Below are 122,436 nucleotides of genomic sequence, written 5' to 3'. Positions count from 1 at the left end.
GTGTCCAAGGTAGTAGCTTTCTTAAAGGGGCAGGCTCCTTTTATAAAAAAAAAAAATTTGTTTGTTTGTTTGACAATTCTGTTCTGGGGGCTTTTTTTTTTAATGCTTGACAATTCTGGTGTGGCTCTTCACATTTTTTCCGCTGCAGTTTTGGCTCTGTTAAATGGGTTGGCCACCCGTGCCATATTATATGTAATATAGTGGTAATGCCTCTACTTGACAAGCAGAAACGGGTGGGGAGAAAATAAATAGGTTTGGAGAGTGTGTGAGAAAGCTAAGGGAGAGAAGTTTTACAAAAAACGAGTGGACTAATGTGAATTGAGCGTAATCAAATTAATATTTTCTCATTTCTTTTTCAAATTGCCCTTTTTTATTCCACTTAGCCAATTCCTCCTAAATCCACTCTTTCTACCATGTCTAGACTATCTTTTTCCTACCCAATACATTTTTCACCCTCATTTTACAGAATAGTAGGAAAGTTTGAAAAGGAATGGACAGGGATAATACTGCTGGGGAGACTCCCTTGTTGCTCCCCACTTCCCTCCCGGTCACACCTCTTCCTCATACATGTGAGAAATATACCTCAAAATTTTGGCTCATTACAATTATTTTTAGAATGCAAGTACTGTATTATGGAGTTGCAATTGCTTTATAATTAAGCAGAGAAACAAATTTCCATTTTATGAACCCTGCTGTCTTTCCACCCTCTTTTAAAAACGTGTGCTGATTTTTCCCCTTAATCCTATCTTCCAGGAATATTTTGTTGAGGGGATGGGTTGTAGTTAATCAGACAATCCATTTTCTCATTCTAGTTCTGAGAAACATCTCACGTTTTGAATACTTTTACTTTTTTGTTCACTTTTTTGCCTAAAGATGTTGAAGTTTTATAGCTTTACCTTAGCTGACAAAGCCTTATTCTGTATTTACAGCTGCAAGGCTATAAAGCTTTCATTATTTGATTTGTCATGTTTTTGCATGTAAGATGTTGCAGTTGTAACCCACACCAAGTATTATGGAATTATGATACTTTGGTAGTAGCTGAGGATATACAGAAGTTTGTATCTGCTGCAGGGGTTGAGTGGTGAGGCTGTTAGCTCATTGACTCTCAGCCTTTCTGGACTCAGATTTGACTAGTGTACCTCCCAAGTTTCACCTCACTTAAAAAACAGACACAAAACAAAAGGGTAGAGTTAGTTAGCATGGAGGAGGGAAGAGAAGGGATCAATACAAGAGACTACTACTACGGTAGCCGAGAATACACAGCCTGATTAAAATGGGAGATGATTTTGAGGAGGTAGGTCAGGGTGCCTAGATTGTCCCAGGGGATTGACCTTGAGAGTTGTTGGAAAAGGACAGCGTCCTAGAAATTAAGAAAAAGTAAATGTAATGTCCCTCCAAGCTGAGGGGAAGGGTGACTTGCATTTGAGTGCACTTAAACTCAAACAGCATTTTGAGCCTTAAATTCTCACCCATCATGGGGAAAGTAGGTTCCTCTAAAGGTTAAATAATGAGGATGGCCCAAACAAGTAAAATGTTAAAATACCCTACACATTTTAAAATGATCCCATGAAATTTCTGGTTAATTTATGATTTTGGAAATCTGTTAATTTCTTATGAAGTTTACTATCTTTTAAAAATCTTAAATTCTAGGCTAAATTTGATATGTTCTTTAAATATGCATATAGTAAAGCAATGATTTACATTTAACTGCTGATTAAAACTATCAGTAAGTCAAACTGTATTTGTTAAGCACACTTACCAAAACAAACTGCATTTAAGTCCTTTAAAGAGAATGAGCATGAAAAAAGCTAGACCTGAAAAATTTAGCTTTAGTACATAAAATATTTCCATTTCTGTATCTAGAACTTTATTGGTGAAGTAGGGTTTCCTGCATAGGGTTTCCATTACCTGACCAGGCATTGTCCACTCATGCTTTGCTGCAGGACTGAGACTAATGCAAGTGAGGTATGTGAAAGGAAGCTTGTGCAGTTTGTCATGTGACTAGGGTTGAAAGAAGAGGCATATAGTGCAAAATACTTTTAAAATGCTGAACCTCTATTGCTTAGTTTGAATCAGTAGGGCTTCCACAACTTTATTACTGAAGTGGCAGTAAAGAAGGGCATTAGAAGTGAGAATGAATCACAACTGTGACTGGATGGGGAAAAAAGCAATTATCCAATCAGCAATGCTGGAGTTGAGAGCCATGGTGTTATGTTCACTCTACCCTGAAGGGTTAGTTCTTAAATGGAGTTACAACCCTTAGTTTGGTTCCTGGGAGATTCCAGATGTCATCCTTAGAGCTACCCAGCATCTGTCTTGGATCTCCCATTGTCAGTCACACGGTTACCTACCCCCTTCCAAGAGGTCCTAATGCACAGAAGAATGGCCTTTAAGGACAAATACAGCAACAATGTGTTGAGAGGTGGTCAGAAATAGCTGCTTTGTTCTTGGGTGATTAGAAAAGTGAAAATCAGGACCTCACATATATCCATGAAACATGAAGAAGCTGGAATTATATAAGTTTGGAATGTCTGAATACCTGACAAAGAAAGCCCTCAGCTTCCATCTACAGCAGGGGTCTCAAACTCCCAGCGGGAGGGCTCTCTCTGGCCCTAGCAATTGCATAATCTGGTCTGGCAGTCCCAGGTGAAACGTGTCCACTAACCATCAACCCAACCTCCCTCACCCAAGGGACATGGCCTTAAGAATGGGGGTGGGTGTGTGATAGGGCAGCAATAGTTGAGCCTGCCAACTCTCCCCCTAGCAGTGGGGCTTGGGTATGGAGAAAGGACCCCCCCCCCCCGTCTACATGCTGAACAGTAGGGCCTCTTGCATCCTGCTGTTACACTTATTACTTTTCAGGAAGAATGGCATTGCACAAGAGGGTTTTTCTTGTGCAAGAAGGGGCAGTGTAGATGCTCCTTGTGCAAGAGCCCCTTCTGAAAAAAATGGTGGCTCATTAGGTATGCAAATGAGGCTCAGCAATATACCATGCTTAGCCTCATTTGCATATTACTCACACAGGAAGCTGCAAGTGTAGACATAGCCTGGGAGTCCTAACTCTTAAAGCTTAGTGTTTGACATACCTTAATTTATTTTCAGGACCTGTTTTTGATAATACAGCTGCTTTCTACCATTACTCCACCTGTCAGCAAGAGAGCCTTTAGAGCTCTGTTAAATACCTTGATGTTCCTTCACTAGTTACCTGTTCAATACAAATGTGATAAAGTCCAAGATCACTCTCTACCTCACAAAAGCATTATACTTTTAAGAGCTGGAAAGTCATGAGCCTAGTTGTTTTTCCTATTTAATAACTGGACAATTATGTTTTGTTTATTTTATTGAACTCCGCATAATAGTCCATTGCAAAATTAGATGTGAGGTCCAACACTAACACATGCCAGCAGCCTGCAAAGAGAAAAAAAGATTTAGATTAATACTGTAACTGTCACATAAGTAGATATTGCTCAGTGTTACTGGCTAATGCTAGGGTATAGGTGGTCCCCTCCCCAAGCCAAATAAAAACATGTTAAGATAGGATATCTCCTTTAAGTTGCTTAACACTGAGTGCCCCTTCTGGGCACACTGTACAACGGTTCAACCTTCCCTCCCTATTTAAATGTTTATAGTGGGGACTCATGAACAAGCTTTTACATATCCTTTGTGATGTAGGGTCTATCTGAAAATATCCAACCAAATGATACACAAAACTCTCTGCATTGGAATATACCAGTGGACAGCAACCTGCAACACATGTGCCACTTATGGCACACAAGCCGATTTTCAGTGGCATGTGGGAGGGAGCTCAGCCCCACTCCTCCTCCCCCATGCAGCCGCTGGAGAGCGCTCCCTCCTCCCTGCTGCAGGCCAGGATGCAGTGGAAGGAGACAGCACAAGATCTCCTCAGCAGTGTCTGTCCAGGATCGGAGACTGCAGGCACTGCGGCCACGTGGTCTGGGGCCAACCCAGGACTGCCTAGCACTGGCGCCTCCGGTCTCTGGTCCATGTGGGCTGCACCTACGTAGCTGGACCCAGACCAGAGGCAGGGGGGCCTCCTGGGCTGGGCCTGGACCACATGGGCCCTGGCAGCAGGGCTTCCCTCACACGTGCATGAGGCCAGGAAAGGTCCCCTACTCTCATTCCCAGACCCCCCATTTCTCCCCCCCCAGCTTGCTCTGACACCCTTGTTCCTGTGTCCTCTCTCCTGGAAAGACACCCCACACTGCTCCTTCATCCACGTTGCTCCTGCACCCTCCTCTGCCCACACACTGCACCCTACCTTGCTCCTACTCCCTCCACCTGGCCAGACACCCTACCCTCTACCCAGACCACAAAACTTCCCTACCTTCCTCCCAGATCCTGCACCTCATCCCTATCCTTGCTGGCAGCCTTGTCTTGCACACTGTACCCCTCATTTTTGTCCCTATCCCACAGCCTAAGAAGGTCCATAAAATCCACTAACTCTGGAACCCCAGGAAAGTAAATCTGTCGTATGGGAAAAACTGAACCTCAGTTCACGACCCCCCCTTCCCCATACACGAGGGAAGGGCACCAGAGGAGTGAGGTGTCTCAGTTGGGGCCACATCAGTGAGGGTTGGGGTTTTGAGGAGTTTTTTTTGCTTCTGACTTGTGTGGTCCCCAACTGATTTTTCTGTGGGTCAGTGACCCCTGATCCAAAAAAGGTTCCCCACCCCTGCCATAAAGAAAACATTGAAACCTTTTGTGTTGGACATAATATTTTACTTCATTTTAAATGAAGTTGGATAAACATAAGAAAATTAAAACACTTCATCTGTTTCATAATTTAAATTAAACCGTTCTCCCTAGCTGCAGCTGGTTCAGAAAATAAGGTCACCATACCCAGCCTGCTCTTGCCTCCCACCTCCCCTTTATCTCCCAGCACACAGATCCATGAATAAGTTAAACCTGGGTACACCACTTCTGAAAGGCTGCTGGACCCCTTCCCCCAAAAGGTAAGATCTGCATCTTTATTTATCAATGAACTTGCTGTAAGAAAGACTATTATTGACTTGAAAAAATATCACCGGCACTCAGACCTATACATAGAGGTGAATAAGTCAAAACAAGGCACTCCAACTCGGAAAGGCTGCCGACTCCTAGAATATACAGTCACAGAGTAGCTACTCGAACCGGAAGTAATTCACTGTCTCAGCAAACTTGATTTGGCCTTACCAGCACTCTCCACACATTTTTTTTCAAAGAACCCAATGCCCTGAGTGCCACTTCAGTAATAAAGTCTCTCCACAGTGCAAGTTGTAGAAGCCCTATTGCTTCAAACTAAGTGGGTAAGACAGCAGGAAACAGTTGAGACTTCAAAGAGAGGGGCTAAAGGGTTGGTTTTTTTTTTTTAAATCTTGTCTGAGAGATACCTGGCACGGAAAATTGCAGCCCAAACAGTATGTCAAAGTTATAAGTAACTGAAAATTTTTCAGTTGCTTGCATGGAAGTGTCAGCCAACCTCAATGTGAGCCTGGTAGCACCTGCTATACAATTCAAAACCAATAAAAAGGCTTAATTTTTTGTTTTTTTACTCCACTACTGTTAAAAGCACTGCAGATAAATGTTTATTTGCAATCCAGACAAGGGATGTAAGCAACTATTCAACTATCCAATCAGCAAAAGCTTATCGGATAGTCAACTAGTCCCTCAACTAGTCGCTTCCTCCCCCCTTGCTGCCTCTATCAGTTGCTCCCCCGCTCCTTGCATTTGCTTATCGGATAGTCAACTAGTTGCTTACATCCCTAGTCTGCTTTGGTCTTAACTATCTTGAGCAGTTTAGTATCATCTGCAAATTTTGCCACCTGACTGTTTACCCCTTTCTCCTGATCATTTATAAATAAAGTTGAATAGGATGTTCTTCTGTTCTCACACCCCATCCTCTCTCATCCTCCATCACCCTTGCTTGCTAGCGGGGGGGAGGGGGGGGGGGAAGGGGAGGGGAGAGATGGGGACAGAATTTCTTTTGGGTGCTATAAAAAGCCAGCCACTTACCACTATTTTTCCGTCAGCGCTGGAGTTTGTTTTTTAGGCCTTAGCTTGAAATATAAGATGATCATGGTAATGCTTGCATATGTAGCTAATACACACTAGAAAGGAAAAAGAAAATTAAACTTAGGTGCCTTCTCATGCACCCTTGAAGCTTGACTGTTAAGGGCAAGTTAACTAGTACATACATTCCTTCTGCCTGTTATGGTGTAGGAATTGAAGTATCTCTGAATACCAGTGAAGGTGTGCTGAGTTCCAGAGTCGTGTCCTGCCATGGTTGCTGGTCCTAAATGTAATTAAGGAAAAGTTAGTATGTCTATTTTCAGGTCTGTTGGCCGGAGAGTATCAGCAGATGACCAATGCAATGAATATTTCCAGTGCCACCTCTGTAGGTTTTACATTTAGGACTGCTAGTGCAAGCTACTGATTTTTTCATTAATTTTATTTAGAAAGATTTGGGTATACATACTGGAAATAGAAAGCAAGTGATTCAAGGCAGAGCTATACACAGCTGTATAAAAATAAAGGCAAATTACTTAAGAATGAGTGTTTTCCAGATGTATGAAAGGGAAAACCAAGAAACTTGTGCAACATGGTTAAGATTTTTTAAATCCTTTGGGGTGAAGTTTTAGAAACACATTTCCATTAGAAATGTGTAATGATTAACCGGCGGCCAGGGGGCTGTTCCAACCCAGCAGGGCCAGGCCAGAGCAGCACACCATGGATGGGGGGCAACCCTGAGACCCCCTGGCCACCCATGGCTAAGTGCTTTAACCAGTCTTTAACAATCTTTAACCTGTTAACTGACTAAACAGGATTTTACATCCTTAATTTTCATTCTTCCTATTTTTGAAGATCTCAAAGTTAATGAATAAACTTATACTATTGTTACAGATACATTCATAAAGTAATGCAACACAATCCCTAACCAAGATAAACCTTAGCTATTTCTGTTCTTCATGCCTCATTAGACTAGCAATCCCACAAATTGGTTTACCATATTACTGAATGATTCCTACGTTTTATTGTTCTCTGTCCATGCCTATAATCTATACACAAGTTTCTGATTCTGTTATAATTAAGTTATTCAATATTACTATAGAGTATTCGTCTAGTAATTTTAAGTTTTTCCCAGGACAAATGCTTGGTGTTTATACTAGGGCTCATGCCAAGCAACTTTAGCAGCTCACCAGATGAGGTCACTCCATTATCACTGTCAATATATCCTTCTCAGCTATAGCTATAAACAAAAACTTCATCACTGGATGCTCTCTCTATTCAAGACAGCTGATGCACCATTCTGTTCCTAATCTAGGACTTTGATTGGGGATGCAATAGTGCAGTCAACTAAACAATTAACTGACAAGCGGGTGCTTATCAGTTAACATTACCAACTACACTCAATATCCACCCTTCCCAGCAAGTACATTTTTTAGCTGGCTGTCTCAGTTCTGCCTCACACCAGGATCGGTCATCAACCTCCATGCCAGCTCTTAGTGCAAAGCTGTAGCGGGGGGGTCGATGCTGGTCCCGACACTAAGCGCTGGTGTGCGGGCAGACTGGCTCAGTCACAACTCATGTTGGGATGCAGCATCAACCCCTGCTGCGGCTCTGCACTATCAGAGGAGGTGGGGGGGGGGGGGGGGGGGGGAGGTTGCTGCGAAGCAGCCTCTGCCAGGGTCGGCCCAGGACTGAGCAAGCCAGAGGCGGGGTCTGCCGCTCGGACAGTCCCGGCCCCTCCCCTCCCCTCCCCTCCCCGCCCCGCCCCGCCTGCTGCGCCCGCCCCCCCGCTCCCCGCCTGCTGCGCGCGCACCCTCCCCCGTTGCCTGGAGACGGGGGGGGGGATCCGCGGGGGCTGCGACCGGCCGGGAGGGGACGGGGCCCGGCCCAACAAGCGAGCGGGGGGGGGGGGGGGGGCGGCGGCTGCTGCCAGCCAGGGGACAGCGGGGCAAGCGGCCCGCAGCGAGAGCCTGGGCAGCCGCGCTGGGATCCCGCCCGAGACAAGGGGCCCCGGCCCCACTCACCTCTGCGCTCTCGCCTGCACCAAGCGACCGGTGCCCTTCGCCGACACCGCAGGCAAGATGGCGCCGGGAAAGCCCGCCTCCTTCCGGGCCTGTCTCCTGATTGGACAAGACCCTCCTGTGACGTGCGGACGAGGGAATGCCGATTGGCTCCGGCAGATGCCCATTAGCCGATGCTCCGCCTCCTCGCCCTGGATTGGCCTGGGGCGTATTCCGCGTTTCCGGCCTCTCTGCCTATTGCGAGCCCGAGGGTTCCGCTTGACCTTTTACCCCAGTCCCTGGGAGTGCTTCCGGGTGACGTCGATGGGGCTCCACATGTGCTGGTGAGCAAGGTGAGCATCCTAGCCCGGGGGAGTCCTGACACGCAGCCCCGCCCCCGCCGGGGAGCCCCTCGGCTTGGCCGCTGGTTTCCCCGCCGGGTGGCCCAGGGCTCAGCCCCTGCTGGGGGCCGAGGCTCCCTGTGTTTCGTGACCCTGCGCTTTGCTGGGCCCTGGGGGCCTCCTTCCTCCGGCCCGATGCGTGTGGGAGCCGCCCAAGCTGCACCGTGGCGACGAGCAGCCTCTGGCCGGCGCAGCCGGGGCCCCATGTCGCTGGTTGGTGTCATTCCCCCCTCCCCTGCGCTTTTCACTCTCCCTCCGCGCTTAGCCGTGGCAGCGAGGCAGTCCCTGGGTTTGTGTGATCGATTATATTGGCTGGCTCCGCTTGTCTGTGTCTCGTCGTTTGCTGTTGGCTCACGTGTAATAGACATTAGATGAGGGGTAGAAATGGAGCCGTGTTAGTCTGGTGTAGCTGAAACAAAAGACAGGACTATGTAGCACTTTAAAGACTAACAAGATGGTTTATTAGGTGATGAGCTTTTGTGGGCCAGACCCACTTCCTCAGATCAAATAGTGGAAGAAAATAGTCACAACCATATATACCAAAGGACACAATTAAAAAAAAGAACACACATGAAAAGGACAAATCAAATTTCAGAACAGAAAGGGAATGGAGGGGGGGAGAAGGTAAATGTCTGCGAGCTAATGAAAGCTCATCGCCTAATAAACCATCTTGTTAGTCTTTGTTTCATACATTAGATTAGTTTCTCTACCTTAAACGGAATTTACGTTTTGTTAGTACAGGGGTTTATTTTGCTCATACTTGTCTATGTCCTTCCTGCAGTATTATACTATTGTTGAATGGTGTAAAACAACACCTCTCAACAATTTAAAGATTATGGTGTGTACTTGAAGCAGTAGGGGGGGATGTACAGGGGTAAAATATAATGACTTAAATTGCAGTTTATCTGTGATGCTTTATGTAGATGCAAAGGGAAGTGATATGGCATTTTAATTGACCACAAGTTGTCCGGACTTCTGCTTTATTTAAAAATGTCACTTCTGGTAGCCAGTGGCCCCCAGCAAAATGCTGGCTTATACTGGCTCAGAAGGACTAGTTACAAGCACTCATATGCAGTGCTGATTTCTGCAGGAACTGTGGTACTGCTGTGTTTGAGATCTGGCCTATAAAATTCTGCTGGCATAGCTTTGTTGGTTAGGGGTGCAGGGAAAATGACACTGTCTATCCCAAGGGTGTGTAATAAATTTCACCGGGAGGCACTTAATGAATTTTGGTATGTAGTTATGGGCCAGCTCCACCCCAGAAGGAGCAGGGCCTGGGCAGAAGGAACGGGGACTAGCCTCCCCCCAGATTTGTCCAGGCCAGAAGCTTTGAATTAAAGATACAGTAAAAGGCCTGTGACGCCCGACTCTTCCACTACTGCATTGCCTGGCAGCTGATGATGAAGTGGATTTTACCCACAAAAGCTCATGATTTAAATAATGTTGTTAGTTTCTAAGGTGCCACAGGACTGCTGGTTTTTGAAGTTGCAGAATAACACCCACCTGAGACTGCTACCAAAAGAGTGCTTCTGCTGTTTCATCTAATGGGGGGCGGGGCGGAGAGGGGAAGGAAGGTTGTAGCTGTACCAGTAGAAGAACTCCTGCTGGTAATGCTGTTGCTACACTAGGGTGGCTCTTCTGGCACAGCTTTGTTGACCTAAGGATGTTAAGTATAAGTTAATTGAGTAGTAGATGGAATTTCCAGTGAGTAGTCCATTGGGGTGGGGGGGGGGGGCCCGCCCCCGCCCTCCTGCTGCAGCTCTGCACTTCAAATGTAGTAAGAATCTGCCAGGCTCTTACTACATTAAAGTGCAGAGCTGCAGTGGTCCTGGGGGCAGTATGAGCTGAAACTGAACGGGACCACTGCAGCACTATGTCCCTGTCCCCCACGCTGTGGAAATAGTGCTGGGGGGACCTGGCTTTTAAGCTGGCTTCTTCCCCCCCGCCCAGCACCCGCTCCTGGTTTCCACCCTGTGCTGCTTATGATACCAAGGTGGAGACGGGGGAGGAAAGAGAAGCGGATAGTCCAGTAGTCACTCAACTGCCTCATTACCTGATAGACCTTGGCTTGTCAACAGCTTGCTTACATCCCTATGTTGGCCAAGGCTTTGTAGTGTGGACGAGCCCTGACTACTTATGGTTGTGAGATCTGACAAGATTGCAGCCCAAGGTGATCTGTCTGAAGGCATGAATTGTTACTCCTTTGTGGAGCTGGTGCTTTGTCTGTTGCACATCAGGGTGCAGGTCATTCTTTTCATGTATACGTTGTTCTCAGATGTCACTGAGGACTGATACGGTAATGTTGGGGAGAAGTGAAAAGTTCTGGTGACTGATATATGTGTATAATCTGAAGAAGAGCGCTGTGAGATTGAAAGCTTGTCTCTTTCACCACTGGAAGTTGGTCTAATAAAAGATACTGCCTCACCCAACTTGTGTCTTGTACATAACTGTCATTTTCAAATTCATTGAAGGGTTCTTAGAGCCCTGTGGTTTGCTTTGAACCCTTTTGCTTTCTGTATTTTTTTTTTGTCATTTACTACAAAGCCAAGTGAATCTTTGTTTAGTTTCCATTCTCCTGTCACTTAAACCCTGATGTCATAACAGTTGTGGAGTTCATTTCTGATTTTTGTTTTGTTTTTGTTTTTCCTTTAGAAATGCACACATGGAATCCATGGAAGAAAACTTCCCTCGCGGGGGCACCCAGAAAAAATCTGTGCAGGGAAAAGCGCCCAGACAACCAATCGAACAGGATAACTTATTTGATGTGAGTTGTGTGCACGTGCTTGATGAAGCTCTCCACTGCCGATTAGCTAAGTGGTTAACCCTGTAGTTCTTACTCCCATTGACCCTGAGTTCTTTCTGCAGGACAGAGCCCTAATGTTTGTTTTAGGACTTCCTCATGGAATCTGTGACTTTTGACAGATGTCTGACCTTGGGTAAATGTGATTGCAAACCATTCATCTGAACTTCGGGGTTTGCAACAGTATGTCCTTCTCACCCCAAACTTTAGCAGTTCCCCCCTGATCTTTGATGATGATTTTGCTCCCTTTTTTTTTTTTTTAGTGGAGCCACAACCATTATCTCTTTCAATTCTCTTCTCTCTCCTTGCTCCCCTTAAAATCTGCCTTAGACTTGTCATGAAGAAGGATCCCAGAAAAGAAAGAGGATCCACGATGATCAAGGAAAGCAGAAGAAGCTCAAAGCAGAGAAAAAAGAAGCCATTAAGACCAACGCCAAAGATTTTGAACTTCTCACAGTTGAGGTCTGTGGATAAGTGTTCAGATAAAGCGTTGAAGTATCTAAAAGGTGAACCAGAAGGGGGGGGGAAGGGAGCAGGCGGCTCCCTGGTTTGTGTGGGGAGCTGGCTTTTAAGGTTTGGAAGGTGGAACATGCAGTAGCTTTTGCTGGTTGCTCTGCAGAAGTTTCTGTTGGTCACCCTCCTGCAAGAGTGTGCCAGGTTTCTCGAGTCTGGGAAGCTCATGTCCCCATCAGTCACTCTTCATCCCAGCCCTGACGATGGGGTGGGAGGTCATCCTGCTCCTAGGGTTTTGCACAGACCTGTTCAGGGGGTGGCTTCTGACTGCAATATTTCCATAGCGGGTGATCGAGTGGCTTGGGGAGGTGCCGATAGTCATTTGTGGCCTGAGGCTGGGGTCTGAGTTTTCCTCGATTTTCAGTCTCATTACACGCGGGGAGTCTGTGGCTGGCTGAGACCCGCTGAGTGCCGTTTCTTCTTTTCCTCAGGCCCTGAGTGAGGGAATGCTGCTGCTGGGCTGCGTGAAGGAGTCCAACGACTTCGAGTTGGTGGTCAGTTTGCCTAATGGGCTTGTGGGATTTGTGCAAGTGACACACGTCTGCGATGCCTACAGCAAAATGCTGAATGAGCAGGTGGCTCGGGAAGAGCTCCTGGAGGTGAGAGGCATCCTCAGGGATGGGATGTGTCCCAGGCCTGGGTTATATAAATGGGGCCTCGCAAGCAGAGCCCCATTTCCACTGTTGTACAGGAAATTCGGATCCCTTGCGCGACCTGCTCTCTTGCTTCTTTGGCCGATAGCCAAATGTTCGGTGCAACCCTCGCCGTACACGCACTCCCTGCTTTTAAGGCGTTTCCATGGCTATCCTCTGGGGGGAGGGGACCTGAAGGATGAATTGGGGTGGGGGGTGTTTGGGAGAATCTCTCCTTTCCGACAGGGCTGCTGAGGACTGTGCCCTTTTCCCCAAACCCTGTCCAGCCCCCAAAAATGGCTTCTGTGATGTTCTGTGCAGTGTGTTACCAGCTAATGTTCTAGCAGTGGAGCGACTGTGCCTGTTGTAAGCAGCCCGTGTGATTCCCTGGTCTTGCTAAGAAAGGAAGGGCGATTCCGTTACCCTTCGCGCATGTTTATATTTCCCCTCCCCTGAGAGGCAGTGCTCGTTTAAAACGGAATTTTTGGAGCGGGAAAATGCTGACTCCCCCTGGCCTTTTCCCCCCTTTGCACATGAGAGACCTGGGACGGGGATCGGGATCAGTGGATGGCGGGTAATGTAAGCAAGGGGAGGCGTTGCCTTCCCAAAACTGCCTACACTCTCTGCCGGCTGCCTGGAAAAACTGGGGCTGCAGCACAGCTGCCTCAGGCACTTTGGCCACCTGGGAAGGGTGGGGTCTTGCCACTCGCTGGGGTTAGGGGCAATAACCTTGGGAGGGGGCTGGACTTGATTCCACAGGGGGCGAGGCCTCATGCGGAAGGGGCGGGGCCTCAGGCTTGCCTTCCCCATCCGGATCTTCGCCCACCATCCATAGAGAGGCATCTTAATCCTGACCTGTACATCTCCTGCTGTTGGACAGAGCCTGGCAGCTGTGTTTGAATGCTTCAGTCTCAGCCTTGTAACACTGTCTACATCTTTCTTCTTTGTGACCTGAGTCAGGCTTGAAACTCCAGGCTCTGCAGAGTTGAAAGACAAGACACAGGTTCTCTGGGCCCCGATCTTTGTGACCCGTGGCTGCTCCTGAGACCAGAGCTTTCCTTTGGGTTTTGGATTTCAGAAGCCTCTTGCATGACAAGTTCTGGTCTCCTGCATGACTTCATGATGTTATGTTTTTTTCTGATCTCCTTTAACTCTCTGGCTGTTTAGGATTTGAACTCGCTGTCAGACCTGTACCCCCCTGGAATGCTGGTCAGATGCCATGTGAGCAGCATGGAGAAGACCACGGAAGGACGCCAGAGCGTCAAGCTGTCAATTAACCCCAAAGATGTCAACAAAGCTCTGAACCCCACCGCTCTCCGATCGGGCATGGTGGGTGTTCCCGGTGCACCGCAGCCTCCCAGCTCTTGGGAGATCTCGTCCCCCTCCCCTTCTTCTGCTTGCATGAATCCAGTTTTGCCGCTGCGTGCGGTTAAAGCCAGGATCTGTGCCTTTTTTGGTGTAATTGATCTTGGAAGAAAGTGTGATCTAGTGGGCAGAGTGCCGGTCTGAGCTGTGACTCAGGAGATCAGTTCTTCTGCCACTGGCTTGTTGGCTCTTGGGCAAGTCACTTTTCTCCTTGTGCCTCAGTTTTTCCATCAGTAAAACGGGGATAATTAGACCTGCCGACAGGGAGAGGGGCAAAGGGGGCAACTGTTCTGGGCTGTGGCGATTCTGAGGGGCCCAGGGCTTCTGTAGCCCTGGGTCCTTTAAATTGCTGCTGGAGCCCTGCACAGTGCGCTCCCTATGGCTTTGAGGGCTGGCTGCCCAAGCCCCGCCCTCTTTGCCTGAGGCCCCACCCCTTCCTGGGAAGTCTGTCAGCCGCACGGGGGATACCTCTCAGAGGTGGTGCGTAGGGGTGAAAAAGCATCACATGCCTGGGCTCCTCGGTTACCATTCACGGTGATGCGCAGGCTCCCACCCTGCCCCTGGGGAGCCGGCTGCTGCCCCGCACTGCGGGTGCTTGTGACCTCTGAGGTTTTCAGTGGTTACACTGTCCCCCAATTACACGCTTTTTAACATCCCTAGTATTGGGAGCTTAGTTAATTATTCCCTTGCACCCCCTGTCACGGAGGCTGCACAGGCAAATCAGAGGGTGGGTACCGGTCACGTTTCAATGTCGTGATGTTTCCAGCGCTTCAGGAAGCCAAGACTCCACTAGACTGGTACCTTGCTTGGATGAGAGGATGTCCCAGTGTCAGGGCAGGCAGAGCGTAATGTGCCCAAAGCAGGGGGAGAATTCCAGCTCTCTGAGCCCAGGGGAGAAGGAAATATGAACTGCGAACAGAACTGCTCTCCTTGCTGGCCTAACCACTCCCTTGTGATGCTGAATTGTAGCCTTCCCTCTTCCTGCAGTTACTCTCTGGCCTGGTGTCTAGTGTGGAAGACCACGGCTACCTCGTAGACATTGGAGTCAGTGGTGCTAAAGCATTTCTGCCTCGTCAGAAGTCCCAGAGTTACCTCAAATCGGCCAACAAAGGTAAGGTGCCCAGCTGGAACAAGAGCTGGAGGGGACTGGGACCTTTCACCCCTCTGCTGCTGACTCAAACTCTGCTCCCGTCAGGCGAGATCAGACGTCTCTGCTGGCGTTCGGTTGTGCTCAGGCCGCTGTGCAATGAGCTGTTGGCCAGTCCGTTTCCTGATGGCCGGGTGTCCTTCCAGTAAACACTGTTGTCACTGGTTGTTCCCCGGGTTGGACGCTCTTGCAGAGAAGCCCAGGCACAAATGGAGATGGGCACCAGCTCTCCCATTTCATCTCCCTCCCCCCGCCGAGAAGTATTTGTCCAGACATTGCTTGAGGCACATTGGCGGGATGTTGCAGGAGAAGGCTGTACAGCTGCTTTCTGTGTGTTGTCCTCAGGATTGAGTGGTCTCCAGGGTGGTCCAGACAGCCCCTTCCCATAGCACTACATCCGAAGCCCTCTGGAAGGGACTAACCCATGTGGCAGTTTCCTGGCTAAAGGCCTGTGCTCTAAAGGCATGTGCTTGCATGCTGACGTAAGTCCCTACATGCACTAGAACAGGAAACCTCTTGAGAGCACCGTTCCCTGCTGCTCTAGTCGGGTTCTCTTTGGGCTCAGGCTGGCAGAGACCTGAAATAGCAGCAACTAAAGGAAAGAGATTTGTGGCCTGTCGTCCGCAAAGGCCAGAGATAAAAGGGAACTGGTCTCTTCACCCTCGGACTGGTGCCAGAAGCTTGGGGGGAGGGGAGCTGTGATGCTGCAGGCGCTCGCTTCGCATTGTGCTCTCCAGAGGAGCATGGAAAAAACCGTTCTCATCCTCGTGTAACGGAGCCACATTAGTGCCCAGAGGCCTGTTGGGATTGGGGTCAGGTTTGTTCTAAGCAAGTTCAGCCACGGCAGTAGGCAAGGTCCTTACTTCCAGCCTGAGAAATCATGGGGAGAAGACTGCACCTGTTCAGTCTTAAGACCTAAGAACGGCCATGCTGGGTCAGACCACAGGTCCATCTAGCCCAGGATCCTTGTCTTCTGAGAGTGGCCAATGCCAGGTGGCTCAGAAGGAATGAACAGAACAGGGAATCATCAAGTGATTCTCTCCCTGGTTCCCCCTTCCCAGCTTCTGACAGACTGAGGTTAGGGACACTATTCCTACCCATTCTGGCTCATAGCCATTGATGGATCTATCCTCTATGAACTTATCTAGCTCTTTTTTGAACCCTGTTGTACTTTTAGCCTTCACAACATCCTCTGGCAAGGAGTTCCACAGATTGACTCTGTGTGTTGTGAAGAAAAAACTTCCTTTTCTTGAATTTAAACCTCTTGCCTATTAATTTCATTTGGTGACCCCAAGTTCCTGTGTTATGAGAAGGAGTAAATAGCACATTTTTATTTACTTTCTCTACACCAGTCATGATTTTATAGACCTCTGTCATATCCCCCCTTCGTCATCTCTTTTCCACACTGAAAAGCCCCAGTCTAATCTCTCCTCGTAAGGAAGCCAATCCATAACGCTGAAAATTGATTCCCTTTTTCTGAACCCTTTCTAATCCCAGAGTATCTTTTTCAAGGTTGAGCAACCACATCTGCACACAGTATTCAAGACAGGAATATCACATTGCCTTTATATAAATTCATATCTTATTATCCATCCTTTTCTTAACGAGTCCCAGCATTTAGTCAGCTGTTTTGATTGCCACCGCATTTTGAATGGATGTTTTCAGAGAACTATCCACAGTAAGGATGCTACATTTCAATTAACCAGCTAATCGAGTAGTCAATGGAATTTCTATTGACTACTCGATTCGTCGAGAAGGGAGGCGCTCGCTATCCCGCTACGCCTCTGCCTGTGAAATGTACAAGAGCCGCTGGTGGCTCTTGTACATTTCTAAAGAAGAGGCACAGCAGGGAACCCATGGGTTGTTTCCCCCGCTGCATCTCTGCCGCTCCTGCCCGCATGCTCCAGAGACAGTGCTGGGGGGAACCGGCTTTTAATCCGGCTTCCCCCAGCGCTGGCTCCTGCTCCTCCCCCCGGGTGCCTCTGATACAGCGACTAGTTGAGTAGTGACTTGACTACCCGATAAGCATAGGGTAGTCAACTAGTCGCTTACATCCCTAATCCACAGTGACTCAAAGATCTCTCTTGAGGGGTAACAACTATGTTAGATTTCCTTTTATATGTATAGTTGGGATTGTTTTCCAGTAGGCATTACTTCGCATTTATCAACATTGAATTTCATCTGACTTTTTGTTGCCCATTCAGCCAGTTTTGTAGTTCGTTGTGCTCTCTTGGGACTTAACTTTCTTGAGTAGACTATCAATACTTTCTAAAATAAATGCTTTGTAATTCCATGAATCAATTTCCCTGCCTGCCAGCCATTTAACATTGATTTTCTGATCAGTGTTGCAGCAGATGTGGATCCAGAGCTGAGGGTGGTGACCTTACAGATCCTTTCAGGGAGACTGTCCCATGCATGGAGGGACATGGGCAAATATGGTTGAAACTGGCATTGATGATAACATAGCTGGGCAGGGCATTGTGATCAGAGATGAGTTGATCAAAAGGGAGGCAGGGGTGTGAAGAACTTTGAAGGTCTGGAAAAGAGGCTTGAATTTGGCTAGGAAAAGGAGCCAGCAAAGGGTTTCCGACAGGGAAGCTGGGGCATATGACCAACAGGAAGATAAGGGTTTTTTTTGCAATGTTTCCTGCCTTTGTAGGGGCCGAGCTGAAAATAGGCCAGTACCTGAACTGTCTCATTGAAGAAGTGAAAAACAATGGGAGAATCGTCCGTCTGTCTGTCCATCAGTCGGAGGTTGCTGCGGCCATTGCAACAGAGGAACAGAACTGGACGTTCAGTAACTTGCTGCCAGGGCTGGTGGTGAAAGCCCAGGTGCAGAAGGTAAAACTGCTTTTTCTGAAGTTAGGCTTGGGGCTGTGAGGGGCGTCTTCAGCTGTGATCTGCCCCTGCAAAGCTGCGATGGAACTCAGCGCGTTTACAAACCCAGATACGGTTTGTTTGTTTTTCCTGCCTGCCAGCCCCGCCGGCTCAGCCTCCGAATTTGAGCCTTGTTCTTGTGCCCAGTCACCAAGCTGAAAGACTCCAACGTCTGTGCTGGGAGAGCGGTGGGGGTGAAGTGTGAGGAAGAGTCAAATCCAGTTTGCTCTTCTCCATCTCTTGGTTTTGTAGCTCTGCGGAAGATCAGTCACTCTGGAGGAGTAAAATCTTCCATTGTTACCAGCCGATCTGGTGCAAAAAGACATTTTGGAGTCTCTTTCTGTAACAACACTAAGGCATCTAAAAGTTCTCCAGAAAATGTGAACGGCAAATCAGGTTAGATCTTTGGCCAGAATTCTGCACCAAGTACAGATGAAAGTGGCTACTTGCTGGAAGGATGGGGGAAGCATTAACTTTTCAAGTCTCTGCCTCTGGCCCTTTCTGTTGTGACTGTGGAAATGGGATAAACTTTCCTCCTTTCCATCTAACCATTTCCATAGTCCGGGCAGAAGTTGGACTAGGGAACACATGAATAGTGGTGCTCTGCCCACTTGACACCACTTTCAGTATCTTGTGCAGCTCTGTGCTGTTTAACAGTCCTTCTCCTTTGATCATTCGTGTAATAGGTGGCACTGAAAGTTTAGGTTTCAGAGTTAACACCCAGTCATGTAAATGGGTGCAGCAGACACCACTAAACTCTTGTTTCAGGCAGTCTACAGATAGATTTCACTGTATTTGTTTACACTCGATTTTTGTGTCTTTGTTTGTTTGTGGGTTTTTGTGTGTGTGTGGGGGGGGGGGTGTTTTTGCAGCCACAGGGGTTGGAATGGTAGTGGGTGGTTTTGTTTTTGAATGAAAAATTATGATTTGGGAGTTTGATTGCATCTACCAGGGGAGAATGGTCTGAGGTCAATAGGATGAAGTGAATAAGGACAAATGCAAAGTGCTCCACTTAGGAAGGAACAATCAGTCTCACACATCCAAAATTGGAGGCGATTGTCTAGGAAGGAGTACTACGGAAAGGCATCTAGGGGTCATAGAGGACCACAAGTTAAACATGAGTTGTCAGTGTGATGCTGTTGCAAAAAAAGCAAACCTGATTCTGGGAGGCATTAACAAGAGTGTTGTGAGCAAGACACAAGAAATCCTTCTTCCACTCTACTCTGCGCTGATTAGGCCTCAATTGGAGTATTGTGTCTGGTTTTAAGCACCGCATTTCAAGAAAGATGTGGAAAAATTGGTGAAGGTCCAGAGAAGAGCAACAAAAATGATGAAAGGTCTAGAAAATATGACCTGTGGGGGGAGACTGAAAGAACTGGGTTTGTTTAGTTTGGAAAGGAGAAGACTAAAAGGGGATATGATAGCGGTTTTCAGGTATCTGAAAGGGTGTCATAAAGAGGAGGGAGGAAAAATTGTTCTCTTTGACCTCTGAGGGTAGGACAAGAAACAATGGGCTTAAACTGCAGCAAGGGAGGTTTAGGTTGGACATTAAGAAAAACTTCCTACCTGTCAGGGTGGTCAAACACTGGAATCAATTGCCTAGGGAGGTTGTGGAATCTCCATTTCTGGAGATATTTAAGAGCACGTTAGATAGACATCGGTCAGGGATTATCCAGGTGGTGCTTGGTCCTGCCGTGAGGGCAGGGGACTGGACTTAATGATCTCTCCAGTTTTAGTGTTCTGTGATTCTAAGATACCTATGCGGGGGCGGGGGGCTAGTAAAATGCCACCCGCATCTGGATGAGAACTTTTAACACACATCCTCTGCTCTGACCTCCTGTATCTCGCAGACCACCAGCAGCACCCCACTACCCCCACGGCAAGCAAACAGCCAAAATCATATAGAGGCGTTACAGCCCTTGAAACAGCTACTGCTGTAAGTCACAGAATTGACTGAGGGCACCCATGCCCAAGGTATCTGCAATGGCAGGGAATCGAATTTCTGATTTTAATTTTGTGCCCTACAGAAGAATTTCTCTTTCTTGGTTTAGGTGACCCCTTATGGCCTTACTCTGGGTTTCCTCTCCTCCTTCACGGGGATTGTGGACTTCATGCACCTGGATCCAAAGAAAGGGAGGAATTACACGGAAAGTCAGATGGTGAGTGGATGCTGAAGCGGCTGTAGGAATCAGAAAGCTGCTGAGCATGTCTGTCTCCTTTCCTTCCTTTTGGCAAAGGGCTTTGTTTAAGTGGCATCGGTGGCATCAACGATTGTGGCGTCGGCACTGCTGCTTTCTACACCCGGGTGGGGAGAAGGGAGGCAGCCTCTGCTGTTGGGTCCTGAACAGAGCCACTGGAGAGCCTGCGGGAAGGTGCCCCATTATGGTTTTGGTAGCTGACGGGCTCACAGAAGATGGGGAATGGCTTGTGTGGCCAGTGTTCCCTGTAAGCTGGGTGTTTGGGCAGCAGCCCAGGAGAAATCCAGGTGCCACCCAATTGATTGGCAGAGTGCCCACAGCCAGCAGCATGCGTTTCTATGGGTGGTGCACATTTGCATGTGTCTTGGTGCATGTAACAAAATTTATTCTGCCATTGGATGGAAAAAAATGGCGGGAACATTGTTTGTGGCAGGGGTTAATTTGCCGATAGTCTCACTCCCCTCCCCATATCCACACCAAGCCAGCTTACCACTCTGCACTTTCCATTATCCTTGCTGTACCCCGGCAAAGCCTCCACGGAGCAAGACACAATGTTAGACTGGGTGGGTGAAAGTGACTCTTGGCTCGTCAGGTTGCCAGCCTGTCTCATCGCGCTGTCCTCTCCTCCCCCGCAACAGGTGAAGGCCTGTGTCCTCTCCGTCCATCCCACCTCCAAAGTGGTGCGGCTTACGCTACGCCAGAGCTTCCTTCAGCCTGGCGGCGTGCTCAGCCAGCTCTCCAGCGGTCGGATCGGCACGGTGGTGGAGGAGGCGGTGGTGAAGAGCTTCCACCCAAAGGCTGGCGCCGTCTTTGAACTGGACGACGGCACGCTGGCTTTCGCCCGGGTGAGTTCTCCAGGCCCGACGGCCAGGACGCGGGGGGTGGGGTCGCTGCAAGCGGGTATGAAATCACCAGCCAACACAGAGACTTCTGGGGGATGGTATCTAGCACTGTACGTGGGGGTGGTGGTAAATAACGGCGGTGCTGCCGCGTTGGCAACCCAAACATTCCAGCGGGCTGCTCGTGCGTGAGAACCGGGACGTGAAAGTGGCTCTTCTGCATAGTCGGTGCTCAGGATGGGGGGTGGAGAGGAACCCTAAAAAGCACCCAGTCAAATTCATTCAGTCCATGTTAATAAGCGTTTAATTATTAACTAGTAGATGTACCTGTCTTTGCTCAGGCTCTTAATTGTGGTGATGGGCATGGGGTTGGTTTTCCTCCTCTCTGTGAAGACAAATACAAATGGAGGGGTGAGGAACCGAGCTAGAGAACATGCACTGACTGGCCAGTCCCCTACTGCTGTGGAGATACACAAAGTGGATCTGCATCCACGATAATTAACCTGTGTCCAACCCCGGTCTGCACACCACCCTATGTATCCACCCCCACCCCTGCACCCTGTCTTCCTGTTCCAGTCCTGTGCAAATACCAGCATTTGGATCCTCATCCAGTGCACAAAGATGGTAAATGCTACAGCTACAGATGTCCAGCACTGGCCCCACCAGTCGTGGCTTGGGGGAGCGGGGCTAACGTGAAAAAAATCCTTGAGCCCCGTACATAGGTTGCATAGGTATGATCGGGGGGGAAAGGATGTCAGGTTGCATTAGCAGAAGAGGAATCGCAAAGACAACATTGTTACTGTGTAGGGCAGGGGTGGGCAATAATTTTTTGCCGGGGGCCACACAGGAAGTGGGGTTTGCCTGAGTCTTCCTGCCCCCAGGCCTCCCAACCAATCTTTCCCGGGGGGTGTAGGCATCGCCTCTCCCCTGGTTAAAAGCAGCCACGGGAAACGTGCGGAGTCTTACTGGTCTGTTAGCTCCGCCCCAAGCCACTCCCCAAGTCAGAGCCGTCTCGGTTTCCAGATGGTGACCCATCGCCCTGTGTTTTTGTAGCTGAAGCATCTTTCGGACACCAAAAAATCCTTCAGGCCCGGGGCGTTTAGGATGGGAAGCAAGCACAGGTGTCGAATCATTGACTACAGCCTTATGGACGAGCTGGCCCTGTTGTCTTTGAAGCGGTGAGTGTCCTGTGCCGTTCCAGAGTTAGTTGTGGGAGCTGATGGGATACAAGGGGTTGATACCAGCTAGAACTCGCCCCCTGGGGTTTCCACTCATCATCCCTGTCGATGCTACTCATCTGGCCCCCGTTTCTGGCTAGCGGAGTACTTCATGACCTTGAGCACGTTTCTCCTCCTAACAGTGCCTGCGAGGCAGGGCAGGGCTGTTCTCCCCATTGCACAGTTGGGAACTGAGGTCCAGGGAGACTTAAGTGACTTGCCAAAGGTCACACAGGAAGGCTGTGCCAGAGCAAGTCTCAGGCTTGCACTCTAAGCGCTGGCCGTCCTCCCTGTCTAGTATAGATATTGCTGTCTGAGAGCCGGGGGGGTTCCCTGTGCACAAGGATGAGGATGCTGCCTGATGTCCTTTGCATGATACTCTGGGACAGAGCTTAGCCAGGTGGCTGGGCCAGTCCACCTTAACAGAGGGAGGGTCTCCATGATGCTGACACAGGGCTATGGGCAGACAGAGCAGTGGCGTGATAAATGGGGCCAGGCATATTCTGGAAGACACCTGGGGTGGGGGAAGGAGGAGGTTGTCTTGTCTTTACCACCTCTGGGTTTTCTCTTGCACCCAAGCTGACTCGCACGCCAACCCTTGCTGTGTCTTCTCCCAGGCGGATTATCGCTGCTCCGTTTCTGAGATACCAAGACATCAGTCCCGGGCACGTGGTGGAGGTAAGCTCATGCGAGAACACTGCAGGTTTGGCATTGGAGACCGTGTGTGCTTGCCCCTGGGCCTTACCTGATGCACCTTTCCCTAGCCTAGTCAATGTCAGTTCGCGCCTCTTTGCTTCGGACCCGTGCAGGAAAGTGAGAATGCAAATACAGCGCCAGCAAAAATACCTTGCAAGTTCTCCCAGCTGTAATTACCTAGCTGAGCAACGTGTCAGTCCAGGTGCTCGCCTGAGTTGCCATGGGGAGGGTAGGACAATCCTGAAGCCGTGTGTGCCCATTCGTACACTGGTCGTACACCCCGACTCAGATCCTGGCCTCTTTGAAGTCAGTGGGAGTTTTGCCGTGGAGCAGGAGCAGAACGCAGTAAGCACAGCACTGTCAGTGAGGGCGCAAGCAGCAGGGTAGGTTCCCTCATGTAATGCTGTTGCCCAGCATGCAGACTAGATAGCTCTTTGGGGGCGGTGGATCAGCTGTTTCCCATGGACACCGGAGCCCATGCTGAAAAGTACCAACCCTCCTCTCTCCTCCGGGCTCTAGGGCAAAGTGTTGGCTCTGAAACCCTTTGGGATGCAGGTGAAGGTGACTGATCACATCAGGGGGCTGGTGCCTCACCTGCACCTGGCGGACGTGCTCCTGAAACATCCCGAGAAGAAGTACAGCGTGGGAGACGAAGTCAAGTGCCGGGTGAGATTCCTTCTGCCCTGGGGCCAGCCGAGGGCTGGGGCTGTCTGAAGGTGTCCTCTCCCACCAGAGCAATGCTTGAGCCTTTAGAGATGGGTCTGATTTCCACTGAGAGCGGGTGACTCTCTGATGCGCTTGTGGTTTTCAGTGAGTCCTGGAGGCCGCTGGTATTTTGGAAAGAGAACGAGCTGCCTTTTCTCAATGGCCCCTTCCCATAGGCCACTGGGCTGAGGGGTGGGCGGTGGGACTTGCTGTGTGGCCCACGCTTTTGAGCTTCCACCCTGTTGGATGGACTCAGGGTGTTTGGTGCCCGGCTGCGCACAGCGGGGGCCCGATTCTGAGAGCTACGGAGCACCCACAAGTCCCCAAGAAGTGTTGGGTGCAGCAAATACCCAGCTGTTGTGAAAATCAGGCCCGTCGGGGTTCAGGGCCTGCTCCTTTTTGGTGGGCACTTGAAACTGTTGAGGCCTTAACTTGTCAGGTTCCCCTCTGTAAAGCCGTGTTGGCGATTACTGCTCTCGGCGGCCTGGGATGAAGAGCGCGCTGGACGTGCCGGGCCCAATCGCTTCACTTCCCAAACCCTCGACGGGGTTCGGCGACTTCAGAGGCGGTGGCCATTTAAAACCCTTTGGGTGATTCCTTTTAGGAATCTGCATATCAAACAGGAGACCCCTGCATTGCCCAGTGCAGCTCCCCCGACGTCGTGCGGCCGTGTCGCTCTCCGGCAGCGATGTGCTGGAATAGCCTCCGTCTGAATTCCACCCACTTGCATGCGCACGGGGAGGTCGCTTTCCTGGCTTCCTGCTAGTTTATTCATATCCGTATAGGCGAGACCCGACCTACGACCCCTCCCCCCGCATTTACAGCCGCCCTGCTCCGGGAGCCATGGGGCCACCTACTGCCCGGCACAGCCCCCAGCCAGCTCTAGGCACCATTCGCACCGCTGGCTCCAGGAGACTACAACTCCCAGGAGGCAAAGCGGGCCAGGAATGGAACCCCCATTCATAACATTGCCCCTATGGACAATAAGGGTTTGACTTACAATGGTTCTCCAGGAACCTATTGGGTCGTAAGTGCGGGGGTATCCTGTAAGTCTGTCCTTTATCTTAATTTGCTCCTGCTCTAACTTGCTGACTTTTGCGTGGAGAGAATTCAAGCTCAGGGAAAACCGCCATAAACTTGCCCACCAAGTCACTTGACGACACCTGCATTAGCAGGTTTAGCTTCCGGGACACGGGCAGCTAGTGTTTGTACGGCACTCTGCCTTACCGCCGAGGGTCTCGAGGGCTGTTGCTACTGGATGCTTGACACTAGTGCGAACTTGCAGACTTATCTGGGATCCTTATACGCAGCGACTATGAATCAAGGGGGGGATGCCTTTTTCCTGATTGAACAGCATCTTTGCAGCCACGCTAACCTCTCGCTCCTTGCTCTCCTAGGTGTTAATATCCCAGCCTGAAGAAAAGAAGCTGCTCCTCACGCTGAAGAAAACTCTGGTCACGTCCAAACTGCCCGTCCTCGCTAGTTACGAGGCTGCAAAGCCCGGCCTGATGGCCCACGGCTTCGTTGTGTGCGCTAGGGAGTTCGGCTGCATTGTCAAGTTCTACAACGACGTTAAAGGGCTGGTTCCCAAGAACGAGCTGAGCTCGGAGCCCGTACCTTCCCCAGAGAAAGCCTTCTACGCAGGGCAGGTAACTAGCGCCCCCGGACGCGCCCCCGTGGAGAAACACAGCAGCGGCACTTGTGATATGGCACTGGCAAGCCAGAGAGCGGCTGCAGACTAGTAGGCTATGGAGGGGAGGCCACGTGGGAATTCAGCGCACCTTAGAAAGTCGTCAAGGGGTAGTGGGAAGGCAGACTTGCCTAGCAGTTAGATCTGCCTGATGCTTTGGTTGGTAGCGTGGGGCGTGTTGGGCTCTCTGCTGCGCTAGGAGTAGACAGGCCGTGCGGCGAAGGGTCACTGACTTGCCACTGGCTTTGAGTGCCTCAGTGGGTGGTTCCTGGACAGGTGCAGGATGCTGTGGTACCACTGGACAGTCGTAAGGACAAACCGCTACCAGGGAAGAAGGGCCGCTCCTGGGAGACGAGGCCGCCTGCCCCAGGAAAGAGTCCCAGTCTAGCAGGCTCCGCTAGCAGCCTTCTGTCCCCTGCCCTGTTGTGTCCCCCAGAACTCTTAGGAGCTGGAGTCCATCAAGTGTGGAACCTCTGCACACTCACCCGAGTCCTCAGGCTTAAGGGGGTCACGCCAGCGGCTTTTCCTGCACACCGGGCCTCTCTGGGGAACGTGTGTAACTGGCACCGACCGCTCAGCAAGGAATCCAAAGGGTCTGGGAGTTTGCAAACGCTTCTGTACAGTGGTGGCTTCCTCTGTCCTGGGCAGCTAAACCTGCTGGGCTGCAGGACACTCTTTCCCCTCAAGGACTTGACAGAGCTGCGCTCTTGCCCATTTCAGGGCCTGGCCGGCTGCTGCGGGTGCAGCTGGCATAGAGCTGTGTAGTGTCGTCTGCCCTGCGGGGCTGGCAAAGAAACCCAGTTCCCTGGTGGGTGGGGTGTTGGATTGCTCAGCGTAGGGGCAGGGCTCCATGCTGCAGCCCTTGTCTCAGAGGAGTGACAGCTTTTTAGTGTCAGACTCAAGAGATCAGTCTTTGTAAGGCTGGATTTTAAAAATCTGACCCGTGCGAGGCCTGGCAACTTGGCCCATGTCCAAGCTCTTTTCATTCCCATCTGTGCTCGGGGCTGGCCCCGGGAGACATGTGTCCTGCTCAGAACAGGTACGGATCCTTTCGTTTGCTTTGAATGCTTGAATCTCTAGCAGCGGCGTAAAGAGCAGCTGGTCTGGGGGTGGAACTTGGGAGACTTGTCTGGGGCAAGTTGCTTTAATGATGCTGTGCCTCAGTTTCCCATTTGTGAAGAGAAGATTGCTCCTGCTTCGTGTTGGGTTTGCACCTCTGAATTCACGCCATGTTCGTAAAATACCTCGATGGGCTAGAACGCGAGGGAAAGAGTTCCTGGATAATTGTTTCACTGCCTGATGCATGGTCCTGCTGTACCCTGGGCATAAGTTGGGAGGGGTGGCTCGGAAGGAAGTTCACTGATAAGTCTTCTTTTGTTTTAATCTCTTTTCCATAGGTTGTCAAAGTAATAGTCTTAAAATGTGAGCCTGAGCAGGAGAGGTTGCTGCTGTCCTTCAAGCTGACGAGCAGAGCGGCCTCGGGGGACGGAGGAGAGCACGTTCCAAAGAAGAATCGGGACGTGACTTACCAAACTGGGCAGGTATTGATTACAAATGCCACCCGTCTCTTCCCCTTCCTGTCATTCTCTCCCCCCGCCCCTTCCCCCTGCTCGCTAAGCAAAAGACTCAATGCAGTGTTGAATTACTTCACTTCTAAAAGCTGCCTAAGGACTCTCGCTAGCTGGAGGCAGTGGCTGGTATGTTTTGCTTTGCACCTTTCGTACATGTGTGTAGAGAAATGGAAACGAGACCGTGAATCCTACAGGAGGGGTTGGTGGAGAAAATATGTATGAGAATACGTTAAAATGAGGCCCATAACGAGACTGGGTGAGGTGCAAGCCAGGGAGGAAAGAGGTGAAGAGAGGCCAGGAGATGCAGAAAGGCTGTTCCAGAGGGCAGGTAAATGAAGAAATGGCATCAGTGCATCTCCTGGTGTGAGGCTGGCATCCCATTAGAGTGCTAGGGAGGATCTCATGCCCTTTAGAAGAGGGAGCCCTTAGAGTTTTTGCCAGTAGTAGAGTGTTAATTTCAACAGTCCTAGTGAGCTGGTTATAAAGTCAGAGGGGACCACTGTGATCATCTAGTCGTGTGATGTCCGACCAGTTCTGAAGCTGTAGCTGCTAGTGAACTAGCCACATTATTCTGAAAATGTAAATAATATTGTGGCCACTGCTATAGCCAACAAGCCACACTCAACTGGCCAAATAGCCACATGTGGCTAGCGTGTTGGACACCACGAGTAATCTGAACACTGTTAACACGGGTCCTAGTGCTTCCCTAAGTTAATTCCCATTGGATGGGGTGGCCACGTTCACGTCTCTAGCTGTAACGCTGCAGTGTGCTAACGAACAGCTGCCTCGTTTTGCTCCAGAGGTGGCTGTGCTTCAGTGTTAGGTGACTATTTGCCACATAAAGGCAATAGTTTTAAAGGGCTCCAGTGTCCCTTTGGCACGAAAGACATTGCTGCCACGTGAATGCAAGTTTTATTCTTCCAAGCACGGGGATGTTCTGTGTTTAAATGATCTCGTCCCCTCCTCCCATCTGAGCAAATGAATTTTCCAGATGTTGACATCCATGGGTTGGTTTAATGCATTCTCTGCCATTGGAACGAGACAGTGCGTAGCTGCGCTGTTCGGTCAGAACCTCGAAAGCCTGGAGTCTGATAGGCTCACGTTCCATGTCCCCTGTCCCCTGTTCAGATGGTTGACGTGAAAGTCCTGAAGAAGAAAGATAATGGCCTGGAAGTTTCCATCTTGTCGGACAATGTTTCTGCGCATCTTCCCACAATGCATCTGTCCGACCACGTGGTTAGCTGTAAACTCCTGTACCGTTGGCTACAAGAGGGGGATATCCTCCCCAAGGTCATGTGCCTAAGTGACAAGGGAGGACACGTTGTATCCTTTGACTGCTCATTCATTAAGCACCATAGCGTGATGGAGCAATCGCTTTCAAATCTAGACTGTACACAAAGAAAAGCAGTTACGCTGGTCTGAGGCGGAAGGCTGGTTCCAGCCAGGCCTGCAGTGGTACCTAGACCAGACCCAGGGGTGGTTAGAGCTGGTATCTTGCGAACCACACACACTTGACCTGACTGTTGTCCTATCACGGATGGGATTCCCAGCAGCAGACGTGTTTCTAGCCCTAATAGATGATGAGGCATCAGGCTTTGAAAACGTACCACTGGGATGACTCGCTTGTTTTTTCTCCCCTGCTTGCGTGCCTGAATGTCAGTTTGTGACATGCCTTTAGTAAACAGCTAGCACCAACACCCAATTCATTGTACGGTTTGTAGTCAGGGAGTTCCAGCTTCCAAATGGCGTAATGTATTAACTTCCAACGGGAGCCGTTTGTGAGATAAGGGCAGGGATGTAAGCGACTAGTCGACCAGTCATGCGTCTAGTCCCTTCCCCCCCTTGTTGCTTCTATCAGAGAGAGGCAGTAAAGGCGGGAGGGGGGCGGAGCAGGAGCCTGTGCGGGGGGGCTGGCTTAAAATCTGGTCTCCCCCCCTCCCCCCCCCCCAAAAAAAAATCTCCACAGGGAGCAGGGGAGGTAGAGGCACAGTGGGAAACGGCGCGAGCAGGGACTGATTTGTACGAGTCCCGCAGAGAGTGCAGAACCAGCGGGGGACTCCCTCTGGCCCTCCACTCCCTGCTCCCTGCGGAGCTTCCCAATGGGCCTCTTGTACAGGTCAAAGGCTCAGGTGCTGCAAGGAGTGCGGGGCCAGCAGGGGACTCCCCACACTCCCTGCAGGGCTTCTGCTTTTGAACTGTAGCAAATATCCTGGCAGTTCAAAGGCAGAGGCGCCCTGGTTGACTAATCGAATAGTCGATGGAATTCCCATTGACTATTCGATGAGTTAATTAATCTAAATGTAACATCCCTAATAAGGACTGCTAACATCATTAGCAAGGTGGAGGGAAAGCAAGGGGGGAATCGGAAAGCCTTGATTTTAGGATCCCGGATGGTCCAACCTGCAGAAGCTCTGGGGAGACCCTCGGTGGATACCAAGCGATTTAGTAGGTGCCTGAGCTAGTCTCCTTGCCCCTCCTCCCCTGATGAGAAGGCCCAGTTCCTTGACTCTGGTGGAGACCCTGTGCAGGAAGCCCGCAGTGATCTCGGCCGTACAGGAGGAGCAAGTGGTGAGGAGTTTCTCGGAAATCCAACCTGGCATGCAGCTGATTGGCTACGTGAGGAACATCATGTCCTACGGCGTGTTTGTGGAGTTCCCCTTCGGTCTAGCTGGACTGGCCCCCAAATCGGTAAGCTGGGTTAGATGGTCCCTCCTGCACTCAGGCTCTGCGGCCCTGCCAGGGTTGTATTTATAGAGTTTTCAGTGTCTCCGGGATGCAGGACCAGCACAAAAGCAAATGAGGATGCGCCATGAGTGGCAAAGAGCCCTCTTTCCTAGTCCCGGCACAGCTCCCCCGCCCCCGACTTCCCGCGTCTCTGGGCCTGCACTCCAAACAGCAGCACTGCCACAGTGGGGGAGCTCCCCCGTCAGGGAGGAGAGGGGGGAATTGTGACACCTCAGTTCTGGTCCCAGACCTGCCACTGATCTGATCTAGCACCTTGCCCAAGTCACTTAACTTCCCTGGTCCCCATCTCTGAGATGGGGACAGTAGCTGCCAGGCTCAGAGAGAGGTTGACGCTGAATTAACGTCAGTACACCTGCTCAGAGCGCTCTCGGGAAAGGTGCTCCAGCTCAACAGCCTGGCTAAGCCGCTGCGGATCTCTCTTCCAAACAGGCCATGAGTGACAAGTTTGTGACGGACCCCAAAGACCATTTTGAGGTGGGACAGACGGTGGTTGCGAAGGTGACCAGCATGGATGAGGAGAAGCAGCGTATTCTCTTGTGTCTGAAGCTGTCTGAGGTCGGCTTGGAAGACCCGGTCACCGGGAGCTTCTCCTTGCTGAGCCGGTGCTTGGAAGAGATGAAGGAGATCAGGGGCGTTATGAGCAAAAGAAGTGAGTTTTTGGGAGCAGTGCGGTGATCAGGTCGAACGTTAGGTCTAGAGAAATAAGGCAAAGCTGAAACCACCCAGATAAGAGGAGGATCAAAGCAAGTGAAGATTTAATCGGTGACTCAGGCTTGTTGAGGGAGGAGGATACATAGAATGAGTCCAGGCCTTGAAAGGCTACAGACGGAAACAAAACTTTTTGGGAGTGAACACGGCTAGCAAACCAAGAGCCAGGCTGTGCCCCCATCTGTAAAGGGCTTTGCTTTGAGCAGATTGAGGTCCTGAGTGATTAAGAACAGAGTCAGAAGGGCTACGGGGTCATTAGCCTTCTGCTGAAAGAGCCTAGAATGAGCCAGGGAGACACAACAATACAAAACTTAGTGTTTGCTAGTTCCTTGCAGGGGCAGGGATCTGGGTGAAGAGTAGAACCCTCTGAGAAGGTGACTCTGGGCCTTTCCATGCAGATCTGATTTATATTGGTACTTAGATCCTGTGGCCAAAGGCACAGTAAGGAAAGCCACATACAGAACAATAAGGCACAGGTGAAATCTACCTCTCAGAGGGGAGAGGTGTACGGTGAGCCAGCTTGTTTGGCCTCTGGGGAAAAGTATTGGCTGACTGCCCCTTCAGCCTAAGAGGACAAGGAAGGTACGTCTGTATTTCTGAATGGTTGCAGTGCAGTGTTTTGTGTGTGTACCAGCGTCCTCCCTCCCTGACAACCCGGGACACCTGTATGTGGCTGCCCCACTGCATACAAAGGCAGGAGCATTCTTGAGGGCATAGGACTGCTTTGTGTAGAAGAGGCACTAAATGCACTAATGCTTCGATCCCAAGATGATCGGCACCGTAGGAAATAGAGCCCAGGTAGAGACTATACTAGAAAGGGACTGGGAATGCACACAGCAGTAATTAGGTGATCATCGAACATGACCTATGAAGGAAGACTTAAACAAGCCCAGTTCTTTCGTTGGGAAAGGAGAAGACTGAGAGGGGACAGGAGAGCGGTTTTCAGCTATCTAAAAGGGTGTCCCAAGGAGGAGGAAGAAAAATTGTTCTCTTTGGCCTCTGAGGACAGGACAAGTAGCAATGGGCTTAAACTGCAACAAGGGAGGTTTAGGTTGGACATTAGGGAAAACTTCCTAACTGTCAGGGTGGCTAAACACTGGAATAAGTTGCCCAGGGAGGTTGTGGAATCTCCATCTCTGGAGATATTAAAGAGCAGGTTAGACAGACGTCTATCAGGGATGGTCTAGATGGTACTGGGCCCTGCCATGAGGGCAGGGGACTGGACTCAATGATCTGTCGAGTTCCCTACCAGTTCTAGTGTTCTATGATTGGAAAGGACCTGAATTGGGCTGCATTAATGCTATAGGCCTTGCCTCCAGAAAGGCCTCATTCTGTTATAGGTTAATGGCCCGGGGATGGTAAAGATCTGCAGAGATCGGCAGTATGGGTTTGAATTTTTTAGCTTTTCCTTAGTGTTGCCATTGGGATTAAGTTTTAATACTACTTCTTTGTGTGTTGGCAGGTCTAAACTATCTGATTCTATCCCTTCTTAAAGAGGGGCATGAAAAGTCAAACAAAGCAAAGGTGAACACTGCTGCTTTGTTTCTGCAAAAATTTCATCTCCACTGTACCTAACTGTCTACGTTTTCCCCTTGTCGTTTTAGATCATTCCAAGGTGGCCCAAAACCTCTGTGGATTGATACCTGGGAAGAAACTCCACCTGGTCGTTCAAGAAATGAAGGCAGATGGCTCAGCATTCTTTAACGGCAGCTGTGTGGCTGGACTCACCGTAACGGCCACTCGCTATCATGTTGGAGGTTGGGAATTTCTTTTATGGCCTTATTTATTTGTGGTTTTGTCCTCACATGTAGGATATGTGTTGCTCTCTCAGTGCTACTTCTGGAATGAAAGGTATTGATTATGCAGCGAAGAGTGTTACGTATTAGCGAGAATGGGGTAGTGCAAGCAGGAACTCCTGAGTTTCCATTTCTAGCTCTGCTCCCATTCAGAGCATGGCTTGGGCCAAGTTGATAAGCCCTTTCTGTGACACTGTTGTCCCTGTCAGTGAAATGGGGACAGTGCTCTCCTACCTCACTGGCTTGCTGTGAGGTTTAATTAGTGCTTTGAGATCCTCCGATGAAAGGTGCTAGAAAGATCAAGTATTAATGAACCGTGTTTTAGTTTTTTCCCTTCCTCTTCTAGGAGCTGGAATATGCTCCGTTGCAGCATAATTTTCCTCTTGATTCAATTAACTTTATGAAATAAAACTGCAATTTCAAATAAATTATAATTCAAATAATATCCCAGCAAAGTGTCATTTTAAACCGAACTAAAAATTATCCTGGGCATTCAGAGCTGTTTTTCACTTTTTGTCATTATTAACATACATGAAGTGTGTGTGCACGCATGAGCATGTGCATACGTACACACACACACGTATGTATGTATGTAATCTCCATACCATTATTAATAAATTTTACTCAAGCCTGCATTTGTTGCCTCTTAGTTGCAACCTTTTCATCTGGGTATTTGTTTTGTTTAAATTCAAATGAATGGTAACTATGCTTACAATAAAGAGTGTGGCCTAGTGGAAAGACCACTGGTATGGGCCTTAAGAGATGTGAGTTCTATTCCCAACTATGCTATTGGCCTGCTGGATGATTTTTGGACCAGTCACCTCCCTGTTCTGTGCTTCAGTTTTCCCCCCTCTGTAAAATGGGTATAATGATACTGGCCTCCTTCGTAAAGGACTTTGAAATCTCCTGACGAAAATTTCTCCATATGGGCTAGACACAGGCAGTCCCTGGGTTACGCGGATCCAACTTATGTCGGATCCGTACTTACTAACAGGGCTTTTCTTGCCCTGGAGGATGCGGGCGGCGGGACCGCCCAGATGCGCTGTGGTCCCGCCGCCCGCGTCCTCCGCGTCTTTGCTCCGCGTCTCCCTGATCTGCTGGGGGGGCCCCCTGCTTCGGGCTTCCTGTAGTCAGCTGCTGGTCAGTTTCAGCAGCGGCTGAATCTGGACGCCAGTTCTGACTTACATACAAATTCAACTTAAGAACAAACCTACAGTCCCTATCTTGTACGTAACCTGGGGACTGCCTGTACTATTTCTTGTAAAATGGATTTGATCCTGCTGTAAGGTTGGCTGTCTTTTTTTTCCTCCCCTCTCCCCAATGAAAGGCTAATTCTGCTCCCATCTCCCTCATCCTCCCAGCATTAATGCCATAGAGAAAAAGTATGGATCACTCCTCTTTTAACATGAGCTCTCTCACATCTGGCTGCTAGTAGTAACTGTATTCTGAATGGGTCCTTCCCTGAGTCAGTAACTTCCTGTGGACTGTGAAACAGTTTTATTGTTCATACGCCAGCATTCGTAGGTCAGATGCTCCTTGAATGTGCTGCCCCATAGCTTGTCACGCACCAGGGTCATGCTTGGTAGACTCCTCTGTGGCTACCAGCAGTTAATCTTGTTTTTATAGACAAGAGCTTGGTCGCGGGGCAGAAAGCAAGAGTCTTGGTTCTCCATGTTGATGCCCTCCAGTGCGTGGTTCACGTCTCCCTTCGAGAAGAGCTGTTGAACCCCAAAGCCCAGCGGGTACGTCTGACTTGGGTTATTATGTCTCGCGTGTTTCTGTCCCCACCTGATCAACGGGGGCACGTTTCATAAGTGGAAGCGGGCGGGGAGGAGGGAAGGGGTCAGAATTTCGTCGCTTGGCATCCAAAGTTCCAGCAGAAAAGTCGCCCTCTGTTTGTGTCTGACAGTTAAAGGAAAACTCCCAGCACACCGCTGTCGTGCAGCACGTAGCAGAAGAGTTTGCCGTTGCCTCACTGGTGGAGGCAGGCCAGCTGACGGCCATCCCTGTGGCCTCTCACTTCAACGACACGTTCCGTTTTGACTCGGAGAAGCTGAAGGTGGGACAGACTGTCTCTGTGACCTTAAAAACGGTGCAGACGGGGGACTGGGGTGTCCTGTTAGCAGTGCAAGGCCCCGCCAAGAAAAGGGCTTTTGTAAGATCCCGGAAAGAGTCTGAGACCGTCGAGGAGGCCTTGCTGGCCATGAAACACTCCCTGCGTGTGGGAGACATGGTCACGGGAACCGTGAAGTCCGTCAGACCGACCGCCGTGACCGTTGCTATTGATGACAAGGTAACGGGCTCCATCCACGTGTCCCGGATCCTCGATGAAGTCCCCGTAGGCACGTTTCCGACCTCCAGGCTGAAAGCTGGGCAGCAAGTGACAGCCCGGGTCATTGGCGGCAAAGATGTGAAGACTCACAGGTAGGAAACGAGTTGTTGCGTCGCTTCCAGGGGAAGTTGGTGGTGGAGCAATCGTCCGGAGGAGACGACCAAGGCCTCTTCCTCCCTGTCGTTCAGGCATTTTGTATTGCAGCAGTGCCTACTGCTGGTGTGAGGCCCAAGGGAGTCTGCTCCACACTTGGGGGTGGGCTAGCATGTTACTCTCGTATCACTGGAGATGCGAGTCCGTCCCTACCTTAGATTAGCCACGTTCGCTATCGGTTAATAGAATAGTCGAGTAACCACGTGAAATCTTTGTGGTTACTCGACTATTCTATAGTCATCGGAGCTGGAGCTGGGAGCGCACAGCCCCTGCCTCTCTGAGTTGCTGCCTCTGTATCAGAGGCAGCAGCATGGGGTGTCAGGTGGCAGCCGGTCCATGAGGGGAGCCAGTTTAAAGCCAGTTGCCCATGCAGGCCGGCTGCCTACCGCCCCTTGCTGCTGTCCCTGTACAAAGGCAGCAGCACAGGGTGGCAACAGCCCCTGTCCACAGGGGGTCCCAGCTCCCTGCAGACAGAGGCTGCTCCCCGCCCCCGGGTGGGAGTGAGGAGAGGGCTGAGCCCTGGGCTGTGAGTTATGAGAGCACTGAGGTTTGGGGGGGGGGGGCAGCCTTGTGGCAGCGTGCTGGGGAAAGACAGAAGGACTTGAACAATTTCCTCTGTTGCAGGTATTTGCCCATCACCCATCCCCACTTCACTCAGTCCGTTCCAGAGCTCAGCATTCGACCAAGGTGAGGGCCGCGGATTCTGCACTAGCCTCCTACCCGCTTGGGTTCATGTTTGTCCAGCGCCATGAAGGTGGAAAGTGCCCAGCGCCAAATTCCACCCTCAGCTGCTGCTGAGGAGGTGCTGTCCCGCTGTGGGAGGGGAAAGGGGGCAGCGTTTGCGATCCACACCCCCTGCGTGTCGCAGAGGCTCCCTTCTCTGTAGGCCGGAGGGCGCAAGGCATCCATGAGACAGCAGGACGCATCCGCATGTCGCTCCCTTCTTTCCAGCACCGTGCTGGCCACTGTGCGTTAAAGCTTGTCGTGCTTCTCTCTAACACAACTGCCCTGGCGCTGCCTCGCACGGGGCTTGGGTCAAATTGCCCCCCAGCGCTTCTCTCGGTCCTGGGGGGAGGGGTTGCTCGAAACTGGGAGTTCCTGCACTGTGCAGACCAAGGGGGGGAGGAGAGTGAGGGGGAACTGTACAGGGATGCTGCCCAGGGGATAATGCATCATCGTAAACGGTCTCCTGGATTCACACCACGTCCTGCTGCTGGGGGCTGTAACTTATTTCCCATCTGCTCCTGTCTCTTCCCTGTGTGGCAGTGATCTGAAGGGGGATGGCAGCCCGGCTCCAAGGCCCTCAGGAGACAGTCCCAGCGAGCGGCTCGGGCCCTACAAAGCTGGGCAGACGGTGACTTGCTTTGTGAAGAAGGTGAGATGCCGGGGCTTCCAAAAGAAGCGCTGGGAGAGGGTGGCCTGGGTCCAGCCTGTGGTCTGACCACTTGAGCTGCGCTGGTAAAATGCCAGCTTGGCGCAACCCCAACCCAGCCCTGGTCTTTGACAGAAGGAAGGGGCAGAACGCAGAGAAGCCAACATCCCAGCCTGGCCCCTGCATCGTGTCTCCCCCTCTGCCCACTGCTTTGGGGATAGACCCCGCCGGTCCCAAAGGGCCAGACGCCCAAAGCCCAGGGCACGTGTATGAGGCTCACTGCAGGGTAGCCGCAGACCCTGTTAGCAGGCAGATGCCTCTGGGGCCAAGCCACGATTCCCGCCCAGCCCAAAGGTTGGATTCTGTCAGCAGCTCTGTGGGCAGAGTGGCCAATGCTGATTCCCCTCTTTGGGGAGATGCCTTCCTCTCTCTGATTGGTGCACAAAGAAGCACCTGTCCTGCGTTGGAGTCCTAATCAATAAGCAATTGGCACCCAGGCCAGAAACCCCGGGGGAGGTTTTCTGGCTTGTGTTATGCAGGAAATCAGGCTTGCTGACCAGAGCTGGGCCCTCTTGGCCTTGATCTGTGTATCGACTCACTCAGATGAATCCAGGAAGCTTCTGATGAGTCGTAATGTTCTCTCTTGTGGCTGGTTGGTTCCCCCTCAGTACAACACCATAAAAACCTGGCTGGAGGTGGAGGTTGCCCCCGAGGTTCGAGGAAGAGTTCCCCAGCTGCTGCTTTCCCTGAACCCCAAGGTAAGTCCTCGCCGGAGAATCAGACGTGCAAAGGTTTTACACCCACGAGGCTGCGAGCACCTAAACACGAGTGTTTCAAGCAGCCTCCAACCTTGCGGTTCTGCTTTGCTTCCTGTGGCCATGCGAGGATGGGACACGCTCTTCTTTCAGCCTGCCTAGCGGCTCCATACAGAGCGTTGTTGACTAGGTTGTTTTTAGAGCAACGTTAAACTGGGAACCTCTACAGTTCATTTTTCTTTTCAAAAGGGGAGGGGGTGCAGAGCTTCTGAATCAATTGCCAGACTGTTAGAGAACAAAACTGATCGATTTGCCTCTTAATAACGAGATTTGGAATTCGGTGCCCTGCTAAATCTTTTTACACAGTGAGCCCCTGTCTCTGTAGAGTTGCTTTTTTTAATATGTTGGCAACAAGATAAGTAACCTCATAATATCTAGCTCTTATGTCGTTGCTTTCCAGCAGATCTCAAAGCCCTTTACCAAGGATGTCAGCATCTTTATCCCTGTTTTACATATAGGGAAACTGAGGCCTGGGGAGGCACATGACTAGCCTGAGGTCACCCAGCAAAGTAGTGGCAGGGTTAGGAATAGATCCAACAAAATACAGGAGTATGTAGCACTTTAAAGACTAACAAGATGGTTTATTAGATGATGAGCTTTCGTGGGCCAGACCCACTTCCTCAGATCAAATAGTGGAAGAAAATTGTCACAACCATATATACCAAAGGATACAGTTAAAAAAAAAGAACACATATGAAAAGGACAAATCAAATTTCAGAACAGAGGAGGGATGCGGGGGGAAGGGTAAGGTAGATGTCTATGAGCTAATGGTATTAGAGGTGGGGAAAGGTAAATGAGTTAATGGTATTAGAGGTGATAATTGGGGAAGCTATCTTTGTAATAGGTGAGATAGCCAGAGTCTTTGTTGAGACTCAAGCGTAGATAGATCCAAGGTATCCTAAATCCCAGTCCTGTTTTTTTTTTTTTTTTTTTCCCCACAAGGCCAGGCTGCCTCCCTAAACATGAGCCTTTAGAGATGCTGTGTGGACTGCTTAGATTTATCTAGTGTTAAGGTGACATTTCTTTCTGGATTTAAGAGGCGTCCAGAAGATGCACATAACACCCAGGGTAGATGGTGTGTCTCGCCTCTGTTTGTCAGAAGCTGGGAATGGGCATCAGGAGATGGATCAGTCTGTTCTGTTCATTCCCTTTGGGGCACCCGGCATTGAGCACTGTGGGCAGACAGGATCCTGGGCTAGTCGGATCTTTGGTCTGAGCCAGTCTGGCCGTTCTTATATTCTTATCTTCAAATGTGCTGAGGTTACCTTGGTTAAAAATGAAAGCGAGGGGCTGAAGTCCCTGGTACCAAGCGGGGTCTCTTTCCTCTCAGGTCTTAAAGCATCCAGAAAAGAGCTTCAAGAACGGCCAGGCTTTGTCTGCGACAGTGACTGGAACAGAAGCCTCTAAGACCAACCTCTTCCTGTCACTTATAGGTACGGGAAAGCCTTGTTTTCCTCAATATCCTTCTTGTCGTGGCCCCTCCTTCTGCTCAGCAATTAGAGACTGAAATGGTGGGGTGGGAACATTGCAGGCCGGAGCCAGACTTAATTCTGCCCTGACAGAGAGACACATGCCCTGAAACTGGATCCAGAGTCCAAGGCGTGTTGATGTTCAGAGTCCGCCTGTAGGTAGAGGTTCAAGCCGTGAGACTGTAGCAGCAGTTCTCCTTCTAGGCGTCACAGGCCAGCTCCCAGTCTCGGCTCTCTTCTGAAGCAAAGTTGCTGCTGCTGGGTCTCCATCAGACACCAGGTGGCACATGAGCTGTTTATCCGCTGTTTAATGTGGATAAGTGTAAAGTAATGCACGTTGGAAAAAATAACCCCAACTGTGCGTACAGTAGGATGGGGGCTAATCTGACAATGACAAATCAGGAAAGAAATCTTGGAATTATCATGGATAGTTCTCTGAAAACTTCCACACAGTGTGCAGCGGCAGGCAAAAAGGCAAATAGGATGTTAGGAATTATTAAGAAAGGGATAGAAAATAAGACCCAGAATATCTTACTGCCCCTGTATAAAACTATGGTACGCCCACATCTTGAGTACTGTGTATAGATGTGGTCTCCTTACCTTAAAGATATTTTGGCCTTGGAAAGGGTTCAGAAAAGGGCAACTAAAATGATTAGGGGTTTGGAACGGGTCCCGTAAGAGAGGTTAAAGCGACTGGGACTTTTCAGTTTAGAAAAGAGGAGACTATGGGGGGATATGATAGAGGTCTATAAAATCATGAGTGGTGTGGAGAGGGTGAATGAAGAAAAGTTATTTTAGTTCCCATAATAGAAGAACTAGAGGACACCAGATGAAGTTAATGGGTAACAGGTTTAAAACTAATAAAAGTTCTTCACACAGCGTGTAGTCAACCTGTGGAACTCCTTGCCAGAGGAGGCGGTGAAGGCTAGGACTATAACAGAGTTAAAGAGAAGCTAGATAATTTCATGGAGGTTAGGTCCATAAAAGGCTATTAGGCAGGGGATAGAAATGGTGTCCCTGGCCTCTGTCAGAGGCTGGAGAAGGATGGCAGGAGACAAATCGCTTGATCATTGTCTTCGGTCCACCCTCTCTGGGGCACCTGGTGCTGACCACTGTTGGCAGACAGGATACTGGGCTGGATGGACCTTTGGTCTGACCCAGCGCGGCCGTTCTTATGTTCTTATCAGTTACTGCGGGTCCTGGCAGAACAGGTTCAGGGGCATGTCTGGGAGGAAGGGCTGTGTATGGGTGAACATGGCACCATTGTTGCGAAAGGGATCGTAACCCGAGAGTGCGAACAGGCTGAGGATGATTGGGGACCGGGGGAATAACCCCCTACCTCCTTTCTAGCTCCTTGATTTCCTTACTGCCAGCCTAACAATAGCATCACACTTTGTGGGGGCAGACTGACATAACCCTTTTAATACCTGTGCCCAGGAGCCCACTCACTGGTGGAAGGAACCATCACCTTGGGCACCATAACGAAGGTGACTCCGCACGTGGGCCTAACCATTGCACTTCCTTTCGGAAAGACCGGCAAAGCCGGCATCTTTCACCTGAGTGATTCCTACTCTGAGCAGCCGGTGGAGAACTTCAGCGTCGGGAAGCACGTCAGGTCAGCGACTGCCCTTGTCTTGTAACGTCTCTTGTTGCCTCCTCAAGCGGGTGGGTCTGGACAAATCCTTCCTCAGTGAGGCGATCCCCCGGGGCTTGGCTTGGTAGGAGCCTTGAGAAGTTTTCCTTGCTTTCCAGCTGGAGGGTTAACTCTTCCGGGGCAAATTGGAAAGAGTTGGAGGGCTTGTGAACACCAGTGCGGTTAGCGCTTGGGCTTTTGTAACCTTATGTTTGTCTCTGCTTGGAGCAGCTGCCCACTTCCTTCAGTTCCCTTTTCAGCTAGAGGATGGTGCCTTGTCTAGGGCGCTAGTTTGGCACTTGAGACCTGGGTTTAATTCCCAGGACCTTGGACAAATCACACCCAGATACTACCAGGTATTTAGGTGCTGCTGTGCTCGGTGGGGCAATGCCTGACTGATTCCGGAGTCTGTCTTATTTCCCAAAGGAATGTAAGCACTTAGGAGCCAAAATACCATTGGCAGACCATGGGATTTAGATGCCTAAATGAGTAAAACCTTTTGGAAAATGGGCCTTGGTCTCCTAAATTGCTCAGACCTAGCAACACCTAAATACCTTTGAAAATCTGGGCTATGGTGTCTCTGCCACTGCGTTCCTCACCTCTGACCGGATTTGAGTGTTCAGAGCAGCGAAGTGCCCAGATACTATGGTGTAGGTTGTCTCTCTTCATGAAACCTTCTCGGCTGATCTCCTGCATGTGTGTATTTCATTGGTCTGCGGTAGACCGTAAATGCTTAAGAGCACCGGTTTCTTAGTGCACCATCTGCGTTTAATGCTGCTATATGAAGCATTTCCCTGCTTCCTCTATTGTAGGGTTGGGTTCGTTTTTTTTAACCTGTTCCAAAGTTTCCCATTTTCTTCTCTCTCCCACATCTCTAGGTGTTGTGTCCTTTGCAACAAAGACAACAAAATAGAAGTCTCTCTCCGGCAATCCAGGTGAGGTGCCTTTACATTGGACTGTAGTTCACTTGAGAATGGTAACAAGCGCGGTGAACAAGTATCAGTTTTTTGCCCACCCTGAAACCTGTATTGACGAGGCCAGCCCAGTGTGAGAGTTCAAATTATATAATTAGCCTGATCGCTCAGACTTTGTAAGGGGTAAGGATAGGTCCTTTGAATGCAGGTTCATTCTGCACAGAGGGTTTCCCAAATACTGGCGAACATGAGGATGCCTGGTTCTGAGTAGACATTCATACATTTGACTTACAGAAACCCTTCGCCATTCATGAATACGGGGAGCCTCAGCTCCTGGCCCCCACGGTGAGTTCCCCACGGCTCCTGAACTCTCTGCGGGGGCTGGGCAGCTGTCTCCCACCAGCCAGGCCAGGCCAGGAAACTCTGCAAATATGCGGAACTGTGAATAGCGATTCTGCGAATTGTGAGAGTCTCTTGTATGATCGTTTTAGGTCTGATTTGAGTTTCACTGCTCCGCTAGCTCTGGGTGTCCTGTGTATTTACCTTTCCTCCAGTGAACTTATTTAGGCCTAGTTTAAAAAAAAAAAAAAAAAAAAGTGGGGGGGTTTCCCCACGGCTGAATTGGCAGCAGAAACATTTTACTTCAAAGCTTCAGGTGGGTGTTTTACTTTGTAGGAGAAATGGCCGATGAAGGGCTCGATCCGTTTTAGGTCTAGCGTCTCACTTTGTGCCAGGAGTGCATTGCAGACACAAGTGATGACCTCAAAGTACCCGATTGTGTCAGGGGGTCAGGTTGCTGGACCCATGAATACACCTGATGGGTTAAAGCCTCTTGGGGGCAGGAGGACACGACCCCCAGACTTTCATACCATCTCAGTCACTGCTTTTGCCTGTTCTTCTGGCACTAGCTCTAAAGTTCACCCTGTCAAGGTGTTAGCCGCAAGCCCTCGTTCAAGCGACACGGATCGCTGCGTAGTGCTAGGTACGTTCGGTAGCTGGCAGAAGACGCAGACTGTGCACTTAAATAACCGAGAGGAGAAACAAGGATGTTCTTGGTCCTTCACACTCCATAAAGGCTTCACAGCTTTCCAGTCGCTTAGCAGTTTGTATTGATTTTTTTTCAGGACTGGCAGAATATAGACCATTCAGTTGCAGTGTGGGTTTTCCTTCTTCCCCTTCTTTCTTCTAGGACAAACCCAAAGAGCAAAAACAAAGTGGAAGATCCTGAAATTACAAGTGTGGAGGATGTTCGAGAAGGCCAGCTGGTCAGAGGCTACGTCAGATCTGTCAAGCAGTCAGGGGTGTTCTTTGGGTGAGTAGAGAACTACAGTGGGCCATGTGGACCAGGGGCGGGCAATAATTTTAGACTGGGGCGGGGACACCTCAGAAATTTTCAAAGCGGCTCTGGGCTACCCTGGAAGGGGCGGGGCCAGGACACTTCTGTGCATCCCCACCCACAGATCGTGACTGGCCTGGGGGTGGAGGGCAGCGTGTGAAGTCTTTGTCCCCTGCCCCCCCCCCCCCGGGAATTACCAGCTGTTCTGAACAGCTGGAGGTTCCCTCTAGGTGGCTGTGCCCCTTGTGGGGTGGGAGGAGACTTCATTCCTGGGGCGGGGGAGCAGCTGGGCATCCGTGGGCCTGATCAACCTTCTTGGCAGGCTGGATCTGATCTGCGGAGGCCCTTTTGCTAATCCCTGGTGTAGACCGTAGGTCTGTGTGCCCGCTTGCTTTGTGTTTATAGCTCTTAGAATGCAAAATTCTGCAGCGTCTCTCGCAACATAAGGCCACTCGCCAACATGAATTTCATTCTGCAAGTCAGAACTGTTCGTGTTGTCTGGAAGCTGCTGAAGTTGATGTGGAAAATGTTCTATCTCATACGGAACCGGTCACCTGGCTGGCACATGCTATGTCAGCATCCTTCCACTCTACTCTGCGCTGATAAGACCTCAGCTGGAGTATTGTGTCCAGTTCTGGGCACCGCTTTTCAAGAAAGATGTGGAGAAGGTCCACAAAAGAGCAACAAAAATGATTAAAGGCCTTTGAGTCTTCCTTCATGAGCTATGAAGGAAGACTCAAAGAACTGGGCTCGTTTAGTTGGGAAAAGAAAACCGTTATCATGTCCCCTCTCGGTTTTCAAGTATCTAAAAGGGTGTCACAAGGAGGAGAGAGAAAAATTGTTCTCTTTGGCCTCTGAGGATAGGAGAAGAAGCAATGGGCTTAAACTGCACAAGGGAGATTTCGGTTGGACATTAGGAAAAAGTTCCTATCTGTCAGGGTAGTTAAACACTGGAATAAATTGCCCAGGGAGGTTGTGGCGTCTCCATCGCTGGAGATATTTAAGAGCAGGTGAGACAGACACCTGTCAGGGATGGTCTAGCGCCGTGTCCTAGAGCTGCCGTGACAGGGAAGCTGGAAACATGCATGATTCTGACTCTTTCTTCTCAGTTTGTCCAGCTCAGTTGTGGGCCGTGTCCAGTTCCACAACGTCGTCCCCTTCTTCGTCCCGAAACAATCCCTGTACGAGCAGTACCTGCCGGAGGGGAAGCTCCTCACTGCCAAGGTCCTCAGGTAGGTGGGGCGGTGAACTGGCAGATGGAGGGCTCAGTGGTGGGGGGCAGAAGAAATGGCGACACCTTCTGGGCAAACCGGGCTAGGGGGAGGGTCAGGGGAGTGCCGAGTCTGTCTTCCTAGAAGAGCTTGTTTAGCCCGAGGGCTCCTCTAGAGGGCGAGTTAATACGTGCCAAGTGGGGACAAGAGGAGCTCTGGGCACACTGGCGATTTTGTTCGTGCGTGGGAGCAGGGTTCGCGTGGCCAGTTAGTGTGCAACAGCCTGATGGGCTGTAGATTTACATGCCAACTTGCTCTCCAGACAAGTCCTGGTGAAACGAGGGCTGAGAGGGGCTCTGAGCACTCTCGGTAAATACGTCCCAGGAAGGGAGAAGAGCTAGGGTACATCTAGACTATGTTCGTCTGTCGAAAGAAGATATGGAAATTTGGAGCTAATTTGCAAATCTTCGGATCACGTTATCGGAATAGGTTTTTTTTTTTTTTTTTGAAGTGAAAGCAGTTTAGACAGGGGTATTTCGAAAGAACCCCCCCCTTTTTTTTTTTTTTTGAAAGAACCCTGTACACCTAACTTTTTTAGGGAAGAAGGGTTCTTTCGAAAAAGGGGGGTTCTTTCGAAACCCCTCCCCCGGTCTAAACTGCTTTCACTTCCAGAAAAAACCTCTTCCGATAACACGATTGGAAGTTATGCAAATTAGCTTAATTTGCGTATCTTTCATTTGCATATCCTCTTCCGATCGCGTTAGAAGAGGTTTTTTCGAAAAACCCCCTTTTTTGAAAGAACCCTTTCTTAAGAGGTGTAGAGGGTCCTTTCAAAAAAACCCTCTTCCGCTAACGCCATCGGAAGGAGCTATGCAAATTAGCTCTGAATTCGCTTACCTTCTTTTGCCAGACGAACGGAGTCTGGATGTACCCCTCTTGAGGCTAAGGGACCATGCTGGCACTAGAACACATGGGAATAAACTGGCTGTGGAGACGTGTTAGGCTGGAAATTAGAGCAGGTGCCTAATAATCAGCCCAAGGAGGTACTGGAGCAGCCTCTGCAGAGGAATAATGGGGGAACTGAACCCAGCTGGTTTTAGTTTGAGCTGCATTATGTGGGGGCAGAGAGGGGGGCGGTGACCCTCCCTGCTGATCGCAAGATGTTAATTAGGGCCCCAGAAGTATCTGATTGGGGTAATTGTCAGATCTGGCTGGCGGGCTGGGTGGGACAAATATTCATTTGGCCTTATTAGCCTGGCGCTGTTAAAGGAGGCACAGGGGCTTGCCGGGGTCCCATCAGGGCCGGCCGTGCCATTCCTGCAGGGAGGCGCATGAGCGTGGAGACTTCCCCTGGGACGTGGGTTTATCTGCAGTAGCTAGGGACGAACTCTGTGGCCCAGGGATCCCTTCCAGGCCCCTCTTCCCAAAGCGCTGGCGTTCCAAGAAAGGGGAGCATGCCGGCTTGTCTCTCCTCTTCCCCTGCAAATGTGCTGCAGCGTAAATAATAAAGAGAGCCACGTGGAGCTCTCGCTCCTCCCTGCCGACACTGGGAAGCCAGGCGTCCTACCTGATTCGCTGGGCCTGCCGCTCTGTGACACGGACAAGGAGAAGGCAGCCGAGTTCAAGAAGCTGAAGGCAAAGCGGAAAAGAGGAGTCTCGGAAGGCGAACAGGTGGGTGTCTGCAGGAGGCTAGTTTCCCTGCTGGGGGTGGGTTGCTGGGCTGACCGGGAGAGCAGAAATGCCTTCCCTTTACTTCTGTCCTGCTTCACCTCAAAGCGGGGCATGGTGGGTGATGAAAAGCCAGCTACTTTTAATAGACACCGCCGTGACATTTGTGCGGCACAGAGAAAAGAACTCTGTCTGCCACAGAGTGGTGTCAATGAGATTGCGTGACCCACAGCTTTGCGTTGCACGAACAGGAGTGTCTGGCTGCTCCCAAGGCAGCCTTGAACCTGGGGCCTCTAGACCACAAAGTGTGAGTCTCAACAGCCTGAGCGAAAGGGTCGCGCTCCGGTAGCCAAAGGTGTAGCAGGCTCATCAACCTCTCCCTGGGCTCAGCCACCACTGGAGGGCAGTGGGGTGCCACACTGGGGGTGGGAGTTGCTCACATGCCTGTGGCTCCTGCCATGGCCGGCTCCCCCAAGTGTGCATGCTTGTATCTCGAGTTTCCTGGCAGGCATCTGCCAAAATTTGACCCGGAACAGTTGGCTTGACCATCTGCCCCGTGGACTGAGACCTGACCCACTCGTGACTTTTCTCTTGTGACTCATGCTGCACGTGCGTCTCCGTGGGATTGGGGAAGGTGGCGGCCATTATTCCACGGCCTCCGCTTTCTCCGTCTGTCGTCAGTGTTCCATGTTTAGAATGGAATTCCTTGAAAGGCCCTTTCCGATGGCTCGCCCTTTCCCTACAGGAGCGGAAGCCACGGAAGAAGCGAGCTCGGGCGACGGACGAAGATGACAGTGGTGTTGAGGTCTATTGCCGGGAGGAGGAGGAGGAGGAAGAGGATAAAAGGAAACCCAAGGTGAGAGGATATGGTGAAGGAAGAACCAGAGCCGTAAAGAGAATATGAAAAAGCAAAGAATTGGCTGGGGTGGGGATTTTTGGGGTGTGCTGTTACAGGACACATGGCTTTCATGGGGATGTGCCAGTTTCTCCTATGCTGGTGAGCAACATGAAGGTAACAGGCTGTCAGAGCTTTTGCTTTGACCTATCTCTTCATACGCAGATGAGAGAGAGCAACCCCTCCTCTTTGTGCCTAAAAGAACCGAGGTCGTGCATGTGGCTCTTTGTGAGTTTGGTTACTAGCTGTCTGTAGGGAGGCAGCTCTCTGTACTGTAACCAGAGCCCTGACATCTAGAACGGGAGTCCTGTAACTTTCTGTTCTTCCCACAGGAAGATTGTTCCCGTGGGGGTGAGGCAGGGAGTTTTCACCTGGGCAAGAAAGGGGTTTGGCCAGTGTTGGGAAGGGAGATCGTCAAGGGAAACCAGAGATGTGGGTGATTCTCCCTCGTCTTTCTGGCCACTTGGGTATTTTGTCCTCTCCCACAAGAAATAGGTGTGTTGGCTCCAGCGACCTGGCCACCTCCAGTCTGGGGGTTCACTGCCGTTACAACTAGAGAGAGTTTGCTTCCTGTTCTGCTGTGCTGTCACACAGCCATCAGGTTCCTCCCCAGAAGTGCCTGCATTCCAGTACTGAGTGAAGCAATGGCTCTCTTTCTCAAACATAATTTGAGGGGGCGGTGGCAGGATGAAAGTTTCTGTATAAAGGCAAACAGTTTATTCTCATTGCTCCAGAACGCGATTGAAATTCTCCAGTGAGCTTGTTTCTCTCACAGCTTATCCCTCCATGGACACAATGTGTTATGCCTAAGTCACTCTGGCGGGGGTGGGGAATTTCAGGTGTCACTTTGGACAGTGCACAGGCTAGGCGGTGGGTGACAGCTAGGCCCCCTCCCTGTAAAAGACTGGACCATAAAGCGGCATCTTCTACTGTCCTCCTTCGAGCAGGGGACCAGTCGAGTGGAGGCTCCAAGGCTGCAGGTTTCTAGTGGCTTCACTTGGGACGAGGGTTTCGATGCCCTGGAGGTGCCTGGGTCGCACCATCAGGAGGAGAGCTCGGACAGCGACAAGGAGGAAGAGGCACAGACCACGGTACGGTATCCTAGCAGGGTGGGTGCTGCTGTCGCTGGCCTTCTGGTCCCTCGCTGGCTCTGTATCTGTCAGGGTTAGGGTTATCTGACTGAGCCTCGGGTCGGAGGGCAAAGGCTGCGTCCACCCAAAGGAGTTGCTTCACCGGTTGGGCCGTCTGATGCTCTTTCACGTGTGAGGGGACGGGGGTGCTCGTGGAGGGATAGTGGGGGTCGGTGCTGCATGAGCTTGGTTTCCTTCTCTCTGCCTGGCCCAGGTACCTCAGCCTGTCCGTGGAGGTTCTGCCATTGCAGCACAATCTTAGCCATTCGCACCCCCGTCCTTCCAAGCCCTGGTCTCTCCAGAGCACAAAACGACGCTGGCACCAGCGAGCACTAGGCTTGTGCCGTGGCACAAAGCTGGGGAGGAAATCCCAAACGCAGCAGTCAGAGGTGCCCAGCGTGGGGATGCGCTCAGGCCCTGGCGGTGCTTTGAGGGAAACCCACGTCCCTTCTCCCATGGGACGCTGCTGGTTTGAGACTCAGACCCCAGGCGATTCTAAGCCCTCCCCGCCCCCGTCCTCCAGCGTGCGGCTGTCCTGCCTCCATCTTCCTGACTTAGTCCCCAGTGCCCCTGCTTCCCGGTCTCACCCCTTTCCTGGCCCGCTTCAGGGGAAGAAGCGGACGAAGAAGGAGAAGGAGCAGGAGAAGCAGCGGGTGGAGAAGGAGCTCTCCAAGATGGAAGCTGCCCTGATGGACCCCGGTCGGCAGCCGCAGACGGCAGACGACTTCGACCGCCTGGTGCTGAGCAATCCCAACAGCTCCATCCTGTGGCTGCAGTACATGGCCTTCCACCTCCAAGCCACGGAGATCGAGAAGGCCAGGGCCGTGGCGGAAAGGGCGCTCAAAACCATCTCCTTCAGGTAAAACACCCCTCCCCCACTCCGTGCCGTGGACACCCTTACTCAATGCAGGGACTCCAGCATCTGGGTGGGGCATAAAACGTGCCGCTCCAGCAGCCCCCTCGTCCTGCAGGGCTGCAGTTCTCAGCTCGCCGTGCTCGGGGGACGACCCAGGCGGGCCTGCAGCGGTGGCACTCCGTCGGCCACATCCAGCCCGTCGTACGCGGCAGTCCAGTTCCGCCCGGGGTGGGAGCAGTATGGCAATGAATGGGTGCTGCCAAGAGAGGAGTTGATTCCATAGGTGCCGGGGTCTTTCTGAACCCATGTCGCAAGGTGGCACTGTGATGCTCGTTTCGAGGGGGCCTAGAACTCTCCTGGCTCTTTCCATGGGAGTCGGGGGTGTTACCCTGGGCACGGTGGACTTTTATTTCACCATGAGTCAGATCATTCCGCCGCCACCTCTGCGTTCTCCAGGCAGCTTGTACCGTGTAGTCTTACTGTGCCCCATGAAACAACTACCCAGCTCTGCCCTGTAGTAAGATGAAGGCCTAAAACAGAAGCCCATGTAGCACAGGCCTGGTCTGAGGCCTAGCTAACATAAAACAAAGTTAAGCAGTGAGCAAGAGGTAGGCCCCTGTTCACAGAACTTGGCACGAACAGGGCTGAGAGTGCAGAACACTAATTGGTGCTGGTCATAAGTGGAAAGCACATTAAAAAAGACCTTGGTACCCCCTCCTCACAGATACAGACCCAGGTTCAGGAAAGGGTTTGAAACGACAGCATGATGGATAGAGATGATCTCATCAAACCACGAGGTTCAGGGTGATGGGTGGTAGCTAAGTAGTATCAGAGGGTGGTACCCTGACACATCAACAATGAGGTGTACGTTGTTTGTACCTGTATATAAAATGGTGCTGGGGGGAGACACCGTCTTTGGAAGACCGGGGGGCAGTGGAAATTTCCCACTGACGTAAGTCTTTCCATTGTGGCAAGTACATATGCAAAGTGGTTCAGTAGAGTCTTGACAGCTATGACTGCACTTAGCTTAACAATAAACCTGGCCAGGCACCTTCAGTCCTTATCTGGTTTGTGGTCTCTGGGGGCCTCTTGGGCTCTGCTGTGGAGACTAAGTGCACAAGTCGACACGGCCCACATCACTGAGCGCACACGCAAGCAGCCTTCTGGTTCTTCTCATCGACGGAGCCAGAGACCTGTGAGGACATCCCGGCAGGAAATCCCGACCCCTCCTGAATAACTGCAAGCCCCAGGGAACAAAATCTTTGCCCTGTTCCGCTTTCAGGGAGGAGCAGGAGAAGCTGAACGTGTGGGTGGCTCTGCTGAACCTGGAGAACATGTACGGCACGGAGGAGACGCTGATGAAGGTCTTTGAGCGGGCTGTGCAATATAACGAGCCTCTGAAAGTCTTCCAGCACCTGGCCGACATCTATGCCAACTCTGAGAAGTACCAGGTGGGTGCCTGTACCCCCGAGGTGCTGAGTGGCAGAATCCTTGCTGCTCGCCAGTAGGGCAGGAAACACCCCCTCTCCCGGTCTTAAGTGCCCAGCCGAACCCAGCATCTGCCCCCCAGCCATAGAATTACGGTGCAGACCTGGGTGAGCTGCTGGAACAACAAGGGAATTTGCCATCTCTTTATTTCTTACGCGGGTCTTCCCTGCGCAGCCCCTGCCTGTTCATCTGTTCCCTGTGTGGCATAACGGGATGATCGGTCTGTAACCAAAACTTAATTTCCTCCAGACCCTCTGGAGTTGGCTCTCCTGAAAGGGGGAGGGGCCAGTCATGCTCATTAGAGCTTGGATAGATAATGCAGGTGCTAGGCAAGCCCTGACTTTACCACTGCTCCTGGGTTTGGCTTGGCCTAGCAGTGATAGGCAGGCCGGACTCTCTCCGGAGACCAGGAGGGGGAACACCAAACTTGCTGTCTCATAAACCCTAGGCCTGTATCCCGTTCCCAGAGTGCAGAGGGGAAAGGCCCAGTGGGATACCTCTCTGCTCCAGGGCTACTGTGTCTTCTATAGTCAGGAGCCACAGAGGAAATGCCCTTTTGGGGGGGCAACAGCTGGGCCAGGCATAGGCCTGGGGGGAGGGAGACCTGGGCTCTGCTCTTCGCTCGGCCGTGAGTTGCTGTTTGATCTTCGGACGTCGCTCCGCTGCTCTGAACTCCGCTTTCTCCATCTGTGTTATCAAAGGGGGAGGAGCTACTGATATTCTCTGCCCCTCCCCCCGACAAATTGCACTAGAGACTGTACCAACAGAGCTATCTCAGCGTAACCCGCGAGTGTAGCTGCAGCCAGGGGCGGCCCGTGAGCCTCGGCAAACTAGGCAGTTGCCTAGGGCGCCGCCGGCCCGGGTGCCCGATGATGATGTCACAGGGCACCGGGGTGCCCCATGATTACATCACAGCCATTGACAGCCGTGCCGGCGGGGGCGCTGGTTGCGCCTTCTGCCTGGGGCGCCAACTGCCACAGCCCGCCTCAGGCCGCTCCTGGCTGCAGCCTACGCCCAGGTAAAGGGTTTTGGAGTGATGTGGCCATCAGCCTAATTTAAGTGTAGGCCAGGCCGTGGTGGTCGTGGCGGGAAGGTTCTCTAGGCTGCGGCGCGAGGCTGTCAGCCGACACTCTGTTACTGACCCGTCCTTCCCGCTCTCGGGTCCTTCCAGCAAGCGGATGACTTGTACAACCGGATGCTGAAACGTTTCCGCCAGGAGAAATCCGTGTGGCTGAGATACGCCACCTTCCTCCTGAAACGGGGCCAGACCGAGGCCACGCACAGGCTTCTGGATCGCGCCCTGAGGGGCCTGCCAGCGAAGGAACGTAAGTGCCCAGTGGCTGGCTGCTCACCCACACCGTGGTCTGTATCGGCCTTCCCCTTCACCGGGTTCCTGCTTCTCGGGGTTTGGTCTTTGGCCGTGGTAACAGCTGCAGTCTCCTGGCGCCCTGCAGCCGGGGGGGCGTCTTTTGGCCAGCCCGGCTGGAACGCCGAGCCACGGGCTTTGCACACGGCCAGGATCTGGTTTTCTAAGGTCTCCAAACCTCCACCCTGAGTCAACTGCCCTGCTTTGGAAGGGGGAAAGGCTGGGAGTAGGTCCTGCTGGGATTTGAGTCGCAGTTCCAGGGAGGACGTGGAGAGTGGACACCTGAGAGACCTACGCCTCCGACATCCCCTCCAGGAGAGCCGGATGCAATACTGACAGGGGGAGTCAGGTGCCCTCCAGTCTGGGGATGCAGAGCCCCTTCCCAGCCCCAAACCTCTTTCTGAGCGGAGACTAAAAGAAGTGGCTGCCGACAGCAGCTGCCGTGGCAGCTTTCTGCAGGCGTTGGGAGGGGGAGAATGTAGGGGGTGGGCGCCCCCTGCTGGTGAGTGCCGTGCTTTGAGGGGGTGTCTTCTCCTTGCCCAGATGTGGATGTGATCTCCAAGTTTGCCCAGCTGGAGTTCCACTTTGGGGACCCGGAACATGCCAAGGCCGTTTTTGAGAGCACGCTCAGCAGCTACCCCAAACGCACGGACATCTGGTCCATCTACATAGACATGATGATCAAACACGGCAGCCAGAAGGAAGTCCGGTGAGTGCTCGCGATATGGGGGGGGTGAGAGGGAGGAGGTATGAGGCTTAAAACGCTTCTCCTCCTCCCCTCTGCAGTAAGGAAGATCCCAGGGCAACAGCGAATCCTTGTTATTGGGGAGGCAAACAGGTCTGGGTTAGGAGACCTGTAGGGGTCCAATAGGCAGGTGTGGACGGGGAATTTCCAGCAGTGCAGAGCCTACAACCTAGAGACTCCAATCTAACTCTCTGGGATTCCAGCACACGGGAAGATACTTCTGGATTTTGGCCTCTTTTTATTCCCTGCTTGGATCGCTCCTCCAGTAACCGGTTCCGTGTCGGAGGCCGCGGAGCAAGAGTCTAGCTAACCTCTCTATTTAATGCTGCTGCTCTTTCGGCACCAGGAGCCTGTGTGTTCATCTCCCTGCCGTTGCTCCTCTGCATGTAGAGTGGTAGCGACAGCTGGCCAGCCCCTCCGTTTTGCATTCTCCCCATAGTTAGTGCTGGAGGAATTAGCTCCTCACTGGTAAATATTGAGAAACATCAACGTTGCCCCTCGCACACGCCAGTGCAAAGAGATTTCCATGGAGGAGGATCGGAATTCCCAGAAAAACGCTGCTTGAGAACTTACTTTTCATTTCAGACTAATGACTTCTCATGTATTTTCACGTGACTTGACAATTTGGGCTTTCATGGTTATAAGGCTTTAACTTTTTGAATCTCAATATCTCTGGTCTGACCCCGCCCCCTTGTCTGATTTCCACCCCCCCATAATTACCTGTGACAGTGAACATTTAAATGGATGACATTTAAAAAAAATGCTTATGCTCATAATCGTGCACCGCTGTAAAACCATCCAAACAGAAAAGACTTGTTAAAAGAACTAAACGTTGAATTCTGCTAAGCCTGCCCAGGGTGCAAGAAGGGGGGCTGCTTGGTGCTTTGCTGGCCACAAAGTGTAGCTAACCTGGGACCAATCCCTGAGCTCAGTGGAATCCTGTGGAATGTAGAGAGCCAGCTGTATCATTTGTTCCATAACCGTGGTCGCTCTGCAAGCAGTGAGGAAGGGGGCTATGAAGCACGTTGATTCACAGGGATCTGACCTTTCCTGCTCTAACAGGCTGAGTGCATGTACTGCATTTCCTTTGCCTTCCACTGAGGGTACAACCCATCCCGCCCATTGTTTCTGAGGCAAGGTATCAGGATGCAGGCCCCATGCCCGGTCATGTTCTGAATGGGTGTTTGATTCTTGCAGGGACATTTTTGAGCGGGTCATTCACCTGAGCCTGGCAGCCAAGAGGATGAAGTTTTTCTTCAAACGCTACCTGGATTACGAGAAGAAATACGGCACGTCAGAAACCATCCAGGCTGTGAAAGTAGCAGCGCTGGAGTACGTCGAGTCCAAGAGCTCTCTTGTGGAGAGCTAACTTCCAAAACAGAGACTCCAGTCCCGGGGCCGGCTCTCTGTGTGTAGTGCACAGGAGAAGTCCACCTGTGTTGGTAATCGTTGCCTTTCCTGAGAGAACTAGCAGCCAGCTGGATTGTGCAGGACCAGACTAAGGTGGAAAGAACAAAGTGTATGAAGCAAACATTTAGAGGAGCTTTCCATCTTTCCCCGCTGTGCAACAGACTTTTAACATGTGGATGATTTTGGATCTGGTGATTTAAATGCTGATTATTTTTTATAACTGGTAGAAACAGCTACCCTCCAACCTGCTTTCCGGTCGAAATGGGGCAGTTAGTGACTCCCCATCATTAAATGCAATGATACAGCATAAGCTTCCTTTTCTTTCCTGTCCCTTCTCTTTCCAGCATCGCTGGGAACATTCTCAAATTGCACCTGCATTGGTGTCTTTAGAGGCGCCAGTCAGTGCCTTTGTGGGGCCAGTAATTTAACAAAACCCGCCTGATTGATTTCTCTTAAAGCCTACAGCCATCCAGTCAAACCTGATCCAGCGCTCAGGAGCAGCTCCTTGCTAGCAAACACGGCCTGTGATGGACAGAAATTAGAGGGGCGACTGCCGCAGCAGCAGCTGGCTAAGACGTCATTAAACCGAGAGAAGAAACCAAGCATTTGATGCTGAAAAATAACCAATCCTATTTTAACCCTTTCGTACGTGGAATAGGGCTGCCTATTTAAGGTTCTTATATGGCTACCCTGAGCGTAATATCAGAGCCCTTCTCAGTCTTTGAGAGCCTCATGCTGAGGAAGGGCAGTGCTGTTACCCACTTGTACTGCCAGGGGAGTTGTGACTTGCCCATGGTCGTGCAGGAGGTCTGTGGCAGAGCAGGGATTTGACCCCACGTCTCCTAAATCCCAGACATAGGCCTGTAACTATGGTGTTCCATGCAAGCGGGGATTCTGGGAGGCCATTTTCCATCAAAAGGGCCAATTACTAGATCACAAAGAAACCTACGTCCCCACTTCCAGCTGCAAAGGAAGTTGTGACCTTTAACAAAAGGACTGGTGAGACTGATATTTCTTTTGGACATGTTCCAGCAAGTTCTGAGCAAAACCTCCATGTGCCCTCCTCTCTACATCCACTTAACTCCTTAAGAGAAAATATAGAACTAGATGCAGTTATAGTATCAGGGAGCCGCTAGTTCTCTTGTGCTTTTCCAGATGAGCTGTTGTACATCTACTTGAAGAGCCTACATCCAAATGTTGAACCCTTCTTTGTGAAAGAAAATGTGACCCCTTCCATTTGCTGGAGAATAGTTTGCCAGCTGGATGTCTTTGTTCCCTTCTGAATCTGGGGATGGTAAGCAGCCATGAGATAGAAGGGAAGATCATCTCGTTGGTTAGTAATTGGTTAAAAGAAAAGAAGCAAAGGGTGGGAATAAACGGTCATTTTTCACAGTGAAGAGTGGTGAATAGTGGGGTCTTCCAAGGATATAAACAGCGCAGGTCCCGGTACAGCATATTCACGAATGATGTGGAAAAAGGGGTAAACAGGGAAGTGGAAATCCCTGCTCGCACAGTCAACCTGTGGAACTCCTTGCCAGAGGATGTGGTGAAGGCTAGGACTTTAACAGGGTTCAAAAAAGAGCTAGATTGATTCATGGAGGATAGGTCCATCAATGGCTATTAGCCAGGATGGGTAGGAATGGTGCCCCTAGCCTCTGTTTGTTTGCCTAAGTATGGGTGACAGGAGAGGGATCACGTGAGGATTACCTGTTTGTTCTCTCCCTCCGGGCATCTGGCATTGGCCATTGTCGGCAGACAGGATACTGTGCTAGATGGACCATTGGTCTGACCCACTATGGCCGTTCTTATGAAAAAGTCTGGAGACTATACACAGTATTGTTAAATCCAAAGCAGATTGTGAAGCGTTACAGAAAGATCTCTCAAAACTAGGTCACTGGGAAATATAATGGCAGATGAAGTTCAATTTTGTAGGTGCAAAATGGAAAATACAGTCCACCCGTACATACAAAATGATGGGCTCTAAATTCACCTGCTATCACTCAACACCGAGATCTTGGATTCCTTGTGGATAGTTTTCTGAGAACATCTCAATGTTCAGGGGCGCAGTCAAAGCCAAGAGAACGATGGGAGCCTTAGGAAAGGGATAGATAAAGAAGAGGAAAAAATGTGCAGAGAGGCAACAAAAATGAGGCTGGGTATGGAACAGCTTCCATCTGAGGCAAGATTAAAAAGCTTGAGATAGGCTAGAGGTCTGTGTACAGTAATTCCTCATTTAACACTCTAGATCTGTTTCAGAAAATGATCGTGTTCAGTGAAAACGTGTTACGTGGGGTCAATTTTCCCATTGAAAATAATAGAAAAGGTGGGGGTTGCATTTCAAGCGGTGATGTCTGTTGGGACCAGGACATAAGGTTGGGGGAGAAAGGGGACGGGGTTACAGCAGGGAGGGGAGGTGTTTGGCTTTGGGGAAGGGAAGTGGGGCAGGGGGAGGGGGGTTGGATTAGGAGTATGCCCCTGTGATGGGTCTGCCGGGACCCGCACTGTGTCCGGTGAGGGGGGGTTGCCGGAGAACGGCGTGGGGAGCGGCGAACCCTCCTCCACTTTGCAGGAAGGCGGGGGAAGCCCCGCGCAGCCACCGGCACCGGGCTGGCTGGGGAAATCGTGTTATTCTGGGGACGGTCGTGTAATTCAAAAAATGTTCCCTAAAAAAAAAAAAGCATGCTATCGCGAAAACGTGTTAAGCGGGCACGTGTTAAATGAGGAATTACTGTATAATCATGGGTGGCGCGGCGAAGGGGAATAAGGAAGTGTTTACCTCTTCACAGGAACCAGCGGTCACACAGGCTTCGACTACACTGCCGGCTTTGCTGGCAGAGCCTATGCAAATGAAGTGTAGATTATGCAAATGAAGCAGTGATATGCTAATCTATGCAAGCTGGGTTGAGCAAAAAAAAAGGCTTGCATAAATTATGCAAATGAAGTGCAGTATGCTAATTTGTGCTTCATTTGCATAGGCTCTGCCAACAAAGCCGGCAGTGTAGACGAAGCCATAGTGAAATTAATAGGCAGCCGTCTTAAAACAACCATAAGGAAGTGCCACTTCACTCAACACCCCCTTCCCCTGTGGAACTTGTGAAGGCCAAGCGGGTTCAGAAAAGACTTAGGTGAGTTCATGGCTATTAGCCGAGATGGTCAGGATTGTGACCGCATGTCCTGGGAATCCCTAAACCTCTGACTGCCCAAGCTGGGACTGGACGACCTGATGGATCACTCAATAATTGCCCTTCTGAAGCATCTGGTGCTGGCCCTTGTCGGCAGACAGGACACTGGGGTAAGTGGACCATTGGTCTGACCCAGTGTGGCCCTTCTGTTCTTAGCCACCTTCTGCCCACCTTTCATCCCTTCTTTTGCATCTAGAGGAGCAGTGAGCATGGGAAGCGGCCAGTGCTCAACATCCGCTCAGGTTGAGAGCTGTCGTCTCTGGCTCAGTGGGGGTTGAGCTGAAGGGCGGGGTTATGGCCCCTTCTAAACGTTACGCAGTAAATCAGTGCAAGCAAACTTTGTGACACTTCTGTTTCACCTTTACTGAGAAGGGTGGGGACTGTCGTTAGCTGAATCCAAGATTGATTTGTGCTCTTTAAAGCAAATCTGCTCATTCCAGCCAGGGAGACAGTGGAAATGAGTTGGCTACAGTGCCTGCTTTGAGAGGAGGGGGCAAGCTATTCCCAGCTCAGCTTTGGGCTTCCTCTGGCAGGACAAAAGCCATGTGGAAGGTCCTAGTGGATAACCAGCAAAGCCCATGGCTAGAAGCCACAAGAGTGGTGCTGCTCTTGCTTGCTGCAGCCTGAGTTCCTGACTCAGCTGATGGGCATGACTAGCAGTCACGCGATACGCTGAACCCCGACCTCTCGCTATTTGTCACACTTTTATAAGATCCTGGTCTGTTGTAGCTTTCCAAGGAGAGCTGCATAGACTGCACCCGAAAGGAGAATTAAGAAAACCCTGCTCAGACGTTTCAGTGAAGGGGCTGCAGTTTCTTCGCTTCCTGCCGGCCTATGATGTCTAGCATGCAGTCTGAGTTCATGTTTCTAATTGCTGGCCATGCTCCTGTTCTCTTACTTACAAGAGAGCACAGTGACAGAGCAGGGTCCGGTCCTCCCTCCTCCCACTGCATCGATTCTCCGTGAAACCTGCACCCACATCAGTGCAACAGGGATTCTGAAAGCAGCGTCACCAACCCTCATGCGAGGAGTAAATTTCTAGCCTGCCTGTTCAAAGAAAAGCTTGAAAATGTGACCTAAGTGCCCCCAAAATGTTCAGGAACCAGAAAGCAAAGAGGGAAAAAAACCCCTGAAAAAACTCATTTTTAATCCAGTTGCACAAGTGTGAAGGGCTGATTCCTAGGGTTTGTACACTTGGGGGTTGACTACCGTGAAAGGCACAGCAAAGGTGCATTAAAAACAAGGAGCCCATCTGAAGGAGCATTATAAATAGGAAAATGTGCTGCCACCCATTGAAATAGACATTTGTGCGTATCTAATTCAACATGCAATTATAGACAGGAGAATCGTGCAATGGCTATAAATGCAAACCCAGTCTTCGGCCAGTGGTCAACACAGCAGTGCAACGACAGTGGTACATTTCATCCTCCCCTGTGTCTGTTTCTCAGAGTAGAACTTAGCTCTTGAGAGAGAGAATCAGCAAGGATCTCGTCCAGGAACCATCTTAAGGCAGCGGAACTAGCTTTAAAAGTCCAACAAAAGAGGGAAGGAGTGGTCACCGCTTCCCATGGCTGAATCCCTCCAATTCCAGTCACTGCAAACCTGAGTCTTTACAGGCACAAGACAGGTGGTCCTAATGCAGTTGTTTGACTAGCTGGTTTCTGGTCTCCTTCCAGTAAGAGAGAGATGCTTAATTGATACAACTAATATATTGGATCATGAGCTTTCGTGGGTAAAACTCACTTCATCAGATGTAGTGGAAGGGGAAATTACAGAATACAGAGTACTTTGTGGTTCTGTAATTTCCACTCCCATTATATCTGATGAAGTGGGTTTTACCCACGAAAGCTCATGATATATTTGTTCGTCTCTGTGGTGCCACAGGACTGCTTGTTGCTTTCAAAGTTACAGACTAACGGGGCCATCCCTCTGAGACTGGCTCCATCTAAATGCAAAGTGTGTGTATGGCAACTAAGTCCGACTATGAGCTCTCAGAACCTAAGCCAGGGAGGAACGGGTCAGTGCGTGGAGGAGAAGCCCAAGGAGCTGCCGAAGTGGTTTTGATGACTCAGCTTGACCCAAGCCAGCTCAGCAGGATGCTGGCATGCTGACGGAGCTGTCTTCTAGATGCATAAAACCAAGTTGATGAACTTTTGTGCTCATGACACAAGATGTTTGGGGCCCTAGCCAGTTTCCATCTGGATTATTGGATTCCACTTCATTAACGATCCCTATGCAATGCCAGCATCCTGTTGCTGGCATCAAGTCAACTTGACCCCAGAGAAGTGGAGGGGGAGGATATACAGGTAAGCCAATAGGTCACATCTGGTGACATGCAAAGCAGTATGGGATGGCAATTAGAAGGCTTCCAAAACTGAATGAGCAACGTGTGTGCACGAACATGGATTTGTATTCACTCGGTGCCCAGGGAACTTGGTATATACTTGTACTGTGCAGCTACTGTGCTTTCAGGGTTTGTGTTGTGTGAACGCAGGTCAGTTCAATGTGTACAAATCCAAGTTCGTGAACACCACCTCCTCCTTTCCTTCCCCTTCTGTAGACAAACTCTTAGATTCTGGAGTTTTTCTGTGCATTGATGGGACTACTATTGTGTTCCTCCCCAGAGGCAACTGCCCATCAAGTGCTCTGGGAATTTCTTGGTGCAACAGAACTCCAAGATAAAGTCTTAAGCATCAACTAGGCAGGTGTGCTGGGTGAAATGAGAGAGCAAAGAGGCTGTAGCACTCGTAGCTGCGATGGGGAACACTGGCAGAGTATTAGGTCTGGTTTCCTACCTTGAACACGTCTTTGTGCGTGCAGGACCCGGGGGCTGGGTCTGTGCGTAACAACAAAGCTGTAGCACTGATAGTCTGGAGACAGGTGCACATACCTGCTTTAGGTGGCATGTCCTCCGTGTAGGAGCAACAGTGCACTGCTGTGTGTCAGAGACGGGTTCCTGGCACGATGCAACTGATCTTTATCTCGAAGCTGTTCCTCTTTCCTCCCTTGCTGGGCCAAGGAGGCTAATTAGCAGCAAATCGACTAGCCATGCACATGTTTGTACCTATCTGAGCATCTAGTGAAGCAAAGATGGTGAGGAGAACCGGTCCCGTCATCCCCTGGCTGCTGGTTCTCTTAGGTGGCCAGGAAGACCATTTCTTGACCATCAGGCCCTGGCCCGTTCCCCTCCCCCCCTTTGGCCCACTTATGGAGCCGGCTGTAGAGTGGGAAGCCGTTGTTTTCCCGGTAGAGATAGACCCCGGTGATGGCGTTCCACTGCGGGCTTGGCTGGACGCCCTCCACAGAGAACTCCTCCACCAGCTCCTTCTCCTCCTTCTCCAGAGCCACGAAGCCGAAGAACTGCTTGACGTTGTTGGCGGCTAGGATCTTGGAGTGGACCTCGGCGGTGCGCTGGAAGAGCTTATACTCGCTGGAGCGGTACTGGGCCCAGTAGCCCTCTTGCCGGTAGCTCAGGGGTGAGCAGCAATGCTTCAGGCACTTGGTGATAAACACCAAGACCGCCACAACCCCAATGAGCAGCCACCCGAAGAGCTGAGGAGACAGAGAGGGGATGCGTCAGACCAGCTCGTCAGGCCAACCTCCAATGAAAAAACCTGTCCGGGTTTGCCCCTGTGTGAGCTGGCTCACTTGGATTTTGTCCGTGAATGTGAGGCAGGACCAATAGCCCTGACATGAGCAAAGGCAGGTTCTGCAGGAGATTCCCAGCAGCCCTCTGCCAACGCCCGTCGTCCCAGCCCACAATGGTTGCTGCTCCTCCCAACTGGAGCCATGACACAGCTCGGCTGATGCTCCTCAGTCCTGACCTGCAGCTTCTGCTCCTGCTCCAGCTTGGCCAGTGCCCCCTGACCTGGGCACTAGGGATGCAGAAGGTTAACTGGTAAGTATCACCAGCTCCTTGCCTACCGCAAGCTCTCATCTGGAGAGCCAGCCCCTGCCCTAGTATGGGGGAGGAGGGGCTGGGAGCTGGCAGCCAGCCCCTGTGCAGGACTGGGAGCAGGAGCCCCACAGGCTGGGGGCTGCTCCAGCTGGCCTGGAGTCCCCTGCCCGGATCTCAGTTAAGGTTTAACCGGTTACCCGATTAGGACAACTTAACGTCTCGCTGGTTAACTGGTTAACCGGGATTTTACATTCCTACTGGGCACCCCTTTCTATTCTAGTTCAGGGACACCCGCCATCACCTCTGCTCCTGACTGGGCCACGGGGGACGGCTGCAGTGGGAACGGAGGAGTCTGCCCCACATCCAGCATGGTGGTGCAGAACCGCAAAGCCCGGGGCTAGCTGGTGCGGAGGTGGTTCTGAGACCTGATCTCTGTCTGCAGAATGTGCTGTTCTCCGTCCCCTAAAACTGCTGCTTTTTTTTGGAGGTCCCCACAGAGCCTTAAACAAGTGTCTTAAAAGCAAGCCCCCCTCCGGGCAGACGACTTGCAGAAACTGCAGGTTTCTGGTCACTAAGCCTGGTCTCAGAGCAGCTCGCACCTCAGCTGGGTGGAAATGGCCCCCAATTTCTGAACACGCACCGCTCCCAGGCACAGGGCGTGGGCTTCTCTGACAGCACGCTGGGAGCTCCGATTGGGGGATCACCAATCACCTCGCCCCAGCGTGATCCTGTGGGGCAAGCTGTGCCGAATGGCTAGACTGGGGCGGGGCTGGAGAGAGCTACCACGCTACGAAACGCGTTAGCCCAGAAAGCAGAAAAGGCACAGGAGGGAAATGCTCGAGATACGGAGGAGCCTGAATGTGTCTGGTTGCTGCTCCCCCCCCCCCCTGTCCCCCTCCCTGCTTCCTGTGCGGTTGACACCTTCTGTCTCCCCTCGTTGGCTGGGGGAGTTAAGGGCTCGGCTTGAAAAGAGAGAGGCTGGCATCCTGCCCAGGCATCCTGCCCAGAGCTGGGTGTTTCAGGGCTGCCTTCCCCAGTTTGCTTATCTTGACTTCCCCGTGCTGGAGTTTCAATGAGAAGTAGATCGGCTAAGCCAATGGTTTTCAGTCTACGGGTCATGGAAGGTCAGGCCCTGGGTCTCCTGGCTGCAGGGGGGTCAGGTGAGCAGTGCGGGGGCTAAGGCAGCTCCCTGCCTGTCCTGGCACTGCAGACTGCAATGCCCCAGAAGCGGCCGGCAGCAGGCCCAGCTCCTAGGGGCAGAGAGCTCCACACACTGCCTCTGCCCCAGGCACTAGCTTCGCACTCCCATTGGCTGGGAACCTTGTGCTGGCTGCTTTTGGAGCACAGCATGGCCTGTGGTGCCAGGAGAGGCAGGAAGCTGCCTTAGCCCCCCTGCTGACTGAGAGCCACTCAAGGTCAGCCCCTCCTGCCCCAGCCCTGACCCCCCCAGCTGGAGCCCCCTCCTACACACCAAAGTTCTCATCTTCAGTCCCGCCCCGGTGCCTACACTCCTGTCAGATGATGTCCGGTCATGGGCCCCAACAATTTTCTTCAACTGGGTCATGAGCGAAAAGTTTGAAAACCGCTGGACTAAGCCACACAGGGAAAGGGGGTGTTCTCCTCCCGCAGAGGAGGGTGATGCGGTACCAGGGTGGGGGGGGAAGTAATTTTCCCATGGTCACATGGTAAGCGTGTGGCAGAGATGGGAATGTAGCCCTGTTCTAACCACTAGGTGTAATATTCTGGTTTAAGTAAATGGCAAAACTCCCTTTGATTTCAGTGGGACCAGGATTTCAACTTCTGTTTCTGAGCCTTGGAGTCTTGGCTCTGTCTCCTCTCCTAACTCCCAGCTCAACAGTCTCACCCTGAGCCAGAAATGACAGGAGCCCTGCCTCCCGGTCCCTTGTCTGCTCCTTCCACACTCACGTACCAATAGGCCCATACCTGCGACTCGTATCTTAGTCGGCGTATGACTTCTTCCTTGAAACTCGTCAAGTTCCCTGGAATGTCCTTGCAAGGGAACCTGGCCAGGGTCTCTGGTCCGTATCTGGATGGAAACTTATCTAGTGAAGCAGGGTCCACAAATTCACTGAGGGCGCAGATGTAAGCTTCTCCGCGGAGCAGCGAGATGACGGACCAGGTGACGGGGGCCACGGCTGCCCGCCCCATGATGGAGCCGAAGAGCAGGAAGGTGGCTGCAGCTGAGAAGTTCTTGGCCCCTCGCTTGTGGCACTCGGCCACCAGGTTCCAGGTGTGGTTGTTCCAGATGACGCCGATGAGGAACAAGGCCAGGGCTGGGACGCCAATGGCAGCCAGTCCATAGATGTAGTTCCTGGCTGGAGAGCAGGGGCAGTGGAATGCAACCACAGAGAAGAGCTCCTGGCTTCCCACCGTGCCTAGGGCCACCAGCCCGTTAAAGATCATCACATCTTTGCTTTTGAAGAACAGAGAGAGGAAGCGGAAGTTTTCAGTGATGAGGGCGGCCATCTTGTCGTCTCACCTCTGGATGGAGCTTCCAGCCGGAGGTGCCTACGGCCGCCTGGGTCCTCACCTACAACGACAGTAACAGCCTTGAGAAATGGGTATGGCGTAGCCATGTGGCTCTGCTCCCCTCTTCACCCTGCCCTGCTTCCCACAGCGCTCCCTGGTGCCTTTGGAGGGACTCATGCCTGGATGAGGTCAGACCCAGCGGGAGGAGGGAATCACAGCAGGACTCGAGAGAAGTAGGTGTGGGGGTGTCTGACTGGTGCCATGGATCTGACTCCACATCCGCTGGGTTCTTTGCTTCCGGGCGTCTGCCTTCGGCCAGGGAACACTGCAACAGGCGTGGAGCAGCACTAAGGGACGCTAGCTAGCTCCCATCTTGCTTCCTCCCTCTCCCCTTCAGCCTGTGGCCCTGAGACAGAGGGAGGGTAGAGAGAGAGAGCTGCCTCCGTTGCAGGCCCTACTGGACCGCTGGCCACAATCGAGCACGTTTTTAAAGGTGACAAGAGCCTTAGCGCCTGTGAAGCCAGAGCTATCCCCAGTCACTCGGAGAAATCCATAGGCTGACTTTGGCCCCGCCCCCGCGCGCTAGCCAAAGTACCGGAGGATCCTGCTGCACCACAACCGGATTTAAATGGGGCTTCAGCAGTAGCCCCGGATACAGCTGGAAGTGTCGGCTGCGGTCCTTTGTGTTACCCTACTGGCTGAGCCACTTCCAGTCTTTGTAATGTGTGGAAACGGAGAGCAAAATGACTTGCCCAAGCTCTCACTGAAAGGCTGTGGCACAGAAGGGACTTGACCCTGCTGCTCTCAAGTTCTAGGCAAATGCTATGGAGCAGCCTTCCTCTCCACATGCTCTCCCTCCTACGTGCGCCAGAGATCACTACTTGCTTTCTCACGTGCTTGCAGACGCCCCTGACACATCCCATCAGCCGCAGTGACATAATGAACAATACTGATACTTTCTATTTCTTGAGCTCGCTGAGGGTGTAAACTTAAGCTTGCGGGAAAACCTCAGGCTTTTCCATTTCCCACTGAATTCCCCCAAACAGTATTTGCCTGCGATGACTTTTTTTTTTAAAGTTGCCTCTGATCCTGTCTCTTCGGCTGGCTGCCTCTTTTCTCCCTCCTGTGAGAGGCCAGTCCAGCCTTCGTTAGCAGATCGGCATGACCTTTCTCATGCCACGTGAGGAGTCTGCCACAAAGGAAGGCAGTGTTCTCGAATGCTTAGAGCGGAGGCTTGAAGCGGGGCGCATAGACTGCATTCCCAGCCCGGCTACCGTTTTGCTTTGTAACCCTGGGGCAAATCACACTCTCTCCTCGTATCAGAGAAGGCAGAGGTTCTCCTTCTAGCTCAAGTTTGCGGCTCAGCAGGGCAGGTTCTGTTTGGGGTTATCTGCCTAAGGAATGAGTAAGAGCGGTCTGGGGAGGTCCTTGGGCCAAATGCTTCCTGGAAGGGCGGGGTCTGCTTTAACGAGGGGTATCTAAGCCTTGTCGGCAGGACTGGACTGAACTAATAGTTGCCGGGGGCCAATATTGTTGATGAATGGGTGGGTGTCTTGTAACTAACACCACTCCCTGTTCCTAGGGTGGATAGATACATGGAATGGTGCCTCTTTGGGTGTTTTAATCCTGGGTAATAGTCTCTGGGTATGTCTACGTTATGGTGTAAGCCCAGGGTTCAAATTCAGGCTCAGGCCTAACTCCCCTGCCATCTACACACAAATTGCACTACCTCAGGGTTCAAACCCAGGCTATCAGGACCCCATGGGGGGCAGAGGGACCGAGCCTGGGTCAAGCCAAGATGCAAGGTAAAAGCCTTATTCCTTTGCAATAGACTCATGCTCTGGGTGTCCTCCGAAAGCATCCCGTAAACCCCTTGGATCGTCTTTGTCTTCAGGACTGTCAGAGTTGGTGGATAGCGGTGCTCCCTATAAGCTCTCTGCTTGTGCAGCCACTCAGGAGAGAGTCCAGCACCGCCCATCTGATTAGCAGAGCACTTGTAACTAGGTTTTTGTTTCTACTAGTGGTGCACATTGGCACAGGCCTCCGTGCACATACAAATTTATTCCACACATGGATTGAAAATATTAGAGGGAGCATTAGTGGCCAGTCAAGTTTTCTGCCACTGCACCCCAAACAAACTGCTAGGGTGACCGCAGCAAGAAGTCGCCAGGAAGTCTGGGATAGGGGTGGGGGGACTTGGCCTGCATAATACTGCATAGGCGCTGGAGGTGAGATTAGGGCCCACGGTTCAGCAAGCCCTAGCCTGGGGTTACGCTTAAGTGTAGATGCTCAAGGTTAACAAACCCCAGTCTGCTAACTCAACTTCTACTAACTCGGCTTATGCTGCAGCACCGACATACCCTCCCTCTCCCAGGGTGTCTTCCCTGCGGTCTTAGCTCAAGTTAAGCTGGTGTACATAAGAACGGCCGTACTGGGTCAGACCAAAGGTCCATCTAGCCCAGTAGCCTGTCTGCCGACAGTGGCCAGCACCAGGTGCCCCAGAGAGGGTGGACCGAAGACAATGATCAAGCGATTTGTCTTCTGCCATCCCTCTCCAGCCTCTGACAAACAGAGGCCAGGGACACCATTTCTATCCCCTGGCTAATAGCCTTTTATGGACCTAACCTCCATGAAATTATCTAGCTTCTCTTTAAACTCTGTTATAGTCCTAGCCTTCACAGCCTCCTCTGGCAAGGAGTTCCACAGGTTGACTACACGCTGTGTGAAGAAGAACTTTCTTTTATTCGTTTTAAACCTGCTACCCATTCATTTCATTTGGTGTCCTCTAGTTCTTCTATTATGGGAACTAATAAATAACTTTTCTTTATCCGGTGTTACCCATGACTCCCAGCTGCCCATGAAAAGTTCTAAGTGATGCTTTAAACTGGAACTAGCTCACTGGCCACGGGATGGCTTGAAGCTCCAGGACTACAACTGGCTGATACTCCGGCTTGTCGTAGTGGAGCTATTCCATCCCCTGCAGCAACTCACCAGCAGCTAAGCCAGTCCCAGCGCTCTGGGTAACTCGGGGAGGTTTTGGCTTGTGGCCGCGAGGCTCGCTTGTAGCTGGTGCAGTGAAAATAGCGTCTTGATGTAGCTCAGATCTCCTGTGTAATGTGCATGGTGGGCAATGGAAGTGTTCTGCCGGGAGGTCAGATTACAATATTCCTTAGCGCAGGATAGGCCAAGTGGGGTGGGGCAATTGCGCTGCATTGGCTGGGGAGGAGTTAAAGCAGGCAGGAGGGAGCCTGCACGGAGCCCTGGCCAATTGGAGAGGAGCTTTTAAGGAGCCAGCCAGAGGACCGTTTACTGGGGCAGCCCTGTATATAAGGAGCTGCCCAGCAGTGTGAGACAGACAGCCCTGATCACAGGTGGTTCCTGGAGTGGCACCCTTAGGAGAGCAGAGCCAGGGAGGCTCCAGCCCTTGCTACAAAGGCCAGGAGGGTGCAAAGGGTCACAAAGGAAGTAGCTGTGAAGGAGGGCAGGACAAGGCTGTGAAGGAGACCCAGAGTAGGGGTTGGATCTGGATTCCTCTCCCTTTGCACAGTGCTTAGCTACCATTGATGTGAGGCCTGACGCTTTCCCCCAAGGCTGCAGCTGGCCAGCACTGGACTGAGCACAGCTGATAACCCCAGGGAGGGAGAGAAGAGACGGTTGCAGCGGGCACTGTCCTGGAAGCCACGGGACTCCAGAGCGAGAGCGTGGAGGGGTGAGACATGGCCCCAAGGGGCTGCCCTGCTGAGTAAGAACTAATTCCCCGGAGCAACCAACAGGCAGTGCCACAGTGAGTCCTGCTCCGTGGCATCTGGTGAGCTGCATTGCCTGGTGTTGGAGAAGGGACTGATACCGAAGCCTGATGCTCTGGTAGCAGCAAAGGTCACGGTCTGGCCTCACCAAAGTCAAAGTCAGCCTGCATGTGCACAATAGTGCACCCCTAGGGAACACCTCAGTGCAACGTTTATCCCCAAACTCTTTTCACCAGTGCATCTCCAAGCACTGCGGTATCACCACCTGCATTTTACGAACGGCACCACGGAGGGGAAGTGGCTGTTATCCCCAGGTCCCAGCCCGCGCTGTCGGGTGCAGGACTAGAACCCAGGTCTTGGAGGTGCCTGGTCCGGTGCGTTATCCCCCCAGGCAGTGCTGCCTCTGGGAGAGGTGAGAAGGCAGCAGTTTTGGCTCATCAGGGCTGGGTTTCTCTGTCTTTGGGCTTCTTTTCAAGCTCCAGGTGGGAGCTAGGCTTCAGCTCATTGAGGCTAGCGCAGGGGTAGGGAAGATACGGCCTGCAGGCCGGCCCCAGCCTATGGCTTAATTTCATCCAGCCCTCAGCCGGTCTCAGGACCCCCCCTTCCGGCCCCCCTGCTGGGGCTGGAGCTGGAAAAGCCGGCTCACCCTGCCACAGGTGAGAAGCCCCAAACCTCAGCATCCCCCTCTCCTCCCCCAGTGGAGCTGGAGCCATTTCTCTGTATCATCTACCCCCCTCCTCGGCTGGTGAGTTGACCATTTTATATTTCTCTCTCAAAAAAACAAAACAAAAAACCTTAAAATTTAAGTTGCTTTTTACTTGTGTGGGACCAGTGATTGGGGGGTTTTGTGGGGTTTTTTTGGGGGGATGTCAATTTTCCCACCTTTGGTCTAGAGCTTTGACAGAGTTTAATCTGAGAGGCTGGTGAACCTGGCCTGGAGTTGGTATGAATAACTACACCACGGCCTTCTGCATCTCCTGAGTGGTGCACAGCCGTCTGAGGGGCAGATCCGGAAGGAGTGCGAGTTTGTAGATCAAGTCCCTCCTGGGTAGATGGCTAGCCCTGGGAAAGGGCCAGCCCTGCATGTTGATGGCAAATGTAAAATTGGTGTCATGGAAACCCCCAGTTTCCCTGGAAAGTAGCAGTGAGTTTTTCATATTCATGCCAATGAGCTAGAGGGAACCAGTTTTTAAGGTCTCCTGTGAAAGGCCCACACACCTCTGGTACTTAGTTTACAGGCCCCGGGAAGACTGAGTTGATCCTATGGAGATTACGGCCGGGCACGAATCCAAAACTTGTGCCTGAGCTAGGGGTCACCAAATGAAATTAATAGGTAGCAGGTTTAAAACAAAAGGAAGTTTTTCTTCACACAGTGCACAGTCAACCTGTGGAACTCCTTGCCAGAGGAGGTTGTGAAGATTAGGACTTTCACAGGGTTCAAAAAAGAACTAGATAAACACCGATGGGCCTAACCTCCATGAATTTATTGGCCAGAATGAGTAATGGTGTCCTGAGCCTCTGTTTGTCAGGGGCTAGGAATGGTTGACAGGCGAGGGATCTCTTGCGGATTACCTGTCTCTGTTCACTCCTTCTGGGGCATCTGGCAATGGCCACTGTCAGAAGACAGAACACTGGGTTAAATGGGCCTTTGGTCTGACCCAGTCTGGCCGTCCTGATGACTTTACTAGCTCAAAATGGGTTAATTCCTACTCTGCTCACCCCTCCAGTCCATGGGTGAGTACAGAGTTCTGTCCATTGCTCTCTATTATTCCTGTCCCTTAGTGATTCTATTACACTTATTCTGTGAAATCGCTAAGGGTTTAAACACTAAAAACCCAGGGGCCTGTTTCCTTCCGGTGCTACCCCGGTTTTCTAGCAGTGACACTCACTGGTCTTTGAAGTGCTGCTCGCACAAACTTAGAGAAACTGTGTGAGGAATCAGACCCATGAGCTCGAAGGCCATGAAGTTTGTATTGTGCAGGGCGCTGCAGACACTCTGAACCCGAGCTGGGCTGATAAAATCCAGGGCCGCTCTTAAGTGGAACACACAGTGCTTGCACAAAACCAAAATCATGCACGCTTCCATCCAGGGGCTGGAGCTAGCAACAGGCCAAGCAAAACGACGTGTGGGTGGCACAGAGGAATGCTCCTTCCTCGGGGCAAAGTGTCCCATTGCCAGTGGATTTCATTCCTCGTTACGCAGGTAGAGGCTGCTTAAAAATAAGCACACACGTTTCAGCGCTGCCCCCGGCATAAAGGTAAAGGCAAGATGAAAATGAAGCCACTTACTTGAGAGATGGTTAAATCAGTTCTCAGCTGCACTCCAGGAGTAGCTGTCTCCCACGCTGCAAGGGGAGGAGGAACCCGGCTCAGAAAACACCCGCGCAAGAAGTGAAACCAGTTCAAAATAGCCTTTATTTTCTGCAGCTTCCTGTCGGCTTGCCTGGGGATCCTTGTTCTTGGCTGTTTTGTGACGGGAAGGGGACGTCTCGGCCTTGCGTCAGGGTGGGGCTCGCTCAGGCAGTGACCGGCCCGTTCCTTTCTGCCTGTGTCAAAGCAAACGTTGTGCCTTTAAAAGGAGGAGGAAAGGCTCTGAGTGCTGGGAGGGGGGGGGGGAGAGGAAATGCATAATCCACCCCCAACCCAGAGCGAGATGGAAATTGGGCATGTAGCTGGCCTGGGCGTGGCTGGAGCTCCCTTCCTCACTGCCCCACGGAGGCTGCTTGCTCTGCTCACTGGGGAAGTTCTGTCCAAGGCTGGTCTCGCCGGGCTTCCCTGGCACAGTAAGAACGCCAGAGCCGGGCACCCCGGGAGCGTAGGGTTATGTCCTCACTCCGTCCACTGCAACTGGCTCCCTTGGAAAGGTGGATGCCAGGGGGCTGCAGGGCAGAACTGAGATGCTGTGGTGGATCTGGGGGGGGTGTCCTAGGACAGCAGTAGCAGGGGAGGGGGGGACTGCAGCCAGATGTGCAGGGGTGGAGCTGGGAGGGTGTCTCAGGACTGCAGTAGCAGGGGGAGCTGCAAGTCAAGAGCAAATTCCTATGCCCCCTGCTGACATGCGTAAGCCCCGTCGATTTCTGTGGAGCCTGGGAGGGGGGTTGGCGGTGCCGGGATGCGGGAGCAGAGGCAGCCCCCTGCGCACACTGGAAACGGAGAGAACTTTGGTTTAATCAGAAGCAGATGCTGGCAGATCTCAATTCCCCAGGATCCTGCTTTGGGGAGGGCTAGATCCTGTTCCACATGCCAGCAGCGTGGCCCCCAGGAACTCTATCCAACCAGGGGGGGCCATTTGGCTGCAGTGATGCATGGGGACAGAGCCTGCCAGCGGCAGGGGTGTGCCTGTGGCTGACAGCTCTTCTGGTAGCATGGGGCCAATTGGCTGTTTGGCTGAGTGCCCTGGCACCGTCTCCTAGCCAGACAGAGCTGGGTGTGGCCAGAGGCTGGGGCAGCCGGCGCTTTGGCAGGAGCAGCACATTCCTGCCTGACTGCTTTTCCGCTTTCCAGAGCTAGGCCATGATGGCAGAGGAGGAGGCTGGGCCATCACCCTCCTCCCGCACCTTACAGCTGGCCGGCCGACTCTCTGCTTCTGCTTGCCAGCTGCAGCCCTCTTCCCCTCCTGCTTCACGGAGCCAGGCCCCCAGGTTAGCAGAGAGAGACTCCCAACAACAGCCCCATTGATTTGTACACGGCCTGGGCTTCCGCTCTCATCCCTGGATTGGAACAGAACTCTTCCCGTGCCCCCTGTCTGCATGGGCACCCTCCCTTCCAGGGCCTCTGGGTTTGGCTTTGAATCTGCGCCTCTCCTGAGTTCAGGGGAGTTCTGATCTGGATTTCTGGTGTGAGCCTGTCTCTGGCTAGTCCTGATTTAACCCTGGCTTTACCGCACTTGCTGTGTCCTCTGAAGCTTTCCCCCAAAGAGCCTAAGTAAGGAAAGGATGGGAGGGGAAACTGAGGCATGGAGCAGGTGTATGACTGGCCTATCTTCTCAGAGCCAGCTCTCCCAGGGATGGGATTTCTGCCAAGGCTGGCACCCCTTTTACAATGACGGGAGTTGCTCCAGGTCAGTGTAGCCGTGGGTGGGGGTGGGAAATCTCTCTCTAGCTGTATGCCCTGCTGGCGCTGTCTCCTGGGGCCAAGCAACCGGTCATAGCTGCTGTAAGAAGCAGTCTCCTTCCCTCTCCTTGCACTGCATGAAGAAAAGCTTCCGTGGCGATATTGTTGCAGGCTCTCTGCAAACTCAGGCTACGCTCACGCCATGTTTTCAGGCTTTCTTTGTGCCTCTGAGGGTTAGACACACGCGTCTTACAGAAGGAAAGTTGAGATTCTGGTTTCATCATGTGACTGCAGGCGCTGAGACCTTTGGCAGGGGCTTGCGGTGCCTGGGTCCCCTCAGCTCCTTGATCATTGTAGCTACATGTGGTTGAGCTTCCTCCGGTTTCAGTCTCGTTCTGGTGGCCAGCAGGGAATTCGCACTGCCAGAGGCAGCCCCTGCTGCAGGACACGGTGACTCTGCATGTGCCACCCCAAATTGCATTGGGCGCTTTCGGCTGCTACTCCGTCTGAATACAAACGTATCCCCCTCACTCCCACCCTCTTCCGGCCAGCTCTGCTTCCAAGCTTGTCTGATTCTCTTCCCCAGGTGCACTGTTCCAAGCTGAATCTCATGTTGTTTAATAATAGTTCTGTTCCTAGGCGACTGGTGCCTGCGGGGCAGGAGATGCGGGCAGGGGGCAGGAGGAGACACCCCCTCTAGCAATTCAAGTTTTTGTGGGGTTCCGGGGAGGAGGCCGTGCAAAGGTGATCGGCTGCCTCGACCCTGTAATCCTGGCAGGGTGTTCTGCACACCCCCCGACGAGGGCTCACTTGCGGGGCTTTTGCAGCTGTCCTGCAGGACGCGCACGGAACTAGCGGAAGCTGTTTGCTCGGCTGAGCAGATCTTTGCCAGGTGACTCATCTGCAAGGCCGGGTGTTTGTCTCCGCTTCAGGGGCCGTGGGAGGGACCAGAGCCTCTGGAGGACGAGGGCACGTGGGTGGGACTGCCTGGGCGTGAGCCCTCGGAGAAGGATTATCTTGGCGCGGTTACCAAGGAACATGGCCACGGGGGATCTGGCTGCCTGTGTCGTCACTGTGGCTGCCTCTGCGAGGGCTCGGAGCTTCCCGGGCCCCATCCGCCTGCAGCTCCAGTGTCCCTCTGTGGGGCTGGAACGTTTTTATGGGGGGGAGAGGGGGTGCTGAAAGCCAGTGGTCCTCCCTTTAGTCCTGTAAGTGCCCCCTTCCCGCCACCCAGAGCTGGAGCCTGGTTCGGGGCTGTGTGGGTGGGAAACACAGACGCGGTTAAGGCAGCCAAGGCTGGGACTTCACATGTGGGGCCGGCGGCAGCCCCAGGTGTGGGGCTGGAGGCAGCTGGGACCCACTTGCAGAGCCAGGGGCCCGCATGCCAGGCTAGGAACAGAGCCCCAGACGCAGCAGTCCTGGGAACAGGACCCTGGGCACAGGTCCTGCAGCAGCCAGGGCCCTGTAGGCTCCTTGGGGGGGCCAGGAACCAGAGCCCCAGGCATAGTCCTGCAGCTGGGACTGTAGGTGCGGAGCCCCAGACACTGGGCAGGCCGCACCGGGACCCCGGGCGCGGGGTTGTGGGTGAGACAGGCACAAAAAGGAATTGCTGCTGCACCCCCTGGCCCCTAGTTCCTGTGCTGGTGACCCCTCCTCTGCCGCCCGATCCTGCCGTGGCTCCCCAGCCTGGCCCCAATCCTGCAAGGGCAGGCAGAGGTGCCATTCCCACCCCCAGCCCAGGGGCTGCTGCGCGGAGAGAGAGCTTGGGGATCCCTCCCTCCTTGCAGTAGCCCCAGGGCACCCTCCTTCACCCCAGCCCCCTCCCGAGCCCGGCCCCACCCCATAGCCTGTATCCCTACCTGGAGCCCTCACACCCCAGCCTCCCAATATTCTGCTCCAGTCCCGAGCCCTTTATTCCTGGCCGTACCCCCAGCCAAAGCTGCCCCAGCCCTGAGCCGCTCGTCTCCAGCCCCACCCCAGAGCTTACCCCCCCATAGCTGGAGCCCTCACACTCCTGGACCCCAACCCTCTGCCCCAGGCCTGAGCCCCCTCCCACACTCAGAACCCCTTGGCTCCACTCCTGCCACATGAATTTTGTCACGTGCACCCATGTGAGGTCGACATGTCACACGTCCCCTCCGCATCGCACGTCCCCTCCACGCTGATGTGACAAAATTCATTCCGACCGGCGGTAGGAGAAACCAGAGGGGATCCTGGTCAGAAGTCACGAAAGGGAAGCGTGTGTGTCTAGTGATCTGGAAGAAAAGGGGTGTGGTCCCTTGAGGGGCTCTCTTCAACAGCGAGGTGACGGGGATAAGATTTCAGTGCTGGACAGAAAGGCCAGGAAGACTTTGGAAGCCAGTTTTTTGTTCTATGGTGATTGACACTGAAATGTGCATTTTAGATCAGGTTGGTCTTTGGATGGATTTATTTAAAAAGTCCTGTCTGCCTGACGCTCCAAATATTGAAGGCGAAAGAGGAATACTTAGCTCGTGTATCTGTACAACCGTTTTCTAGCAATGTGATTGTTATAATTGTCAGCAACCCGCTAATGAAAAAATGTTAAAGAAAAATTTAAACTAGGGCCCTGTAGGCTAATGTTCTGAGTAAATATTAGTCCCCAAAGCTGTCCTTCGGGGGCTGCAGGGCTTGGGTTAACGCCCCTTCTATGCCAGCCCTTGACTCTCTCCTGCCTCTTCCAGCCCCTGCTCCGTCCTCATTACAACGGAGCGGGGGGACCTGGTGTTAGGGGGAGCAGAGCAGGTGGGAGCTTCGGCTTCCGTACGGCTCTAGTGGCTCTGAGGCGGTCCCAGGATTGTGCTAATAGGTCTCTGGCTGGAACGTCACTTTTGTGATGTTCCTCCTAGATCCCCTCCGGAGGAAGACTCACCAGGCACCAGCAGCCGGCTGTGGTAGCCTCCAGGAAGGGTCAAAGCAGGGAGAGCAAATGGGGGGAGGACGGATACTATGGTCCAGGGGAGGCAGAGCCTTCCCTGGCTGTTTCTACCTGCGGATGCTACAAAGGAAGGAAGTCCGGTCCATGCCCTATGAATCAGCCTTGGCAACGGACGCAAACAGCCCCTGGCATGCTACCTCTGGGCACCCAAACACGGGTTTCTGCTGGCATGGGGCTCCCTCTAGTGTCTGTGAAACTGGTTCTCCAGCAGTTTAGTGTATAGTCACCAAGGCTACATCTATACTACAGGGTTTTGCTGGCAGAATATGCTAATGATGTGCTCATTAGCATTTGTTACGCTGTCATTAGCGCATTCTCTGCCGGAAGCTTTTTGTGCAAGAGGTTTTTTGTGCAAACATAAGCAGTGTAGACGGGTCCATTTTGCACAGAAAACCCCTTTTGCGCAAGATCCTTCTGCCTCAAAAAAGGAGGGAGTTTTTGCACAAAATGGATCTGTCTATACTGCTTTTTGCGCAAAAACCTCTTGCGCAAAATATCTCAGGCAGAGAATATGCTAATGACAGTGCAACACATGCTAATGAGCACTTCGTTAGCATACTCTCTGCCTGCAAAACCCAATAGTGTACTTCACTAGCACTTTGGTAAAACTTTTGTCCGTTGAGGGTGTGAAAACACCACCCCAAGTGACATAAGTTTCACGGTGTACCTCCTTTTTTGAGGCATAAGGATCTTGCACAAAAAGAAAACGTCCACACTGCTTGTTTTTGTGCAAAAACCCCTGCACAAAAATGGATTGGAAGAGAGTATGCAAATGAAGCATGAGAAAATGCTATTCCGCGCTTCATTTGCATAGGCTCTTGCGGCTAAACTCACAGGCTACGTCTAGACTGGCATGATTTTCCACAAATGCTTTTAACGGAAAAGTTTTTCTGTTAAAAGCATTTGCGGAAAAGAGCGTCTAGATTGGCATGGACGCGTTTCCGCAAAAGCACTTTTTGCGGAAAAGCATCCGTGCCAATCTAGACGTGGTTTTGCGCAAGAAAGCCCCGATCGCCATTTTGGCCATCGGGGCTTTTTTGCGCAAAACAATTCTGAGCTGTCTGCACTGGCCCTCTTGCGCAAAAGGACTTTTGCCCGAACGGGAGCAGCACAGTATTTCCACAAGAACACTGACAATCTTACATGAGATCGTCAGTGTTCTTGCGGAAATTCAAGCTGCCAGTGTAGACAGCTGGCAAATTTTTCCACGAAAGCAGCTGCTTTTGCGGAAAAACTTGCCAGTCTGGACGCAGCCATAGTGTAGACATAGCCTAAGAGTAAAAGGGAGTTTTACAGAAGCGGGGGAAGGAATGACCAGGTAGCTGTTTCTCATACTATCCCAACAAAAAAGGAGCAGCTTCCCCACCTTGTAATTTGCTTCCTCTCCCTTGCAGAGAAATTGAAAGTGGCAACACACAGCAGTGATTGCTCAAAGCATTCGCCGCTTCCGGCCAGTAAGAAAGCCGGTCACCGGGTTTTTCCAGGGGGAGCTCTGATGGAGAACACTACCGAGCTGCTTTTCTTGGCTCATGACACTTCTGCATTTCTCACACAGGAATGTTTTCCTGCATCACATCTGCTGAGAGGGCAGGGTTGGAGATTGGCTGTGGCGGTGCCAGGCGGGCGGCTGCCATTTTGAGTGTGCCACAGGATTGGTAGAGGAGGGCGTTTGCCAGGCAGGACAGCTGAGGGAAAGGGAAATGGGTGTGTGCGCTTGTGCCTGCCATGGCATTGGCTGGAAAGGCAGCAGGCACTCAGGCCTTTAGCATGAGATGGAGGCCATTGGCCCTGCTGGAGTAGCTGCCATTTGGAAAGATGTGGGGTGAAGAGGCAACATAGGCTGATGAAGGGAAAAGAGGGAGGCGAGGACCTTGGCCTGACAGGCTTCTAGCCAACGTGGCTGCGGCCGTGGGGCACCCGGAACAGAAGCGAGCAACGCAACGTAGCATCATCTGTACTGTTATAAAAAGGAGAGGTGACCGTCACCTCGTCTGTCACAGAGAACCTTTGAGAATACGCTGGAAGCCTGGAGAAGCTTCTAGAAAATGCCAGAATGAGGGAGAAATGAGGAGTTGAGGGGAACCCCGCCCTGTGGCAGGTGGCGTGGTGGGCTACATTGGGCGGGGTGCGGCTGAGGCCCTCCCTCTGCCATTGGTGGGGGCTTGGGGCAGGGCTCAGCACCTCCCCAGCAAATGGCCAGCATGTGCGGCGGGGGGCTGGCGGCGGCGGCGGTGGTACCATGCAGACCTGTGCACATTGGGGCGGGTGGCTCATGGGCCAGGGCTCCGTGCTGCTCCTGGGGGCAGCCTGTCTGGCAGGTGGGGGCAGCGCCGTGGGGTGGGGGCAGCACTTTGCAGCTCATGAAGCAGCTGCTGCCACGGCACAATGACTGAGTAGCACATTGGGCCCCGGGGACAAAGAAGTGGGGAATGCTGGGAGTGATGGGGCTGGCAGTAAGTCCCTTTCTGCGGCTCTCCGCCCATCCCTCCCTCAGCCCCCCGAGCCAGTACCCCCGGGTCTTCCCGCATCCTGCCCTCCCCCGTGTATGTCCCACCTTGCCACCTCATCCTCCCATCTCTGCCACCCCTCCGCCTGCTGTACTGCAGCTGTGAGGCGGGGCCCAGCTAGTAATAATAAATGAGAACACAGCTGTTCTAAAAAGACTTGCACGCCCAGGTTCCCTGTGTAGGATCAGTCTGTCTGGGCTACAGCCGAGGAACCGGCGTGGGTTGTTGCAGGGAGGAAAGTGACGTGGGGGAAGAAAGCGCCCTGGGTGGCGTGGTCATGTTGTTAGGTAAAATCCCATCCGGCTCCTCCGAAAATGAACAGGTTACAGATCCCCTGTTGGGTTCCATCCGCCCCGCCTGCCATTGCTCCTCATTTTAATGTAGGTGTTCTTGGGTCGTTTGCTCTTTCTTTGGCACTGTGTGGTGTCCTAATCATGCCCCCACACAGACAGTCACCCAGCAATGGCCACAAGGGGAGTTTCGTGCCTGCTGGCTGACCACAAGAGCTCCCGGCACATACATACCTCCCCAGAAGGAGGTAAGACCCCGGGTTTCGGCTCAGCTCCAAGTGGCTGCCCGGGACGTGGTGTTGGGCTTCTGGAGAATTATTGTAGCTATTGTGATAAAGCAGAATCCAGGAGCAAATGGACAAAAGCTGCCAGTGCACCAGTTCATAAACAGGAGAGGAGCTAACTGGTCAATCCAGCCCCAACGCATGGGTGGGTATGCAGGCAAGCAGATAGGTCAGTAAAGGTGGCTTGCACAGCATCATGGGATAGCCACTGGAGGAGTAGTGCCCAGAACAACAGACCGGGCTAACTGGCTTTGCAGCAAACTACTTCATATCAAAAGCAGACTGCAGCGTCCTGGGATACATGTGGAGTCGGTGCAGCGCCATGAATCGCACCGTGCGTGTGTAAGCATTCTCAAACCGGATTAACTCCACCTAGCCCAGGTTAAACTCCAGGTGTAAACACGCCCTCAGTAGGGGCCTTGTCACTGTCGACTTAGATTCTAAATCGGGCCTGCACAACGCGGAAAGCAGCAAGGGCCGTATTACTCCAAAGAAAACAGCTGCGGGCTGCAAGGGTAGGTTTGGGGGGAGGGGGAGTGACACTTTATTAAGAAGTTTTCAATTATATCAGGCCTGCACAACATACGGCTCGCAATGCCCTTACCCTCTCCCCTCTCCCAGCATCACCCTGTCCCCCCTCCCACTGACACCTCCCCTCCTGCCCTTTTCCTCATTGTCTGCACTTGGCCCCCTGGCATTTGTCTCTCCTCCAGCCTGTCTCTTGGTGCCTTCCCCTTTCTCCTGACCTGCCCCCCTCCCCTCAGCACAAGCCCCTTCCCCTCCCTTACCTGGCTTCTGCCTTCCAGTTTTTGGGGCTGCTGGAGTCTTTTTGAATCCGGCGGTCGCCAGCCGTGATGTCATGACACCACATCACGCCAGCGTCCTGGAGTCTGCTGGCATCCTGCCCTCTGGCTCGCACCCTGCCTCCTCGTGCCGGAGCTGCACGCAGGCAGCCCGGCGACGAGAATTGCCGCACTTCTCCCTCCCCGGCGGTGCTCTGCTCCTCCGCCTGGCCGGCAGATCGGATGGGGCCGCGCTGCCTGTATTCATCACGGGCCGCACAGTGAGCCCTGCGGGCCGCGTGTTGTGCAGGCCTGTTCTAAATTGAAATTACTGGTGGCGGGGAGGGAACGGTCTCTGTTGATCAGCTTTAGGGGCAAACCCTCCATTGACTGTAGCACGCTGGGACGGGCGGTGAGAGTGGCATTGCATAGCCATTGGTTCTACCTGGAAACCTGATTCTCGTGCCGGCCTATTGGAAGGGGACGTCTGGTGCTCCTCTCCCCGTCTCAGCTCAACAGCCCACCCCATCTCTGATCTGCAGCCCCTGCTCCTCCAAACGGGTGTCCTTGTGGTTTGGCTCAGCTAGGTGGAGTAGGGGCAGGAGGGGAGGCAAGAGGCGCTCTGAACCGGCCTCCGTCTGGAGCGGCCAACCTAGTGTCCCGGGGATACCCCTTGGAAGGAGAGCCCTACGTGCCGGCCTCTCCAAGGCCTCGTCCGACCTTTGTGCCCATCCTCACACTTTACTATAGTACGTGACCATTTCCTTCCTGGGCAGGCTGAGGTGACTGTGGTGCCGATTTGAGCTGTTCCCATTCTGCAGCCCCTCCTGCTGGAGGCAAAGCGGCGGCTTGCATTTGTGCCAGCTCCGTAGGAGCTTGTTCATCGTCCCCTGGTCTGTGATACCCAGGAGCTTCTCCTTCTCTTCTCCCGCGTCTGAGGGGGCCTTCTCCGGGGAGTGGCTGTGCCCCAGGCCCATGTCCTTGTTCGTGGCCTCAAAGAACTGCTGGATGCAGACCTTGGCGAAGGTCTTGGCATGCTCTGTGCAGGTCTCGTCAAACAGCTTGCGCTCAATGTCTATGTAGTGGGACCAGTACTTGCTCTTCAGGAAGGCAGCTTGGGTGAAGCAGGGCCGGAGGGCCCTGACCAGGAAAGCCAGCATGGTCATCAGCAGCACGAAGGACCAGCCCAGAGCCTGCAGGGGAGGGAAAACAAACTAGGAAGACCCAAGGTAAGGCTCAGCCAAAGCCAAGGCACTTTGACTTAGCAGGGTTGTTCAGATGCCACCCGGTCAGGCCCCTCTGTAAGGAAGACGCTGGTATGTTTTGAACATGCTGCCAAGTCCTTGCCTAGCAGGAATTGCTTTATGTCAGTGTTTCTTAAACTTTTTAAGACCGAGGGACACCTAAAATGTCCGGTATTTTCTGATTTTTTTTTTTTTCCCAGCCAGGAGGTGAAAATCCCGGGTGCTTACCTGGTTCCGCAGGGGAGCGGTCTGGCCCCGAACAGGAAGACAAGATGGCAGACAGCTGCCTGCAGCCTGTTAGGGCCAAAAAGTCTCAAAAGCATTTCTTAAAGGGTCCACGCTGTTTTTTTTTTTATTATTATTTTAATTTTTTTTTTGCTTAATAACTTTGGTTTTTCCCCCCACTCCCCTTTTTCTTTTCTCAATAGAATTTTTTCTCCAGTGGGGTTTTTTTGGGGGGGACGGGAAGGGGGAAGGCTATTCAGTATTTTTGGTTAAACCATCTGACAACCCAGGTGCGTCTAGAGTACATTCTTCTGTTGAAAGAGGAATGGAAATGAGGGAAACTGAAAATGCAAATGAAGCGCAGATTTACAAATCTCGTGCTTCATTTGCATAATCACGTCCAATCGCTTTTTCGAAAAAGTTTTTTAAAAAAAAAAGTCTAGACACAGTTCTTTCGGGGGAAAAAAAACCCTTTTTCGAAAGAACCCTGTAAACCTCATTTTTTAAGGAATAAGTGTTCTTTCGAAAAAGGATGGGTTTTTTTTTTGAAAGAACCACGTCTAGACTGCTGGGTTGTTTCGAAAAAACCTTTTTCAAAAAAGCGATTGGACGTGATTATGCAAATGAAGCACGAGATTTGTAAATCTGTGCTTCATTTGCATTTTCAATTTCCCTCATTTGCATTCCTCTGTTGAAAGAGGAATGTAGTCTAGACACACCCTAAATGGCTACAGAGCCAATGTGAGTGCACGAACTGATTGACACCATGCTCGCCTTCTAATGAGTCCTTTAATTACCAGGCAATGTCCTTTTATGAGGTGTACTACTACTCAGCATTTATCCTGACACTACAGATAAGAACCACAGCAGAGTAGGTAGGCGCTTCCATACTGCTGTAATATGTGTACTACTGCCCCCTGCTGGATAAAATCAGAAAGACACATGTGGGTTATAAGCTCTGTACTGCTAGTAGTTAATGGAGATTCTCCTTTTGCTCTAGTATTAGAAGCCTGTTCTTTGGATAGCAGAAGTTCTACCCCCGGTGTGTGGCATACCAATATAGTAAGAACTGTTAAGTTGGAGGCTGCCGTGAATGTGTTACAGCGTTATCTGCAAATGGATCATATGCCGGGCAGTGGTTTCCTAGCAGAGGAAGAATAAAGGCTCTAAAGAGTTAAGACACTGCCCATAAATAAAATGAAGCAGAGCAGCCAGGACAAACCTCACTGACAAAGAAAATCATCTTGCTTAGACTGCAGGCTGGATTTTACTTTGCCCGATGAAAAGTTCAAGGGAATTTGCATCCTTTCGAAACCACGCGGAACAAATAAGCTGAGAGCAACAACCGGAAAGTGTTTTGTTGACATGGCTGGCTTAGCCTTTGGTGATATTTACATTGCAAATGAGGGGACCATTTGTGCATTGGCCACATACCTAGGTGTAGGTTAGAGCGATTTGCACACATAGATGCACCTGCCTTCACTTCTCCAGCAGCCTTCTGTTGCTTCTGCATTGCATGGCAACTACCCTCAATTGCACCAGCATCTAGTCCAATGCCCTGTGGCTGATAATTGCCAGCTATGTCTTTAACACACCTGCTCACATGGTGCCAGTCAGTGGGGGGCGTCCTGATGCAGGAGGATCAATAGTGTAATTACAGGCGCTGCCCTCATTCAGACAACTCTCTTTTCTCTAAGCCTCCGTGAGCTGCAGATCCGTGTGTGCAACGGGTCTCTGTTCAGAGACCGTCTCTTCTGCAGTGATGCCCCAGGTGCTGGAGGGTGTTTTCCAGGCAGCCTGGAGACCGGGGTTCTGTTAATGGTATTCACCTGCCACAGGGTGGGCATGGGGGTAGGGGGGCTGGGACGCTGGTGGGTGAAGTGCTCTGCGGACCTCAGGTGGAAGGTGCCATAGTGGTGCTAGGAGTGATCATTCAACTCCTATCGAGGTTCCGTTTATAAAGAGTTGAAACAACTGATCGCTGGTTATAGGCAGATGAGTGACGTAAGGAGAATAAAAGTCGCATCGGGGTAACCGTGTTAGTCTGTAACTTTAAAAACAAGGAACCCCATAGCACCTTATTGCCTAACGTATAGTATCATGGGCTTTCGTGGACATAACCCACTTCCTGCTCCTCTGAGGATGTGGGTTTTGCCCATGAAAGCTTATGAAACTACAGGCAGTCCCCGGGTTACGTACAAGATAGGGACTGTAGGTTTGTTCTTAAGTTGAATTTGTATGTAAGTCGGAACTGGTACATATTGTAGGGGAAACTCTAGCCAAACATTTCTCCAGAGCTCAGTTTTATTCTCCCACACCTCACTTCCCTCAGTCCTTTATTCTCAAGCTGAGCTATCTGCTGAGAAAAGCTGCTCCGCGTCTCCCTGGTCTGCTGGGGAGGGGGCGGGGGGGTTAGCTTCGTGTCTCCTTGGTCTGCTGGGGAGCGGGGGGTGGAGGGGAGCGCTAGCTTCGCGTCTCCCTGGTCTGCTGGGGGGTGGGCGCTAGCTTCGCGTCTCCCTGGTCTGCTGGGGGGAAGCAGCTAGTGCGGGGTTGCCTCACCTCGTTTGTAAGTAGGGATCCGATGTAAGTCGGATCCATGTAACCCGGGGACTGCCTGTATATATAAGTAGTATAGATAGCTCTAAATGGCCAGGTAAGCCGGGCTAATAAAAAACTTGTGACTTATTTGAGCCCAGCAATCTAATGACTAGCTCTTTATTAAAACAGCTACTAATCATCTATTAACCCTTTATCAATGGCTGCATTATGACCAAATTATCATGATACCAGCAGCCTAGCAGCTACTTCAGATGTTCCCACTTTGTGCGGGGGGGACCTGAGACCACAACCCAGCCCGTGGGTCCGCATTCCCCAAGCCAGCTTGTGTGGGAGCAATGTCTCCACCAGAAATTGCTGCCCTTCGAAAAACATGTTCCTTTCCTCCATTCACTAAGCAGCTCTTGTTCTCCTTGAGAGTCAGTGTCCTGCAATTTTGCTCTCTGACTGCCATGTCATGTGGTTCTGGGCTGCTCTGATGTAAGAATACTTGCCGTGATAGGATCCATTAGCAAGAAGAGGCCAAATTTAGCTCTGGGGTAGGCATGCATAACTCTCATTGACTTTAGTGGGAATTGCCCCAAGTATGCCATGGGCTAAACATAGCCCTGGATTTGTAGGGATCACTGGCCTGCCATAGAAATGCAGCCACTTCTGGAGTGGAGCATGGCTGTCCGTTGAATGGTGCAGTGCAACACTTCCCAGAATTGAGGACAGGCAGGGACTGTGCAAGCTGAATCCAACGGATACTTCATGGGGGGGGGGGGGGGGGTGTTAGGAAGGCACCATCTAAGCACCCACAATGAATTAAGCCACTGAGATTGACAACCCTCGTCTTCCAGAAAATCCTGACTTGGGGACTGGACTCGATGACCTCTTGAGGTCCCTTCCAGTCCTAGTATTCTATGATTCTGTGATCGTTAATGTTTATGATGATCCAGGGCCTCAGATTTACATGCCATCCAAAAGTTGGAACCAGGCTCAGCCCCAGAGAAAGAGCACCCCCTGCTGGAGTACCCACACTACTTCCTGCACCCACCGGGAGTTTCTTCCCACCCTGGTAGTGGCCAAGCTCAAAGAGCCGAGAGCCCGGCTCTTACCTGTGAGATGCAGCGCAGGTACCGCACCGCCACCTCCCTGGCAACCAGCTCCTGCCCGTTGTAGATCTCTTTGCAGGGGATGCGGGCCAGGATTCGCCGCATCTCCTTCTCCGACAGGCCCGTGTAGCTCCTGTTCCCCAGCTTCTCCACGGGCACGGTGGTGCTGAACGCGCACATAAAGCACTTCCCGTCCAGCAGCGTCACGGAGATCCACACCGCCGGCGCGATCATGGCCCGCTGGGCCATGGAGCAGAACATGTAGCGCAGGACGGCCGGGTCCTTCTGCCTCATGCCCGTGGGCCTCCTCCACTCCTCTGCCAGCATGGACACGTTGTTGTTCATCACAAAACCCAGCAGGAACAGGACAAGGGGGGGCGCGAGCAGGATACCCAGGCCGTACGCCAGGTTGTAACTCGGCAGGCAGGGGCAGTTGAAATCGAAGGCTGAGTACATCTGGGCACTGGCCAGGGCCATGATCCCGCAGATGCCGTTCATGAAAGATTCCTGATTGGACTGGAGGAACTGGAAGATCATTCGGAACTTATCCATCTTCACTGGCAGCCTTTACCTCCCTGCTTCCTTGAGCCCAGGCCAAGATCTTGTTCCCCTTTTGCTTTATTCTTTCTCTCTGGGAGTCTTCCCTTCCTTCTGCCAAGACCCACGGCACATCTTCCAGGAGCTCTTGATTTATTCAATCACCTGGAAAAATGCCCCTTTCCTGCCTCCCCAGTGTTTAAAGCAAACAACTCACCATTTTCTTTAGCTTATTGAAGAAACACTATTTGCAAAAATCCTTAATTTCTTTTCCCCTCTTCTAAGAGTGTATTGTCCGCAAGACTTGGCTAGTTCTTGGCTTGGTGAATCTGCTGCCTCTATTCTCAGCATCCTCATTTGGCCAGTTCTGCGCTCATGAAGCCCTTTTATTTGCTGGGTAGTTGTTGTTATCTTGCTATAGTCCAGACAGCAATCTAGGCTCTGGGCAGCAAAGGGAGTTGGCTGAGTTCTGTGAACTTGTTTGCAAATGCTGCAGTGTAGCTGAATGCTCCTCCCACGGACAGCTGGTAATCCGGTGCAAACACCTGACTTACCTCCCTAGGACTATCTCGCACAAGGAGGGGAGGGCACACTGATACAAAAAACAGGGAGGCTCTCCTCTCTCTCTCAGGGGAAATGTATTGAATCTAGCAAAACAATTGGAGTGATGCAAAGATTTATCTACTCCCTTGCTCCTTTCACTTCTTTGGGAACTAGCAATGATCCCTCTCTCTATTGTACTCTGGCTGGGGTTGCAAGGTTAAGGGAACTCTAGAGGAGGGGGTGGTAAAGTTGCCCGTGATCCAAAGTGCGATCCATCTGTACGGTGTAGGTCTGCTGTCCCATCCTCCTCTTTGCCCCACAGGGCAACACACACATTTGCAGCCAGGCATACAACGGGACACTTGTTGTATTTGAGATCCTTACAGGGCCGAGCACTTTACAAACACTAGTCCACGAAGACTATGGGTGGATGAGAGTTTGCACGGGAAGTAGCATTATCCCTGGCTTTTTAGGGATGGAGACTGAGTTACAGACGAGAGCGAGACGTTGGCTAAAACCCAGTGGTCAGTCAGGAGCGCTGGGTTCTGTTCCCAGAGTGCTCCAGTTTGGCAGTGTGATCTCCCACAAGACATTTCACTTCACTGTGCCTCCGTTTCCCATGCATCAGCTGAGGATCACCAGCCTCACCCAGCAGGAGAGGGTGCACGAGGGTGCCCCTTTCCCAGCATTCGACACTGGGAACCTCCAACCTCTATACATCCTACTGCCTCTGGCGCTGTTGTCTAGGGAGGGGAAGCTGTCTGGAAATGTAGACTCCATCCCTCACTCCACGGAGGCAGCCCAGAACACCCCCCCTGCTAAGAACTGAGAGGAAGAGTCTGTCACAGAGACTCCAAGGTTTGTCCATTGGGGCACTATTTGCTAGGGAGGAAAGCAGGAGGGAGCTGAGGTAGGAGGGAAGGAGGCTGTGCTACTAATTCTGTCTCAGAGGAGTAGCCCTGTTAGTCTGTAAGTTTAAAAGCAATGAGTAGTCCTGTGGCACCAGAGGCTATGTCTACACTGCGTCTACACTTCGGGGAACCGGAAGTATCCTGAAATAGCTATTCCGCATCTATTGAAGCATCCCGTTATTTCCAAATAGGCTTTGAAATAATGGGAGGCTTATTCCAACATCCCTGTAACTCTCGTTCCATGAGGGTCAAGGGATATTTCGGAACAGCGCTTTATTTCAAAATGAACTCAAAATAAGCTACGTTGTTTGCATAGCACAATTTGCATAGCTGGTTTCGCGGTTCGGGTGCTGTGTACACACACCCGTAGGCTTAGTCTACACTGCAGGGCTGTGTCTACACTGGCATGAATTTCCGGAACTGCTTAAAATGGAATACTATTCCGTTTTCAGTTTTTCCGGAAAAGGAGCGTCTACATTGGCAGGCTGCTTTTCCGGAAAAGCCCTTTTTCCGGAAAAGCCCTTTTTCCGGAAAAGACTACTAGGCTGTCTACACTGGCCCTTTTCCGGAACAGTGTTCCGGAATAAGGACTTATGCCCGAGCGGGAGCAGAATAGTTTTTCCATAATAGCGGCTGATTTTGTACAGTAGAGCATCATTGCTTTTCCGGAAATTCAAGGGCCAGTGTAGACAGCTCGCAGCTTATTCCGGAAAAGCGGCTGATTTTCCGGAATAAGTGGCCCAGTGTAGACACAGCCCAGGGTTTTTGCGCAAGAAGCCTTTTGCAGAAGAGTTCTTGCGCAAAAACATCTTGTGCAAAAGCGCATCCAGACCTCAAAGCGCATTGCAAAAGCGAGGTGCTTTTCCGCAAGAGAGAGCCCACACTGCATGAACGCTCTTGCACAAGAAAGCTCTGATTGCCATTCTGTTAATGGCAATCAGAGCACCTGTGCTTTTTCCGATAGGGGTTTCTTGCGCAAGAAATCCCTGCGGAGCGTCCACACCTGCCTTTTTGTGCAAGAGCTCTAGTGCAAAAAGGAGTTATTCCTCTCCCCATGAGGAATAACTCTACCGGCAAAAGCCCTCTGTTCTGTTGATTGTCTTGCACAAAAACACGCTTGAGGTGTGGAGGCTCCACCGTTTTTTGTGCAAAACTGGCCATTTTTGCACAAAAAATGTGTAGTGTAGACAGTCTTAGTGACTAACAAAAACAACCCACAGTATCGTGAGCTTTTGTGGGCAAAACCCACTTCCTCGGATGCGCTAGAGCAGAGTGCTATTTCTGGTAGTTAGGGCAGGATAGGATCCGCGGTGACCTGGTCTAATGGCCTGTTAAAGGACAGGAGGTTAGAGATCTAAAAAGATGTTACCAGCAGAGCTCTTTTGACAGCGAGTCATGTGACATTTACACTTCCACTTTGGCTCCAGCTCAGGTCGGGACAGCACAATGAATGGTCCCTATAGTAAATAGCAAGGGAAGGGATCTGTCTTGACCAGCCGGCAGGTAACTCACATCCCTGTCCCTCTTATGCTTCTTTCCCTGTTCATTCTGAAAGGAACCATTAAGCTCAAACGGGAACCCAGGGACCCAGCTCAGTGTGTACTACAAATGTCCAGGCAGAGTGGATATGCTCAAGATCTGATAGTGGGGATGAAGGACACATAGGCTGTGTCTAGACTGGCCAGTTTTTCCGGAAAATCAGCCACTTTGCGGAAAAACTTGCCAGCTGTCTACACTGGCTGCTTGAATTTCCGCAAGAACACTGACGATCTCATGTAAGATTGTCGGTGTTTTTGTGGAAATACTGTGCTGCTCCTGTTCGGGCAAAAGTTGATCGGGGCTTTTTTGCGGAAAAGCACGTCTAGATTGGCCACGGATGCTTTTCTGCAAAAAGTGCTTTTGCGGAAAAGCGTCTGTGCCAATCTAGATGCTCTTTTCCGAAAATGCTTTTAACGGAAAACTTTTCCGTTAAAAGCATTTCTGGAAAATCATGCCAGTCTAGACGTAGCCCAAGACTAAAGAATTCAGTGCATTGATTCCAGGGCTTCATAAGCTGGAGAAATAGTTGTTTACATTAAATCCCAACCTGCCCTCTGCATATGAACCGGAGCAGCGTCTGGCGGTGTAGGAATAGGGTGCTAGGAAAAGAAACATTGTGGGTGAAGGAGGGCAGTCTGTTGACAAAAGCCCAGGCCAGGAACATGGGAGAACAAGTTTCAATTCCTGCCACAGATTCCCTGTGCGGCCTTGATCAAGTTACTTAGCACGCCCTTCTCAGAGAGGGGTAAATTATCCCCCTAATTTCCATGGTTGCAATGCTATAGGGAGGATGGCCATACAAGTAGTGTGCCAGGCAGAAACATGGGAAAGCATCCCTTCAGGAAGTCATCCAGCAGCTTGTGCCGACCTCAGGTCCCCTAACTCCCACTGAGAAAGTGACGGATTTGCCTTCTCACACACGTTTTCCCCACATTTCCTCCTGCTAACAATCCCCTCCCAGTGGGCGGTGTTAGCTAGGGGACTGGTGCTCTGATGTGTTCTTTTCTCCACATTCTGTCCTCTCGTGCCTGCTCCTATGGTCTCTAAGGCTATGTCTAGACTGCAAGCCTCTTTCGAAAGAGAGCGTCTAGACTGCACGTTGAACTTTCGAAAAAGCGGCTTGCTTTTTCGAAAGACAGCATCCAGTGAGTCTGGATGCTCTCTTTCGAAGAAGCCCTATTTACATTCAAGAACGCCTTCTTTCGAAAGAGGAACTTTCGAAAGAAGGCGTTCTTCCTCGTAAATTGAGGTTTACCGCCATCGAAAGAAAAGCCGCGTTCTTTCGATTTAATTTCGAAAGAACGCGGCTGCAGTCTAGACGCAGGTGAGGTTTTTTCGAAAAAAGGCTACTTTTTTCGAAAAAACCCCTGAGTCTGGACACAGCCTAAGGGCTTCCACACCTGTGCCTCCAGGGAGGGCCGCACTGAAGGCAGCATGCAGAGTACGGACCTGGCACACCCAGCTAGCGTGGGTGTAACTAGCGGTGTGGGCAGTGGGGTATTGCCTGGGTGAGTACAATACAGATGTGCCAGAAGAACCCCTAGGGCAGGGCTGGGGAACCTTTTTTGGGTCGAGGGCCACTGACCCACAGGAAAATCAGCCGGGAGCTGCACACAAGAGAGAAGCAAAACAACCCCCCTAAAACCAAACCCCACATTCTCCTTGCACATCAGAGCCTGGAGTGGGGGGGCAGCCCAGGCTAGTAGATTTTGTGGGCTCTCTAGGCTCTGGGGTGGGGCCCCAAATGAGGGGTTCGGTGTGTGGGAGGGGGCTGCTGGGAAGAGGTTTTGAGGTGTGGGGGTTTAGGCAGGAGCGGCGGGGGGAAAGCCTCCAGGCAGCGTTTTCCTTTCCCAGGGAGGGCAGAGGGTGCAGTAGTGCATGGACCCCCCTGCAGGCAAAGCCCGTGGGTTGGGCCCAGGCCCAGGCTTGCCTGACTCAGGCCATGAGGCTGGGGGCTCCCCACTGTGGGGGTGGGGAGCCTTGAGCCTCGGGGGCCAGATCCAAGCAAGTCGGGGGGTAGAGGGAGGCTGTATCCGGCCCCCGGGCCTGAGGTCCCCCACCCCTGCCCTAGGGTCTATACCCTATATGGCTATTGACACGCCCAAGCGGTGCCTTCCAGGTCTGCTCTGCAGCCTTCCCACTTCCAGAGCCACCGGGAACGTCTCCATTTACCGCAGGGAAAGGCTCCAGCAGCGCCTGGCCTATGCCAGAGCCCTCCATCGGCATGCGTAGCAGCACATCGCACAGCGTGGGTGCAGGCTGCCCGCCTTTCACTGTGGTGTGCCGCTACACAGCCCCTACGCACTGTCACCAGTGTAAACGGGGGCTTAGATCGAGGTCTCCAAGCCTTTTCTGCACTGGTGGCCCTTGACATGCGGGACTCCTCGACCCACCTTAACTTTGCCCGTATACTTGCATCCTCTGCCCTCCACCAATGCACAAACCAATTGGTCAGTTCACTTTCACTGGGGCCTTGCTACGAGAAGGGTGCAACCGGTCACTGTGAGGGGAGGCTCTGTGTGTGTTTGGCAGAGAGCGCAGAGTGAATAAGACAGATCCCTCCAAGCCGTTCAGAACTGCAGACGGATGTTAGTGAAGCATGACAGCTGCCGTTGGTCCAAGGAAGTTTATTTCCTGCAGTGTGAATCAAAATGACCTGGACCGTCTTGTTAAGGAGTTGCCCACGGACATTTTATCCAAGTTGCTCCAAACAATGGACAGTCGTTAGGTGAGCTTCTCAGGAGATAGTTGGGTGGAACTGTCCCCATTTTACAGATGGGAAAACTGAGGCCATTTAGGAGATGGGAGTGTGGTCTGGAGATAGGACACTAGTCTGGGACTCTAGAGATCTGGGTTCAATTTCTTCTTCCTCCACAGACTTTCTGTATGATCTTAGATAAATTAGTCAATCTTTGGTCTCATCGGTGGTGGGAGAATAGCACATCCCTGACTTCCAGGGGCATTGGGAGGATGAATACATAAAAGATTGGGAGGTGCACAGATACTATAGGAATGGGGGCCATACACGTGCATAAATAGACACAGAGTGAACAAGTGGTTTGCCCAAGATCTCTCAACAGGGTAGTGCCCAAGTCAGGAACACAGTTCAGGAGTCATGATGATTAGACAGCACCTACTGGCTGTCACAACTTAGCATCCAAGCAACTGGTGATAACACTGTGTCCTTCTGGAGATGCTGTGGTTATGGTCAATGGATGCTGAGTACAATGCACGTTGATATTAGCCAGGAAGTCTTCATTCTGCCTTTGACGCCTGCTCAGTAGCTAATCGCATGGTCTCATCAAACGGGAATGGAGATTCGGCTGTGCAAATGAAGGTGAGGTGGTTGTCTGTGGTAAAGAAACCTTGCAAAGCAAATTCCAGGCTGATTAGGAGCTCGCTGGCTTCTCTGCTCACCTGGCGTGGGATTTTTCTGTGACATCAAGGGTAGTGAACATCAAAGCCTGAATGAACAAGTAGTAAAAAGCCTCCTCATATTTGCAGAGGAGTCTTTGATCGCTCCAGAAAAGCTTTGCCTTACATGAAAAGTGGGTGGAGGACCTGACTACTAAACACCTGTGATGCTTTGGCTGCTCAGCAGGATTCAGAATAAAGCCCTCTATGAGCCGGTGTCTTGATTTTTTTCTTTCCTTGTGGCTTTGTTAGCCCTGGGCTTTTGTTCAGCAATCCTGCCAGCTGACTGGGAACTCCAAACACTGTCATTTAAGTCAAAGTTGGTACTATACTTCCAGGACCCAGTTTGCCAGTGGGTTTGGAACAGCTTCCTAGAGGGGGGTGAACCGTTCACAGTGAAGAATTCCTTCAACGCCTGCAGATTATCCATACACCAAACGCTGTATTTTCAGCCCGTAAGTGGCTTGTGAAACATTTCCCTTGACTGTGGCTTTGTGTAGCAGTTTGGCCTACTTCATATTGTGCATGGAGGGAACAATTCATCCTTGGGCAGAGGACATAGCACAACTCCGGGGACTTAGGTAAGGCCGAGCCCTCATGGTCACCTTCACCAGATGAATTTCACCTATTTCCCCTAACTCGCAATGTTTTTTTTTTTGCTCTTTGATTGGACGATTCCTTCGGCCACAAGAACTTTCAAGACGGCTACACAAATAAATTATCTCATGATCGTTCATGCCACTTTCTGCGAACAAATAACATGCCCGTTGGAATGTCCACAGAGAACAAATGGGAGACACTGACATCAACAGTGCAGCAAGTTCACGGTTTGATGTGGCGGGAGAGTGAGCAGGAAACTAAGGAAGCAATGAAGCGATTATTGTGGGAGCAAAAGGGGGCAAGGTCAGAGGTGGCATGGGAGTCATGCAGGTGAGGATGAGAGATCTGAGCTTGATCTGGTGTTTGAAGGAGAGCCAGGGGCTAGCCACCCTGAAGGAAGATCACTGTAGCACGGGTGGGCAATAATTGTTGACCAGGGGCCCCTTCAGAAATTTTTGAAGTGGCTCTGGGCCACCCCAGGAGGGGCAGGGCCTCAGGCAGACTGGGTGAGGCCAGGACACTTCTGTGCTTCCCCACCCACTCTGATTGGCCTGGGGGTTGGGGAAGCGGCAGGGCCTCCATGGGCCAGATCAACTTGCTTGGTTGGCCAAATCTGGCCCGCGGAGGCTCTTTTGCCCACCCCTGCTTTAGCACTTGCTAAGTATCATTATTATTACTCCATCTGCTACACTATGGCTGTGTCTAGACTGGCCAGTTTTTCCGGAAAATCAGCCACTTTTCCGGAAAAACTTGCCAGCTGTCTACACTGGCCGCTTGAATTTCCACAAAAGCACTGACTTCCTACTGTCTGAAATCAGTGCTTCTTGCGGAAATACTATGCTGCTCCCGTTCAGGCAAAAGTCCTTTTGCGCAAAAGGGCCAGTGTCGACAGCTCAGATTTGTTTTCCGCAAAAAAGCCCCGATCACAAAAATGGCCATCGGGGCTTTTTTGCGGAAAAGCGCGTCTAGATTGGCACGGACGCTTTTCCGCAAAAAGTGCTTTTGCGGAAAAGTGTCCGTGCCAATCTAGACGCTCTGTTCCGAAAATGCTTTTAACGGAAAACTTTTCTGTTAAAAGCATTTCTGGAAAATCATGCCAGTCTAAACGCAGCCTAGCTGTTTGTTTTTAATGTGGTTGTCAAGAATACTTCCCAAAGTGTCCTGGTCATTAAAGTGACAGCGGTATCTAGAAAGGATGGTGGATATGAAAACCTTCACATGGCTCCAATATGAACAGAAACCTGCGGGTTAAGAACGTTGCTCACATCAGTGAATTAAGTATCATAATACACTTGGGGCATGTCTAGACTACATGGCTTCGTTGCCGGAGCCATGTAGATTTGTTTATTGGGCAAAGGGAAATGAAGCAGCGATTTAAACAATCGCGGCTTCATTTAAATTTAAATGGCTGCCACGCTGAGCCGACAAACAGCTGATTAGCTGTTTGTCGGCTCAGCGCGCTAGTCTGGATGCTTCGCAGTCGACATCAAAGCCCTTTGTCGACCGCCCCGGTAAACCTCATCCCACGAGGAATAACGGGGCTGTCAACAAAGGGCTTTGATGTCAACCGCAGAGCGTCCAGACTAGCGCGCTGAGTCAACAAACAGCTGATCAGCTGTTTGTCAGCTCAGCGCGGCAGCCATTTAAATGAAGCGGCGATTATACAAATCGCCGCTTCATTTCCCTTTGCCTACAACCCTAATCTACATGGCTCCGTCGATGGAGCCATGTAGTCTACACACAGTCTTGGGGGCTAGGGATGTAAAATGTTGATTAATTGGCAAATTGAACAGTGAGTGCAATTTGAATTGACTAATTGATTAGTCAATAAAGGCGCATCTGCCTTTGAAGTGTATCAAAGGTGAAAGCGCTGTGGGGAGAATGAGGCCAGCTGGGGATTCAAGGGGGACTCCAGCTGACCCCGGGCTCCATGCGGCACTGCCACTTTGAAACACCCTCTCCTCTGCCTCTCCCCTTGCTGCCTCTGTCTGATAGAGGCAGCAAGGGGGGCAAGTGACTAGTCGACTAACGCGTCAACTAGTTGTTCACATCCCTACTGGGGGCAGTGAGACTTTAACACCCTCCCCCTTTTACAGGGGAAGAAGCTGAGCGATACCGAGAAGAGATGAGAATCCAGCTCTCCAGACTCCCAGTCTTGTATAGAAATAGAGCTGGGCAAAAAGTTTCAGAGAGTTTATTCACCAAAAAATACAGTGACGTTAACCAAAATGATCTGCAAACTCAGATTGAATTCAGTGAATATTTTCAGTCCAAAATGGATATTTCCTCCCCCCTCCCAAAAAAAACCCCCGTCTGCATGTTTTTTTAGTTTTGACATTTACAAAATGTGACGTTTCTTTCAGACCATTTTAAATTCAGCTCAGTTTATTTTTAAATAGGGTAAAAGACCCCTGAAAATCAAACAAAATGGAAAAAAAAACCTGTTTTTTTTTCCCAGGGTGACCCAAAATGATTATTCTTTCGAGATTTTTCAGGTTGGTCACTGAATCAAAAAATCAACAATTCACTCTGCCCTCTCTATAAACAACCCTAATTTCCTCCCTTTTTGCATGTAGATCTTTCTGTCGTTCTATCATAGTTTAAAAGATGAGAACATGAAAATCAGCATGCAAAGTAACCTGACAGAGCGAGCCAGGGTACTGGTCTGAACCCACTTAGGGAAATAACCAATTTGACTTGAGAGTTGTGAACATGACAGTGCTCAGTCTCTGATTTCTTGCTGTGTCTCTATTAAAACCACCCTGCTCCTCCACTGCATAATGAGGGCAATGTAGTCTGTTCAGTACCCCTCTGAGTTTGCTGCCGGAAGATGACGGCCATTGTTGGTTTTGTATTTTGTCCTGAAGGTGTTTGGGATCACTGTCCTCTTTAGCTCTTGTGTCATCCAGGTATGATAGTCTGAAGAGAGTCTGGCTGGTCAGTTAGTTATAAGGCATACCTCGCATACCACTGTCTGACCAGAATTAACTTTACAGTGTAACGCAGCAGGCAGTGGTGAGATACGCTGCAGGTGTGAGTTCGCCATTCATCTATCCAGCTCCCCTCCTAGAGAAGTAGGAAACCGAGGAATGCCTCCTTCCCTTCCACATAGGCTATGTCCAGACTGCAGGCTTCTTTCGGAAGAAGTTTTTTCAGAAGAGAGTGTCCACACTGCGAAAGCACATTGAAAAAGCGACCTGCTTTTTCGAAAGATGGCGTCCACACTGAATGGACGCTCTCTTGCATTTAAGCTGTGATTGCTATGGACGGAATGGCCACCAGGGCACCTGTGCTTTTTCTTCTTTCCTCTTCTTGAGAAAGAACTCCCTCTTCCCCGTCCCCACACACCGTTTTCCGAAAGAGCTCTTTTGGAAAAAGGCTTCTTCCTCATAGAATGAGGTTTACCAATGTCAGAAAACCCCTGAGTTCTTTCAGTTTTCCCCCCCAAAGAACGCAATTGCAGTGTGGACATAAGTGAAGTTTTTTTCTGGAAAAACAGCTGTTTTTCCGAAAAAAACTCTGTGGTGTAGACATACCCGTAGTATGTTGCTGAGTGGCTGTAGGCCCCAGACTGAAAGTGGAGTCCCTTCTGCTCCCTTCCCTCTGCTCTGCCACAGCAGGTCATTAACACGTGTGTTTCTCCAGAAACTCTCTGGCTGTGTCTAGACTGGCCAGTTTTTCCGGAAAATCAGCCGCTTTTCCGGAAAAACTTGCCAGCTGTCTACACTGGCCACTTGAATTTCCACAAAAGCACTGACTTCCTACTGTAAGAAATCAGTGCTTTTTGCGGAAATACTATGCTACTCCCGTTCGGGCAAAAGTCCCTTTTGTGCAAAACTTTTGCGCAAAAGGGCCAGTGTAGACAGCTCAGATTTGTTTTCCGCAAAAAAGCCCCGGTCGTGAAAATGGCGATTCGGGCTTTTTTGCAGAAAAGCGCATCTAGATTGGCCATGGACGCTTTTCCGCAAAAAATGCTTTTGTGGAAAAGTGTCCGTGCCAATCTAGACGCTCTTTTCCGAAAATGCTTTTAATAGAAAACTTTTCAGTTAAAAGCATTTCCGGAAAATCATGCCAGTCTAGACGTAGCCACCGGTATTAGCAATGCGGCTGCTGCACAAACAACTAGAAAATTACCAAGAGACGCTATAAACATGCTGCACTACAGGAGGGGCAGTAATATTGCCCGACCTGATTCTGCCCCCTTTACCCACGTGAGCAGTCTTTTCTGCATACTACAGTCAAAGGCAGTGTTCAGTGGGATCAGGCCTGGCCATAGATTTGGCCGTTTGGCTTCCTTTACAATACATGAGGGAATTGACCGTACGCCTGGCGATTTCTGTGCAGAGACTTGCTGGTCCGTGGTGGCTCTAGGCCCTGTGACAAGTTATGAAAACACAGCTCAGACCTGGGGTTCCATTCGGCGTTCTAGCAAAGGGAGAGTTCTGTCCTCTTCCCAAGGAACCTCCTGGAAAAAGGGCCCAAATCTTTGACTCAAACTGAGCTCCCTTCCCCCCCCCCCCCAGATTTCAAGGCCATCTGTCCAATACGCAGGTTCCCTGGGTGGTGGCTAGGAGAGAGGCCTGGGTGGTGGCTAGGAGAGAGCTGAAGGTCTTGTCTAGATCCCATTGGATTTCCTGTGAGATTCCCCAGGATGCTCATTCCAGCACCAACGTCTACAAACCCAGCAGGGCCACCGTGATTCCCTTGCAAGGACTCCTCCCCGCCATCGAAGCCTGCTATGGGGCCTACACTGAGGGGAGGGAGACGTTTCCCTCTCCACCCGCAATTCCACCCACCCACAGGGGAATCTGCCAGACTTGGAACCTATGGGGATAAAGAGGGAGCTGTTGACTGCTTCTGGGCCTGCGTGAGGGGTGACATGGGGCAGAATAGGATACAAGTGGCTCCCAAGAGAGAACAGACGGGGGATATAGAGGTGCCCCTTCAGTCTCTGTCCTGTTCAGCATCCCTGGCCTTTGAGGGGGAGCTGAAGTACTCTTGCTGCAACCTCTCTGGGGCTGGAAGGAAGTGAGGGAGGGAGGAGAAGAGGCTGCCCCCAGAGATGTGCCCCCCCCCATGCATGGGAGCGGGATAAAAGACCCAGGAGAAAGTAGAAGTAGAGCAAGTAGCAGCTACCCAAGCAAAACTGGACTCTTCCTAGCGGTGTGTGGGAGGAGTGGTCATTCAGGTAAGCCCCCTTTAACAATGAAAGGAAGATGCAGACGCCGATTGCTCCCCTGGGTAACAGTTATTTACCCTGGGCTCGATAGTAAATACAAGTCATTTTATTACTTCCAAGACAGGGAAGATTCCCACCCCCCTCCGGAGGTCATTCAGCAAGCTGAAATTAATACAAAATTTGCCTGCGGTTTACAGTGGACCAAGAAATGTCAATTGAGCAAAAACTTGCATGATCCTTCTGCCCCCCCGCCAAAGTCTTGGACACATGGTGGGCATGAAAGCCAGACGGGCGAGACAGTGACTGTCAGTGCTGTTTGTGGTATAATGCGTCTCCACCCAGCTCCGTGTTGAATAATTAGCGGATTGTTTTATGTTATATTAAGCAATGCAGGTGATTGCTCTCAATTTTAAATGGCAGGACATTTGATTTTATGAATAACTTGGGAGGTGCTGATTTTCGACTTGCATAACGTCCCTGGTTTTGTTGTTCGTGAAATGAAATACTACGCGCAATTAAACGATGCCAACGTATTTCATGGCTCTTTAATGCACTGAGAAGATGGGGTCAAATCATTAACGTTAGCTAAGCAGCAATGCTCGAGGTGAGCCGTGAGAGGAGAAGGGGGCATATCTTGCGTGCCGCCCCGAACAGCTAGTTGCACCCAGAGTAGGCTACAGTTCTGTAACAAGAGATGCGTTCCCCAGGCAGTTTCATGAGGAGTTGTGGAGGACACCGGCCAGTGCCAGAAAGTTACAAAAACATTTCTCTCTTAACCTTGTCTTCTCTTGCTCATAACCTAGTGAAAGACTTGCCGAGCTCGGGCCAGTTTGCACACTTGCGTATGCACGGCTGTCTAATCGACCGGTCTCTCCGCTGTTGCGACCTGGGACTTACTTCGCTTTTAAGGACAGACGCATTTTGATGCCTCCCCAGGGTGACAGGGCCCCCTTTAAACATCAGTTTGTCGGGAGATTTGGGCCTTTTGTGGCACTTTCCCCCTGTTACTCAGGCTGTCTGCCCAGGGCATGGACAGTCTCTCTCTGCCCACCGGCTGATGCTGGGTTGCCTGACTCACATCCAGCGGGGGCTTGTGGTAGTACCATGATTTCAAGAGCTTGTTCATCTGCTCCCGGTCTGTGATTCCCCGCAGGTGATCTTCTTCCCCTTCTCCCGCCTCAGCCTCCCTTGGTGCGTTGAAACGCCGCAGTTGGATCTCCTTCTGCATGCTTTCGAAGAAGTGGAGGATGCACTTGTGGGCGAAATCCCGGGCGTGCTCGCAGCAGGTTTCCTCGAAGATCTTTTGCTCGATGTCGATGTAGTTGCTCCAGTAGCGTGTCTGCAGGAAAGCGGCCTGATTGAAGCAGGGTCTGAGCGCACGGGCGAGGAAGGCTACCATGATCAGGATCAGGAGAATACTCCAGCCAAGGGCCTGGGCGATACGGAAAGAAGCAATGAGGCTGAGAGAGTGACTCCGACATTAGTATAATACACTTGCTGTTTGCCTGTATAGCCCTTTGCTCAAACCGAGGCTCTAAGCAGGAGTGAGGAGGTGGGAAGATGTCGGGGTGCAGGGTCTAGCCGAGGGCTGTCCACCCTCCAGTATTGTGCTGAAGTCTCCGGGAGTTAAAGATTAATCTTTAATGAAACATTATGTCATGTGATGAAACCTCCAGGAATACATCCTTGCAAAACTAGCAACCCAATCCTAGCTACAAAATCCAGCCAACTGCACCTTGATGAGTGTACGCTCCGTAGGAAAGTGGGGCTCTTCTTCTAGAGCCCTGTGAATGGCCTAATGGGGATAGGGCATTTTATCCACCCAGCTATAATCTACACAGGTAAGCACAACTGGAGTTCCCCATCAGGCTAGGACTGGAAAGGGGAGGCAGCAGGCGTAGGCCAGGTCTGACAGACCTTTGTCAAGCTTAGTCCATGCAGACCTGCTGCTGTACCTGCCTTTTACCAGGGCTGCCAGGTGACCACTGGAATCCCATAAAGCACGGATGATGTTCAGTGCCCATATTGGGCTGTGTATGTGTGTGTTATTAATGGGATGGATGGAATCTCAGGGGAAAATAAACGCCCCTGATTATCCCCTCTGATGTACATTTACCGCCCCCATTGGCTTCAGGGAGAGTTGCTTGCACAAAGCTGAAGGAATAGCAGGGCCCTAGGAATTCACAGAAATTAGAAGTCAGCTCCATCATCAGTGAATTGTAACCCTGCAAGGAGCTCAAAGCTAAACCAGCTGTAACTTCCTAAGAGAGAAACTGATTAACCCTTGTTTTTCCTCTAGTATCACTCCATCAAATCCCCAGCCTGGTGAGTGATCTGTGTATAGAGCAGGGAACGAACATGCAGAAATCCTTGGGGCTGTCCCTGGCTCTGCCACATATCATTGTACAGACCTTGGGCAAGTCACTTCACCTCTCTGTATCTCTTTCCTTGCAGGGAAGTTGTGAGATTTAAACCTTGTGAAGCGTTTCAACCTCCTTGAGTGGAAAGGGCTTTAGAAGAAGAGCCTCTCACTATTTTTGGTATGAGCATCCTTATTTTTATTATGCATATTTCCAAATCACCATTGCCCCCCAGAATCCTGGGGCCAGCAGCTGACACAAAGCTTTTTCTAGTATCCTCCATAGGGGACTCCAGTAGAAATTACAATGAAGATGGTATCATTCTGAATGTCAGAAAAATGGAGCATAGTCCAGCTTTTAGTTTAGTCCTGTGGTTCTCAACTGGTGGTCCACGGTGACTTTTTCGGTGGTCCACAGGAACGTTGTCCAAAGTCACATGGCGTGAGCAGGCGCCGCCGTTAGGCTGTTTTACGCCACGTTCAAACCAAAATGTTCATTGTCTGCTCTTTTTTATCATGTCTCCAAAAGGAGGTGGTCCACGAAAATTTTTTGATTGGCCTGGTGGTCCGTGGACTGAAACGAGTTGAGAACCACTGGTTTAGTTGATGCCAAAATGCTCCCTGACTCCAGAAGGAATAGGAGCAGGCTCATGCGTCTTTGAGCTTTTCTACAGACCCAGGCTCCCAGAAAAGCCTCCGACTTACTTGTGACCAGCATCTCAGGTACCTGGAGATCGCCTTCCGGGCAGGGTGGTTCTTCATGAGCTCATCATCTTTGCAGGGCACTTTGGAGAGCAAGAGCTGCGTCTGGGCAGGGGTGGCGTTGGCAAACCCCACAAACTTTTCAGGGTCAATGGAGCTGCTGAAAGCACAGATGAAGCATTTCCCATCGAGGAGTGTGACGATGATCCAGATGATGGGAGCAATCATGGCTCGCTGCATGATGGAGGAGCACATGTACCTGTGGGGGGAGAGGGAAGTGTGAACAGGTGTCAGCCGGAGGGCCCTGGAGACGAAGTCTGCCGCAGAAGGGGGTTGACACAGGCAGCAATCCTGTTGTCCAGGAAAGGGGGGGAGGGAGGGTGGAAGAAGGACACTGTTGCCCTGGGACCCAGTGATTCAAAGAAGCCCAGGGCTTCTGGTTGCTGCCTCAGCTACAGTAGCAGCGGCAGCAGCTAGGCGCCCCGGGTCCTTTACATCTCTGTTGGCTGCCTGTGTCATTCCAAGCTGCGCTGTGGGCGGGGGTGGGGGAGCATGGTGTGCTCCGGGCAGGGTGGAGGGATAGCTGCCCCAGCTCCGCCCCTTCCTCCCATGGCCCCGCCCCTGCTGGGAGTGTGGAGCCCAGCAACCCCCCCCCCCGGGCTTGTCCAGGGTCCTGCTGAGGCTGTTGGTGCCCCTTGCCAGGGAATACCATTTAGCCCAGCCGGGCTTTTGACAGCATTGTGACAGATCACGTCCTCTCTGGTCTTAAATCTCTGTGATGATGTTTTCTTACTTAGGAATCTATTGCACAGTCCAAATCTCTTCACACACTCACCAAAGTATTAAGCTCGTGCATGGGTGCTGCGAGGATCTGGTTTTCAAAGTTTCCCCAAGAAGCAAACCAAAAGTGTGCCTGATTAAGGATTCTCTTGCATATGCCATGCCTGGTTCTCGGTCAGCTCCCTCTCTTCCCTTCTGTTCCCTCTCTCTACCCCCTTTCTTCCCCCCTCCCAATTCAGCCCATCTCCAAAATAACACCTCTGCTCTGTCAGCCTTTCCTTGCCTCCATCACCTCACCTCACCTCCCCACAACAAATTAGAGCAGTCCCTGTTGCCTTAGTCTATAAACATCACCTAAATTTAAAAAAATAACAAAACATGCACAGTGTATCAAAATGATCCTACAGTTGTCTTGCTGTAATTTCCCTGAAGAGACGTCAGCATTGCCATTTTCTGTCGTGATGAGGGGGAAGAAAAATCATATTCAAACCCCGTCTGTGCTAAAAACGGCTGTTATTTGTCTATTATATATTAATGCGGTGACGCCCATTGAGCTCCAATTGAGCGTGTAATGCCGTTGGACAGCTTTTAATTATTTATCCCTGGGGCACGCTTCACAAATTTTATTCAGTGTCATGGGCCTCATTCTCCTCTCTTTACACCAGTGTAAATCAGGAGTAACTCCACTGCACTCAGCAGAGATGCAATGGGGCACAAATATGGAGTAACTGATATCAGAATCTGATCTTTTGTGTCATTTTTCCCCTTTAAGCCAGGGAAGTAACGATGGAGGGCATTAGGGGCAGCCAGCAGAGAACTTTCTACACTGTGTAGTCTAAATTTTGCCTTCCTTAGCTTCAGGCCATGCCTGCTTGTGTTATAAATACATTAAGGATTGTAAAGTACTTTGAGCTCTACTGTTGAAAAGAGCTTTATAAGGTATTAGTATAGTTCTCTTTTTCTGGGACTCAGAATTATTCTCTTCCTTCATTCCTTCCACTCAAGGATCTGATAGAGGAGGTATCTGAGCCTTTAGCTATCATCTTAGAAAAATCATGGAAGTCAGGAGAGATTCCAGAAGACTGGAAAAGGGCAAATCTAGTGCCCATCTACAAAAAGGGAAATAAGAACAGCCCAGGAAACTACAGACCAGTGAGTTTAACTTCTGTGCCAGGGAGGATAATGGAGCAAGTCATTAAGGAATTCATCTGTAAACATCTGGAAGAAAATAAGGTGATAGGTAACAGCCAGCAGGGATTTGTAAAGAACAAATCATGTCAAACCAATCTGATAGCTTTCTTTGATAGGTTAAAAAGTCTTGTGGATAAGGGAGAAGTGGTGGACGTGGTATACCTAGACTTTGGTAAGGCATTTGTTATGGTCTTGCATGATCTTATCAATAAACTAGGCAAATACAACTTAGATGGGGCTACTATAAAGTGGGTGCATAACTGGCTGGATAACTGCTCTCAGAGAGGAGTTATTAATAGCTCAGAGTCATGCTGGAAGGGCATAACAAGTGGGGTTCTGCAGGGGTCTGTTTTGAGACCGGTTCTGTTCCATATGTTCATCAGCTATTTAGATGATGGCATAGAGTGTACACTTATTAAGTTTGCAGATGATGCCAAGCTGGGAGAGGTTGCAAGTGCTTTGGAGGATAGGGTCATAATTCAAAATGATCTGGACAAACTGGGGAAATGGTCTGAGGTAAATAGGATGAAGTTTAATAAGGACAAATGCAAAGTGCTCCACTTAGGAAGGAACAATCTGTTTCACACCTGCAGAATGGGAAGTGACTGTCTAGGAAGGAGTACGGCAGAAAGGGATCTAGGGGTTATAGAGGACTACAAGCTAAATATGAGTCAACAGTGTGACACTGTTGCGAAAAAAGCAAACATGATTCTGGGCTGCATTAACAGGAGTGTTGTGAGCAAGACATGAGAAGTCATTCTTCCACTCTGCTCTACACAGATTAGGCCTCAATTAGTTCAGTTCTGGGCACCACATTTCAAGAAAGATATGAAGAAATTGGAGAGGGTCCAGAGAAGAGCAACAAAAATGATTAAAGGTCTAGAGAACATGAGCAATGAGGGAAGGCTGAAAGCACTGGGCTTGTTTAGTTTGGAAAAGAGAAGACTGAGACAGGAAATGAGAGCAGTTTTCAGGTATCTAAAAGGGTGTCACAGGGAGGAGGGGGGGAAATTGTTCTCCTTGGCCTCTGAGGATAAGACAAGAAGCAATGGGCTTAAACTGCAGCAAGGGAGGTTTAGGTTGGACATTAGGAAAAAGTTCCTAACTATCAGGGTTGTTAAACACTGGAATAAATTGCCTAGAGAGGTTGTGGAATCTCCATCACTGGAGATATTTAAGAGCAGGTTAGACAGCTATTTGCCAGGGATGATCTAGACGGTGCTTGGTCCTGCCGTGAGGGCAGGGGACTGGACTTGATCTCTCAAGGTTCCTTCCAGTTCTAGTATTCAATGATTCTGTGGTTTGTATTGTGGTTACTTTGAAGGTCTTCATAGAATCGCTGTGCTATGGGACATGCATAATCTGTTGTAATCATTGTGAAGATCATTAATGAACAGCTGGCATTTAAAGCATTTAAGGGGGAACTTCTAAGGAGCTGAGTTTAGAAGAAAGGTAAGTGTTAGGGAGATAAGGTTGTAACAAGCAAGAGGGCTGGAAGAAAGGCAAAGGAGTCAAAATTGCTCACAAGGGGTGAACCCCTCACCTGATAATGGCCAGATCCTTCTTTCTGCCCCCAGTAGGTCTTTTCCACTCCTCCAGCATCACCAGCGACTGTCTGTTGAGAATGAGACCACAGAGAAAGAGGGCCATGGGAGGCAGAAACATGATCCCCAAACCATACACCATGTTGTACTTGGGCAGGCAGGGGCAGTTAAAGTCAAAGGAGGTGTACATCTTCACACTCGCGAGGGCTAGCAGCCCGCAGATCCCATTCATCACCGACTCAGAATTAGACTGGAAGTATTGGAAGATCATTCGGAACCGATCCATGGCCCTGTATTGGCTGGGGGCTGCTTCCCAAGGGGAAATTCCAAGTTAACTTCAGATTGATGAGGTGTTTGCTCAGGGCAGATGGTCACGTCTCAGTGACCCTTTTCTTGGGTTTTCTGGCTGTGTGCATTACATGCCTCTTGTTTCATTTCAGGGTAGAAAGGCTGCTTAATGCATTAGAGTGGGCAAAGAGACAGGAACGGGAGAGCAGTGCTGCTCACGGTGATGCATGAAACTGTCTCAATGGGACCAGATTCCTTTCTTGTTCCTGTTTCCCTTCCAGGGTAGAATTCTGCCTGACGGCTCCTGGACACAGTCTTTCCAATTCTGTCTGTAGTCCGACACTTCCCTTTCACAGACGGATGCAGGGGCTGGTTCTTTTATTTTTAAGCAGACGGATACAGCCTCAGTGTATTATTTTTTCTCCCCCTATTACATCCACAGGACTTTAAGAGATGCCACACAGAAGCAGCCTGCAAGTATGATACGATTCACAGTCCCAGGTCATGGAACATTAGCTTTGTCCTGTAGAAAGAGTTGTCTCCGGATGCCTAGGAGCCCGTACTGATGGTGTGTTGTTAAATGAGTCATCGCTAGTGATCAAACTAGCTATTCAAATGAGCTTATTTGTGTATACGCCTCCTTCCTGTTGGCTCCTGTGCAGTAGCTCTTAAACTGTCATCTAGTTGCTAGAGAACAGTGGGACTGGAGAGAAGGGTTCAAATCCCAGTTCTGCCAGGGACTTGCTCTGGGGCAAGTCATTTAATTTCTACACCCTGTAACGAGGCACAATCAACCTTCCCCACAGGGGTGTTGCGTCGATTGTTTTCAGATTCTTGGATGGAACTTTGATTCCAGGCATGTCATTTCAACCAGTGGTTTGACTACATGGCATGTGAGTAACAATGAGAGGCCCTGTAGTTTTCAATCTCCATCTGCAGCTCTGTGTTGTATTGTTACTGGTACGTTAATACATGCTGAGCAACGCTGTCTCCTTGCACTCCCTGTCTGTCTGTCTATATCACCTGCTGTCTCTTGTCTTCTACTCTGATTGTAAGTACTTTTGGAAAGGGACTATCTTTTTCTTCTGTGTTTGTACAATACCTAGCAAAGTGTGGTCCATGGCTAGCTCTCCATGATGCTATGCTAAAGCTATCGACTAATACTACTGCAATATGTGCACAGATAGCAAACCGTAGTCATATATATACACTCACTACACATGGTCTCCGTCAAACCTGGGAACCTTTGGCTTTGTCTACACTGGGAAGGTGTGGTGGCAAAAGTGCTGTGGACGTGCAAAAGTCGCCAAAAGTGAAAACCGGTCAAGCCAGTTTTTCTGTCTCTCATTGGTGACATTTCATGGCCACGTTGCCAGTTCGCCTGTCAACAGATAGAGCAAAGCATTGTGGGTCAGCATCTCAGTGCAGTGCTGTAGGAAGGCAGAGCTGATCCCTGCACTTCTTGGGATTCCCACTGAGTTCTCCACCAGCATTCTCAGCTGCTGGGAGTGGCATCATGAGTAGCTCTCTGAGCTCTCCATGTTAAGAAATGTCAAAGCAGCACGGCAGTCTCTCCAGCCCTCCCTCTGCAACAGCAGTCTGCCCGCCGCTGTGTTCCTAGTGCAGGGCAGAACAGATACATTCCAATTATTTGTCTGTCTGTTTCCCAAACTAAGCAGCTCACTCAGCTGTCGGATACTTCCTGGAGTTTTGACAGGAGAGAGGCGAATGCCTGCAGGGCAGCAGAGATCACAAAACACTGAGCACAGCCATCTGGGTAGGCATTGTGGGATACTGGTACCACATGCCCTTGACGGGGCAGGGGCAAGAGACTTCTCTAGGTACTGAGTAACCCTGGCAGGGCAGGGTGCAAAGACTTCATGTACTCCCCCACCTCTAGGCCTATCAGAGTCTGGAGGTGGGGGAGCATGCAGGCTGCCAGAGGGGCTGCACCTAAATGGAACAGCCCCCTTCCTGCCCCTTTGGGGCGGCCTGTAACCACTTCCAAAATTCATAACATGGCCCCCTCTTCAAAAATTATTGCCCACCCCTACCTAAACTCAAAACTCATCAAAGACTGAGAGGGGACATGAAAACAGTTTTCAAGTATCTAAAAGGGTGTTACAAGGAGGAGGGAGAAAAATCCTTCTCTTTGGACTCTTAGGATAGGACAAGAAGCAATGGGCTTAAATTGCAGCAAGGGAGGTTTAGGTTGGACATTAGGAAAAACTTCCTACTGTCTGGGTGGTTAAACACTGGAATAAGTTGCCTAGAAGGGTTGTGGAATCTTCATCACTGGAGATATTTTAGAGCAGGTTGGACAGACACCTGTCAGGGATGATCTAGATGATGCTTGGTTTTGCTGTGAGGGCAGGGGGCTGGACTCAATGACCTCTTGAGGTCCCTTCCAGTTCTATGATTCTGTGATAATTTATACTGCAAGTATCTGGATGTTCTCTGGGTATTGAAATCTTAATGCTTCTAGCAATAGTCGGACAGTGTGAACCAGGGAATGAATGGTTGTCTTTAATTTGAAAAATTAATTCTGTGATACAATACCAGAATCCCAACCCTTAGAAATGTAAAAGCACTAACAGGTTCTAGCCAGATAAACTTTCCCTGGAGTCAATGCATGATTAATGTACATTTTCTATTATTTTGTGTATCTCATTTAAAATATTTGAAGGGATGAAGATTCTATCTCTTCCCTTAAGATCGTTTTACAATCCAATAGGTCTCAGAAGCAAGTCTGTTTTACTTCCTGATATTCAATTTAAATTTCCCTTTCCTGACCTTCATTCCAGACAGCTGAGGGTTCACCCTCCTTACCGCTCCCGCTTCTACAGGCATTCTAAACACTGCATTAAAACATTTGCTGGTTTTGCTGGGAAAGGAAAGCTCTGCCTTGCTAGCAAAACAACCAAAGCAAATCAAGCTGCAATCAGCAGAGGTACCAACCATTCCTCCTTCCCCGATGAAATCAACCCATTTCAGATTCTGAGTCAGCGGGCATGAGTCACCTGTTACAGGAAGTGAGTAGGAAGCTGCTTTGCTGGACTAATGTGTATGACATAAACCATTTAAAAAGAGGGGGAAGGAAGGGTGAGATGGCCCCACTATGTGTAGACGAGTTCGTGTGCGGTTTGGTGATGCCGAAGATTGAAATGCTGCCTCCCTTCTGCCAGGACAGCGAGTGCTGTTCCCTATTTGCATATCAACAGGCACAATTACTTTAATCGGAGACAGATGCGCACAGCCGTAATATTTATGTTTTCCTTTACCGAGGCATGGAAATTGCTGGTTAATTGCATTCACCAGCAATACAAACTCGTACGGGAAGAGCACCATCCTCCTCTATGCTGCAGTTCTCGGGACATTTCAGAGGCACCCTCAGCCTCTCCTTCACTGAACCCTGCAGGTTGTGTGAGTCCTTGGTAGGCACCTGGGCTTGTCCCATCTTCAAAATAGTAGCTGGGATTGTAACGTGCATTTCTCTAACGTCCTGCATCTAACCATGTGACGTCAGGTCCGCCGATGGGGTGGGGGTGGGGCAAAGGGACAGGTGCCCCGGAGCCCAGTGATTTAAAGAAGCCTGCAGCGGTGGCCACTGCTGCAGCGCTCACATCCCCATGTCCTTTAAATCGCTGCTGGAGTGCGGTGCTCTGAGCAACTCGTAGGGCTGCTTTGGGAGGTGGGGCACAGTGTGGCGTTCTCCATGCAGCGCTGGGGGTGGGGGCCTGCGGTCTGGAGGGCGCTGAGGGCCAGCTGCCCACAGCCCCGCCCCTTCCCCTAAGGCCTCACCCCTTCTGGGAGCATGGAATGCCTCCCCACCCTTGCCCACGGGCCCGGCGTGGCTGTCGGCTCCCCTGCGTGGATTATACGTTTTGAACTGCATGTAGAGCAGTCACGTTTGACAAATCACTGCATCCTGCTGTGAAATGCAGACACGTCTGGGGAAGAACAGAGGAACTCCTGACTAGTGTCCACCAACATGAAAAAAGAAAAATTAGGAACCACAGTGGCATGGATCCTGCATGCAATCCGAACTGCCACAGGTAGGCAGAATATAGTTGCTCAGACTGGAGGTTTGGCTAGGGGGCTAGGGCTCTTGGAAGGGGCGCTGTCTGATCTCTAATGTCTGCATCTGCTCAGCACCTCTGTGATGTAGTGTGGGTACCTTGCTGGTTGCTAGGCTTGGGCTGTGGGTGACCCCCACTGGCTGCTGTCTGTACCACGGCCCAGCCGAGTAGCTGATGGGACAGGGAGGTAACCTGTTCTACCAGTTACCCCCCAGGGAGAGGAACAGAGGAAGGTGGAATGCTGCCCCTGGCTGGGGGCAGGGCTGGAAGGGACGGTCTTGAGTTGCTGTCTGGGAAGCAGGGGAGAAGGAGCTAGGGAGGGGGCTGGGATTGTAGGGCCCAGCCACCCCCCATCTCAAGGGGGGGCACTGAGGCCTCCTAGCCCCAGTTCCTGTAACCAGATTATATCTGTGCTGTGCTGTATCCTGGAGGAGCAATAAACTCCCTCTATTCTACTGGCTGGTGGAGTCTGTTCGTGCCACTACAGGGGTGCAGGAGGCGGGGGACCACGACGCGCCACCACAACCTCTGTTTGACATCATAGGGCTACTTAGAGCTGGGAGAGGGTATTGGTGGTTTGTGACGAAAACGGAACATTTCGCAGTTTGTCACCAAAAAACACGGGGGGGGGAGCTACCTCAGGATGAGTAAAATAGGTATGAAACATGACTGAATGCTTAAACTCATTTTCAACATTAGGCAGAATTAGTTCATCCAACTCATCTTCGTGTCTAGTAAAAATGAGGGGAGGAAACCCACCTATCAAAAGAGCTGTTTAGATCTATGGGGAACTGATGAGTCCAGCCAATATGCACCTGGTAGTCCCTCCACTTTGTCCTTCATCATTGTTTCAATCATTTGGACTTTGTAGCTCTACAGAAAGTTGCCTGTGACTCATGCTGAGGGGAGCTATTTGATGTGGCAGAGCCGGATGTGGGGCGGAGGTCACTGTGCGTTACCTCCCACAAGCTACTGTTCCTTCCCCCACCTGTGTGTGTATATGCTGGGGTGATCGGACACTGTCTTTGATGCACTCCCAAACGGAATCAAGGCACCAGAAGTAGGAGGAAACAATTCTTTAATCATTCACGTGTTTAAAATGTCAGGCCTAGAACTTTTATCGGGGATAGGCGCGCGCGAGAGAACCCATGACACCCAAGCAGCAGGCTCTTTCGCCTTTGGGAGCAAGGCGGATCCCATAAAGCGAGACTTGGAGGGGAGCAAAATGACAAAACTTCTGCAAAATGGTGCAGGTTGCCTAGCTTTGCTTGTGACCCACCAACACTTGGCAGATTCCATCCGCGTGACAGTAGTCCGTGTGCATGCATACACACAGTTCCCAAGCCTCAGCCTAGTTAGTCCCAGTTTCCCCTTCATCTGAATTCCCAGTCCCAGTTCCTGTCTCTTTCCCCATCCCAGTCTCCCTCTCCTCAGGCTCCTTGTCCCAATCTACTCCTCTGCCCCTCTTCCCCAATCCAACTCTTGTCTCATCTGCATATGAATCAGGCAACTTCCTCCTCCCCAGTGCCTTGTCTGGTGCAAGACCTGGATGTCGGGCCACAACAGCTCAGAGGTGGGACATCCCACTTAGCCCCGGGCTGGAGCATACATTGTGGAGATAACACTGCGTACAAATGTGGTCGCCTCTTCTCAAAAAGGATAATATTGGCACTGGAAAAGGTTCAGAAAAAGGCAACAAAAATGATGAGGGGTTTGGAATGGGTCCTATATGAATAAAGATTAAGGAGACTGGGACTTTCCAGCTTAGAAAAGAGGAGACTGAGGGGGGATATGATAGAAGTCTATAAAGTCATGATTGGTGTAGAAAAAGTGAATAAGGAAAAGTTATTTACTTATTCCCACAATATAAAAACTAGGGGGTCACCAAATGAAATTAATAGGCAGCAGGTTTAAAACAAACAAAAGGAAGTTTTTCTTCACTCAGCACACAGTCAACCTGTGGAACTCCTTGCCAGAGGATGTGGTGAAGGGTAGGACTTTAACAGGATTCAAAAAAGAGCTAGATAGATTCATGGAGGTTAGGTCCATCAATGGCTATTAGCCAGGATGGGTAGGAATGGTGTCCCTAGCCTCTGTTTGTCTGGAAATGGGTGACAGGGGAGAGATCATGTGAGGATTACCTGTTGTGTTCCCTCCCTCTGGGCCCTGGGCATCTGGTATTGGCCCCTGTTGGCAGACAGGATACTGGGCTGGATGGACCGTTGGTCTGACCCAGTATGGCCGTTGTTATATTCTTTAATATTTGGGGAATTTTATCTGTGAAGCTCTAGCAGCTCTCTACTGAATATAAGGTGATTATTGGCCATTTACTGAAATTGGGGATGAGATGGGATTGGTGGCCATCTCCCAGTACCAAAAGAAGGGGGAAGGGCTGATGAGAAAGCAGGACTGGCAGTCCCCAGGGCCAATGGGGAGAGGCCAATGCTCCTGGTCAGCCTGACTGACAGGGCAAGTTGGCCAGTGAGGGAGTCAGGAGCCACAGGTCCCGTCCTCCGTGTGAGCGGGAGATGCTGTCTGGGAGGACCAGAGTGGGGCCCAGCTAAGGAGAGAGCAGGATGCTGAGCTGAGCTGAGGAGCGGAGCTCCACTGGCCAGAGCAGCTGCCTGGGGAAAGCCACGTAGCTGGGGCCAGAGGAGCAGCCCCAGGAGCGGAGCTGGAGGCAGAGCAGCAGCAGCGCTGAGGCAGAGGGGAGCTGGGGCTCCAGCAGTCCGGAGCCGAGTGTGGTGAGCAGCTGAGGAGAGCCAGGGGCACCCTGGGCAGTGCCCCCAGCCAAGAGGGCTTGCAGGCTGCACTGGGAGGGGCATCCTAACCAGTGTGCTGCGTGCACCCAGACATGTGCGGCTGTGCACCACCAGCAGAAACGCACACTGCCGGCTGTGGACGCTCTGCTAGGCGACACCAGAATCTCTGCTGGGCGCCGAAGCGCTCAGCGTCCATAACCCCGCTGGGAAGTGTGGGTGGGGTTGATGCTGGGAAGAAGGGTCCTGCCACCTAGAGCCTGGGGCAGGTAGCCACTGCCAGAGCAAGTGTTTGACCTGCTGCAGCACAGTCAGGGCTGTGAACTGCCCTCACCCTCCAGAGATGGCTGGTTGTGGCGTCTCCATGCCCACAGCGTGGGGTTATGTGTTTCCCTCTCCCGTTTGTTCCTTCCTTTAAAAAACGAGTTGCTGTTTAATAAATTGCATTTGCTTTGAACTGTATTCAGTGGTGGGCAGGTCCGGGAAGCCTCCAGAGTGGCGAGAGCACCCCAGAGTGGGGATACCTTAACCCCTGCCCTAAGTGACCACAACAAGGTCGGGGGTCGAACCACCAGGTATCCTGAGCCCAGCTTTGTTGGGGCTGCAAAGACTGCCACGCAAGAGAGCGGAAGGGGAGTCCTTTGGGTCAGGCAGGCATCTTGGCAAAGGGAATCGTAGTAGAGAGGTAGCCGTGATAGTCTGATCTTGCTAAAAACAAAAGGAAAAACTACGTAGCACTTTAAAGACTAACAAGATGGTTTAATAGGTGATGAGCTTTCGTGGGCCAGACCCACTTATCTGAGGAAGTGGGTCTGACCCACGAAAGCGCATCACCAAATAAACCCTCTTGTTAGTCTTTAAAGTGCTACGTAGCTTTTCCTTTGGTTTTGGCAAAGGGAGTGAGAGTGAGGACTTAGATTCTCTTACTAACCAATTCCAACAGCGGGATCATTCCCTCGCTGACGTGAGCATGTGCTAAGAGTTTGGGGTTTTTTCAAAAAGGCTTATAACTTGGCCACCTTTGGGTCGATTTTCACGGGGATGGCAAAAGGCACATCCTTGATCCAAAGGCCACTCTCTTACCAAGTATCAAGTCCCTGTTCTGTAGCGTGAGGGCGCTAGACCGTCTCAAAGAACAGACACCGGAATTTTTAACTTAAGGAAAGCAACCTGTTTTTCTCTAGCCTCATTCTCAGAAATGGCTGACCTGTTTTGGGTAAAATGTTCCCCAAAAACGTAAAGCAGACATCTGCTGCAGAAAATGTTATCTTACACGGTTAAAATTTGCTAAACTTTTAAGAAACCGAAAACAGAGTTTATCATGGAGTGGCTGGTACCTTAAGGGGAGAGAGGGTGGAAAATGATTTTGATCATGGGATAGGAAGGTCATATGACTAACTCAGACCAGACCTAGACATTTGAGGGACAGGCTTGGGGTGGACAAAAAGGCACGTAACTGGAAGTTGGTAATATTCCAGCCAGGTAGGTAAGAAGTAGGGATGTAAAAGAATAGTTGATTAATCAGATACAGAGGCAGCAAGGGGGGGAGGGACTATTCCTTGCCCTGGCTTATCAATTAATCGTGTAATCATCTACACTTTGACATACCTAGTCTCCAGACAGGGAGTACCTTAAAATGATATTGACTGGGTGGAATTTTTAAAGAACCCCATAAAAAAAATCGAGGAAAGGCACCACAGAGCCAGCCCCGGCCATGGGGATACTCCAGATGTGGCAATGCATTTACAGGGTCTCAGAATAGTAAGTGCTGGGCAATTTTAAAAATGGGAAGTTCTATCAGCCCTGCGTATAACACATATACATGAGCCAGGAGAAACACATTCCAGAAAATTTCTAACTCGTAATTTCCTGAAGTTCTCCCATTACTCAAGATATGATAACCACTCTGAACACTCCCTTCCCTCTGAATTAGCCACTACTAATATATTCTGTGGCTATGTCTACACTGCCAGTTTTTGCCAGCAGAGAGTATGCAAATGAAGCGCAGATTAGCATTTTGCTTCATTTGCATAATCTATTCCGAGCCGTTTTTGTGCAAAAACAAGCAGTGTGGACGTTTCTTTTTTGCACAAAATCCCCCGGGGGAGATATAAAGATTTGCAAATGAAGCGTGACAAAATGCTAATCAGTGCTTCATTTGCATACTCTCAGCCAGCCAAAACCGTAGTGTAGACAAAGCCTCTCTTACATCTAGTAACTTGTCTTGGGGGAAGGGCGACATAACCTCATAAAGGGAAATTATCGACGTGCTTCAGGTTCAGAATTCCTTGTGGTAAACGTGCATACTGCAAATGGACTGTGCACACAGCAGTCATGGCTAGGGATGTTAAAAGGCATGTACTCGGCTAATTGTGTAACTGCTGAAAATTTCAGCTGTTACATGGTTACACATGGGGCAGCAGCCAGTGCATGCTCTTAAGCTAGTTCCTGGCTCACACCGGCTGCTGCCCTACGCTGCTGCCTCTGGTACAAAGGCAGCAACGCAGGGCAGCAGTCAGCTCCCCAGGAGCTGAACCAGGAGCTGCGAGTAACGGTTTGGGTAACCAGTTTAAATGGCTGCACTCTTAAATCCCTAGACATGGCAGTATTTATGTTGCTTGCAGTGGTGTGGTAGCCGTGTTGGTACCGAGATATGTTCCTTCCTCATGGTTGCACCTAGGGTATGTCTAGACTGCATCCCTCTGTCGGCAGAGGGATGCAGATTAGGCAGGTGGACATTGCAAATGAGGCAGGGATTTCAATATTCCGCATCTAATTTGCATAAATGGCCGCCACGTTTTGCCGACTCAGCACTTTGTTGGCAAAAAGCAGCAGTCTAGAGCGGGATCTGTCGAGAAAGAAGGCCTTTTTCGACAGATTCCCTTATGCCGCCTGCAAGGAGGTTTACAGGATCTGTTGAAAAAGCCTTTCTTTCTCGACAGATCCCGCTCTAGACTGCCGCTTTGACAAAATGCTGAGTCGGCAAAACACGGTGGCCATTTTTATGCAAATTAGGCACGGGATATTTAAATCCCTGCCTCATTTGCAATGTCGACCTGCCTAATCTGCATGCCTCTGCCGACAGAGGGATATAGTCTACTCTAGACATACCCTTACTCGTTCTAGCCTCAAGGGGGAAACCATCACTGAATGAACCATTAAGGAGTAAACGGGGATGGGAAGGGATGTTTCTTCCATCCATATACCCTGCAGCTATTGGACAACAGCAGGCGTGGTTCTTACCCCTGTTGTAACTCCAGTGTCAGTGAGGTTACAGGAGGGTAAGTCAGGTGAGAAAGCACCTGATGTACATTTTAGATTTGCAACAAATGTAGCTCTAAATGTGCCTTCTTTCTAATGACGTGGCTCATTAACTCGCACAATGGGAATGCGGCTTCAGTACTACATTACATTTAAACGAGTGTTGTATAACAAGGGAAAGTAGCCATCAAATGGACCACAAAAAGGTGTGTGAGATGATGGCTCCCGACATTAATAGCAAGCTCACAGTTCATTAGAGGCTGTCTGGAGAAGGAGCCGTTTGTGGAATGAAAGAAAGAAGCCAGCGTAGGTAGAGATCCATGTGCACGAGGGATGGCAACTTTCTAATGGCACAAAACTGGACACTTTATCCGGCCCCTTCCCCAAGGACTCACACGCCATTCCCCTCACTTCCCCTGCTCTGGGGCAGGGAGTTGGGGTACAGGAGGGGGTGAGGGCTCTGGCTGGGGGTACAGGCCCTGGGGTGAGGCCATGGATGAGGAGCTTGGGCTGCAGGAGGGGCTCCAGTCAGGGGCCATGGGGTGTGGGATGGGGTTTGTCGTTCAGACAGGGGTTTGAGGTGCAGGAGGAGGTGTGGGGTCCGGGTGGCTCCTAGGAAACTGCTGGCAGCCCTGCAGCACAGAGGCGGGCTGCAATCCTGCAGCTCCCATTGGTTGCGGTTCCCAGCTGGGAGGGGTGTGTTGCAGAGCTGGTGCTCAGGATGAAGGCAGTGTGCGGAGCCTTCCCATATACCTAGGAGCTGCAGGGACCCACTGGCTGCTTCCTGGGAGCTGTCGGGCAGGCGCGCAGCTTGCCTTCGCCCCACTGCGCCACTGACCGGACTTTTAATGACCCTGTGGGTGGTGCTGACCAGAGCTGCCAGGATCCCTTTTCACCTGGGCGTTCCGGTCAGAAACCAGACAGCTGGTCACCCTAATGTGCACCCAGATTCAGACAGATGGAGGGACAGACATGTAACGCGACGAACACTTTCTGATCTGTCCACGTCCTCTCTTGGGCAGCTGCAACACAGGAACCAGCTGGGAGGGAAGCAGGGAGATTTCAGTGAGGCTGCTCTGCTTTTGTTCACACTGCTGTAAATCCAGTTTTGCAGAATTACTCCACATTTGCACTGGTGTCACTGGAAGTACCTCTGCGTACATACTGGGCCAGCTCAGGTACTGGGAGCAGTGGAGCTAAGGGACCAGAGAGTTCTGGGTGGATATGTGCAGCCCATACCAAAGCCCTGTTGCCATGTTTTCTCTCCTCTGGTACTCAAGCTAGTTAGATCTAAGCTAGATTGGGTATGTCTACATGAGCTGCCCACATACCTTGCGACTGCAGCGTAGACACATCCCGAGTGTCAGCAGAGGTGTTTTCTATTAGGGATGTGAAACTGTAACCATGTACATGGGGTAATGTACACAGTTACACACGTGCCCCCTTCCTCCAGTACTGCTGCCTCGGTATAAGAGGCAGCAGGGTGGGGGAAGAGAGTAAGTGAGAATGGTGCATGTGGGGAGCTTTTAAGCTGGCTCCCTGCATGCTCCCATGGTGCAGCCTTCCCCTCTCCCCCTCCTGCACTGCTGCTTCTATATTGGAGACAGCAGTGTGGGGCAGAGGGCAGGTAGAAACTCATACGCGTGGGGAGCTGGCTTCCCATGTGCACTGGCTCCTGCCTGCCACCCACACTGCTGATACTGTATCAGAGGCAGCAGAGCACGGTGGCAGGTTTGAGTCACCTGCCAGCCCCGCATGTAACCGTGTAACTGCTGCAATTTTCAGCGGTTACATGATTACTTGACTAAATGCATTTTAACATCCCTAATTTCTGTTGCAGTTCTTTGGGTAGCACCACAGGGCTAGCGGCACTGTTTTATCACAAGCTTCCCGTGTGCTCTTGGGCCAGGAACAAACCCCGCGTGCCTTTCCCCTACTGATAAAACCTGTCCATGCTCCTATTGAGAACATGCCAGTCCTTGTAGTGTGGTGGTGCGGATGTGCATAAAGATGCCGTGAGGATGGATAACTGCACAGGAAGGGAAAATATCGTCATGCTGCATTTTTGCTGCTGTATGTGATAGAAGGCACCGGTGGTCTCTCAACAGACGACAGAGCATCTCACTGCCAATTTAAACCTCTCTCTTTGGCATCTCTCTGCTATTAGTTTGGAAAATTCTTTTGGCCTGCATATTGCCACGTTGACTCAGAGGGTGTATCTGCAACGTTTAAGGAAAATCCATCATGCTGTGCTTCAGTTACAGAAAATATCCTGATTGGAAACATTGTTTCTTAGAGAACGTCTTTATTTCCATCTAGAGTTAAGCTCCTTAGCGTATGCAGATGATTTTGTACAACGGGCAGGCATGTTTGAATTTATTATGATACTCTTCACTGCCTTGGAAAATTGGAGTCATCAATTTGAATTTACAATAAACTCCCAAAGTGGAAGTGCTTGCTTGGTGGAAACGGGACAGTATATAAAGTGTTTTGAAATGCAGCAGCAGCGAAGTGGTAGAACAAGTAGAATCTTCTGTATACCAAGGAAGCTTGGTAGTTCCAACGCTTCCATTAAGGATGCGGTTAAAAGGAGATGGGCCTTAGCCACCAGTGCTATGTGGAAACTGACACAATTATGAAAATATTAGGATAGCGGAGGGGGAGCTGTGCTCAGGGAGTAGGGGGCTGAGTAGGGCTGGATGGTGGAGGGTGAGCTGTGGTCTGGGGATAGGGTAGGGAGGGACAGGGAGTGAGGGAGGCAGCTGCCCTTGGGCAAAAGAGGGGACAGCTGGTACCACCATCGCTGAGTGCTCCTCCAGGTTCCAGGAATAGCTGCCGCTCTTCCTGCCCTTCCCCCATGGCAGAGACCAGTTACTCTGAGTAACTGGACTTGCAGGCTACGTCTAGACGGGCATGATTTTCCGCAAATGCTTTTAACGGAAACGTTTTTCCATTAAAAGCATTTGCGGAAAAGAGCGTCTAGATTGGCACGGCCGCTTTTCCTCAAAAGCCCTTTTTGCAGAAAAGCGTCCGTGCCAATCTAGACACAGTTTTGCGCAAGAAAGCCCCGATCGCCATTTTCGCCATCGGGGCTTTTTTGCGCAAAACAGTTTTCAGCTGTCTACACTGGCCCTTTTGCGCAAAAGCATTTCCGGAAAAGGGCTTTTGCCTGAACGGGAACGTCAGAGCATTTGCGCAAGAAGCACTGATTTCGGACAGTAGAACGTCAGTGCTTTTGCACAAAATCAAGCGGCCAGTGTAGACAGCTGGCAAGTTTTCTGCTTTTGTGGAAAAACTTGCCAGTCTAGACACAGCCGTAACGTGTGTCTGGGGTCCCAGTGGAACTGGTGGCAGAGCAGGGCTGGGTGGCACTCCCTCTCTGCCTCCAGGGGGCTGACCCCGATCCCCTATAGCCCCTGGGTGTTCCTGTGTGCTGCCCGGGGGAGGTGTACCCCACAGTTTTGGGACCCACTGCTCTAGTGGGAGTAGTAGCAGATACTGATTGGTCCTGATTGCCCAGGGGGCAAAGCAGAGCCCAAGAGTAGGAGATCTTTCAGAAGCATATAGCTGTCATTGTGGCTCCTGCCTTTACCCCAGCTCTCAGAGTAGGGGCCATAGCCAACAAAAAGGAACACGTCTTGGCCTTTCCTTCCTTGGCTAATCTTTAGGTGCTATAATAGCTCCTCGCAGTCAGCTGACCTAGACTACAATGCTGAGGCACATTGTCTGTGCTAAGCAAATAATGAGTAATGGCCATTGAATAAATACAACAAAAGACCTACACTGTACAATCCAGATTGTCTTCATGAATAAGGCTCTTCGGCGTTTATGCAGTCTTGCTATATTCTATCTTATAACTTCATTAAATCAACCATGTGTAGCTGGCTACAGGCTAGGGAATACATCACTTGGCGAGTTTTTATTTATTATAGAAAGAGCTGGTTACATGTACTGCTTCCCAGGCAGCTAGATCTTAATCCCTTGGCCTGTAGGAAATCTCTGTTTCCTGATCTGCACATTTATCCTCAGCCAATTTTCCAACCAGTGACCTGCTGAGAGAGCTTTTTGTGATGCTGTTGACCTGGCTGGCTTGGAGATGATGCCACAGTCAGATCTTTCCATGTTGGCTCAGTTCCCAATCTAGAAATTAATGGTATCTAGCAGGAGGCATCAGGCTCGATCTGTTGATATGCCATCTGATGATAATCTGTCTTCCATTGCCATGCAGATGTGCCACGGACTATTAAAGTTCTATGAAGGATGTTTCCCTCTAGCGATTAAATGTGTCTCAGAACAAACCTAATCTGGCCACGAGTGTCTGGCCTGCAGATCCCGTTGCAGGATCAGGGCCATCTGAACTCTTAACTCAGCCTCACTGCTTACGGAATAGGAAGGAGAGCTCACATATCTGGAGTTCTGTTTGCTCAAAATTCTACATCCACGTCTACACCGGCATGATTTCCAGAAATGCTTTTAACGGAAAAGTTTTCCGTTAAAAGCATTTTCGGAAAAATCGCATCTAGATTAGCAGGACACTTTTCCGCAAAAGCACTTTTTCCGCAAAAAAGCCCCGATCACCATTTTCGTGATCAGGGCTTTTTGGCGGAAAACAGTACTGAGCTGTTTACACTGGCCCTCTTGCACAAATGATTTGCGCAAGAGGGCTTTTGCCCGAACGGGAGCAGCACGGTATTTCCGCAAGAACAGTGACGATCTTACATGAGATCGTCAGTGTTCTTGCGGAAATTCAAGCGGCCAGTGTAGACAGCTGGCAAGCTTTTCCGCAAAATCAGATGATTTCGCGGAAAAACTTGCCAGTCTAGACACAGCCTACATGTAGGGACTTACCATGAAAACATGTCACAAACCGTGAAATCTGGTCTTTTGTGTGTTTTTAGCCAATACTATACAGCTCTCACAGGGGAGACCAGTGTTTCTTCAGATTAGGGGCTGTGACTCAAAAGAGAATAGTAAAGGGGGTTGTCAGGGTGTGCGCACCCCACCGTGCCTCAGTGACCCACTGACTGTCTCCATCTAGGCCATCTCCGAGCAAGCTACACTCTGTACGGGCTGCTCATCACCAGCACTGGGATATATCTGCTGCCCCGCTTACCTGGGTTGCGTTGCTACCACCCTCCAAGCCCCAGGCCTTGCTTCAGGTCCCCAGCCAGGGGATGCCTTAGCCAGCGCTCCCCTAGCCCTGCCTGGCAGCCCCAATACTGTTCTCCCTCCTGGGAGCCTTCTGCTTCCTCTGCTGCTAGCTCTTCGCTGCCCCTTCTCCAAAGCAAACCGTGCTTCTTTATATATCCCCCAGCTGGGCTCTCATTAGCCCTAACAGCCTCAGCTGTGTCTTTGCTTTCAGCCCCTGCTCCGGGCCTGAGTTTTGCCCTTAAAGGGCCAGTGCAGGGCAGGCACCCTGTCACAGGGGTCACAAGGTTATTTTAAGGGGGCTGTGATATTGTCACTTTATTTCTTCACTGCCTTCAGAGCTGGGTGTCTGGAGAGCGGCAGCTGCTGATGGAAGGCCCAGATCTGCAGGCAGCAGTGCAGAAGAAAAGATGACAATACCATACCATGCCCTCCTTCCTTCTGTGCTGCTACTGGCAGTGACTCTGCCTTCAGAGATGGGCTCCTGGCCAGCAGCTGCTGCTCTTCAGCTGCCCAGCTCTGAAGGCAGCATCACTGCCAGCAGCAGCACAGAAGTAAGGATAGCAATGCCACAGCCCTCCCAATAACCCTGTGACCCCTCCTCCCACCATATACCCGTTTTGAGTCAGGACCTCTACAATCACAACACTGAAATTTCAGATTTAAGTAACTGAAATAATGAAATGTACAGATTAAAATAGCCTATGACTGTGAAATTGACCAAAATGTGCCATGAATTTAGTAGGGTCCTGTCAACTCACAGGGGCAGGGCCCAACAGGGTTGTGGATTTGCTTCAAGACAGAGTTGATTAGGGATAGATGCTTTTATTAATCTCACTGCATCACTACTATTACAGGCTTAATACTGCCAGATGGTTACACAGCTACTGCAAAGTAATACACCAATAAGTACAGGCAGAGCAATGCATAAAAGAGTAACAGGCACTTGGAAATGCTTGCACCCCTTCAGGATGGCGGGGAGTCCCATTCTGGTTACCTCACGCTAGGCCACAGTAGACGTAGCTCCAGCTGGGGGGTCCAGGGCACCCTTCAAGGTCTAGGTCCCTGGTGAGACTCACAGAGGGGCAGGACTCCCACTGATCTTATATTACGCTTGTTTACCGGGTGTGCACGCACCTGGCTCAGCACCATTCTTATCACTTCCATGAGTTGAGACCAAGGTCAAACTTGTTTACTGCTTAGTTGTTTCCCAGCTCAAGGCATGGGTTAGAGCTGATAAAGCCCAGCTGCTGTTTGGGCTTGCATGGTCCCAGGCTGTGCTAAGCTGGGTACAGCAGGGATGAAGACTTCCATCCCAGACCTGCTAAGCTGCAGGACCCACATATGTGACAGGCCCTATCGATATGCTTTTGTGCTAAGTCACCTTCTGGGCTGCTTCATGTGGCCAAGATTTTCTGCTGAAAACTCAGCTGGTATCATGGAATTATTTTAGCCAAGATCATCAGCTATGTCACAAGTGAAAGCTGCTCTCCACAGTAAAGACTCTATTATTGCATTTTTTCCTACCTCTTGTAAAATTTTTCATATAACTCCTGGCTGACGGTACGCCAATAAAATACATTTGCTAATTCAATGGCATTCTTGCATTTGTACCCATCTGTTAAAGAGGTATAGTACCCTTCTACCCGGCATGAAAAAGGCAGTTTGAATGGGGATGGGATTGGAGATAAGTTTAGAAAGTGAAGATATTCTACTGCAAGATGACCCCTTGGGTACCATATATGGTCCCATGCTCTGTTACAAAGAATTCTATGTGTTGACAGTTCTGGTAGTGGCCCACAATCTATGAACTGCTTTGATTCTGCATTTTTCAATAATTAAACAGTCTGAATGTCTTGGAAGTTCAAACCAGAGCATGAATTTCTTAAACGTGCTTTTTTAGTTAGTGCTTCATTTGTGCCTGGGCTTGCTGGGACTGAGGGCAACAGAGCCTCCTTCTGGCACCTTTTTCATCACAAATTAAGTACTGGACCTACCTAAACCTGAAAAATATCCTTGGCCCAGTCCCAGACTTCTTTTTTTGGGTATAGATAGCTCTTGATTATGGTCCACAGCTCAGGTTGCTGACTACTGCTAAATGACTGTTTTGCTTTAAAAGAGTAGGCTGCAGTTGTTCCTATACGTATGATAACAGAATGAAGAATGTTATAAGTGCAGCATGATTCTCTGAACAGTTTCAGTCCAGTTCTTATGGTTAGGATAGCATTTACTGTGTCCTCTCCTTTGCAGGTTCATTTCCCCTGCTTCCCCCTCCTTTGTTTTTTGTTTGTTTATTTATTTATTTGCACTCACAGTTCAGTTGTGGGCACCCGTTTAATTACTTGTCATTCTAACTCCCTGATTGTCAGCAGAGATCCTCTGAATACTTGTGCCTCTGACTAGGTTTGCACCTGCGCGCACACTCTCTCTCTCTCACTCGTGGGTATAAAAGATAGGGTTATCGGTTAATTGTGCCTCTGACTAGGTTTGCGCACACACACACACATACACACACACACACACACACTTTCTCTCTCTCTCACTTGTGGGTATAAAAGATAGGGTTATCAGTTAATTGTGCCTCTGACTAGGTTTACACTCTCTCTCTGTCTCTCTCTCTCATGGGTATAAAAAATAGGGTTATCAGTTAATCATGTGGTCAACTTCACGTTGACATCCCTACTTCAGATGCCTATAATTCTTGGCCGCTACTGACATGAGTGGTAGTCTGGAGCAATAGACCGATTCCTCCTTGCCTAGTTCCTCTGCCAGCCAGACCCCTCTTCTACATTTTAAAATGTAATTAGAAATGTGAAGATGCTAAGTGCCAGAGTTGATGCAGATTTTGTCAAGCCAATCACAGTCACTGTCAACTGCAAATCCTGTTTTAAACTCCACTTCAAAATGCCCACAACTTTCTGAGCTTCACATGTTATTAAGCCGTTCGGCACTGAGTGGCGCTGCTGTCCCTGCAATAGCAGAAGGCTGGATGTAAAGTTTCTGGTCTGTTTCAGTGTAGAACTACAATGTGTGTATTTGCCAAACCTAATAGCCAAAGAAGGCCTGGCTTGTAATATGCGCAGAGTTCCTGCCACATGTGTTGAAGAACTCTGAAGATCAGGTCCTAAGTAACTTTAGGTGGGTTGTTAGTCCTGATTATTGACCATATTCTCATTTGGACAAATGCATCCAATCTGCCTAAAAGTCTTCTGTCCTCATATAATACATTTATAGGCTGAAATGGAAACCCTGGGTCTGATGAAATGTACCTGAATGTTGAGAGAGCTGTGGTTCAGAAGGTGAACGGTACAGCTGTGGAATATTTTGGTGTCTGTATTTATTAAGATTTATAATAGTCTACACAAGGAATAAAAGCACCTAATAAAAGGGTTCTAAGCTAATTTATAGAGTACTTTGGGAACTCTCTGGCCCAAGGTTCCTATAGTTTCAAAGCTGATTATGCACTAAAAAAAACCCTGGAGACATTGTATTGATTATTGAGAAGGAATAACACACAACACAGTGAATTTATCCTCCTTTGGACCAAGCCACTGAACTGAAAGCCATTTCCTCAAGCACAGCTAGGCATGCATTAAGACATCCTGCCTTAAACTCTGAAAATGCCTCCTAGCCACAGAAAATACTGATTTATTTCCAATGCAACATTGAAGTTCATCTTCTATCCATGCTCTTTAGCTTTGCATTGTAAAGACCTGATTTTTTTTCTGCTGCTTTTGAGGTTATTTATACCTGCATGGCATGGCCATATACCGTTACCAGTGGAGAGGAAGGGGTCTTATTTGATGGGGTCTGACACTCACTTTGCAAAGGTGTGGAACAGATGCTCACGCAAGAGAGTGGGGAATCCAGCTCCAGTCTTGGTTCTCTCTACACAGCTTGACTTTCCTCTTTAGGCCCCAATGCTACAAGTGTGGTCATCCAATGCAAACCAGAGACACAGACCTAGCTCATGTATATAACTTCTCTGCAGTGAAAAATACTGCACGTCCTTTAGTCTGACATCTGACTACCCTTCTTGTCAGGCACTCCAGCCTTCAGCAAAATAGTCACATGGAAACAGTTTCAATCATCTATTTATCCCGACAGATATGGGATATTGGATGAGAGGAGACTTTCAGTAGCAGCTGTCACAGAGACAGTGAGCGAGAAGCACTAAATAGCTCTGACATCCCTCTTCTCTTAACAGCCACTTTTCTCTTCTAAACACTTCTTTTACCAGAGAGAAATCTGCTCATGTCGCAGGGATGCCCTTGGTTGAAATCAGCACCATCTACCTGTTAATGGCTCTGGGCAGAAACCCTCCCAAGACAGTAGAGAGGACTGCATTACTTAGAAATTAAGGGAATCCTTTTAATGATCTGGCAGGGAATCAAGTTTTTCTGCTAGCCTCCCTCCAATATCCATTGCAACCAAGGAGCATTCTCAAGCAGAAGGGTTTCCTGCAAGAGCTTATATCACTGTATGTCTTTGGAAGGCTTCTGATCTGGTGGAAGGATTCGTGGAGAGAGGAGAATCTTAGCTGGCCACGCATGTGCATAGTGATGGAAGTCTATTTCCACAACCCAGAAAATACCTTTGGACTGAACCACACTGGGAAACTGAGTCACGTAGTGAAGGGCCAAATGAATCCCTGTTGTAACTACACTGAAACTGGAGCCAACTGTGTTATGTTGTGGGTGAATTTGTCTCATTATATTGAGCCAGAGTTTCTTCTGGTGCAAAGACTTAGGGCCCGAGTCACCTCCAAAGATATGTCTTCACTATGGGAGGGATCAATAGGGCAGCAATTGAACTGGGAAGGGGGGGTTGATTTATCATGTCTAGTACAGACACGATAAATCAACTGCTGATCACTCTGCTGTCGACTCCAATACTCCACCTCGATGAGAAGCGCAAGGGAGTAGATGGCAAAGCGTCTCCATTTGACACACTGCAGTGAAGATACCATGGTAAGTACATCACTGAAGTTGTATAACGTCGATCGATCTCCTGCAGTAGTGTAGATCAGCCCTAACTAAGACTGGTATAAGTCATTAGCAACCTTGAAATTGGTTGAGTTTCACTGATACAGAAGTACTGAGAGAAGAATCAGACTGTTAGCCTGTACTCTCTTCATGGCTGAGCCTGCTTTGTCAGGGGGCAGCGTACCATCCCAGAGCCCTTTACGGTATCTCTGCACTGAGGTTGGGAGGTGTGATTGCAGCATGTGTAGATGTACTCGAGCTAGCTTTGATCTAATTTGAGTAGTAATAGCAGTGAAGCTGCCCCATCACTGTATTATCTGTTTATTGATTAAACACAACTACTTTGTGCTAGGGGTGTGAAAGTGGAAACGTGTACATAGTTAACTGCTGAGCCTGGGCTCATCGGTTAACCTTCATGGTTACATGCAGGGCCCCCCCTCCTGAGCTGTTGCCTCTGATACAGAGGCAGCAGTGCGGAGGGGAGTGGCAGGTGGCTCTGCAGCAGCCAGTAAACATGGGGAGCCGGCTTAAAAGCCTGCTCCCTACATGTGCTGGTGCCTGCCTGAACCCCTTCCCCCCATGCTGCCGCCTTTGTGTCAGAGGCAGCA

General features: G+C 50.8%; 5 protein-coding genes across 8 annotated transcripts; 1 reads left to right on the top strand and 4 right to left on the bottom strand.

The window, feature by feature from the left end:
* Nucleotides 1-3,322: 3,322 nt before the first annotated feature.
* ATP5MK (ATP synthase membrane subunit k) lies at nt 3,323-8,158 on the bottom strand. Its single transcript, XM_075935553.1, has 4 exons — nt 8,031-8,158; nt 6,195-6,292; nt 6,013-6,107; nt 3,323-3,408 (listed from the first exon to the last, which is right to left on the bottom strand). The coding sequence occupies exons 2-3, from the start codon at nt 6,279-6,281 to the stop codon at nt 6,015-6,017; spliced, it is 180 nt and encodes a 59-aa protein (XP_075791668.1). The 5' UTR covers nt 6,282-6,292; nt 8,031-8,158; the 3' UTR covers nt 3,323-3,408; nt 6,013-6,014.
* A 75-nt stretch (nt 8,159-8,233) lies between these two features.
* PDCD11 (programmed cell death 11) lies at nt 8,234-53,009 on the top strand. Of its 3 annotated transcripts, none has more exons than XM_075935546.1 (36): nt 8,234-8,359; nt 11,060-11,171; nt 11,538-11,669; nt 12,152-12,319; nt 13,520-13,681; nt 14,705-14,828; nt 17,524-17,705; nt 19,793-19,900; nt 20,578-20,784; nt 21,832-21,956; nt 22,613-22,673; nt 23,211-23,357; nt 24,794-25,045; nt 26,484-26,627; nt 27,786-27,980; nt 29,175-29,345; nt 29,832-30,051; nt 31,715-31,867; nt 33,533-33,648; nt 33,816-34,330; nt 35,016-35,078; nt 35,658-35,766; nt 36,432-36,521; nt 37,909-38,011; nt 39,485-39,662; nt 40,559-40,615; nt 41,784-41,906; nt 43,040-43,162; nt 44,638-44,812; nt 45,555-45,665; nt 46,652-46,795; nt 47,443-47,693; nt 48,973-49,141; nt 50,350-50,503; nt 51,088-51,253; nt 52,487-53,009. In XM_075935546.1, the coding sequence occupies exons 2-36, from the start codon at nt 11,070-11,072 to the stop codon at nt 52,656-52,658; spliced, it is 5,472 nt and encodes a 1,823-aa protein (XP_075791661.1). In that variant the 5' UTR covers nt 8,234-8,359; nt 11,060-11,069; the 3' UTR covers nt 52,659-53,009. The 3 variants fall into 3 exon arrangements, with proteins under 3 accessions (XP_075791661.1, XP_075791662.1, XP_075791663.1); XM_075935547.1 differs by having other exon boundaries at nt 8,331-8,350; XM_075935548.1 differs by lacking the exon at nt 8,234-8,359 and adding an exon at nt 8,600-8,620.
* Nucleotides 53,010-57,008: 3,999 nt separating this feature from the next.
* On the bottom strand, nt 57,009-68,571 carry CALHM2 (calcium homeostasis modulator family member 2). Of its 2 annotated transcripts, XM_006120850.4 has the most exons (3): nt 68,305-68,571; nt 61,724-62,330; nt 57,009-59,433 (listed from the first exon to the last, which is right to left on the bottom strand). In XM_006120850.4, exons 2-3 carry the CDS (start codon nt 62,264-62,266, stop codon nt 59,017-59,019), a joined length of 960 nt encoding a protein of 319 aa, XP_006120912.2. In that variant the 5' UTR covers nt 62,267-62,330; nt 68,305-68,571; the 3' UTR covers nt 57,009-59,016. The 2 variants fall into 2 exon arrangements, with proteins under 2 accessions (XP_006120912.2, XP_075791667.1); XM_075935552.1 differs by lacking the exon at nt 68,305-68,571 and having other exon boundaries at nt 61,724-65,296.
* A 9,050-nt stretch (nt 68,572-77,621) lies between these two features.
* Nucleotides 77,622-82,561, bottom strand: CALHM1 (calcium homeostasis modulator 1). Its single transcript, XM_006120868.3, has 2 exons — nt 82,013-82,561; nt 77,622-78,080 (listed from the first exon to the last, which is right to left on the bottom strand). The coding sequence occupies exons 1-2, from the start codon at nt 82,559-82,561 to the stop codon at nt 77,622-77,624; spliced, it is 1,008 nt and encodes a 335-aa protein (XP_006120930.1).
* A 12,738-nt stretch (nt 82,562-95,299) lies between these two features.
* Nucleotides 95,300-102,198, bottom strand: CALHM3 (calcium homeostasis modulator 3). Its single transcript, XM_006120870.3, has 3 exons — nt 101,308-102,198; nt 97,797-98,052; nt 95,300-96,164 (listed from the first exon to the last, which is right to left on the bottom strand). Exons 1-3 carry the CDS (start codon nt 101,592-101,594, stop codon nt 95,685-95,687), a joined length of 1,023 nt encoding a protein of 340 aa, XP_006120932.1. The 5' UTR covers nt 101,595-102,198; the 3' UTR covers nt 95,300-95,684.
* Nucleotides 102,199-122,436: the final 20,238 nt, after the last annotated feature.

The sequence above is a fragment of the Pelodiscus sinensis genome, chromosome 8 (genome assembly GCF_049634645.1).
Source record: "Pelodiscus sinensis isolate JC-2024 chromosome 8, ASM4963464v1, whole genome shotgun sequence".
In the NCBI taxonomy this organism is placed as follows: Eukaryota; Metazoa; Chordata; order Testudines; family Trionychidae; genus Pelodiscus; species Pelodiscus sinensis.
Note: the sequence above shows the minus strand (reverse complement) of the source record. Positions and strands in the feature narration are given on the sequence as shown.

Coding starts and splice junctions, on each gene's coding strand:
- ATP5MK (XM_075935553.1), bottom strand. CDS start 6,281: ATGGCAGGACACGACTCTGGAACTCAGCACACCTTCACTGGTATTCAG. Junction 6,108..6,194: donor CCATAACAGGCAGAAGGAAT/GTATGTACTAGT, acceptor TTTCCTTTCTAG/TGTGTATTAGCTACATATGC.
- CALHM2 (XM_006120850.4), bottom strand. CDS start 62,266: ATGGCCGCCCTCATCACTGAAAACTTCCGCTTCCTCTCTCTGTTCTTC. Junction 59,434..61,723: donor GACTAAGATACGAGTCGCAG/GTATGGGCCTAT, acceptor CTGTCTCCTCAG/CTCTTCGGGTGGCTGCTCAT.
- CALHM1 (XM_006120868.3), bottom strand. CDS start 82,561: ATGGATAAGTTCCGAATGATCTTCCAGTTCCTCCAGTCCAATCAGGAA. Junction 78,081..82,012: donor ACCTGCGCTGCATCTCACAG/GTAAGAGCCGGG, acceptor CCTCCCCTGCAG/GCTCTGGGCTGGTCCTTCGT.
- CALHM3 (XM_006120870.3), bottom strand. CDS start 101,594: ATGGATCGGTTCCGAATGATCTTCCAATACTTCCAGTCTAATTCTGAG. Junction 98,053..101,307: donor AAGGATCTGGCCATTATCAG/GTGAGGGGTTCA, acceptor CTCCCCCCACAG/GTACATGTGCTCCTCCATCA. Junction 96,165..97,796: donor ACCTGAGATGCTGGTCACAA/GTAAGTCGGAGG, acceptor CGTATCGCCCAG/GCCCTTGGCTGGAGTATTCT.
- PDCD11 (XM_075935546.1), top strand. CDS start 11,070: ATGGAATCCATGGAAGAAAACTTCCCTCGCGGGGGCACCCAGAAAAAA. Junction 17,706..19,792: donor TGAAAGCCCAGGTGCAGAAG/GTAAAACTGCTT, acceptor TTCTTGGTTTAG/GTGACCCCTTATGGCCTTAC. Junction 20,785..21,831: donor GCACGCTGGCTTTCGCCCGG/GTGAGTTCTCCA, acceptor GTGTTTTTGTAG/CTGAAGCATCTTTCGGACAC.